Raw genomic sequence first — 144,179 nt, 5'->3', positions numbered from 1 at the left:
TTCTACACCCTATGGGGGTTTCCCTGCCTTGGAAACAATGTATCTGGGCCATGTCTTGGGCTATGAGATTTCCTTAAAAGTGAGTGGGAAATTGTCATGACTTTCTGCCTCTCCTTAGTTTCCTGGGGCTTGCAGTTCCCTTCATCCCTCATTCATTGATTTCTTCTTCCTTTTGCAAGGAATAATGCTAGTCACACCACTAAGCCAAGTCTTCATTCTTAACTATATATTTTAGCTTTTGTAGAAAGTTAGAAGATGGAATCCTGTCACATAGGGAATCTGCAATTCTTTTTCAATGAAGTTTGAAAGAATTGTGAAGTTATTTATGATTAACTCTTGAAAATATCAATAGCTGAACAATAAGTCCATTCTTCCTTAAATGCAAATGACTTTCTGAGATTAACTAGGGAATTTAGAATAATAAGTTCCCGACTGATGGGGAGATGATGAGGACTCAGAAGAGAAGTTTCTACAAGTGCAGGTATAAGGGGCAGCTGAGTCAGAGATGTGACTAGGCACTGAGTTATCTCAGTGAGGGGCCAGTGACTGATGCCACTCTGCTATTTCTGATAGACTCTCCCCTGGTATGCCCACTGGAACCCCTGTGGTAAAAGAGAAGTGAGATGAAACAGCCATGCTGGGATAGCAGGACCATGGATTGGCCAAACTAGATGCAAAGCAAAGCAGTTGCTCCTAGGGAAGATGTGAAAATATCTTACAGTTCACTCTAGCCTCCCAATCAAACAGCCTCTGGGGAGGTGACAGATAGACACAGTGCTTTACTGAGCAATGCTCCCATTGTTCTTCCACAGGACAAGGGTCCTCAGAGAAGGTGCCCTGGGGCTGCAACCCTAATTTCTTTTTAACATGCACAATGTAATAGTGTGTGAAGATAACAACCCCAGAGTTATTATGCCATTTTCTCAGTGGGGAAAAAAGGATTGAGGATCTGCTAAACACAGCACCATAGAATACACTCCATTATGCATTGATTCCCTCTTCTGCAGGCCTCTAGCGGAGGAATAGTCCACTTGGGGCATGCTGTCTGCATCCACTAGTTTTTCTCCCGTGTCTCTCCAAGACATTCTACCTTTCTGCTTTCTGTGCATACCAGATGACAGCCAGCCAATCCCGATTCCTGTCCCTAATACCTCCATCTCCACACTCCCACCAGGGTCACCCACCACAGCACCGGCTGCAGGATTTCTCTTACTTAGAGTCCCCTCCTTTCTTTTTCAGCTACATTCACTCATTTACTTCTCACACCAATCTCATAAGACCAGAGTTGTCATATTTTACAGATGAGATTAAGACTGAGAAGTTCAGGGAATAATTTGCCCAAGGTGCCAGAGCCCAAAAGCAAATCCAAGTCTCCTTGGACTCCAAACTACTGCACTTTCCATCAACTTTCACTGAAACATGCACATCCCTGAAACTCCTTCCCTTCTTTTATGCATCTCTAGTTCCTGTCAAACCCACTCTCTTTTTAACAGAGTCATACTGTCTCTTACCTCCTCTTCTCTCTCTCTCTCTCTCTCTCTCTCTCTCTCTCTCTCTCTCACCAGAGATTGAACGCAGGGCCACTCAACCACTGAGCCACATCCAGAGCCCTATTTTGTATTTTATGTTAGAGACAGGGTCTCAATGAGTTGCTTAGTGCCTCCCTGTTGCTGATGCTGGCTTTGAACTTGAGATCCTTCTGCCTCAGCCTCCCAAGCCACTGGGATTACAAGTGTGCATTACCATACATGGCTCTAACCTCCTTCTCTTGACTTCCTCTTGCTCATGTACCTGGTAAAACTTTCTCTCCTGCTTTTTCTATTTATTCTCACATTGCTTGTTCACTTGTTCTGTTTGATAGTTCTATGTGTAAAAAGAAAAAATGTAGTAATAATCAGGTACCTATCAGAGGAAATAAAATTTGTGCTTTTTTATAAGTGAAAAGAGACAAAAAAAGCAATAGCATTATTCAAAGTTTGGGACACCCAGAATTTCTATAAGAATGTGCATCTACTTTCTCCTCTTTCTCCAAAGAAATATTATTTTCCTTAGTCATCAGCAGTAAAAATAATTTCAAAGTCTTTCATTGAATTGTATTATTTTTGTTTGTGTTCACTTTTATTCCAAAATTGGACATTTCAGGAGTACTATAGGTTAAAGAGAACTTTTCAGGCTGACTTGGGAACCCAACCAGCAAACATGAGATGGTAACTCAGGAAAATGAATTTTCTAAAACCCCATTTGCAGTTGCAAAGTTTGTGGAAATTTATAATATGGAAATGTGGAGGTATGATGTCTGCAGTTGGTCTGTGAAATCTTGTTTAGTTGGACAGCAGCCTCCCCTTTTCCATGGTCTTATATAACAAAGGGTCATCACTGATTTTTTTTTCCATGAAGATAATCATCTAAATGTGCTTATCTTTGTGACCCTTTTGACTGTCTAGTTATCTGATCAACATCTGCACAATCCATGCTCCTTCCCTTTGCATCCTGTTCTACCTCATTGTCCCAGTCTCCCGTGGGTGATTAACTTGCCAACACAGCATGAGGAGACATGTGGGACATGGTGACATTTGAGAGATGAGATGAGAACCAGGACTTAATTCTGACACCCTGACTCTTATTCCCTAGTCTAGAATCAGGAAGACCTGCCTAGAAACTACATTTTGTCATAAATAGATTGTTACTAGATGTCCTTTGTTCAGGAACTCAACATCGCAATTTGAGTACCTTCTGTGTTCAAGGTCCAGTACTTGCTCAAAAATGGAGTCTTAGACTAGGGTTTAGGAGAACTAAGCCCAGTTCTGTCCATTTGAGTGGCCTCAGGCCACAACACAATTGTAAAATCAAAATCCTCCCTAGGAATAAGACACGGTTGCCTTCCTCCAGTGAAACCTGCCACTGTGGACTCCTATTTGTCTCAGCCTCTGAACCCATAGAACAGTTTGCATTTTATACTGTGTGATGAAGTATCACACATAAAACAGACAGCAAGTCTGGGTGGGTAATAGCCAAATTCTAAAACTTGTTGTGCATCTCAAAATGCTGCAGAAAGTCAGAAACAGGTGTCCCTGTGGGCTAACATAGTTGGTAACAACTTGAGGATGGGAGACGCAAGGTGACCAAGAACATGGCCGGGTCCTAGTCTGCTTGGGCTGCCATGACAAAATGCCATAGAGTCAGAGGCTCACATGGCAGAAATTGTTTCCTCACAGTTCTGGAGGCCAGAAGTCCCAGTTAGAGGTGCTGGCCAATTTGGCTCCTGGTAAAGATGTTTTCCTGGATAGCAAAGAGCCAGCTTTTCGCTCTGTGTTCTCTTGGGCTTTCCTCGGTGCTTTCAGTAAGAAAGAGAGAAAGTGAGAAAATGAGGCCTGGTGTCCCCTCTTATAAGGACACTAATCCTGGCAGCTCATGGACCCACTGTATAACCTTACTTAACCTTGATGGCTTCCTTAGAAGCAGCAGCTCTAATACGGCTGTATGGGAGCTTACAGCTTTAACATGTGAATTCAGGAGGAAATAAACACTCACAACAGTGGGACATGACCAAAGAGTGTGAGAGAAAGTGCTCCAGACCAAATACAGCATGAGAGAAATGAAGATGTCGGAAAAGTGTGTATGTATACGTGTGTGTGGGTGTGCGTGTACGTGTGTTATGCACAGAACGCACATCAAAGGGGCTTTAGTTATTTCTAAATAGATAGGAAAGCCAAGCACATGGATACATCATGAACAAAACAGACAAGCTCCTGACTTCACTGAGTTAATGTTCTAGCAGGTGGAGACCTGCATTAACACAATAGTCGATTATTTAGTACATTATACTGGATGTCTAAAAATAATGAGTCGTGTGGAATAAAAATAGTGCAAGAGGAGTCACGAGGTTTCATTAGGTCATTAGAGGCCTCCCTGAGAAGGAGGGAATTGAGCAGAGACCTGAGGGTAGAAAATAGGGCAAGTTGAGGAAAGGATCCCAGGCAGGGGAAGGTAGAGCAGGGGTATAAAAGAAAGAAGATCCTTGACATTCAAGAAAGATTCTCTTTGTGTTCAGAGAAGAGTGAGTAAGGACAGGAGTATAGGAAGGGTCAGAGTGAAACCTGAAGGCCACTCTGAAAAGGGCTTCGGTGGTGACTCTGTCTGAACTAGGAACCACTGAAGGGTTTGAACAGAGGAGTGACCTACTTGACTTCTTAAAGTCTCTTTCCAGCTAATATGGGAGGGCCAGAGGCTGGGATGCCAGTGGGTGTTCATTACAGTGAACCAGACGAGACATCGTGGGGTTTGAACCACGTGGCAGCAGTGGTCCAATTCTGGATGCAGGTTGCTGGTAGAATCTAGAGGATTTTCCTACAGACTGGGAAAGAACAAGAGAGACCAGGCCCAAATAGCATCTTCTCATATAATGCCAAGTCTTCTCATTGCAGTTAGAGCACTTCTACCTCCTCTGTCCTCACCTGCTCTTACTTTTGAGGTGAAAAATGCAGGATGCAAAGAATTTCCCTGAGTTATCCAAGATTCCTACACAGTTAAGTGATTCAGAGTCAAAATTGTTTACCGTTGCAGTACGTAGTCTGACTTGATTTTGCATCAGTTTAGCGCTATCTAAATTGTCAAATATAGACTTTTCTTGATCTCCCTTTGAAAATTTGGAACCTACCTTCCCTATTTCCCTATCTTAGTTTCTTTTTCTCCCAAGCAATTGTCAACATCAAACATGATATTTCTGTCACCATATATCTTGTTTATTGTCTACCCACCCCCACTAGAATATAAGTGGTGATTTTTCTCAGTCTGTTCACTACTGTAGCCCTACTGCCTAGAAGAGTGCCCTGTATGTGGTAGGTGTTCAGTAAATGCCTATTAACTTAATGCATGCATTTGTGAAAGAAAAAGGAAAGAGGGAGAGAAGGAGGAGGAAGTAGGAAGAATTCAAATTCTCCAGGTTTCAGTTCTTATATATCTATACACACACACACACACACACACACACACACACACACACCAAATAAAGAATAAATACTAAAAGTAATAAAATAAATGAAATGGAAGATCTGTTGGCTGTTAAAACTGGGTAAGTTATATAAGACAGAGTTTTATTTCTTACAGTTCTGGAGGCTTTGGGCCCCAGGTCAAAGGACCCCCACTTGGAAAAAAAAACCTTCATGCTGCCTTATCTCAGGAAAGGGAGAGAGAGAAAAGAAGGGAGTCAAACTAATCTTTTCACCAGGAATTTACTCCTAAAATAACTCTGTTCCATGATAACAGCATTAATCCATTCATTCAGGCAGAGCCGTAGTGGCTTATTTACCTCTTAAAGCACTGTCACCTTGGGGATTAAGTTTGCCACACACGAACTCTGAAGGTCACATTCACACCACAGCATCTCTTTGACTAAGCTGTCCTCAGATCACCTGGCTTGAGTGTGCCATGGGTTTCCTGGTGGGATCCAGCTACACATCCACCTAGAAGGGGAGCAGCATCACCTGACCCCACCTCTGCTGACTCAGAGGCCAGGCCTCTTCCCATGTTTGATGACTGAGGTTCTCAAATAAGAGCTAGACACCCAGAGGAAACAGGGAAACCTGACTGCCTGCCTCCTTGGCTTTCCGTGTGTTTTGTTTTGTTTTTCCATGCTGGGAATTGAACCTGGGAGCACTCTACCATAGAACCACATCCCCTTCTCTTTTGTTTTTAAATTTGAGGCAGGGTCTTACTAAGTTGCCCAGGCTGACCTCAAACGTGTTATCCTCCTGCCTCAGCCTCTTGAGTTGCTGGGATTACAGATATGTGCCACCACACCTGGCACCTGGTGCTTCCTTCTTTTATTTATTTATTTATTTATTTATTTATTTATTTATTTATTTATTCATTCATTCATTCATTCATTCCTGATATGGGCTATTGAGCCCAGAGGCATTGAACCACTGAGCCTCATCCCCAGGCCTTTTTGTATGTTATTTAGAGACAAGGTCTCACTGAGTTGCTCAGGGCCTCACCAAATTGCTGAGGCTGGTTTTGAACTCATGATTCTCCTGTCTCAGCCTCCTAAGCCTCTGGGATTACAGACAGGCACTATGGCACTCATCTCAGTTTTTAACAGCAAATGCCTCTCTCCCTTGACCTCATGTATTCAGCCTGCCCACCAACGGTTATCGAGACACACTCCATGCCAGGCTCTTGGCTGGGTGCTAAAAATACAAAGGAGAATAAGGCATATTCCCCCTCGTCACTACACAGGTCCGATGAAGTTCAACATCCCACAGCAGGGTTCAGGAAGCTTTTGCTGAGATGGAGACAAGTATGCAGTAGGTTTATGAGGGATGTCTGGGTATCAACCCCCATGGAAAAGCAGAGAGGAAGCCACAAGGAGAGGCTGAGCTGGAACATAGTCTCCATGGATACCTCAGCAGACCCCGGTGAGAGCCGGGAGGCTCAGGCGAGGTTTCAGACTTGAACCGCCACCAGCTTAAGGACAGAAAACTCCCCACCTTTGCACTGATGTGTCACTGGGTGGCGATCACCCCAAAAAGGGGACGTAACTTGGCTCAGACAGCTCTTTTCCACAAAAACAATCCCTGAAGAGAGCGGATAGCTGAGGGCTCCCAGCATCGGCAGGAATACACTCTTCATCCCTGAGCAGGATCAGCATCCCTCACAGGAGGGAAGGAGAAGAAGCATAATTATACAACACTATCATCAGGTCAGCCATGGAGATAAGCACAGGATACATGGGTGTTCAGCAGGCCACCCAATGCAGTCTCAGGGTCTTGAAAACACTTTCTGGACAAGGTGACTCTTGACTTGAATCCTAAAGGCTAAAGAAAACTTTATCCAGACAAAGGAAGCATGGCGCACAAGAATATTACAAGGACTCTGAACAGAAGCAGAAACTGAATACAACCTGGAGTATCTAGAAACAGAAGGGTGGCATAAAATGTGAAGCTGGAAAGGCAATAAATTAAGTGATACAATGTCAGGGAGACGGGACTTAGGACTGTAGGCAAAGAGACGCCACCGTGGATGGAGAGGAAGCCCTCTGCAGAGCAGGACTGTCCTTCCAAGGGTTTTCAGTGGCCAGGGAGGCCCTGGTGAAGGGGGTTTAAGTTCACAACAGCATCCTGTTTGCACTAGGAGCATGTGCAGCTGTCTGACTTTTGCTTAGCTCCTTTTGCTCTATTTGAGGGACATCTTTATTGAGTAGGAATCTGCCAGTGGGAGGACCGCTCTTTACTAAATACCTATCCCCTAGGGGGATCGCGTGTCAGCCCTTGGGGACAGGCTTCTAGAAGCTGGGAGGCATCCTGCTCTGTTCCATTTCATGGGTGTAAATCAGTCCCACCGCAGATGCCCCCAATGGAAAGTTTTCTGCTTCTTACTCTTCTGCTCTTACAGTGCACTAGCCCCACCACACTAGGTTGCTCTCTATGATGCACAAACTGGAGTAAGACAGTTTTATCTGCCTCTGAGGAATGAGAAGGCTGCTGGGATCCTGCAGTAGCGACTGTTCAACAGGTAGACCAGGCAAAAAAGGACCCTGTACTGTAACAAAATTAATCGCAGCAACAAACAGACGGCTAAATATGGCCATTCCTGGCATGAATTTCATTCCCTGATTAATGTCCCCATCCTGTCAGCTTCGCCTGTGCAAAAGCGTTATTCTAGACAACCACATTGTCTCACGAGTCTGTTTCAATGACTGATGAAAAATACTAAGGCACTTAGCTGTGACCTTTGACTCTGGTTAATAGGCTGGAGTAGAGTTGAATTGCACAGAATCCATTCTCCAATGCATGATTTTCCCCAAGTTGACAAAGGTTCCAAGCTCAGTTTAGACAATTAAAGTGTCAAATTCATGTAAGAAAATGAAGAAGTTGCACACGGGGACCCTTCCATCTCCCTGAGGCCTGCTCTAGGGCTCTCCTCACTTGCCACAGGAAAGTAAAGATACTCCATGCAGAACATTTTGCTCTCTTCCAGGGAGTAAAGTAAGAACACCAACGGGAAGGAAAGCAGCTTTAACCAGGGAGGAGCCCCACAAGAGTCAGAGTTGAGAAAAACTCTGACTCATTTTGTCCAAGCTGTTGCTATAGATTGAAGATATATAGCTATGGAATGTTTGGGGCTCATTTCCCAGGGGCATATATGTTCCAAATTCTTAGCTCATCTATCAAGAACTATAAGTTGTTTAATGTTGCTTAAAACACTTTGGGTGTTGCCTATGTGCCCTGCCCTTCGGAGAGCATTTTTTCCTTCAATATTTTCATCTGGCTTGTTTGAGGAAGAGGACTTAGAAGTACATTGCTTTGCTCAGGGTGTCATGACACCCTGGCTGCCCCTCCTCATTCTATACCTTACAACATGCAGAAACAAATCTTTTTACTCATCTTTTCATTCACTAAGCCTTTAAGGATTCTATTTATTCCTAATACTGAGCTTAGAGGGCTTAGACAAATGGGAGATATATGCAAGTCAACACAAAACCATAATCCAAGGTGATTATTGTTTCGAGATTTGGAACAAAATGGTTTTGGAATGCTTTCAACAGTCTTGTCCTCAACTAAATCATGGGCTCATCTCCACAGTTTTGCAGTCTTTGACTTTTCGCTCTGCCTGAATGGAAACACCTCTCCTTTAGCTCTGCCCTTTCTAGAAGAGAGCGTCATTCTCCATTCTTTCTGATGGAAGAGCCCTGAAAGCCTAAAAGTGGTGTACTAATGCTGCTGGTCCTTCTTCTATGATGGTTACACCACAGACTCCTTCTCAGAAAAGTGATTGGGAGATTTCTCCAAGGCATCATGCCTGTTGAGGCAGTACCTGCAAGGCACATGCACGTTTGTGCCCCAGAATTCATTTACGAGCAAGAGGCTTTCTGCTTTGAGAACCTTGTGCAGTATACTGAAGATGTGAACCCAGTCATTGGCATGCTAAACAGAAGGTTCTCAAAAAACAGGAAGCAGTGGCAGCTAAATGTTCTTTCAGAAAACCTGTCTGAAAGCATAAACACGGGACTTCCACTTCCTTATCAATCTGTTTCCAGCGCCTCTGATGGATAAAAGAGGTGGTCTTGCGTTGTTGATTTGGATAGGCAGCAAGGCATTATTTGGAATATCTGGAGGAAAGAAAAGTAATGCCAATTCACAGAACAATTATGGAGCAACTGCCAAGAGAGCTGGCACTTCTCTATAAACAGCGGGTTCCAACTGACCCTGAGATTAATGGACTGGAAGGAGGAAAGGCCTCATCAGCCTCACCTTGACGTCACACTACTGTTGCTTGCTCTTCCCTTTGTCAAACAAAGGCCCTCAGAGCCCTTGGTGAGAACTTTCCCCATTCTGGTCACCAAAAGCCCTAAAGCGTGTAGAAGTCCATGCCTCTCTAAAAGGAGCCCAGCTCTGCTGAACCAGGAAGAGGAAGAGCAAACAGATGCTTATCTCCATGAGCAGGGGGACAAACTGCTCTCTGCTCTGAACCTGAGTCTGCAGCCATGCCAGGCACGATGAGGATGCCGTCTGGCAGAAGGCCACGGAGGGGCCCTCCGTGGAGGCCCAGTACCCTGAAAGGGCTCATTCACTCCACTTGGGTGAGCAATTTCCTCCCAAGTGACCACTCACCAAGGGCAGCCCCAATTACAGACAAGATTGATGGGTCTGCCTGGTGTGCTGAATCTACCTTAGGAGTATGTGTGTGTGTGTGTGTGTGTTTCCTTTAAAAAAATCCACACACAAGAGACTCTTGATGCAAATAATGGGAAGATTTCTTTAAATGGAACTTAAAAGAAAGCCAAGAGGAAAGCTACAAGCAATTATTGCAGAAAATGACTCAGGAAGTACTGGCTTCCACACCTCCCTCCTACACACACACACACACACACACACACACACACACACACACAAACTCTCCAAAAGGGCAGTGATTCTCAGGGTTGAGAGTTGGAGATGTTTAATTACCAGTGTGGGAAAAGCTGGAGGCTCTGCTGGTGGGACCTCCACAGCTCTGAGAACACTCTCTCCCTTCCTGGCTGGATTCCTGCAGCTTGGGACTAAAGTGAAGTGAGGGAAAAAAAAAAAATGTAACTACATTTTTAGTAAAAATAAAAGATTATAATTAAAAAATAATAAAGTGAAATGTATGCATTTGCCTTTGTTCTATTTCATCTAAAAACTTCTCAGTAAAGCTGAATTGGGACCCCCAAAGACTCTGAATTTCACCGCCCAGCATTTCTCATGCAGAGCCAACTACGGAATGTATGGGGCCCAATGCAAAATGAAAATATGGGTCTCTGTCTAAAAGAGCAGGAAAATTTTTTTCTTTTCTTCTGTGGTCTCTTTTCGGTTTGTCAAAGTGTCATTTCTTGTTTGTTTGCTTTGTTTTTGTTATTTAATGTTGCAGTTCTTTAAGGACAACAAGGAATCTCAAAGAAAATGGAGACCCTCAAAGATTCACCTCATAATATTGAGTAACATGCACTTGACCTTGAGCCTCCTTCCACCCAGGCCCAAGCCCCACCAGGGACAAAAGACAACAGCAATAACTGGAAGATGATCTAGAGAAGGCAGTAGGAAATAGGAGCACAAGTAAATCAAGACTCTAAAGGCCCTGTGCGTACCCTATCATTTCATCATACTTCACTGACATAGTACAAATTCAAAGGAAAAAACTATTAGGAACTGTGAGATGGCAACCACGGAACCTGAGAACTCAAGTATGGCATCCCTTTCTGAGTGGAAGTCTCTAGGCAACTGGACCCACATGTGAAGCCAGCCTGGCTTTCCCCTGATGCAGGAAATATTATGAGACTAACAAGTACAAACATTTCTCCAAGGGGCTGGGGATGTGGCTCAAGCGCGCTCGCCTGGCATGCGTGCGGCCTGGGTTCGATCCTCAGCACCACATACAAACAAAGATGTTGTGTCCACCGAAAACTAAAAAATAAATATTAAAAAATTCTCTCTCTCTCTCTCTCTCTCTCTCTCTCTCTAAAAAAAAAAAAATTTTTCTCCAAATGCTTTAGATAAACAGATGGATATGTGCACACATGCATTTATGTGCGTATGGTTGCTCTTGTTATTTTCTTAGACTAAATTTTCAGATGCAGGATTACTAAGAGATGTAAACATCATTGAGGCTTTTGATTCATACTAGCCGATGACTTTGTTGAAAAGTGTGGTGTCTGGTGCCATCAGCAAATTCCGACAGGACAGTTTGATCATATCCCCTTGGGCACTGCAAGGTACTGTGTACCAGGTAAACCATTCATTTAATATGAAAAACAGCTAATACAGAAAAAAATCATTTTCATTTGAGCTAAAATATTATTTTGCATACTTTTTATATTTTACAATTAATACAATGATCAAAATTTTAAATCATTAAGCACGCTGTTTAGTAATATCATGGGATGGACAGTACTTTTTAAATGTCACCTTTTGCCAGGCATGGTAGCACATTCCTGTATTCCCAGTGGCTCAGGAGGCTGAGGCAAGAGGATCACAAGTTCAAGGCCAGCCTCAGCAATTTTGTGAAGCTCGAGGCAACTTAGAGACCCTATCTCAAAATTGAAAAAAAAAAAAAAAGAGGTAGTTCAGTGGTAAAGTGCCACCCTGGGTTCAACCCCCAGTAACAAAAAATAGAAAATAATAAGTCACCTTTTGAGTTGATTTTAATGAAAAGGTCTGTGTCCAACAGAAGAGAGAAAAAGGAAAGTGAGAAGAAAAGAAAACTTAAACTTCAGTGGGAGAGTATCTTACCTTAAAGTTATCATTCTTAAATGTGGCGGTTAACACCATCACTTGTCACATGACTACACCTAGTCCCATGGCATAGGTTATCAGTGCTCATCATCAGGCCTTTATCATTTGCTGCTTCATCCATGGTTAGTGGTGTGAATTTTTTTTTCATACCCTTTCAACCTCAAATAAATTGTAAGTCCTCTGGATTGTACTCAATTTTGTATGTTCCCATTGCAACAGGTATATAATCATCATCAGACTTCCTAAAAGCATCAGAAAAATTCAAACAGTTTATACATGTTGAATTCCCTCAACATATCCTCCTACCTTCATGTAGAGCTATTATTAGGCTGATAAATTTCAGATACAATCATGTGGCAACTATGTTTGTCAGCTTTCCCTTACTATAAGGAATACCTGAGCTAAATCAACTTACAAAGCTAAAAAGACTTACTTTGGCTCACAATTTTGGAGATTTTAGTCTATTGTCAAACAAAACTGCTTTTAGGCTTCTAGGTGGGGCCAGCATAGAATATCATGACAGGAGTACCTGGCAAGAACAATGACCCCTTGCCCAGTCCCACTGTCTCCTACAAAGGCATACCCCCAATGACCTAAGAGCTCCCACCAGGCCCCAATTCTTGAAGGTTCCACCATCTCCTGATAACGCCAAGGACTACAGACCAACTCTTTAAAAGATATAGGATTTGGGCGCTGCTTATCCAAACCATAGCAGTAATCTTAAATTAAAATATAAAGAGACAAATACAGAAAAGTCTGCATTGTATATATGTAAATATAAAGTTATATACATACACAGAGAGAGAATGATGTTTGACAAAACTGCAATATCTTCACTATTCTAAGTATACAACAGTTGCATTTTCACCAAAATTGCTTTCTAACTAACATCTAAATTCAAGAAATGGAGGGTGTAACAGAACAATTGGTTTTTAACTCAGCAAACATACATATTAAAAGTATATAATATATTATGTGTTAAAACTTTGCAAATTTTATGAAGTAGCCAACAAAAATATTAATATACCCATATTCAAATTTATCTTACAATAAATGCAATAACCCTTCCTTTTACATGAACCAGAGTTAAAACCCTAATAATAAATTCAACTCTTCTAACAGAGGATTAAAGTCCAGAATACATAAAGAAGTTTTTTTAAAAAACTTACCTCAACAAAAAAAAAAAATAACCCAATCAGTAAACTGGCAAATGAGCTAAATAGACAATTCTCAAAAGAAGAAATAAAAATGGTCAACAAGTATATGAAAAAAGTTTTCAACATCTTTAGCAATCAGGGAAATAGAAATTCAATTCTTTCTGGGCACGGTGGTGCATGCCTATAATCCCAGCGGCTCAGGAGGCTGAGGCAGGAGGATCACAAGTTCAAAGTCAGCCTCAGCAAAACAGAGGCGCTAAGCAACTCAGCGAGACCTTGTCTCTAAGTAAAATACAAAATAGGGCTGGGGATGTGGTTCATTGGTCAAGTTCCTCTGAGTTCAATCCCATGTACCCAAAGGAAAAAGAAAAAGAAGTGCAATTCTCACAACAATCCCAAGGAAACAGGATGGCTATTGATAAAAATAAAGAAACTGAGGGTCAGGAAGGTGAAGGAAGCTAGTAAGCAATGGAATCAGGATATAAACCCCATACAGTAGAGTCAGGCTCTTTGGTTTTCTGCCTCCCTGGTGTTATTAGTAGGTTCACTTTCCTTATAACTTGGGCCTTAAAGGTTTTAGCCTAGGAAGCTAAAAGGAAGGGTTGCCAGATTTAGCAAATAAAAATCCAGGACACTCTTCTAAAAATTCAATTTCTGATTAACAATGAATAATTTTTAGTATAAGTATGCCCCAATATCATATGGTAAGTACTGATATTAAAATTATTCACTGTTTATCTAAAATTCAAATTAAACCCAGTGTCCTATATTTTATCTGGCACCCCTACCAGCTTGTCATCTCTCAGTAGCTCTGACCATCACAGTTCTGAAATGACAGCAGTGTGGCTTTTTGAGAAAGATAGAAGAGTAATTCTGGGTTGAAGCTGGCATCAGAAACAAGGACAGACCCTGTTTCCAGAGACAAAACCTCCAGTCAATAAGAGCCACAATGAATGTCCCTCTTAAGCTCACAGGTTGGACCAAACGGCCCCATTGCACCTTCGTCTCCGAGGCCTTGTAAACCTTAACAATATTTGCAGAATGAGGGCCTTCCAACTTCAGCTTCTCACCTTGTAAGCAATGATAATATTTCACTGGGCTGTTTTGAAGGTCAAGTGAGGTTATGTATGTAAACATTTACTGTAAATGCTGTTTTCAGTCTTGCATTTTGGGACATAGGAAATGAAGAAGTTATGTCACTTTTTTTCCTCAAGAACCAAGAATAAATGTTGTTAATCCAAGCCACTTTCAGTGAGCATATAAATCAGGAAGTCTAATATTTAAACAGATTAAGATTAAAACAAATATACTTGAAAGAATTTTTTAAAGAATGATTCGAATTTTGAAACCAGCTATGAAAAAATCACCAAGTATCTGTTGAAGCCACCATATGCAAGTAAAAATAACCTTTTCAGTATGATACATGATTCTTTATTTCCATCATTATATAATGTCACTTTTCTAAAATGATAGAAAAAGTAAGTAATATTAAAGATTACCCTTTATTTTAAACTGAAAAGCTACCAAAAATAATTAGATGGAACTTGCTAAGAGTTATAAGGGAACAGGAAAAGTAAATATGGTATACATATACAGGATGGAAATAAAACAATGATTTTTAAAAGTATTTTGATTTACCAACATTTTTCAAATATTTCCTCAAGGTCTTTGGAGAAAGAAAGTCCTTTTTTGTTTTCTGGTTTGGGTGTTTGTTTAGAAACCTCACCCAATCCCACAAATGGGAATTTCAGATTCTTTTCTGTTAAGAGGTGGAACGTTTGTTCTTTTTTTTAAAAAAAAAAAAAAAGAAGAAGGAGGAGGAGGAGGAGGAGGAGGAGGAGGAGGAGGAGGAGGAGGAGGAGGAGGGGAGGAGAAGAAAGAGATAAGAAGGAAGGGAGGGATGGAGGGAGGGAGGAAGGAAGGAAGGAAGGGAGGGAGGGAGGGAGGGAGGGAGGAAGGAAGGAAACACCTCTAAGGAAAAGTAAGGAAGATTCAAGTATTCAAGTTGAATTGATCCACCAGGGATATTTATTCCCCAAAATTCGTTTTAGACCAGCGGTTCTCAGTCTGGCCTCTGTGTACTGGTAATGAAACTCTACTGCTGCAAATTTCTGAAAGAGTTGAAGTGACTCTAAGGAGTTTGAAGAGAAATGATGGCTGTATGGAACAGAAAATAACGGTTGCAGCCGGTGGAAACTGAGTGTAGCCTTGGCGTTAGAGAACAGGCAACTGAGAAACGGGGGTTCTAAGGAAAAGAATATAGATAGGAAAATCTAAACTCTTGTCCTGGCTCTACTAACTTACTGGGTGACATGAGCAAATCATTCAATCCTTCTGAGCTTCTAGTCCCCCATCTTAAAAATGGAGACAATAATACCTCACAGGGATACTGTGAGGAGTAAATGAGATGATGTGATTAAAAAAACCCTTGTTAAGAGTTAATAAAGGGTTGTTATAGACAGTGTCTCTACAATATTTATAAGGAAGTAGAACCTAGGGATAGATGTTCAAAGAGGGGATTCAGTGTGGGGAGATGTCATGGACAGAACTCAGAAGCTTTACACAGTGGAGTTCATAGGGGTTCAGGGAGAAGGATCTGGGGATGGAGAGGTACATTTATAGTCCAGAAAAAGACATGTCGTTCCATAAAGTTCTAGCGCTAGCTGGGCCATAGCCCTGGAAATTACCATAAATATTTCCACCGTCTGTGAAAGCCAATCGCTAAAGTCAATGCACATATAACTCATCTTACAAAGTTCTTTACACAATAATATCCACATTGTGCTGTGCTATTTGTTGTATGGAGACAATACATGATAGGAGCAATGACTCCGGAGAGTGTAGAAGAAAGGGCAAGAGTTTGGAGGAGAAGTCACATTGGGCGTGATAGAGGAAGGTTTCCAGTGTCTACCAACCCAGGTAGATGCATTCTGCCCAGATGATTCTGTTTAGCAAAGTCTCCACTTTGGAAACCCTGGCAGACAGTCAGAAAGGAGATCAAGTCAAATTTGAGTTGATCAAGTCAAATCAAACAATATGAGTGTGGTCATATCTGTTCCCTCAACTGCCCTGTATACGGGGTCACCCAGCTTTAAAGCTGAACAACGTGACAAAACCTGCATCCCCAAATTCCAGTAGATACATATGACTGAGTGATTTTCTTGAAGCCCCTCCCCTATGTGACTTAAGGTGAGAGTATCCCCTGCTCTCACCACCATGTTGAAAACGTTTTTCAGAAATGTGCCCCTGGCTTGGCAACATCTTCAAGAGTTCACCGACTTTTTAAATATAGCTCCTCCTATAATCGAATAATGGCAGAACTAGTCCTAGGTCTCCAACTTTGCAAAGTTTATTTGCATAAAACACTCTGATAACTTCACTCTAGAATATAGATATTGGCACCTAACGTATTGTTCTTGACTCTGTGGGCCTCTAGCAAATCCAAGATAGCAAGAACAAAATCTCAATGAGCATCCCATTTCATTAGCATATTTGTGAAAAAATCAGAAGAAACACATACAAAAGTCATTTTCAAGGAAATGAAGGTGCTCCCTCAGGGACTTTGATTTTTTACAGGACTATTGTACTAAGTGCAAACTTTTTTAATATCTTTTTTTATTCTAATTTGTTATGTATGACAGCAGAATGCATTACAATTCATATTTCACATATAGAGCACAATTTTTCATATCTCCGGTTATACACAAAGTAGAGTCACACCATTCGTGTCTTCATACATGTACTTAGGGTAATGATGTCCGTCTCATTCCACCATCTTTCCTACCTTCATGCCCCTTCCCTTTCCTTCCTTCCCCTTTGCCCTATCTCGAGTTTGTCAAATCCTCCCATCCTCCCCCACCCCCGACAACCCCATTATGAATCAGCCTCCTTATATCAGAGAAAACATTCAGCATTTGGTTTGGGGGGATTGGATAACTTCACTTAGCATTATATTCTCCAACTCCATCCATTTACTGGCAAATGCCATGATTTTATTCTCTTTTAATGCTGAATAGTATTCCATTGTGTATATATACCACATTTTCGATATCCATTCATCTACTGAAGGACATCTAGGTTGGCTCCACAGTTGAGCTATTATGAATTGTGCTGCTATAAACATTAATGTGGCTGTGACCTTGTAGTATGCTGTTTTTAAGTCCTTTGGGTACAGACGGAAAAGAAGGATAGCTGGGCCAAATGGTGGTTCCATTCCCAGTTTTCCAAGTATTCTCCATACTGCTTTCAATATTGGCTGCACCAATTTGCAGTCCCACCAGCAATGTATGAGTGTGCCTTTCTCCCCACATCCTTGCCAACACTTATTATTGTTTGTATTCTTTATAGCTACCATTCTGACTGGAGTGAGATGAAATCTTTGAGTAGTTTTGATTTGCATTTCTCTGATTGCCAGAGATGATGAACATTTTTTCATATATATGTTGATTGATTATATGTCATCTTCTGAGAAGTGTCTATTTAATTCCTTGGCCCATTTATTGATTGGGTATTTGTTTTATGGTGTTAAGATTTTTGAGTTATTTTTATATCCTAGAGATTAGTGTTCTATCTGATGTGTAAGTGGTAAAAAGTTGCTCCCAAATGTAGGCTCTCTATTCACCTCACTGATTGTTTCTTTTGCCGAGAAGAAGCTTTTTAGTTTGAATCCATCCATTTATTGACTCTTGATTTTAATTCTTGTGCTATAGAAATCTTATTAAGGAAGTCGGGGCCTAATCTGATATGATGGAGAAATTCTATTAGGCACAGTGTCTATGATTTAATTCCTACATCCTTGATCCACTTTGAGTTGAGTTTTGTGAATGTTGAGAGATAGGGGCTTAATTTCATTTTGATGAGTATAGATTTCCAGTTTTCCCAGCACCATTTATTGAAGAGGCTATCCTTTCTCCAATGTATGTTTTTGGAGCCTTTATCTAATATAAGATAACTGTAGCTATGTTATATTTAAAGTCTTACAGAACTCAGCTGTGTATCCAGCTGATCTTGGGCTTTTCTTGGTTGATAGATGTCTGATGGCATTCTCTATTTCATTGCTTGAAATTGATCTGTTTAAATTGATCTGATTCAATTTGGGTAAATCATATGACTAGAAATTTGTTAATGTCTTTGGTATTTTCTATTTTATTGGAGTACAAGTTTTCAAAATTATTTTTAATTATCTTCCGTATTTCTATAGTGTCTGTTGTGATATTTTATTTTTCATCATGTGTGTTAGTAATTTGAGTTTTCTCTCTCCTCTTTGTTAGTATGGCTAAAGGTCTGTCAATTTTATATATTTTTTCAAAGAACCAACTTTTTGTTTCATCAATTTTTTTCAGTTGTTTCTTTAATTTCAATTTCAGTGATTTCAGCTCTGATTTTATTTATTTCCTGTATTCAACAAATTTTGGTGTTGATTTGTTCTTCTTTTTCTAGGGCTTTGAGATATAATGTTAGGTCATTTATTTGTTGACTTTTTCTTCTTTTAAGGAATGAATTCCATGCAATGAACTTTCCTCTTAGTACTGCCTTCATAGTGTCCCAGAGATTTCAATATGCCATTTCAGTGTTCTCATTTACCACTAAGAATTTTTTTAATCTTCTTTTTGATGTCTTTTGAAACCCATTGTTCATTCAATAGCACATTATTTAGTCTCCAGTAGCTTTTATTTTTTATTTTATCATTGTTTTCTAGTTTCATTCCATTATGATCTGATAGAATGCAGGGTAGTATCTCTACTTTTTTGTAGTTGCTAAGAGTTGCTTTGTGGCATAATATATGGTCTATTTTAGAGAAGGATCCATGTGCTATTGAGAAGAATGTGTATTCACTTGTTGATGGATGAAATATTTTATATATGTCAGTTAAGTCTAAGTTATTGGTTTTATTATTGAGTTCTATAGTTTCTTTATTCAGATTTTGTTTGAAAGATCTATCCAGTGGGTTAAAGAGGTGTGTTAAAGTCACCCAGAATTATTGTGTTGTGGTCTATTTGATTCTTGAACTTGAGAAGAGTTTATTTGATTAAGGAGATGCTCCATATATATTTATAATTGTTATGTCTTATTGGTGTATGGTTCCCTTTAGGCATATGTAGTGTCCTTCTTTATCCCTTTGATTAACTTTAGCTTGAAGTCTAGTTTATTTGTTATGAGAATGGAAACTCCTGCTTGCTTCCACAGTCTATATGAATGGTATGATTTTTCCTAACCTTCACCTTCAGTCTGTGGATGTCTTTTTCTATGAGATGAGTCTCTTGGAAACAGCATATTGTTGGGGCTTTTTATTTTATTTTATTATTTTTTTTATCCAGTCTGTTAGTCTGTGTCTTTTGATTGGTGAGTTTAGGCCATTAACATTCAGGGTTATTATTGAGACATGATTTGTATTCTCAGCCATTTTTGTTTATTTTTGGTATTTAATGTGACTTGGTTTCTCCTCTGATTAGATTTTTCCTTAGTGTAATACCACCCTCTGCTGATTTTCATCATTGTTTTTTATTTCCTCTTCATGGAATATTTTGCAGAGGGTGTTCTGTAGTGCAGGCTTTTTAGTTTCAATTCTTTTAACTTTTGTTTATCATGGAAGTTTTTATTTCATTATCAAATCAAAACTTAATTTTGCTGGATAGGAGATTCTTGGTTAGCATCCATTTTCTTTCAGAGCTTGATGTATCTTGTTCCACTATTTCCTGGCTTTGAAGGTCTGGGTTGAAAAATCTGCTGAGATATGAATTGGTCTCCCCCTATATGTGATCTGATTTCTCTCTCTTGCAGCTTTTAAGATTCTATCCTTATTCTGTCTGCTAGGCATTTTCATTATAATGTGCCTTGGTGTAGATCTGTTGTAATTTTGTACATTTGATGCCCTTTAAGCCTCTTGTATTTGATTTTTCAATTCATTCTTCATGCTTGGGAAATTTTCTGATATTATCTCATTGAAGAGATTGTGCATTTTTTGGTTTGAAACTCTGTGCCTTCCTCTATCCCAATAACTCTTAGATTTGGTCTTTTGAGGCTGTCCCATAATTTTTGGATTTTCTGTTCATGGATTTTTACTATCTTCACTGTGTGGACAACTTTATTTTCCAGATTGTATATTTGTCTTCATTATCTGAATTTTGTCTTCTAAGTGATCTCTAGTCTGTTGGTTATACTTTCTATTGAGTTTTTTTATTGTTTCCTTCATTTCTTTCTTGAAATTATCTTTTGCTCTCTTATCTCTTTGTTGAGGTGATCAATTTTCACCTATATTTGCTCATTTAGGACATTCTTTAATTCACAGAACATTTTAATTATTAACATTCTGAACTCCTTCTCTGACATTTCATCAACTTCACTGTCCATCAGATCTGTTATTATAGTATCCTGGTTGTTTGGGACAATTTCCTCCTTGGTTTTTAAATGTTGTCTATGTGTCTTCCTTTCTTGCAGTGTGGATATGAATATTACAGTATCTCTTGTAGTATCCATGCAGCTTCTCTGTACCTCACCTTGATGCTGGGCTTGCAAACCCTGCAGGTATCCCACGATGGATGCTACTAATGGTGGTGGTGGCAATAGCAGAGGTAACTCAAGATAGCAAAGAAAGTGTCCCAATGGATGCAAGGTCTTTCAGAGATGGGGCTGAATTGGTGGGCCTTACACTGGCTTTGGGATGCCTGCTCTGAGATGCAGCTACTTCTAGGCCCTGTCTGTTGTTGAAAGGTAGAGACTACTACATGGGGAAGACTATGGCAATGTCTGCAGTGTCCCAAGATGGAAGTGGCTTCCAGGTGTGTGTGGGGGGGTGACCATCCCAGACCTATCCTTGGCCTGGGTCCCGAGAAGATGGGCAGAGGCAGATCTAGGCCGGGCTTGAGATCTGGCAGGGTCTGCTGGTTGGAGGAGGTGGTTCTGTGCCAGAGTCTGAGCTCTATCAGGTTTCCGCCAGTGGCAGGATGGAATCGGGGCTACCCTGGCCCTCGGCCCCACACTGTTGGGCAGAGGCAGATCTGGGCTGGGCCTGAGTTCTGGCAGGTGTCTGCCAGTGGTGGGATGGCAAATTTTTGTTTTTAATTTTTGTAATCAGGAACAACAACAGCAATGACAAAACATTACTATGAATGTCCCCAGGCTCTGGAGTTAAAGCATTCACAGGAAATGTTGAATTGTATATGAAGTTCAAGGAAAGAGCTGATCCTGGTATCAAGGGCACGGTGAATCCAGAGATTAAAAAGATGACATCCACTCCTGCCCATCTCTCCCTCCAACACTTTGCTTTTCTCTGAGTTGGTGTCATTCCTAGGCAGACTCTCTCTACATAGAAGAAAATATGCTTCATGGAGTTTCAAGTTTACTTGGTGCTCACAAAGTCAGTCATATGGAAATTCTTTCCATCATAGAGTTCATATTGTTCTCCACCCCCAAAGATTCTATGGCCCTCTAATATCTCCAGACCCATCTCTGTGCCCAGGGGGTGGCTCACTTTAAATTGTAAGTATGGGTTAAGTGGCTTCCAAGTGGGAGGTCAGACAAGGTCCCCTTGATTATCAGCACAATTAAAATACATGTAAAGGAGAAAAGGACACACTCTGTAGTGACATGAGGCAGACAGAAAGGAAGGGAGGGAGGGAGGCAAGAGGGAAGGAAGGGAAAGATGCCTACTTCATTAAACACCCGGTATCTACAGGGAACATTTCTTGATTGCCAATTGAGTGAATGGTAATTATTGGAAATATAGAATTTAACATTGAAAATTTTACTATAAGAACTTCAAAGACTCATGATACAAAGATTTTAAGTTCAAGGCCAGTCTGGGCAACTTAGTAAGACCATGTCTCAAAAAATTAAAAGGGTTGGAGGTGTAGCTCAGTGGTAGACTGTTTGCCTAGTATCTGAGAAGCTCTGTGTTCCATCCCTAGTACCAATAAATAAATAAATTAAGATTCATGACATGTTTGGCACTCAATAAATTCTATAGTGATATGTTGATAATGTCTCCTACACCTGTGGTTCCCAAACTTAGTGTGCATTTGAATTGCTTGGAGAAATTGCTAGAACACAGATTTAGGGCCTAATAAGACAGGGGTGGGACCCAAGAATGTACAGTTCTAACAAGTTCTCAGGTGATGCTGATTTTGTGAGGACTATACATTGAGAACAACTGACCTATATCAAAGGGATTCATGAAGGTAAAATCAGATAATATAAATAAATAAAGTGGCTACTGCCAATTTGAATCTTAGTTTGGCAAGAAAGGTAACTTTATTGGTGAAGTTGATTCAACTTCTACCTCATGGTTAATGGTGCTCTTGATGTTAGGAATGCCCTAAAGTCTATCGATGTATTCTTCACCATTATCAAGAGTTTGTTGTTCAAACAAGCTTCATGGTATGCCTAGAGAAGAGGGAGATTCAACATCAAATGCAAGTTCTCTGACTCAAGCAAAAGCCTGAAGCAAATGGCCTACCCTGACCTTTCCTCACTTCTGTCCCTTCCTATGCAAAACAATGCAAGACCTGGCCAAGTCAAGGACACCATGAGAAAGATGCCAGCCCAACAGGCAGAAAAGGCACCAAGAGCTTTAAACTTAATATGCTTTAATCTCCAAAACAACATGTTCTTTCTCTTTGGTTCATTCAATGTTTCTGACGGAAGTGAAATTCTTCTCTGGCGTCCAAGAAAGATTTATGACTGAAAAAGAACAGATTTTACCTGGCAGTGGGTGCATGCGAGGTTTGTTCTGTCTCCTACCAAGCCCAATTGCTCTTTATTTTGCAGATACTAATATTAGACCCAGTTAATCATTGAACATTCCTTTTATTAGGTGAGGAGCTACATTCTTGAAACCACTCTCAGGAAAACAATCCTTTCCTTCCAGACCACCCTGAGTCGTAGACTTGGGGTTTCAGCAGCGGCAGCACTGCTGAGCCATGTGGCAGACGTTTGGGCAGTCCAGAGACATCTGCTCTTTAGCCTCAACCCTTTGGAAGTGGTTCGGAACTTCCTCTTTTCTTGTTCACTTGGCCCAAGGTTGCTCCTTTTACAAACATCGTGAAGGTGTTAGCACCACCAGAGTATTAGACTTTATTGCCTCTTTCCCTATGGGCAGAGCTGTCTTTAATCAGGGCAAGCCTGCTGGAGTAGGATGTATTCAATAGACTTTTTTGAAGGTCCTGATTCATACAAGCAAGAGCCTCCTGAGATCTGGGCAGTCTGAAATGTGAGATTGTTAGAGCATATTCAATTCCATTTATTCTAAGTGAATATATCTTGATTCTAATAATGTTTTTTTCTAATTTGATTACTGGCAAATTAGTAACCAATTTGCCATAGAAACACTGTGGTCAGCTTCTGAGCCAACTGCCAGATGCCTCCTGAACTCATCTTGTGCTTGAATTATGTATGCAGTACTATACTAATAGTACCATGAAATCTCATCACCACTTTCAATTTTACTTTTGGAAGAAAAACAACCCAAGTTCCAACTCAGGACTTTAGGATGTATTTAGGGGGCTCCCCCTTCATTCTCTCTGATCTATCCATGGTGGTCAGCAGGACTCACAATAAACAGGTGGAAATTCTGAAAAAGAGAATGGAGTTTCTAAGAGGAGATTCTGAGTGATACAGTGATCAAAACACAGATCTCTAGTGAACATGGGCAATCAGTAGCAGGTGTCCACATTTTGCATGGTCCTTGCTGGGTGATGAAGGTGCAAATGAGCAGTGAGGAAACAGAAGAAGGGAAAGATGGTCCTCAACCCCCGCAAGGGAGATAATCCTCTGGTTTGGCCTCTCGGTCACCAGAAGAAAATACTTCAGAGTCTTGAATTAACTCCATGTTGCCAACATGATCCTTACTGAACCAGCTTCACCAAAAAATGAATAAGATGATTTATAGCTGGCATATCAATTGGAAAACTCAATGCTTTCATTATGCTTGAAAGTCATTTATTCTTTTAAGTCTTTTAGTACCTATTTCTCTGCCACCCACAGACTCTGTAATAAGGCCATACCCAACAACTGTTGTGAATACCTAGTTCATAAGGTGCTTACAATCTTATGTATCCACTACTAGTATAGCCTGCAGAGCATTTGATGTGTGTATCAGGAATAAACTCACTCACCACCACCTATGCACAACTTCTGTGCACCCTCTTCCTCCTCACTTGCTCTCTTCTGTAAGAGTCACTCCAATTGACCAGTGTAAGAGGGCTCTTAGCACTGAAGTTTCTAGAATCCCATTCCTGGTCATAACCCCAGATCCACACCTATAAGATCTTGCCAGCTCCTAGAACAATGAAACAGACACGGGTCCTAGCCACAGCCACACTGTGGAACAGGACAAATGAAGCCTGTTTCTATTTCTGTGTTCTATTTTTCAGACTATATTTGAAATTTCTTCTTTCTTCCTTTATTCTTTCTTTTCTCTTCTTTTCCTTCTCTTTCTTCTTTTTTCTTCCCTTCCTTTTTCTTTATTTCTTTTCCTTTCATTTCTCTCTCTCTTTATTTTCTCCACTGACATCCTTTCCTTTTCTTTCCCTTTAATTTTTCCTTACATTCTTTAAGCATTTACCTGAAAAACTTACACATTCTGCTAATTACATTACATATGCAAATGCCCAGCACACGTGGAAGAAAGATACATTTATTTATCAGGATGCAAATGATAACAACTGGAGCTCAAAGTTTCATTCCCAAAAGAAATCCACTTGGGACAGACACCTTGCAGGCATCCACAGAAGGGTCCAGCCTCTTAAGCTTTTTTACATTTTATAGCTTTTACTGAATTTTCTTCAACTGTGTCTGTGAACATACTTCTCTGGTTCATAAACTGTTTCAGTGAAACTTGGATCATATTTGGTGTGATTCCTGTAACACTGCAAGAATCTGAGACAGGCCATTCATTTCTAAGCCAACCTTTCTATTTAAAAGACCATGTTTGCGGGCTGGGGATGTGGCTCAAGCGGTAGCGCGCTCGCCTGGTTTGTGTGCGGCCAGGGTTCGATCCTCAGCACCACATACAAACAAAGATGTTGTGCCCGCCGATAACTAAAAAGAAATAAATAAATAACTAAAAAGAAATAAATAAATGTTAAAATTCTCTCTCTCTCCCTCTCTCTCTCTCTAAAAAAAAAAGACCATGTTTGCCATTTATCTGTCAATGTCTCAACCACAGCATCCTCATTCCCTCTGATAATCACTGTGGTCTGTGTCTTCCTAATATAGCAGTTACTGGGACCCTGCTTGCCACTTTTAATTTTATTGCTTTTTTATAAACCTGTGTTTGCTTATTACGCTATGAACAAGTCAGCTTGAGTTGCTTGGGGCCACTTGTGAGAGAAATACTGATAACATTTGGTATCCAGCCTTTCCACCCACTCCTTTGCAAGTAAAAAATATTCCATACTAAAATTTAAATAAAAGTAAGGCTTAGAAGCGACTTCTTCCAGTAGACTGCAGTTAGTTGGGACTGAAGTAATGTGGAATTTCAGGGAGGACTCATCAAGGATATGTTCTGTGGCTCTTGAAAGATGATGTTACCTAGCCACTGGCTACCCTGCTTCTGGAGGTGGGGGGTGGGTTCCAGGAAATGGGAGGGATTGCTCACTGTCCCGCAGCTTTCTGGGGTTTCACTTTTAAAACAATCAGGATGTAATTAGGAGGTAGCCTTGTCTGTAAGACCATCTAAGACCTAGAACTTCACCAGTAGGGGAGGAAATAGCTCTGCTATTCCCCCTTGGAATGAAGAGAACACAGTCCTCATTAAGCCACCTAGGAGAAACAGTCTTTCTCCTGGGCATCTAGCCAAGAAAAAGAACATTTTGTTAATCATTACTCATTGTCAGTTTGGCCAAAGAATGGTTGTGGGTTTGGGGGTGTTTTTATTTGGTTTGGTTTGCATCTGGGTGGTACAGGCTCAAGGCAAGTTTCATCACATGAGCAGCCAGTTTACAATCCTGGGTGGTTTCCCTGGGGCAGAAATTCTCAAACCTGTCCTTCTGAACTTCCAGAGAATCTCTTTTGCCTTTAACTTGAAAGACTTGACTTTTTCAGGCATTCTCTTAACTTGGTGAAACAGAATTCTTCATTCCTCTCCTCAGGGCTCAGGAAGCCATTCTGTCAAACGGCTATTTCTCCAGGACTACTGCTTTCACATATATTGCCCCAAAGTGGAATCATCTTGAAATCCACTCCTGTGCACTCTTCTGCTCCCATCGCCTGGTGTCCTGGGCTCCAGGGCTCAGCTCTTGGGTCATATTTTCCAACACTACTAGCAGCACCTGCTGCTCTTCCACAAGATAAGTTCTTCGAGCAGCAACCTTATTTAGTTTAGACAAGCCTCTGCCTTCAGCAAAGGGAAAAGTCCAATAGGAAATCCACATTTGCTCCTGTGGATGGTAGATATGCATTGTTAATGACTCTAATCCTCAAAAGTACTTAGAAACAGGAATCAAGTTTTCATCTGCAATTGTTGCTGCAGAAATGTCAAACACAAATCACTTGCTTAGGTAGGTAGGAAGCCATTGTTAGTGCTTCGTTTTGTTTCCTTTCCTGAGAGGACTTGGAAAATACAAGTTCCTGCCATTCCTCTGATACAGGATATAGAACAAGACAAACTATTCTCCTTTGAATACACCTCAGGACAGATTGGACTAGCCACAGCAGTCCTGATTCTAAGAAAAAGATCACTTATTCAGGTCAAAACCAAAGGGTATTTTTTGGAGGTATTAAAACGGTATTTTTCAAATGTGTGTTCTAACTACAACCCTAAGCAAAAAAACATATGTTTTACTTACATGATTCATACACAAATATTCGCCAAAATTATGTTTCACTATATGCTATGGACTCTGACACTTAGTCTGTTCTATTCCATTCTATTCAATTTAATTTTATTCTTTAAAAAAATACTAGCTGTGGGATAAGGGTGTGGCTCCATGAGCACTTGCCTAGTATGTGCAAGACCCAGCCCCACAAAACAAAAACAAACACACACCACCAGCTGTGACCCATGAAACTGATTTCCCAATCCATCACCCACAATGTGAAAAACATTCTTATGGGTAAGGGGTAGATTTATCACAATTCCTCCAAATTCTCCTAGTCCTATGGAGGATGCCCCAAATTGCCATTAAGAATGTCATTGCTTGGCCAAAAAGCTTCTCTCTTATTGAGATGTAAATGAAGCCTGAATGGGTAACACATTGAAACAACAGGTCCATCAATCAGACCTTGACGGGGTTGAGTCCACGGTATGGTTCACTGCACTGCACAGGCATCACAGGGAGAAAGGGAGGTCAAGTGGGGTGAGGGAGGAGCGCAGGTTGGGGGAAATGAGCCTCATGAAAGCTCTGAGGAAGGGGAGGGGAAGGGGCTCTTTTGAGGAAGTTAGTGAGCCTCAGAGATACTTGGCTGTTGCCCCCTCCCAATATATGGATGGAGAGAACCTGGACTGAGGCCTCCTTGGCCCACCTGGAGTTCCCTGGCTATCCGCGCTCCATTCCTGCATGGATGTGGGGCAGGAGTGGAAACTGCTTTGTGGAAATGGAAGGGGCAGAGCCAGAGCACCACGAGGCCCATAGGGTACTATAGGAGTGGCAGGCCCCACTTCTTTCCCTTCACTGCCCTCTCTCTCCCTCTGGTGATGTTCTTCCTCTTCCTCTCAACTTGGCCCCCTTTTCTAGTAAAAGCCCAACTCTGCCAGACTTTCTCTAAGCTCCAGCAACCTCTTCTACCATGATGCTCCCTGTGCTCTCACAGCGCCATGCCTGCACTCCACAGAGCGCTGTGTGCAGAGCGTCAGCATCATTTAATCAGTCACCCTAGGGTGAAGAGTGTCCATATGAGGGTCCCATGGTTACCTCCAGTGCAGCGCAACTGTGACTACACCCGTCACGCACCCACGCGTGCTCCCCCGTGCGAATACATATCAGGCACTGTGCCAAGTGTAGGCGACAGGAACCAACTGCTTTTCTTGTAGAACTGTTATGCTCGAATTCAGGACCCCCAAAGACCACCAGAGACCCAAGATGGATGTAAGCAGCAAGGAGATGTTTATTGCGAGCTAGCTCGGTCCTCCGCGTGCGCACACACACAGCAACTGGTGACGCTGAGAGGCCCCGAGCCCAGAGTTTGCAGCATTTTTATACATTTTTTGGAGAGGGCAGGGACTTCACATACATTATAGCATCCCTTAGCAAATCATCACACACCGCGGGAAAATCAAATAACAACTCTAAAACATGATTAGCACATTCACTGACGGGAACAAGTTAGGTAGGGGTGATTGGTCAGTACAAAAGGGGTATTTGTTTGAACTGATTGGTTTGAGCCAAGAGGGGTGTACGTGTTGAACTACATGGTTTCCCAACATGTTATCAACCACCATAAACTGGGAGGGTCATCTGGCATCCCAGGTATTTCCCTGTCTCATGCTGATTGGTGGCTGCTAGGGGGTTGCTATGGATCTCCACCTAGCCTGACTGAGTCAGGGACACCTGGCGCAGCAGATCTCTCCTGTTATTTGTAGATAAACAACTTAGCAGGGTGGGAATGTGCTTAGGAGTGCTCTGTGGGTTTTTCCAAGGACTAAAGTCATGTCCCTTCCTTGGACAGGCTTTGCTCTGAGGTAGAGGCTGGTTTTTCAGAACCTGTCTCCTGGTTAACGCTGTCTACGTGGTGAGTGAATAGTAGCCGTGAATGAGGGGAAGGAGGCATGAATTGATGTGTCCTGTGTGCCATATATTGTCATCTCACTGCTTCTGCATGCAGGCCCATCCATCCCAGGACAGCTTTAATTGTGAGAAAGTCCTTATGTTGAATAAAAATCTCTTGCTCTGAAGTTTCAGTGTATTAGTTCACAAGGAAGAGAAATAGCCACCCACAGATCCTGTGTCCCAGGCCTTCTTCTCCAGTCTAAATTTCCCCGGTTTTTTAGGGATCCCTCCGATAGCAACATCAGCCACAACATGGGATGGTTGAACTGCCTCTCTAGTCTTGGTGCTCTCCTGACAACACCTTTCACTTCATTTGGAGTGACCCCGCAAATGAAAACCCAGCCTCCAGGTACATAACTGCTGCACCCTAAACTCTTTGTTCCCAGAGATGCAGCCTCCCGCCCTACTGGCATCTCTGGAAAACACACTCTGTCACAGGCTTAACATGAACATTAACCACAAGCTCCTCAGTGGACTTGATGGAGTCATTTGTCCCCAAACCCCTTTTACTTCTTTAAAATTTGAAACAGCCCTTTATCTTCCCCTCCCCATAAGCATTTACATTCAAATGGCTGTTTTGAGAACTGATTTGTTTTTTTTAACCTGGTTCTCTCTCCTGGCTGCAGGGGAACCCTTACCAGGTTTCCTATCAGAACTCCCCACAAAAATTTTCTGGCTGTTTCTGAAATAACTGGCTTCTCTCAAGTCCAGTAGCAAAAGTCAAAAGAGGTGAGACTCAGAGCACTTAAGGGCCATAATCCTGCCTTGTGCAGAAGGCTGGTCTGTAGTGAGAGAGAATAAACCCCAAGAGAGAAAGTGCCACCCAAGAAGAGGCCAGCCAGGGCAGGAGAGGAGAGAGCCCCAGGGCTTTTGTGTTCCTAGTCCTGTTTAGCCCCGAAACCCAGCAGCCTCCCTTTCCTTCCTTCAGTCAGGTTGTTCTTGGATTCTGAGAGCCAATAAATTCCCTTTTTGCCCTCTTGCCCAATCCCAGTGGGTTTCTGTAAGTTGCAACCAAAAAATTCCTGACTAATGCAACCCTTAATTTTTGATGCCTGAGTGTAGCCATGTTGCTCCTAAACCAAATATTCGCATCCTGTACTTACACGTCTCTGAATGCAAGGGCGGGATCTCACACTTACTTCTGAGGACTATCATCTTGTTTTATTTGATTCATAATTCTGGTGTATCAGGTCACAAATTTGCCCATACTCCTGTCAATTGTGCTAAGAAAATGTAGCTTTTGTCAATTTTCAGTAACAAAGCTAGTGACAGAGTAACAAAGAGAAAAATTTTTTTCAGGAACAGTGTCTCATTCATAAAAGACTTTTAATCTGGAAGAAAATGACTGGGTTTCTTTCGAGTACATTGTCAGTTCTTTGGAGCATTTGAGCTCATGTTCTCTAAAATGTCAACTGAGCAAAAGGAGGGTCTCATGGACAAGGGTCCCAAATCCAAGTGACATTTCTCACTAGTCTGTACTATGGGACAACTTCTTTAGTCTCATCCCTGAGGTATGGATGAGAGAGAACCATGTTAAAAAAAAAAAAAAATCAGTCCTCAAAACAGCCATTTGAATATAAATGCTTATGGGGAGGGGAAGATAAAGGGCTGTTTCAAATTTTAAAGAAGTAAAAGGGGTTTGGGGACAAATGACTCCATCAAGTCCACTGATGAGTGTGTGGTCAATGTTCATGTAAGCCTGTGACAGGTATGGATGGACCCCATCTGAGCCTCAGGGTGGCAAACTGTCCTCCACAGCTGGACTCAGTGGTCTTGGCCATTTGCATCTGGTCACAAACTCACTAGATGCTGTTGTAAAATAAAAGCAAATCCAGACTCAGTAAGGAGACAGTTTGTTCAAATTATTTCAAGGGTAGAATGCTGCAGCCATTAGTTCTACAAGGCTCAAGAGTTGGATAGAAAAGGATTTTGTCTTTATAGAAACAAATAAACAAGGCTGAAAAGTACCAGGTGTGCAGAAACCAGATGAAAAGACCAGGTGATGAAACAGAAGATCTGAGAATATTTATCCTGTGGCCAGCTTCCTCTTAGGAGGGGTTATATGCTGCCCCAGTCTGAAGGTGGACCTAAGTTTAGAGGCCTGGAGGGAGGAGAGCATCCTAACTGAAGTGTAATTTACAAGCATCTTGTTCTGATTGATCAGTGAACACATGCAGTTTGGCAACATTTATGATGCAAATATGGGAATTTGGAAGGTCTCTATGTGATCCTGTCACAGGTAAACAGACTACATTCATGAGTCTTAGAAAAAACATAAGGGGAAGAATGGATCCTTTCAGTAATCCCCCTCTCAGAATATATAGGCTCAAGAGAATTCATTTTTTGTTGTTGTTGTTGGTATTTATTTGTCTTAATAATTAGTACATTTTAATTTTATAGAATAATTAGTTTCATTGTGACACATAGGACTTCTTAACCATTGCTTGTGCTTTTTTGGGTTTTTTATTTTGTTTTGTTTTGTTTTTCAGGATTATTGAGCTCAGGTAGGTTTCCACATTGTCACTGTCAACCTCTCTTTGAGTCTAAGCTCTCTCAGCTCCTCTTTGTGCCCTCCCTGGGTCCTGTGAGAACTTTGGGGTTGAAAGAAGGATATAGACAGTTCAGAGGAGGCTGGGAGTGATAGTCTGGGTCTGTCTCTCAATGTACCTCTTCATGAGTGACACACTATGTTGGCATTTATGTCTGTGCCTCCAATTGCAAGGCTAATCCCTGAAGTTTGCAGGTTACCTTGGGCTACTCCTAAGAAAACTGTCCAGTTGTCACCAAAATGTTTGGGTTTTGATAAATGGATATTTGTGTGGCCCTTGAACTTTTGACCTTGAAGCTGGTCTCTGAGTGCCCTGGCACTCAGAGATAGTCTAAGTTGACTCCTTTCTCATTTTTACAGTCCATCGGGATTCCAAGAGTAATCTAACTCACTTACTTTATGAGAAAGGTTTCTGTGACATCATACCTAAATTTTCTCCTCCCTATTACTTGTATTAAAACTCAGTGATCAAAATATTACTAAGTTCTTAAGAAGCTTAGAAAATCTATTCTCTCTTGCCAAACCCTGTCTTTCAAAATATTGTCAATTTGAAAACTCAAAACTTCCAAATTAGAATATAAAATCTGAGCATTGGCTTTTGTCTTTGTATTTCTACTGCAATAATCCTAATTCCTCTAAGACAAATTGAAGCCTCTAGATGAGTAGAAGATTATATACAGGCAATTTCAAATAAAAAAATCACTGTTATGCATCAAAAATACTATCCTCATTACATTAGCAGGGAAATGAAACTGAAACCTAATTGTGTCATACAAATGATTTGCTAATACTCTGATCTCATTCATCCATAAATTTGAATTATTTGCCCTCTGTATCTTTATGAAATCACTGATAAAAAATAAGAATTAGTGGATGACATATAGAGCTCTAGAAACCTAGCACTAGAAGCATATTTTCAAATTAACAGTGATCCACAGTGAAAATATTGATTGCCTAGACTTTATTCATATGTTAGCCCAAGTAAATCCTTGGTTTGGGATTGTGATAGGAAGATCCGCAGGTGATTCCTGAAAATCCTCATCTTCTGGTATCTGTTCTCTTATATAATCTTTTCCCCTTGAATTTGGGAGCTACTTGTGGTAGGCTTCTAAGTGATGTGATCTGGAAAAGTTTGAGGCAGTGTCTCTCTCAGGACTGTTAAGTCAAATAAGATTCCATCTTTCTAGAGACTCTCCCTTACCAACTTCAACGAAGGAAGTGGGCATGTTTGGAGGTGCAGATGTGTTATGGTTTAGATATGAAGTGTCTCTCAAAGCTCAAGTGTGAAGTAATGGAAGAATGCTCAGAGGTAAAATGAGCATTCTTTCCTCCACCATGCTCCTCTGCCATGGTGTTCTGCCTCACCTCAGGCCCAGAGCTGTGGAGTGCACTGATCGTGGACGTAACCTATGAAATCATGATCCAAAATAAACTTTTCCCCCACTAGGTTATTCTTATCAGGTCTTTTGGTCACAGCAAAGTAAAACTGACTAAAATGATATGGCAAGGAGGTGAGGATGACCTCTGGGAACTGAGAACAGTCTAGTGAACAGCAAGAGGGAAAGCCAGTTTTTACAGCCACAGGGAGTTGGGGTAGATGCTTCTCCTCTCAGGCCTCCAGATGAGAACACGACTGACTTGTGCTTTCATTATTGCAGCCTGAATCCACAGACTCCAGCTAAGACTTTATCAGACTTCTGACTCTCAGAAATAGCAAGATGTAAACATGTGTTGTTTCAAGATGCCATGTGTGTAACAACTGTGACACAGCACGGAGTATTACTCTAGGTTCAAAGAGCAAAGGAACAAAATGTACAGATATGTGCCTGGGTTCTAATCCCTGCTTCAGCTTGTACTGCTCCTTTTGTCAGGTAACTCAGAAGACATAGGAACTAGGCAAAGTCAAGTAAGTAGTTTCATGAGTAGAAATCCACTGTGCCTAAATTTCCTAAGTTTTCTCATCTTTAAAATGGGGACATTGTACTTGGAGGACTCCAAGGAGCCTTTCAAGTAAGAGAATTTATGCCCTATCATCCAAAAAGAGAAATATCTTTGAAATAAATGTGAATTGAGGTGAAGCAGAAAGGACTTAAGTAAAATAACTTCCAATTGCTTGGAAATAATAGTGTAAGGGTAAAAGAAATTGAAGTTAAAGTGTAAAAGACCGGGCATTGTAAAGTTTCTAAGCTGCAAGGCCTGAGTTAAAAAGTAAAGGACCAGGTATTGTTAAGTTCCTATGCTACATGCAAAACCTGAAATTCCTGTAGCTGTTAGGACAATACTTGGAACTGCCCAGTAAATATTCCCCCTGACCATCTGGTTGTTTAATAACCTAGGACCCTGTGCGGCCTGGCACGTAGGCATTGCAGGACCTAAACCAATCAGTTTGAATGTGTACCCGGCTTTAGAACTGACCTATCACTCCCACCAGACCTGTTCCCACCAATGAATGTACTAATCATGTCTCAGAATTGTTGTTTGATTTTCCCACGGTGTATGATGATTTGTTAAAGGAGACTGTGATGTATGTAAAGTCCTGCCCTCCCCAAAAAGTGTACTTAAGCATTGCTCAACCCCTGCTCTGGGCTCTGGGCTGCTCTCCCTTCTTGAGTGAGCCCTGAGCCCCAGTGCGCTGGATTGGATCCTCAATAAACCCCTTTTGCTGTTGCATGAGCCACGGTCTCTTGGTGGTCTCTTCCTCCGACGTTCGCCGGACCCTTACAATAGAACAGAAATTAGCAAGTATTAAAGACTAACATGAGAGATCCAAAATGGAGGGCTAGAGGAAGGCTGCCTTCCTAGTCGATCTGTGACTCAGGATTCAAGCAGCAGGAGTACTGCTTCTATGCAAGGTAGGTAAAATAAGGATTTCAATATTGGACAGTCAGTCGTAGAGACTCAGAAATTTGAATACATTGAACAAAGAAGAAAGACAACTTTGGAGTCAAGCCAGTTATGGAAGCAGTGGCAGCAGCAGTAGCAGTGCTGGTTCAGCACAGAAGGAGGGAGAACACAGACAGAAACCCAACAGAAAGATTTAGTACAGATAAACCTGAGATCAGAAAAAGCAGTCTACCTTTCACTGATCCAGAGGCTGCACTGTGCACCAGTGCTTGAAAAGTGTCCCCATGTTTCTCAACTGGCTGCAGAGAGTTGAGGCAGGAGGCATTTTGAGGCATCCATGCTGCAGCTACTACTGTGAGTAGCAGAAGATCAGAGAAAACATGGTTGCACTGTCCTGGCAAGCACCTACCACATCACTCTTATACCTAGCAGAATGAGAGATAAACAGGCACAGAGAATATTTTGCCCAAGGGGATTCAGCCAGAAAAGCAAGGGGGAGCCCAACTTCTTCTCTTCTGAGTCAGACAGCACACATGACCAGCTGAAGTAACCAGGAATCTGAACAGGCAGATGTGAATGCACTCAGGAACTAAGCCTATGAAGACTGTGTTCATTGGCAGCAGAGGGGGTGAAGGATTAGCTCCCTTGCCCCACCAGTAGGGTTCTTGAGAGGCTCCCAAGATCCAGACTCCCAGCTGAGATTGGCAACTGTCGGGCCCTAGGATTGTGTTGATCTAATCTCTACAGACCAGATACCACCCAACAAAGCCCATTAGGCCTGATTAGACCTAAACCCCAGCTGCAGGAACTCTACTCATAGAACTCTTAAGTGGCCCCACCTTGGGAGTGCATCTATCTGCACTGCACAGACAAAACTGACAGTTCTTCCCATCCCATCTAACCTCAGACTGGAGAGAGAGGTGTTGAGAATTACTTGAACCAGTTTCGGTCTTCCACCACTCCAACTGGCAGGTTAGTGAGCAACACTAAAAGAGGAAGGGGTTAATAACCCCCAGCCCTTGCTCTCACTCTCAATACACAGCTCAAGAAGAAACAGAAAGAAAGACAGTCAGGCACAGACAGTGACCATCTCTTCTCATCTTCTATTTTGACCACCCCACCTCAGTAGAAATGATTCCTTTACTTTTCTTTTTTCTTTCTTTTTTTTTGGTTTTTGTTTTCATGTGTGTGTATTTGCTGTGCTGATTGCTTCGTGGCCTATATACATATTTGTTTCTTTTTTGTATTCCAACACAGGAATACAAGAAATATGAAAAAAAAGCTAACACAACTCCTCCTATAGGTCACGACCAGCAAATAACCCCCAAAATATTGAAGTCAATGAAATATGAAATAAGAAATTCAAAATAATCATTATAAAAATAATCAATGAATTCCAAAAGAATACAGAAAACAACTGAATTAATTAAGGAAGTCAGTACAGAATATGAACAAAAAATTCAATAAGGATATAGAAATATTGAAAAAGAACCAAACAAATATCCAAAATGAAAGACACAATAAATCAAATAAACTGTTCAAATCTCTCTAAAAGCATAGACCATGCTGAAGTCAGAATCTAAGAGCTGGAAGACAAAGTGGCCAGCCTTAACATTCAGACAGTATCAAAGAAAAGAAAATAATTAACCATGATCATAATGTACAAGAACTCCAGTATGACAAAAAGAGACCAAATTTAAGAGTAATTGGAATTAAGGAGGGTAGTGAGATGTGGGCTAATGGAATGGACAACATTTTCAGGGAAAAAATAATGGAAACTTTTCTAAACCTTCAGCATGATATGGACATACAGATACAGGAGGCATTCAGAACCCTGAAGAGACAAGATTCCAAAGGACTTAAAATCAACATATTACAGTGAGGCAGCCATATCAATGTTTATAAGCAGCTCAACTCACAATGGCTAAACTATGGAACAAACCTAGGTATCCTTCAACCAATGAATGGGTAAAGAAAATGTGGTACATATACACAACAGAATATTACTCTACCATAAAGAAGAATGAAATTATGGCATTTTCTAGTAAATGGATGGAACTGGAGGCTGTCATGCTAAGGGAAATAAGCCAATCCCCCCAAAAACAAAGGCCAAATTTTCTCTCTGATATAGATGCTGACTCACAATAGGCTTGGATGGGGAGAGAGGAAAGGAAGTTCACCTGAATAGACGGTAAATATGGAGGAAAGGAGGGGAGTAAAAATGGGAAAGATGCTTGAATGAATTGTACATAACTTTCCTATGTTCATAGGTGAATACATGACCAGTATAACTCCACATCATGTACAACCACAAGAACAGGAAGTTATACTCCATGTATATATGTATGTCAACATACATTTTATTGTCATGTATAACTAAAAAAAAATTTAAAAGAGGAAAATAAAAAAATAGGCTGGAAGAATGGATTAAAATAAGACCCAACTATATGTTGTTTGCAAGAGATGTACCTTACAGTCAAAGACAGTCACAGACTGAAAGTGAAAAGATGGAAATTGATATATCATGCGAATGGAACCTAAAAACAAGCAGGAGTAGCTACTCTCATATCTGACAAAGAGTATTTTAAACCAAAATTAATCAGAAGAGACAAAGGTCACTTCTTATTGATAAAGGGAACAATCCAACAAGAAGATATAACAATAATAAATATTTATGCCCCAAACAGAGATGCAAGAAATTACATTAAAGAGACACTACTCAATTGAAGCCTCAATTTGAATCACTAAGTACAATAATACTGGGTGATTTCAACACACCTCTCTCACCATAGATAGGTCATCCAGACTAAACTTGGCAAAGACTCTTTGGACATGAAAAATATTATAAATCAAATGGACTTAAAAGACAACTATAGAATATCTCATTCAATGACAGTGAATACACTTTCTCCTCAGTGGCTCATAGAACCTCTCCAACACAGACAATATTTTGGCCACAAAGCAATTCTTAGCAAATGTAGAAAACTGATATAATTTCTTGTATCTTATCAAATCATAATGGAAGTGAATTAGAAATAACATGACAAAGTTCTACAGAAACCATATAAACACATGGAGATTGAACAACACTCTTTTGAATGATGAATACATGATAGACAAAATCAAGGCAGAAATTTAAAAATTCCTGGACTCAAATGAGAATAGTAATACAACATACCAGAAATCTGGAACAATATGAAGGTAGTTCTAAGAGGAAGTTGATAGTTATCAATGCCTAAATAAAAAGTAAGGAAGATCCCCAAATAAAAAACCTAATCAGGCATCTCAAGGACCTTTAAAAAAAATTCCAAACCAATGGAAGGAAAGAAATAATTAAGATTAGAGCTAAAATAAGTGAATTTGAGAATTTTTTAAAAATGATCAATGAAATGCAGAGTTGGTTCTTTGAAATTATAAACAAGATTGATGAGCACTTAGCCAAACTAACCAAAAGAAAAAGAGAGAAAACCCTTAATTAATAAAATTAGAAATGAAAAAGGAGAAATCACACAAACATCATGCAAATCCAGCAGATTATTAGGTATTATTTTGAAAACTTAATTCCAATAAATTGGAAAACCTAGAAAAAATAAATACATATCTAAATCAATACGATCTGCCAAAACTGAATTGAGACATAGAAAACCTAAACAAATAACTTGTAATGAGATACAAGCAGTAATAAAAATATTTTCTGACTAAGAAGTGTCCAAGACCAAATGTATTCTCTGCTAAATTCTACCAAACCTTTAAAGAAGAACTAACTCCAAAACTCCTCAAATTATTCCAAAAAATAGAAAGGGATAGAAACACTTACAAATTCATTCTATGAAGACAGTATCACACTCATACCAAAATCGGATAAAGACACATCAAGGAAAGAAAACTGTAGACCAATATCTCTGATGAACTTAGATGCAAAAATACTTAAAAAATTATAATAAAATTATGTCAACAGTATATTAAGAGTATTGTACACCACAATCAAGTTGGATTTATTCCAGAGAAACAAAGATGGTTTAATGTATGCAAATCAATAAATGTAATTCATCACCTAAATAGAATTAAGCACAAAAATCACTTAGTAATCTCAATATATGCACAGAAAGCCTTCAACAAAATTCAGCACTCATTCATGATAGAAAAAAAATGAAGACAGTAGGGATAGAAGGAACTTACCTCAACATCAAAAAGGTTGTGTATGAAAAACCCAAAGGTAACCTCATAGTAAATGGGGAAAACTGACAGCATTTCCTTTAAAATCTGGGACAAGACAAAGATGTCCAGTCTCACCACTCCTACTTAATATAGTGTTAGAAAAATTCTAGCCAGAGCACTTAGGCAAGAGAAGGAAACAAAAGGGATAAAAATAGGAAAAGAAGCAATCAAATTATCACTGTTTGTAGATGATATGATTCTATGCTTAGAAGATCTAAAGAATTCCACCAAAAGACTGTTAGAGCTAATAAACAAAATTGACACAATAGCAGGTTATAAAATCAACATACAAAAATCAATAACTTTCCTACATACCAAAAACAAATCTGAAAAATAAAACAGCAAACAAATCCGTCACAACAGCCTCAAAAAATAAAATAAAATAAAATACCTAGGAATAAACCTAACCAAGGTGAAAGACCTCTACAATGAAAACTTCAGAAGTTCAAAGGAAGAAATTGAAGAGGACCTCAGAATAAAGAAAGATGTTCCGTATTCATGAATAAGCAGAATTAATTTTGTTAAAATGGCCATACTACCAAAAGCAATGTACAGATTCAATGAAATCCAATACCAATAACATTCTTCAAAAAAAAAAAAAAACTAGAAAAAAATCTTAAAATACATTTGAAAAATGAAAGACCCAGAATAACCAAACCAATTTTAATCCAAAAAAAAGCAATGCTGGAGGCATCACAATACCAGACTTCAAATTTTACTACAGAGTGATGGTAACAAAAACTGCATGGTACTGGCATAAAAACAAACTCATAGACCAATGGACAGAATAGGAGACACAAAGACAAACCTACACATCTATAGTTGCCTTATCCTTGAAAAAGGTGCCAGAAACATATATTGGAGAAAAGACAGCCATTTTAACAACTGATGCTGGGAAAACGAATTATCCATATGTAGAAAAATAAAACCAGGCCCTTTTCTCTCACCTTATATAAAAATCAACTCAAAATGGATCAAAGACCTAAGTATTAGACCAGAAACTATGCAACTCTTAGAAGAAAATGTAGCTCAACACTCCAGCATACAAGCCCAGGCAAAGACTTTCTCAATAGGATCCCTAAAGTTCAGGAAATAATGCCAAGTATTAATAAATGGGATGGCATCAAATTAAAAATCTCCTGCACAGCAAAGGAAACAATTAGGGATGTGAAGAGACAGCCTACAGAATGGAAGAAAATATTTTCTAGCTATTCTTCTGACAAAGGATTAATATCTAAAATATATAAAGAGATCAAAAACTTTATATCAAAAAATCAAATATTTGTCTATTAATAAATGGGCAAATGAATTAAACAGACACTTCTCAAAAGAAGAAATACAGATGACCAACAAATACATGAAAAGAATGTTCAACATCATTAGCAATTAGGGAAATGCAAATCAAAACTATGCTGAGATTTCATTTCACACCAATTAGAATGGCAGTCATTAAGAATACAAAGAATAAAAAATGCTGTAAAGATGTGAAGAAACACCATTGTTGGTGGCACTGTACATTAGTAAAACACTATGGAAATCAGCATGCAGTTTTCTCAAAAGGCTAGACATGGAACCACCATATGACCCAGCTATATCACTCTTCAGTATTCATCCTGAAGAATTAAAGTCATCTTACTACAGTTATAGATGCATGCCCATGTTTATAGCAGCACAATTCACAATCATCAACCTGATGGAACCAGTCTAGACATTCCAACAATACAAAAGGGAATTTTATTCAGCCATAAATAAAAATGAAATGATGTCATTTGCAGGAAAATGGATAGAACTAGAGACCATTGTGTTAAGGAATATAAGTCAAACTCAGAAGGTCAAAGGTCATATGTTTTCTCTCATATGCAAAAACTAGAGAGGAAAAGGGAAAACAAAGGGAGATCAGTAGAGGACAGGGACTGAGTGATGGTAGGCAAGGGGGGGAGTGTGGGGGAGTGATACTGGCCAAATTACATTGTTATACTGTGTGCACGTACAAATATGTATCAACAAATTCTATTATTATATACAACTATAATGCCAAAAATGGGGAGGGGGGACAAACATAAAATTCAGCTCTAAGGAAATAGTATGGCAGCCCATATACTGATCAGAAAAGTTGATTAAGTGAAATAACCTGGACTAGCCACAGGTATGATACTGGCATACTCAGCCAAGTGGGCAATGAGCCTTTTGTACTTTCCAGTTTATTTTGGTGAACATTACTCTGAAGGCATGTAACTAACTCAAACTTAGACAAAAATACTAACTCAAGATTTTTCTGCTGAAAGAAGAAAGAACTTACCTTCAGCCCAACTGAGAAACTTAGCCTGGAAATCCTCTTCATGTTCTGCACCCCTAATAGACATTGCTTGGTTATTAAACCGCTGTCTTGACCTCTGGTTAGTTGTAAGAGCAAAGCCAATGTTCTTAGAAGTAAACCAGGGTAACAAACTCATGCGAAATAGTTTTGTGTGTCTTCACTTTCTAATGCTACATAAAGAAAGGCTTTGAATAGAGTTGAATTCTGGGAAGAACCATGGTAAGAATTTTCTCAGTTTTCAAAGTCAATGGGGGATAAAACTGGAAACATAAATTCTAAAACCATCATAAGCTGAATGTTGGAAAAAGAGAAGCAACTGTTCTTTCCAGTATGAAAAAAAAAAAAAAAAGACTCTGCTCATTAGAGCCTTAGAATGAATCTACTCTTACAAGCCTAATCCATGAATAAACTAAGAAATAGAACTTTGCTAAAAAATTCCTCATAGATTTACAAGTTGCTATAAGTCCCCAAGGAGTGGGGTTTGAGCTATAAAGTTGCCCGAGGTACACACGTCTGTACAGTGTAGTGAGAATTTGGGAACTGACATCTTTCCACAACAAAGACACTACTGATACTAAAACCCAGACCTATCTGGCTTTCTGTCCTCTGTGTTAAATAGTACTTAGTGTGGGTTTAAGAGTAACTTAATGGTTGCTGGCTTAAGAAAAGGGAATTTTGAGAGACTGTTGGATGTGTGAAAACAGAAAAGCCAATCTAGATTTCTTAAAAACCTAGGATTTGAAATTATTTAATTCAATTTTTTCCTAATCAATTGATAATTATAAATTATCTAATGATATTCAAATTCTTAATTACTTAGAAACGTATAGGTAAAATCAAAAAACATGTAAAAAGAAGCAACAATATTTAAGAGCCCAGCAAATAAAATGCTTTAATAAATAATTTAATTTTATCTTTCATTCTGTGCTTTATTCAATTGGTTCATAGGAATAATGAACCAACTCTTTGCCCAAATCTTGGATTTTGTAATTAACTAAATGTCAAATGGATTGTTTTAGATGGACATCAATCATCCAAACAAACTATAGTTCATATTTCATTCACCACCATGAAACAAACTAGAGTAGCACCCAAGGTGATAATTGACTATCTGAAGATTATGCTAATCTTTGATGTTGAATCCATTTTTGAAGTGTGCATTCACCCATTGCAACATTTCTTTCTCGCTCCACTGAAGAAAGATCCAATCTGGATGTGCTATAAAAGGGAAATTATTAGCTTTGGGTATATAAGAATGACTGGGCAGGATAAGGATTATTTTATTTTGTGTATGCTTTGATCATCAAATTGAATCAGAAATCTGGAAGTCTGTGATTAGTCCTGCTCTTACAACCTTAAACAGACAGCTAGATGCTCACCAGATGGGAACTTCAGGGGCATGGTCTCTCCAGGGTGGGCTTTTTATTTATCTTTGAATTCAATCATATTCTCTAAATCATATTTAAAAATTTAACAAAAGAAAAATTTTAACAATTTCACTCAGTATTACCAAGCATTCTTTTACCAATAGTATTGATTTCCAACTATAAGCAAAACACATTGCCTATTAGGGAACATGGTTTGGGAAGAGAAATAGAGAAAAGATTAAGACATAATCCCTGGCCTCTAAAAACTAAAAGGTCAAAATCAGAAGGGATTATTTATGATTGGCAGGATTAAACAAAACATCAACAGCATTTATCCTCAATATCACAACATGGAGTAATCAGAATTATCTTATAATCAAGGATCTCAGAATTGGGAGGATTCTCATAATTCAAGTCCAATATTCTAGCCTATGAGTTCTAAAGTCAAAATCCATGGTCTGGCTTTAGGGTGTTCAGAGGCTCTACATTTGTGTGAAAAATTGAAAGTCCTATGGTCCATTTTCAGAATATAGAATTCGGCCTTAAATGTAAAATTGGGATGTAAGAAAGGCAACCTGTAGCTTATCTATCTAAATTCTTGGATCCGTGCCGCAGTCTGGCTGGGCACAAATCACGAGCCACTGAAGCAGGAACAAACTTTATTTCTGAACTCCACCAGCACACTCCACACACGCTCCCGGGAACTCTCCCGGCTCCTCCAGGAACCAGCAACCGGAAATCCCTCCTCTGGCACTTCCCCAACCAATGGGAACTCTCCGGGAATCCCCGCCAGAACTCCAAAGTAGCAGGCCAAGGTGGACAGCAGGGGTCTAATATACACAGCTTAACATAACCATTATCATCTCAATGGCTTGCTGGCGTCACCTCTCAACCACTCTGTTCTGGCAAAAATGCCATGGGTCATTCGGACCCTGGCTATGGCTCTCAGCAGATCCAGTCTCCAGAAGATAGCCCAGATATATTCAGTTGTAGTCATTTTAACTACAGCCCCTCCCTTTGTCCTCCCCAATTTTAAAATTAGCCAATCATGTAGATTGCAACCCTGAGCTCCTCCTATCAGAGCAGTGCTGCAGTAGAGACAAAAACCAGCAGACTGGGGCTGGGGCTGGGGCTTAGTGGGAGAGCACTTGCCTAGCATGTGCAGGGTGCTGGGTTCGATCCTCAGCACCACAGAAAAATAATATAAAGGTATTGTGTCTAACTACAACTAAAACAAAATATTAAAAAAAAAAAAAACAGACTGCCCACCCAAGTGTGCTTGCTTGCCAGACTTTGTTCAGTAGCACACCTTTCTGCAGAAGTCAAGTTTTCCTTGCTGAGCTACTTCCAAGTATATGTCTGACTCTTCATGGCACCCCAACATTGCTAACAGTTGCCTCTCATTCTCTGTCCATTAAATATTGAAGTTTCTTTAGGATTAATCCCAAACCACCCATCTGTATTCATTGACACCTTATATTATATAATGAAATCGGGTGTAATTTAATGGTGAATGTTAGCTGAGTGACAATTTGGGATAAAAAACAAAAATGAGTTTTCTGGATATTTCCTTATCTTGATCAGAAGACTCTTATACAAAACCTCTACACAGGATGGGGATGTAGCTCAGGTAGAGTGCTTGCCTAGCAAGCATGAGGCCCTGGGTTCAATCCCCAGCAGTGACAAACAAAACATAAAACTTTTCAACATGAAGATTATTTGAATCCCCATCTGTCCTTGAAAGTTGACTGAGCTACTCAATGTTCACTGACTTGTTTTCAAAGAGGCCCTAATGACCATATATAATTATAGTGAGAATCTTTGTACAAGGAATTTTCAAGTGTGAGAAGACAATCTTTAGGGGATATGCTGTCTCACCAGGGTGCACAATTTTGAGAACCACTATCCTACTCATACAGTCAAAGAGCATCATGACCCCATGGATCAAATTATTTGCAAAGCACCAGCAGTCAATGAGTTTCAAAATCAGAAAAATTCAATTGTATTTGACTAAAATGTTTAATTGTGTTTGGCCAAGCATATGTTGAAACACTGTGTTGCTTTTTAACCATGTATCAATAAAATAACATATTCCTCAATCGTGAGTCAGACATTCTCCCCTTGTTATGCTCTTAGCTGTGTTAATCAAGAGTTAATATAAGAAGTGTGATTTCTTATTTTAGAGTCATACATTAGAAGAGACGTAAACTGTGGTATACCAACATGGTATACCCAGAGGTAAGTCGCCTTTCCCTCCTTGGAAATGGAATGATACTAACTGGAACACAGGTTGCAAGGTAAACGCACCAGGTCCTGATTCAATATTTGCTGCAAATAAAACCTGATGAACAAGAAAGTCATTTAAGATGAAAAGTATATGTTCCTGTGGTCATTCCATAAAGGTAGCCAAATTGGTCTTTGTGACCTCCAAAACAAGTCAGCTATTTCAGCTGGAGGAGAGATGAAGACCTAAGATCAGGAAGGACAGACAACTGTTATTCTAGTCTAGTCCAAGAATATAATATGTAGCATGATGACCCTATGATGAGCTCACAGAAGAAAATCAGAAACCAAGATGAAGTGGTCTTCCCATCATTAGGAACGTACACACAAAAATGCTTACAAAGAAGGCTCTAAACTGGTGTGGTGGTGCACACCTGTAATCCCAGCAGCAGATCGGGAGGTTGAGATAAGATAGCAAGTTCAAAGCCAGCCTCAGCAAAAAGCGAGGCACTAAGCAACTCAGTGAGACCTTATCTCTAAATAAAATACAAAATAGGGCTGGGGATGTGGCTCAGTGTTCAAGTGCCCCTGAGTTCAATCCCTAGTACCATGCCCTCCCCACCTCCCCCCACCCCACCAAAAAAAAAAAAAAAAAAAAAAAAGCTCTACACATTGTGTAATGGAACTATTTGGAATTTGGTAATGAATATTACCTGAGTGAGAGTTTGGGATGAAAACCAAATATGAATATTCTGGATGTTCTCCACCCTTGATCAAAACACTCTCAATTTATGAAAACTTTGCAACCCATCTGACCTTGAAAGTTGACCTTAGCTACCCGAGGATGACTGGTTGGATTATTTTCAAAACAGCCATAATCCAGAGACCATATGGAGAAGTATAAAAAAGACAGTGCCACCTCACACACATTAAGTCAGCTACTATCAAAAAATAATAAAAAAATAATAAGTGTTAGCAAGGAGAAACTTGAACTCTTGTGCAGTTAGTGGGATTGTAAAGTGCTGCAATCACTGTGGAAAACAGTATGGAGGTGCCTCAAAATCTTAACAGTAAAATTGCCATATGACCCAGCAATCCCACTTGCAAGAGTATATCCAAAATAATTGAAAGCAGAGATCCAAAAGATATTTGCACATCCATGTTCATAGCAGCATTATTCACAATAGCCAGGAGATGGAAGCAACTTAAATATCCATCAACAGAAGAATGGACAAACCAAATGTGGTATAGACATAAAATGGAATTAGCCTTAAAAAAGAAGAACATCAAGTCACATGCTACAACATGAGTGAATCTTGAGGACATTATGCTAAGTGAAATAAGTCAGGTGTAGAAAGTCAAATACTGTACAGTTCTACTTACATAGAGTATCTAAAGTAGTAAATTTCATAAGAACAGAAAGGAGAATGGTGGTTACCAGCAGCTGCAGGATGGGGGAAAGGGAATTTGTTTAATAAGTGTAGAGTTTCACATCTGCAAGATGAATAAGTTGTGGAGATCTGTCTTATGGCAATGTGAATACACTTCACAATACTGAAAGATACACTTAAAAATGGTTAAGATGGATCCAAGATGGCGAACTAGAGAGAGGCTGCATTCCTTGTCCCTCCATGACTTGGGATTCAAGCAGAGGAAAATACCATTTTTCGGTGAGAGAGCCCTCCCTGCCAATGGATCCCCTGCTCTTTGCCCCATTTGTCCACCCCAATCACCAACCCTTTGCCAGTATATTGTCCGCCTTTTGCAAGCAGATCATTTGCTGTCTACCACCAAGCACCCACCAGTTGCCCATATGCCCACCTTTTGCCTGCCCATCACCTGCCGCCCAGACATCCATCCACCCAGTGCCCTCTCTTTGCCCCCAGACGGCCCACAGACCGCCCACAACAGCGCTCTGCTGTTGCTGCCTGGAAATCCATTGTCAGGATATCTGCAGGTTTTGTTTTAGGCAGTCACCATCATCTTGGGATACTGGCCAGGGCCTGGGAATCCAGGGCCAAGGGGCCTGCAGGTTTGCCACCTACACCACTGCCATCTCAGGACATGGCTGCCTCAGCCTGGGGTCACCAGCCAGAGCCTAGAGATATATTATCAGGATACCTGCAGGTCTGATTGCACCTGAGGTCTTCCTGATGGGTGTGCTAGTGGCCACCATCTGGCTACCATTAAGCTTCAGACAACTCCACCTGTCGGTAGAGAAGGGAAGATGAGAAGAATTTTGAAAGCCAACAGAAGCAATCAGTCAATTTTCCATAGAGACTTTCCTCGCTCTGCCCCCCGCCCACATCTCTACCTTCTTTGAATCCAAATATTTTTCACACATCAATTTATTGAACAGTGGGTTGTCTAAATAGTATATAACAGTTTGATTGTATATTCTTATATTTTTATTTTTTTAATTTTTAAATCTGTATTTACTTTTTCTCTCACTTATCTTTCTCCCTGAATTTCTCTTTCACACTTCTCTCATGCTAACAGACAACTTCTATTAATTCCTCCTTTGCTCTTACTATAAATTTTTACTTTCTTTTCTCCTTCTTCCTCATAAACATTACATCCTGTACTACTTCATCCATCATTTAAAATGGTAAATCCTTTCAGAAAACTTACAGTTTATATTGTAGACAATAATTGAGCACATCATTTCTGTTTATGGTGACAAAACTGTAGATGCATCAATAGGAGCTATTTGGCTGAAGATTGTATATTATTTGCATTGGGTGCTGTTAATATTGGTCTTCTCCTTAAAGGTGAGGTACTAGAAGCCTTCAGGGATGGTATAAGACTACAGAGTAGAAATTGTACTGCCTCAGATCCATACCACTAGATGGGAAGACACACAAACAACATGAAAAAAAAAACAGGGAACAAAGTACCTCAAACCAAGATGTTCCAAGTAGAATCCATAGATGATAAAGTAGAAAAAATGTCAGAGAAGGAGTTTAGAAGGTACATAGTAAAACTGATATGCAAAGTGAAAGATAGTATAAGGAGTGAAATCAAAGAGAAAATACAGGAAGGGAAAGATTACTTCAATAAAGAGTTAGAGATTGTGGGAGAAAAAAAGCAGAAATCCTCCAAATGAAGGAATCAATAAACCCAATTATAAATTAAATAGAAAGCATCACCAACAGAATAGACCACTTGGAAGACAGAACCTCAAGCAATGAAGACAAAATATACACTCTTAAAAATACAGTTGACTGTACAGAGAAGATGGCAAGAAACCATGAACAGAGCTTCCAAGAAATATGGAATAACATGAAAATTTAAGATTTACTGGAATAGACGAAGGCATGGAGATACAAACCAAAGGAATGCACAATCTTTTCAATGACATAATATCAGAAAATTTCCCAACTCTAAAGAATGAAATAGAAAATCAACTACAGGAGGCTTACAGGATCTCAAATGTACAAAATTACAGCAGACCCACACGGAAGCACATTAGAAAGAGAAAGACTAACATACAGAATAAGGATAGAATTTTAAAAGCTGTGAGAGGAAAAAAATCAAATTACATATAGAGAGAAACCAATTCAGATCTCAGTTGATTTCTCAGCCCAGACCCTCAATGCCAGGAGGTCCTAGAACAACATATATCAAACTCTGAAAGAAAATGGATACCAGTTGAGAATTTTATATCCAGCAAAACTAAGATTCAGATTTGAAGATGAGATAAAAACCTCCATGACAAAGTTAAAAGAATTCACAACTAGAAAGCCGGCACAACAGAACATTCTCACAAAATATTCCATGAGAAGGAAATGAAAAAACAAATTGAAAGCTAGCAAAGGGAGGAACTACACTAAAGGAAAAGCCAATCAAAGGAGAAACTAAGTCAAATTAAAAACCAAAAATGAACCAAAATGACTGGGTTAGAACTCATACTTCAATAATAACTCTAAATGTTAATGGCCTAAACTAATTAATCAAAAGACATAGACAGGCAGATTGGTTTGTTTTTTTTAAGGTCCCAAAAATATGTGCCTTCAAGAGACTCATCTCTCAGGAAAAGACATCCACAGACTGAAGGTGAAAGGTTAGGAAAAATTATATCACCCACTTGGACTTTGTAAACAAGCAGGGTTTTCCATCCTCATGTCAGATAAAGTGGACTTCAGGCAAATGTTAGTCAAAAAAGACAAAGAAGGACATTTCATGCTGTTTAGGGGAATCATAAATATCTGTGCTCCAAACAATGGAGCATTTATGTACTTCAAACAAACCCTTCTCAATTTCAAGAAGCAAATAGGCCACAACACAATTATACTGGGTGAATTTAACACACCTCTCTCACCACTGGATAGACCTTCCAAACAAAAACTAAACAAAGGAAATATAGAACTAAATAATACAATCAATTATTTAGACTTAACAGACATATAGAGTATTTCAGCCATCATTGAATGAAGGCACCTTCTTCTCAGCAGCACATGGATCCTTCTCTAAAATAGATCATATGTTATGCCAAAAAGTAAGCCTTAGAAAATACAAAAAAATGAGATAATATCCTGATTTTATCACATCATAACAGAATAAAATAGAAATCAACAATAAAATAAAAAATAGAAGTTATTCTAACATCTGGAGATTAAAGAACATGCTATTGAATGACAAATGAATAGCATAATAAATTTTAAAAATTCTTAGAAGTAAATGAGAACTCTGAAAAATAAAATCATGGCATTTGCAGGTAAATGGATGGCATTGGAGAAGATAATGCTAAGTGAAGTTAGTCAATCCCAAAAAAAAAATGCTGAATGTTTTCTCTGATATAAGAAGGCTGACTTATAATGGAGTAGGGAGGGAAAGCATGGGAGGAATAGATGAATTCTAGATAGGGAAGAGGGGTGGGAGAGAAAGGGAGGGGGCAGGGGATTAGCAAAGATGGTGGAATGTGATGTACATCATTATTCAAAGTACATGTATGAAGACTTGAATTGATGTGAACATACTTTATATACAGAGGTATGAAAAATTGTTCTTTATGTGCAACAAGAATTGTGATGCATTTTGCTGTCATGTATTTCAAAAATAAAACCAATTTAAAAAAAAGAAATAAATGAGAACTCTGATACCACATATCAAAATCTCTGGGACACTAGGAAGGCAGTGTTAAGAGGGAAGTTCATTGCATTGAGCTCATTCATTAAAAGAAGACAAAGGCAACACATAAACGATCTGACATTAGATCTCAAAACCTTAGAAAAAGAAGAACAAATGAACACCAAAAGCAATAGAAGACAGGAGATAATTAAAATCAGAGCTGAAATCAATGAAATTGAAACGCAAGAAACAATTAAAAAAAACTGACAAAATAAAAAGTTGGTTCTTTGGGAAAATAAATAAAATTGACAAAACCTTAGCCACACTAATGAAGAGAAAGAGAGAAAACCCAAATTACTAAAATTTATGATGGAAAAAGAAAATATCATGATGGACACTATTAAAATACAGAATATAATTAGAAATTATTTTGAAAATTTATACTCCAATAAAATGGAAAATCTCAAAAACATCAAGAAATTTCCAGAGGCATATGAACTACCCAAACTTAATCAAGAGAACATACACAATTTAAACAGATCAATTTCAAGCAATAAAATAGAAGAAGCCATCAAAAGCCTACCAATCAAGAAAAGCCCAGGATCAGACAGATTCTCAGCCAAGTTCTACAAGACCTTCAAAGAAAAATTAACATCTATACTCCTCAAAGTATTCCATGAAACAGAAAAGGAGGGAACCCTTCCAAACTCATTCTATGAGGCTAATATCACCCTGATAACAAAACAAGACAAAGACACATCAAGAAAAGAAAACTTCAGATCAATATCCCTGATGAACAGAGATGCAAAAATTCTCAATAAAATTCTGACAAAAGGCATACAAAAATATATCAAAAAGATAGTGCACCATGATCAAGTGGGGTTCATCCCAGGGATGCAAGGTTGGTTCAACATATGGAAATCAATAAATGTAATTTGTCACATCAATAGACTTAAAGATAATAATCATACCATCTCAACAGATGCAGAAGAAGCATTTGACAAATGATAGCAGACCTTCGTGTTCAAAACGCTAGAAAAACTAAGGAGGATAGGAACATACCTCAACATTGTAAGAGCTATCTATGCTAAGCCCCAACATCATTCTAAATGGAGAAAAATTGAAAGCATTCCCTCTAAAACTTGGAACAAGACAGGGTTCCCTCTTTCACCACTTCTATTATAATTTCTAGTCCTGGAAACTCTAGCCAAAGCAATTAGACAAAAGAAAGAAATTAAAGGAATACATTAGGAAGAAAAACTCACAAACTATCACTATTTGATGATGACATGATTCTATATTTAGAAGATCCAAAAAAAATCTACCAGAAAACTTCTAGAGCTAATAAATGAATTCATCAAGGTGGCAGGATGTAAAATCAACACCCATAAATCAAATTCATTCTTATACATCAGTGATGAATCTACTGAAAGAGAAATTAGGAAAACTACTCCATTCACAATAGCCTCAAAAATATATGTATATATAAATAAAATACTTGGGAATCAACTAACAAAAGAGGTGAAATACCTCAACAATGAAAACTACAGAACACTAAAGAAAAAAATTAAAGAGAACATAAGATGGAAAGATCTCTTCATATTCATAGATAGGCAGAATTAATGTTGTCCAAATGGCCATACTACCAGAAGTGTTAAACAGATTTAAAGCAATTCCTATTAAAATTTCAAAAACATTCTTCATAGAAATAGAAAAAACAATCATGAAATTTCTTTGGAAAAATAAGAGACCTAAAATAGCAAAGCAATCCTTAGCAACAAGAGTGAAGCAGGAGACATCACAATACCAGAACTTAAACAGAGCAACAGTAAAATAAATAAATAAAAGGCATGGTATTGGCACCAAAATAGATATGTAGACCAATGGTACAGAATAGAGGATGCAGACACAAATCCCCATAAATATGGTTATTTCATACTAGGCAAAGGTGCTGAAAACATTCATTGGAGAAAAGATAGACTATTCAACAAACGGTGCTGGCAAAACTGTAAATCCATATGTAGCAAAATAAAACTAAATCTCTATCTCTCACCCTGCATAAAAATCAACTCAAAGAGGATCAAATACTTAGGCACCTGAACAGAGACCCTGTGCCTAATTCAAGAAAGTAGCCCAAATCTTCACCATGTCAGCTTAGGAAATGACTTTCCTAATCAGACTCCTAAAGCACAAGAAGTAAAATCAAGAATCAATAAATGGGATGGATTCAAACTAAAACGCTTCTTCTCACAAAGGAAACAATTAACATAAAGACAGAGCCTACAGAATGGGAGAAAATCTTTACTACACACACCTCAGGTAGAGCACTAATCTCCAGGATATATAAAGAACTCAAAAAACAATACCAAAAAAAAAAAAAACAACAACAACAACAAATAACTCAATCAATAAGTGGGTTGAGGAACCGAACAGACACTTCACAGAACAGGAAATACAATCAATTAATAAGCATATGAAAAAAATGTTCATCATCTCTAATGATTAGAGAAATGCAAATCAAAACTACTCTGAGATAATTGCTGTCAGAATGGCAATCATCAAGAATACAAGCAACAATAAGTGTTGGTGAGGATGCAGGGAAAAAGGTACACTCACACATTGTTGTTGGGACTACATATTGGTGCAACACTCTGTAAAGCACTATGGAGATTCCTTGGTAAACTTGGAATGGAACCACCATTTTACCCAATTATCCCACTCCTCAGTTTATACCCAAAGGACTTAAAGTGAGCATACTATAGTGACACAGCCATATTAATGTTTATAGCTGCCCAATTCACAATAGCTAAATTATGGAACCAACCTAGATGCCCTTCATCAGATGAAAGGATAAAGAAAATGTGGTACATATACACAATGGAATATTACTCAGCAAATGAAATTACGGCATTTGCAGGTAAATGGATAGAGTGGGAGAATATCATGCTAAGTGAAATAAGCCAAACTCAAAAAACCAAAGGCTGACTGTATTCTCTGATAATCAGATGCTAATCCATAATGGGGTGTGGGTGGGTGGGGAAGAATGAAAGAACTTTGGATTGAGCAGAGGGGAGTGAGAGAAGGGGAGGGCATGTGTGGATGGGAAGGACAGTGGAATGAGACAGAAATTATTACCTATATATGTGTATGATTGCACTACTGGCATGACTCTACATCATATTCAGCCAGAGAAATGAGAAGTTGCGCTCCATTTGTGTACTATGTGTCAAAATGCATTCTACTGTCATGTGTAACTAATTAGAACAAATTTTTTAAAGAACTTTAAAAATGGTTAAGATGGTAAATTTTATGTTATACTTAACATAATGAGAGAGAAAGAGAGAGAGGAAGCATCACCAATACCTTCACTGGCAATTAACTTCAGGAAAGACTGGGTTGAAGATGTCCTCATAAACAACAGAAAAATGAGTTGGGGGAGGAATACAGAGTGTTAGAGGGTCTAGATTGCCTGTGCCTCCCAGAAACTAGGCACTATTTGGGCTACAAAGTGTAAATAAAGATACAGCCAAAATAATAACCTGAGAATGCAAGAGGTATTGTTCCTGAGATCTGGAAGCTCATTCCATAGAAAAACCAAAGTCAAAGAGAAGAATGTTGCAGAGAAAGGAGATCTTTACTCAGCGGCCAAAAAGTGGAGAAGTGGCAATTCTGCTTACAAATCAACTTCCCAACTCCAGGGGGGTGGAGGGTCTACAGGTACAGGATAGGAATAATGAGGGAGAGAGAGAGGCTAAAAAGGGGGAAGACTATTCTTGGGAATAGAGTTTCTGAGAACTCAAATACCACCTCTTTTCACTCCTTTCAAGGTCTGGTGCTTCTGATCATAACAACTGGTAGGTGTTTCTGACCTTGAATAGGGAGAAGAGAAGCTAGGCAAGTCTAGCTTCCTATGTTGTAGATCCAGACAAAACATTTCTCAACTGTTTAACACGTCTACACACAGAGCTGAGTAGGGCTCTCGCCCAAAAGTTAAGGCAGTAAAAGAGGCAGACACAATATGAAGGCAGACGCCAGGCCTTTCACTCATTCCAGTCACCCACTGGACATCTGCAGGCCCAAGGGAAGAGTCTGTGTTTTCAGCAAAAGCATTTTCAAGTCCCTGAAAAGTAACCTAGGCAGCTGTTATCTTTATAACCCACATGTCAGAGGTGTATCGAGATCAAAGTTAGTGGGAGATCAAGAATGCATTGCTGTGTGACCTCCAAAATTTGTGAGAAGCTCAAGGGTTGATATAGGTTTTTCCTCAGCAGACTTATGTAAGTTCTCCTTTTTGCTAATTTGAGGTCTCCTCGTCCCAAATGATTTGGAAGATCTGTATTTCTTGGTACCACAGATGCACTCTCTCTTCTATATACTTCTTCTCTTCTATATACTACTTGAACATTCAAAGCAGAATCTAAGTGTTATTTGCCTCTGTCAAGGACCAAGAGAAAATACAACAACCAGAAACTAAAACTCAAGAGTGGGTTCAGCCTGCGGAGGCCTGGGGTCAGGTGGGTCATCCAAAGAAGGCTATGCATGTTTCTGCAGACCAGAGCATGGCAATGGTTCAAAAACAGGAAGAGAGAAAAGACAAGGCAAAAAAGAACTGAACATAAGGCAGTCTGTGGTCAGAGCCCAAGAAGCAGAGACCAGTAGTCCAGCCTGGAGACACGAACAGGCAGGCGCCAGGTGGGAAGTTGAACCAATAGAAGGCTCAGGCTCAATCAAGTGGTCCAGGCACCAGACCCAGGAGCCCCACAGCCAAATGTGACCCAATATACCCATCACAAAGCTCCAGATGACTCCATAGGAAAACTCATTTTACCTCTCAGACCATGATTCAGGACTGCACCATGCCTGACACTTCCTATTAATGGTGCGAGAGGACGTCCATTGTGGAACTCATTCCGATTACCCCAGTGATGAAGACTTCGTGAATGTGAATACCTGGGAATGTTCACCTACAACACACTGGATAAACACTAACAAACATCCTTTTAAATGCATAGCTGAGCTTGCCGGAAAATTAATGGAAAACTCCAGGAGCCCCAAATTTTAGGTCTTAGCACACATGAGTGATAAGAGCATGGGCCAGAGGGTCACTGCCCTAGGTATGAGGGGGACAGTTTGCCAGTTTTCAGAATTCATAAGTTGGGCTTAACCGCCATGCAGAAACAGAATGAATGTTTCATAGAAAATTTGCCACGAGGAGTGTCTGTCTTGGGTGACCCCAGAGGACTTCTATTTTCCTGGTTGAAACCAGCTGCAGATCTTTCTTCCTACTGGCCGGTCCTGAGGAAGAATACAGTGAACTTACCTCAGTGCATCTTCTGGATACACTTATCTCTGTTAGAAAGTGGAGGACATTTTAAGCCCCATAACTACAATAACAGATCCTCAGGACCCTTCAGCAGTGGCAGCATTTCATGATTTAGAATTTTCTGTTCTCATGCGCTGCCTGGGCCCATGAGGTTCAGACGTACATCTTCTGCTCTCCCTGCCTGCCCCATTCCAAGGCTTCTAGATTCTGGGATCTATAACCCCAAATAGTCTGAGCCCAGAATCTACCTTGTCTTAAAAAAAACAGTAAATATTAAAATATTCTCTCAGAGAATGAAACAATTCTTCCTTTTAGAAAGAAGGACTTTGCCTTTTGTTAAAGCCAAACATGATGCCCGTCCTTCAACAAATCTCCATAGGGACAGCCTGGTGTTGGCCACCTCAAGTCTGGGACCAGCACCTGGGAGATGAATTTGAGTTCAGAGGAAATGGCAGCAAACTCTTAGGGCAGTGAACCAGCAGGCACTTGGAAGGGGAAAGGAGCGCATGCGACCAGTAAGACCAGAGCTCCTGATCTGGCTTTTCTTTCTCCACAAACAAGGAATTCCGTGTTTCCCTGAGAAGGTGAATATGAGAAGGTCAGTCAGCCCTGAGATGACTCACTGACATGCATCAGAGTAGCTGTGTATTCACCGGGAGACCCCCATCGGCATTGCCGGCTGTAAATTATGGTCATTCCTAAGAGGTAACAAGAGAGGTTCTGTCAGCTGTGCAATTACTTTGTTTTGGCAGGACACATTGGAGTCAAGAAAACATTGGCTGGAGTTCAAGGCCAAGATTTTGGATCAGCTGCCATCATAATTTTTCAGAAATGTGATGATCGTTCCTCAAGAAATAGTTTCCTAAGTAGGCTGCAGGAATGTCTCCCATGCATGTTCAAAAGGGACTTAAAGAATGAAGCCTGTGGGGACTGACCAGTACAGCTGAGTTATCATGGGCTTTCCAAGCAAGGGGTGAGAAGTCCAGCTCACTTCAGGAACCCTCTTCAGTGAATATAGTGAAGTGGGAGAGGGTGGCTTCCAGTGAGCAAGGACATGCCCGGACTCTGTATCTTCTACAGCACTATGAGCACAGTAGTAGGAAATCTGTCTGGAAAGATCTTCTCTTTTCTTCATTGTATGTTCTGTGCTAAACAACATAATGTCTCTACACTGGCCACAAACTCTCCAGAGGTCGATGAAGCCCTGGATTCTGATGAAGCCCTAGATGGAATCGTTCCCCTTTCTTTCCTTTCACAGTCCTTCATCTGTATAGAAGAAAGCATCACTCATAGTTTAGAAAATCAAGAAAGGGTTACAACTTGAAAACCCAAGTCTACGGCATGGCAAGGAGAATGTTCTCTGCCCTTCTTTATTTAGCATAACATTGCCGCTAGACCCTCAAGTTTTTGCACTGTTGTGGTTGTTGAGGGAAACATTTTCAATGTACCTGAGTTTCTAAGGTAGAAAATGAAGTTTGAGTTGTGAGATGTTGGGTGTAAAACAATATTTTGAGTAGAAATATTCTGGAAGCACATATGTGATGTTTATGGAGACACTGAGCATGTCTGGCCAGGGAGGTGAGAGAGAAAAATGTCAGTGTGAGGATGGTAGCTGGACTAGGCCAAGGATATCCTAGAAATAGGAGCCAAGTCATATTATCAATTCATTTTATAAATTTTATGTGAATAAAATTAAGAAACACTTATTAAGAAACACTCAATATTCTATAAGAGTATTTTTTAAAGACTATGGCTGACCTCTGAGGATTGTATAGTTAAGACAAATGGTTTCAAAAATGAAGGCTCAGGCTGAATCTAAATTTTCTAAGGAAATTGTAGTCATTACTCAAGGAAGCCTGTAAAAATTTCTCTGATATGAATGCACTTAGATTAGTTCTACATTACAAATATCGTATTTCAAATGTCAGAAAGGTTTGGACTCAGCTTACTTGGAAGACCTGTGCAAAGTGACTCAATCACTTTGCACTGAATTTTGGTTTTCTAGACTTTTTATCATGTTTCCAACTTTGCCCTGTGTGCTGTGTGGTGTGGGGAGGGCACTGTAAACTCAGGAAGTCAGAGGCCTGGCAGATTCACAGAAAAGCTTCCAACTGTCAGACTCCTAATATTTCTCATCTTTTAGCATCACCAAGTAGCAGTGCACACACTAATCTCACTAAAACACTGAGGGTTTCTGGTGAGATAACAATGTAGGATTTTCAATTGAGGCCACCAAAGTCCTTTGATATTTTAAGGATGTCTGTTACAGGAATCAAAATCTTTGATCTTCTGGCAGACCCTCACAACAGAGGCATCATGAAGCTGGGAAGCTTCTCCTGAAACCCAAGGCTTCTTTTAGGGTATCCCTCATTCTCTAACGTAAGGATGACTAGGTAGGGTTTTGAAGCCCTGGGATCCAGTCCTGGGTTTACTGTTTGTAATATGTAAGACTTTGAACAGATCACCTAACATCTCAGAATATCAATCTCCTTATCTGTGAAATACAAGTGTCATTGATGGGTTGAGTTGTGTCCACCTAACAAGAAGAGAATGGTGCATAACAGTTTTCTGCTCAATCCCTAACCACCAGGTCTGCAGGGAATGTGCCCTGTTGTATAGCATTTGTTGGTTCCCATGACATAAATACTTGCACCAATTCCAAGACACCAGTGTGACATCACTGGACACGGAGTTGGGAAGAAATACACAGCACACACTGAGATAAGGAAGGTATTTCCACAGTAAAAGTTAAAAAAAAAAAAAAAACTCCACAGCATAGTCATAGGAAAACATAGTCAAATAAGCAGCAAATAATATTTTGAATTTTTATTACCTTGATTTTTCACAAATTTAATGGAGGTTTTTGTAATTTTGTTTTTTTAAGAAAAGCTTGTTGATCAACCAGCTCACAAAATTCCTGAAGACTTCAGCATTTGTTCTCATAAGCTGGTGTGGGTCAGCTCCAGCACACCACCAGAGGATTTCATTTCTTTTATATGATGGAGAGGAACCAGAGAATGCCAGTTAATTTTTAAATAAGATCTAAAAATAGCTTTGAGCCAAGGCTTACTTGAATGAGAAGATACAGGATCATGGCTGTGTATAAATGAGAATAAAATGCAAAAAGAACTCATACTGATGTGCAGGATTTGGGCTTTTCTATTTTTCTCTTAAGCCACAGCAGCTAAGTTTAGAAAAGGCTTACAGAGAAGAGAGAGAGAGAGAGAGAGAGAGAGAGAGAGAGAGAGAGAAGGAAGAAAGAAAGAAAGAAGGAAAGAAAGGTTCCATTCCATAGTTTAGAATGATCTACCTCTGAAGTGTCGGCACATTACTATCACTATCATTATTGCCATTATTAAAATAAGAAATCAAGATGTTTTGCCATAGAAGCTGCTTATAATTACAGTTAAAACATTTTGAGAAACATTTGGTTAAAACATTTCTCAACATTTTGAAGAAAAACTATGAAAAATTATATATCATGTACAATCAGGAAAATGAGATATTATACTCCATTTATGTATGATGTGTCAAAATACATTCTATTGTCAGTTATAATTAGAAAAAAATAAATAAATAGAATAGAATATTTAGCTATAAGACCAAAAAATGGGGTGGGGGGGAAGCTATGAAAATCTTCCAAGGAAAGAGATGCTTGTTTTACCAATGGTTTAGGTCTGAGGGTGACTTGTTAATCATTTGACTATAGTCAGAGTATGAGAGATTTCTCAAAGAAGAATAGAGATGATCTATTAGAAATCTGGCCTAGCACACAGGTTTTGTGTGGGCCTTAAAAGAACCAGCAATCAGGGATTTACCAATAGAAATTTCTAAGTCACTGGGATACAAAACAAGGGGTAAGGTGTGTACTTAGCAGACAGGGCCCTGGGCTCTTGGGCTACAGTCCCTATTCTCACACCCTGGCTCTATCATTTCCTGGGTAGATGACCAGGGTGAGTTATCTAACCACTCCATGTCTCAGAGATGACCACAGTGGTGGGTTCACAGGGCGGTGGTGATGATTGTGTGAGACACAGGGCTTAGGCCAGCACACAGCAGAAGATCCGTGCTTTATCCACTTGAGCCCCTTGCTAGGGGCCCACCCCCACAACCTTGTGTATGCCTCGTGTCCTCGGCTATGGAATAAGGGTAAGGATTGGAAAGGATGTGAATCTGCTCTATGGTCATGAAAAATAAGCCCTCAGAGCCTTAGTGATGAGCCAATCTTGATCCAAAGAGCCCAGGAAGTCGAGGGGCACTTGTAGGGTTTCCCTCATGAAGATCTTCATGGCTTCCTGTTTTGATACATATTAGGCACTGCCCCAAAATCCCACAAAGGAATTAGTATCCTTATAACTGTACAAAGGAGAAAACTGAGGCTCCAAATGGTCCTGTGGTGTGTGGAAGTCACAGAGCTGGCCCATGGAAGAGCAGGATTGAAGCTCTATGGCTTTTGTTACGGGAAACCATTGAAGAATATCCCAGTTTTAAGAAAATCTAGTTTCAGAAAACAGAAACATTATGAAGTGAGTATTAACATTGCAGAATCCTCGGGAGTTTTTTGAGTAATAGTTCTTTGTGGAGGAAATATTTTGCTTTGGGGTCAGTATTTAACCAAGAAGCCAAAGGGAGAGAAATGAATCTACACTGCCAGGGAAATCTTTGGACATAGGCAGATTGAAATCTGTGATGCTAAAAGAATATGTGACAAGAAGAGAGATGGCACATGGCCCCAAGTTTTCCCAGTTAGCCATACTTACGAGTTTGCAAGCCCCAAGGTTGTCATAGAAATTAGTGAAGAAGTCTGGATCTAAGAACATTGGGAGAGTAGGAACTTGGGAAAATTGGAGAGCACTTTCCCCATGCTAAGACATTCAAATTCCATATTTTTCTAAACATTGCCCAACAAAATCCATCTGTAGACCCGCCCCCCCCACACACACACAAACCCATCATAACCCCTGAGATGACTAATGTCCCCAAATAAAGTAGAGCTTTTTTGAGATTAGGAGAGTCATGGAAGCTGCAGAATATCAAATGTGGACACAGTATAAGTAGAAGCTGTGGTGTTGATGATGGGGACCTCAGTGGTGACAGCAGCAGGACCAGGGGATGATTGCTCCAACCATAGGACTTGCTACGTATTTAAAGGAAGTCATAAGTAACTTTTCAGAAAGTGAAGCCACCCAGAGGCAGCTAAAGGTACTAGAGGTCAGTTACTCTGCTTAATACTCAGGAACCTGGGGAGCTCCTGAGAATGACAAAATAGACTGTAATCTCTTTAAAGTGGAAGATGGACATAATAGCATGAGTCAATGAGGTCAACTGGAACCATGAGTGTTCTCCATCTGCACAGACTCAAGAGAGTGGTTATTATTCATGAAGCTTTCTTCCTTTACCTGCTAATTCAAGGTCTGTCCCTTATTTAAATAAAATATTCTTATTTCTTTAAATTTCCCTTTGCTGAGCAGAAATTCTTGAGTCCTTTCATGGGTATCATTCAAACATCCATCAGGCCCATTGACTGATCTTCCACTTAAACTAATCCTAAAATAGAAAGCCCTCAAAGGGTAGAAAACAGATTATCCACATATGGATGTGTGCAGTGTATGTTGGTTGAATTATACACAGGGAAAGGCTTCTGTGGTTGTATTTTTTTAATGAGAACACATTGTTATACTCTGAGTACGTGGCATTCTTGCTTAATATAAACATTTACAAGAACACATACACATTTATATCCAAACACAAAATGAAGTAGGTATTTTAAATGACCAGTTTGCACCAGAAATAAAATATATTATACAAAACGGGTTATATCCACAGTCATTAATTCTCATTTTCTACACAAAACAACAATAAATTAAATCACATTATATGCAGATAGTTCTACTTACATTAGAATAATAAATTGTGTGTGGCTTGTGCAGCTTTCACTTTTACTTCTCTACCAGATTTGTAGTAGATTGTGTTGGTTGGTAGTGCTATATTTATGTTAACAATGTATGATATGGTCTAGGAGACAAGGGCCACAGAATTGATACTCAACTATATCTATCCTATATCTTCTTGGTTTCATTAATGCACAGGGAACAAAGCTCTCCTTCCCGGATATATCAGTCTGCAAACTCACAGCATCTCCATGCTGTTGAGGGGGCACTTCTTGCTGTCTTACATTACACTGAACATTTTCAGATCTTGGCATTGACTAATAAATAAGGCACCCCATTTCAAAATCCAAACTCGCCCCTTTCCTAGCCTTCTCTGTCCAATATTAATTATGTATTTTAACAGATTTGTTCTAATAGCAAATGAAAAATAATTTGGTAGTTTGCGTTGTAATTTACACAATTTACACATTGTGTAGTAAGTGGACTCTTTCTTCCTTGTGCATAGAAATTTAAGTCTTCAAACATGAATCAAAGCAATGAAACATTTTATTCTACTTGTTCAAATCTCTCCACTAGGAATCGTCCTACACCTGACACATCAAAGAGCTATTATAATATATGGATTTTTTTGCTTCTGAGACTCGGTTCCTACTGAAACCCTTCCACGGTGTTTGAAGTATCTTATAACATGAACATAACAGCATCATCTGGTGTAGCATGCTTTGCCTTTGGTATGAATTGACATTAGTGGTTAATGAGAAATTTGAACAAACTCAACCCAGCACCTTTTGAAAGTTATTTTAATTCTACAGTCGATCTGTGGGGTAATGCCTGCAAGAGATATTTGTGAAATCTGCATGCTGAAAACCAAAGTCAGGCTTGTTGGAGTTGATGCACATCACAGGCTTGAACTGTGAGGGGCATGTGTGGTCTAGTTAGTATAGGGTTCTGATGAAAAGCCAGCTACCTTCTTATAACCAGCATTATTTTGCCATTTTCCCTCTAAGGATGTACAGAGGCCTGTTCACAAGTTCACACTTGCTGACATACTTTCAGCCAAAACGGATGGAGGGTGGGGTTGGGGTGTAAAGACAGTGACACCCTGCAAAGCTACACTCTTCCATTTCTGTTGGTGGATGAAGTGCCTACTGAGTGTGGCCATTGGAGAGGGACTAAATTGTTGGTTATTCTTCAATTCTAAGACAAACTGAAAAAGAAACTCATCCCTCTGAATATCACCATCTCATTCCCTCTGTTTCCAAGCTGCCCCTAAACATATCCTGTGTTTTTAAACAGTTTCAGTTTTTTCCACTGAATGAGAAATTGAACTCATTACCAGCTTCCTTAGGAGGCCCTGAACCACAGGGTGTAACTAAACAAAACCCATGATACGTAGATCAAGGAGCCTAATTTAGGTTGGCGTTTGCCTTGAGGACTGCACCCATTCAGCATCAGAGTTCTTTGTGTCCCCAAAACACAGACACTTGCTCCTTCCAATTTATGAACACTTCCTTAATACTGGTGGCCTAGTATTCCACTCAGTCTCCTGAAGAGACTTCCATAAATAGCCAGCATGTGCCCACTTACAGGAAGGCGACGATGCCACTGGACCTAATTCTGAATCCACGGCTGTCTGTGTGTGAGGTCTACCTTGGCCTTGATTTTCACTGCCCACAGCAGATCTTAGGCCCCAAATCGGTCCCAACCAGAAGAAAAGTGATGATAGGGGCAAAGAAAGCACATGGGCCTTGAGCTAATTAATGGTCCTCAAAGCCTGTGAACAGGGAGATGTGATTGGCACTCCAAAGCAAAAATCTTTGAACTTTAGGAAGGAGAAAAGGAGGCATTTGTTCTTTCCAAACATTTCTGCCCTCCCTCCATTAAATGTGGCTTCTGACATTTAGAGAATTATTATAAAGCCTATGGAGCCATATCTGTGGTTCAGAGAAAAACAAGTTGATGATTCTTCAGACAAATGCAGTTTCCAGGGGCTTCCTCATAAAACCTATGATCAGGCTGCAGAAAAATATGGACTGTATGCAGGAAGTTCTTTCCAGATACAAGTTGTTCATGTGGGGAAAGTTTTTGTTTCTGAGTTCCTCTCCCACCCTCCAAAATCTAAGACAATAATAATGGCATAAAATCTACACTTATTTCTAACATCAAAGAATATATGTTCATTTTGACCTGTATCAATGTGAGCTTATATGTGACCAGATGAAGAATACTGATAAAATATCCTTTTTGAAATCTGAACACCTTGGATTTCAGGGTAAAACTTTATTTTAAGAACCAAAGCCCTATTTATTTTATTATATAATTTGTGGCTACTGGCAGAGTATGAATGACTAGTTGTCAAGATGTTGCTTAACAATTAGGAATTTAAGTCCCAAAATACAACCTCTAGAGATCTTAATGCAGGACAACCTTGGGCCAAACATCTATACTTTTAGCAAAGGTTTCCCACTGGGGAACTTTCAGAACTTAATGGAGTAATTCATATGAAGATTTCAAGGAAGAAAAAACAATAGAGATGTAAATAAGCAACCAGAATGATTTCCACATACCAAAAACCTTGTGATCTGTTCCTGCCATTTTTAAAAGATTAAATTCTCACTTGTCTTTAAGATCTTAACTAGGGATACAATATTAAATTTAGAACTACTTTTCTATCTGAAGTATTAAAAAAAGATATTTACTCTAAAAATGTTGGTGTTTGTGGGCACACTAAAAGATTAGAAGTGTTTATAACCAAAGACAACAACCAGGTAGAGTAATAAGCACCTAGGTTTGGAAGGTAAATGTTCTCACCAAATAAAAATTAATAGAAAATGAATATCTCTAAAATATATGAAAAACACAATTGAAAAGTAAGAGTTAAAGAGAAATCAGTTCTCTGATTCACATAATTAAGGTAGATGTGATCCCTCCTCACCTCTGTTTTGGCTCTGGGGACCCCATAGCCATCAAACATCGCTTTCCTGTGTTTTACTTCTCAATCTTCCTACATCTGGATTTCAGGAGTTTGCCTTTCTTGACTTCTTTTTTTTTCCCCACTGTTTTTAGAATTCAGCACTTTTTACTTTGCATTCAGCATGGGGACCTACAACTGTCATTGTTTCTGTGACTATTATTAATTCATCTTCCACACCCTCCCAGCAACCTGCATCCCATTTTCTAAACAATAGAGGGAAAACTGGCCCATGCAGAAATACTGTGAGTCACAGAGCAGTCCCTTGGGGAAGCAGGCTCAGGCTAAGGACAAGGACATGCTGCACCCACTCAGCTTGCCTCCACACTCACCTTCGCACCACCACCACCACCACCACCACTGAGGAGCTGTTCAGACTCCTGTCTGTGGCCTTTACAGATATGAAGATGACTTTTAAAACTATGTTTCAGATCCTCAAAGTGTGGCTAAGGAAGAACCCTGGTTGCATAACTATAAGATGGAACACTCATCAGACAGCCACCCATCTTCCCCCACTTCTGTGCACCATCATGGATGCAAAGTAGATACCCAATAAGTACTTATTTTCCTTCTCCAAAATTCCTAATGTCTGCACCTAACCCACTCATTAACACAGGTGTTTAGGGGGTGGCCATGAAGCTCTATGGAGTTGACTGCAAGCGGACATGGTGGACATTTAGATGCCCTCTTTTAGCCAAAATCACCACTGTGAATTTTGGCAAATATCATGTATGTGTTTTTTTCAATTTCTCATTTCTGTGCTTACTGTCAAATTCTCTCTCTATTTAGTTGTTCTTGAGGAAAAACCGCTACCTGTCTTTATAAAACTCTGTTTAATTCTAAATAGCTTTTCCTTCCTGATCTTGAAATTCATAATCTAGCCAGAATTGGAAGGGATATAACCCTGAAATGATTTGCACTTAAAACAGTAAAAAATGCAAAATGGTTTCGGAAATTTATGACTCCTGTGTCTATAACCTGAATACAGTTCTAGCTCTCTGTGATTAAAGCAGCAATCTGGCCAAGATAGAAACAGAAGAGAAGTATCTTTCATCATCATTGATTTGTTGTACACTTTACCCATTCATTTAAAATATAAGTGAAATTTAATCTTCAAAATGAAAAAATAGACACATTTTTCTAATACCAAAATATAAGATTAAAATACTTAAAAATAAAATGTTAGTGTGAAATAGGTTTTTTTACATAAAAAAGAAAGAAACATTTCAGACTTGCTTTTCTTGTAAAAACCCTCCTACCTCACTAATATTTACAACTTTCCAGAGTAGCTTTTATGAGACACTGAGAGAGACAGGGAGGATCCTTTCTCGAGATATGAAGTCAGACCTGAATGTAGACGTTAGACAGAGCCCTGCTCCACCACAACCTGTCCTCCAGCTCCAGAGAGACGGACACTGTATTTCCAACCTCGAATTTTTTTCATTACAGTTTCCTCTCATTGGGTGTTAAATTCTTTCCAAGAATATTCTACTTATAAAAATGATTTTATTCTAGCTACAAAACAGTTCATTTAAGAAAACCACATTTTTATATCCTTGTGTGAAATGTCCCCAGAAACCATCCAGATATGGAGACAGCAGGTTGTAAAAACACAAGTCTAATTCTATGCCCTCCAAGCAGTATGAACATTTAACAGAGTGACGTTATATCCTTATATTTCTTTGTCATGAGATGAAAGGCTAGGAGGCCAATGGTGATTAATAATAGTTCCTGAGCTTCTAAAGAAATTTTAAGACAAAATGACTAACTGCTTAAAAGAATGAATTCTTCAAGAACACCCCTTCTGTTCCATGGATGTCTTTCATCCCAGCTTAAGAATCTCAAGCAGAGGGGGTGGGCGGGGAGGAAGGCTTCTTTTAAGCCACTGAAAAATGGGATCTGATGGAATCTTCCCGCAACTCTCGATGTTTTCCAATGTTACTTTCTTCTTGCTGGTTTCGCCTCTCAATGGTTATTCTGTATTTCTTCCTGGGTAAAGGGAAAGTAAATGTAGTAATAAAACCTCGCTGGCTACAAAATACTATGGTTTCTCTTACAGAGAATGCCCTCAAGGGACATCTGGGTTTGGTTTGATAAATGAGAAGTGACAGAATATGAAACCCTGGTCAGAGATTAAAGTAGTGTGCCCCAAGGCGTTATGTCTCTATTCAAGCACAAAAATTGGCATGCTCTCCGAAAGACCATAGAACAAGCCTTCCCCTTCTTCCCTGGGTGCCTTGTGGGTGAGGTCTTGTCCATTCTGCCACAGAGGCGCTGCTTGATTCCCAGGATATGCTCCAGATAGCATCAGATGAAGGGTACTGTGACCAAAGGAACAGGAGTACAATTGTTTCCATAAAGGGTCACACACACTGGGAGTTACAATTCCATGCAGAAGTAAAGAAATCTTGGGTCTGATGACATAAAAAGAAGTCACAGACCCAGCCGTCAGAGATTACAAAGGAATGGATTGCCTTGCAGAGTGAAGCAATCAGCACCTTGGACACATGAACAGAATACAATTTTACAGGGCTTGGGGCTTAGCCACTGTGGTAACCCAGCATGCGAGTTCTCCAAGTACAGCGCACAGAGCAGCCAGAGAGCAGGGAATGCTCAGACTCCTTCTCCTCATGAGGAAGGCAAACACAGGCACCTATTTCTGAATTGAAGGATGCCTGCACACGGGGAAGTCCCTTGCACCCTCTGTCCAGATTCCCTCTCTATTCATAGGTTTTGGTGAGTGCCAGGAATGCTTGTCAGAATATCTGTGGTCAAAGGATCACAGCAGGTCTCTGGCCCCAGGGGTTGGGGGTCATTACAACAGAAATTTGTGACCCCAGTACCCACTTCGTTAACCCACTGACCATCAAGCCCAGGTCACACTAAAAGAATAGCTTGGATCTTTAAACCTCCAAGCTTCCTGGGGGAAAGAAAGATATAGACAAATCACAAGGAGCACTGTGCAAGGATAATTGGCAGAGGCAGTAAAGGGAGTGACTCTTGACTTTATAAAACTGTTCCTACCTGAAAAAGTAGAAGGCCATTAGCAAACCAGCTCCAAGAAGGGCCCCCACAACAATTCCGGTCACTGCTGATTCTTCTAGGCCACCTGCTTGAAAAAGAAACAGACAATCAAGGATCATTTTGAGAAACTGATAGAAATGAAAGTTTCATTCATTGGAAAGTATCTCTCAATCTCTCTCTCAAAGCAAAATTTCCTTTCTTTGTAAGAAAAAAAGTTCCTAGGAGATCCTGGTTTCTTTGTTTCCTTGCTTAGTGTAAAGCTTAAGAAACGCTTTTGGGAAAGCACTAGGTAAACATACTGCTGCAAGACAGTGAGCAGGATGGCAACCGAAACAGATTCTAGAAGGATCTGAGGAAAACTGGAAACCAAAGACTTCAGATATATCCACACTCTTTAGAGTTGATAGTCAAGGACAACTGGGTTGACCACGGCGCTGACCCAGCACTTCTTTTTTTTTTCACAGATGGATGGTAACACTTAAAGGCGCTAGAAGATTTGGTGAAAAATTCACTGGGGCAGGGTTCTGTTTTTAGATATTCTCTCACAAAAGCCAGAGTTCCATGTCAAAATGTCCTATATAACTCTGTGAAAAGGTGAATCATAATTTGAAATAATCCTGTTTGGTAGTGTCCTAGTTATATAAAAATGATAAATAACTAGCTCATACATACAGAATTTAACATAAGGCCTTTGGAGTATTGTCTCATTTAGTCCCCATACAGAAGACTTAAGAGTTGGGCACATTTCTTTCATTTACATATGGGGAAAGTGAGGCTTTGAAAGAGTTAAGGGAATACTCCAAGGGTCAAAAAAACCAGCAAGTGATGAGGGTAAGCAATCAGAGCCAGGTCTACTAACTTCAGAAACTTAGCACATATAGTTCTTCCTAGATTCCTTTCCATAATTATTGCCTGGATAGACATACTTTATAATTTGAAAAACAAATGGGCCCAAAAAATAATGAGCGTATGTATATCCACCTAAAATGATAAACCTTCCTGAAAGATGGATCCCCACCTGATTCTGTATCACCAGGCCGTAAAGGGTCTAAAATGATGGTTTTTAATGCTTTTCCTTCCTACATGAGTCATAAAAATATCCATTTGCATCTCTGTTTATGTACAGAGGCTTTTCATAGATAATGTTTCATGCTTATTTGGCAATTTATTAAATTTTCAGGTGTTTAAAAGGCAAGGAGACCCTCATTGTTATACAAAATTACATATAAGAGGTTGTGAGGGGAAAAGGAAAAAAATAAAAAAAAAAACAAGGGAGAGAATTAAATTACAGCAGATGGGATAGAGAGAGAGGATGGGAGGGGAGGGGAGGGGGGATAGTAGAGGATAGGAAAGGTAGCAGAATATAACAGTTACTAATAAGGCATTATGTAAAAATGTGGATGTGTAACCGATGTGATTCTGCAATTTGTATACGGGGTAAAAATGGGAGTTCATAACCCACTTGAATCTAAAGTATGAAATATGATATGTCAAGAGCTTTGTAATGTTTTGAACAACCAATAAAAAAAAATAAAAATAAATAAATAAAAGGCACTATCTGTTTGATTCTGAGGAGTTGGAGGATAACTACAGACCAAAAATCCAAATGAGACTTGTTATGCTCTTATGATAGATAAATAAGTGCACAGAGTTTAGTGATTGATATTTTGATTTCACCTGAAAGTGGAAACCTCAAATAACTAAGGTTACAATAAGAGATGTAAAACCAGGAGAAGGCTTCTACTATTTTGGAAGAGAGGAATGGAAGAGAAGAAAGATCTAGAAGCCTCTAATAAAGATAAGCACCAGTTTGTGAACTGTTCTCGTGTGCTTTATCACATCAAGGAAAAAAAAAAAAGAAATGGAAAATTTCAGAACAGGAGCTTCCACAGAACACCTGCACATGAGACTTTGCACAATCCTGAGACTGAGAAGAGGAAACACACAGCAGATTAAGTCTCTAAACTTACACGATTTGCAAGGAGGGCCGTTGCTATGCTCCACAGTTCTGGTTTCATCTATTCGCAGTTTCAAAGGGCCCCAAGGATATTTAACATTAGGACGCATTTCAAAACGACCCTCTTTTCCAAAGTAGTCGCCAATAACCTACAAAAAGGAAAAAAAAATTAACAAAAGGAAAGGTCAAAGGTATCTGTTTCCAAAACAGACACTAAGCTCACAGCCTTGCATTACCACCCCAAAAAATGCACAGCCTGAACTAAATGCCTCCAGTACCAAGGAAGCCACACAGCCCCTCACATCAATTCACCTCTTGCGGGAGTGACAGCAGGAGCTGTCCCTGGTATTCTGCAGTTACATTACCAAGTGAAAAGAGAAGAGTTCTCCCCTCCACACAAAAACAGTGACCTTGGCCTTTTCCTTGCTCATCTGACAGGACATTGCTTCACCTACCTGCCACAGAGCAGCCACGCAATCAGCCATTTGTAAGGCCCCAGTAATCTCAGGGAGGAGTGCAGGAAAGCCATGGGTCACTGAATACCCAGGCTACCCCTCATTTAGTTTAGCATATAATTAAAGCATTAAATAGTATCTTTTAAGAACATCCTGTTTTGCCTCATTCGGTTGAAAGGCAAGTCCTTTGGGGGTCACATTCTCCTCTCCAGTAAATTCACCCCTTTTCTATCCTCATTACCAACCTGAACTCTTTCAGTTGTGTCCTAGAAAACTGTTACTTTTTCCTGGTTCAGTTTCAGGGTCACCCCTTGGATTCTGGTTAAGATGACCAACCAGCTCCCCAAGCCAGGATCTGGGAGTACCCTCCCACTGGGTTCTCAGAATTCGTCTTTGTTTTGTCTGGGCACAGGCACATGGCTTCTAGGCAGCTGGGGATAGCCTCTCTCTCTCTCTCTCCTGACTGGTGCCCAGCAGGCTCTCACAGGCTACATGGGGTCACAATAAAAAGAGTTCTAGATCCTTACTAAAATAATACCAATCACTAATGTGCACCAAGCTGTTACCAAGTTCCTTATACTCCCACACCTGCAGCCTCACAATGGACCATGATGGAATATTACTTCCCACCTTTCCTTGAGGAGGACACTGTACTACAGATGAGACCCAAACCACCAAAAAGGTAAGCAGTGAAGGTAATTCTGGCTGCCTTGTGCCTCTTGCACAAAGACCAGGCACATCTGTACAGGGAGAAAACAACAGTTTCCACATGCCAAGACCATAAAGGGCAACAAGAGCAATGACCCTGGGCAAGAACTTTCAAAGAAACACAGGGAAGTGGCATTAAATTGCTGGAACATCACGTTTGTAAAATTCTTATACACATATTTATTACCAAGTGTGTATGGTACTTTTCTAGGTTTCGTCTTATCTGGTCCTTACAACAGTCTTGTGAGATTAGCAAGGAAGCTATTATGATTTTTATGTTATAGCTGAGAAAACTGAGATAGAGAGCTCACACCCCCAGTAAGCATCAGACTCATCTTTTCACTTCAGATGCTATCCTGAAACTATACCATCTTTTGAAATATTAACATGTGTAGAATTTATAACCACTCTCTCTCTCTCTCTCTCTCTCTTTCTCTCTCTCTCTCTCTCACACACACACACACACACACACACACACACACACACCACACACACATAAATCCCAAAATCTAAGGGACAAATACAGTTTCACTTTACCTCTTTCATCCAATGCCCCTGTTGCAGAGGACTCCATGTGATTCTTGATCACTTGAAAGTTTGGATTTCCCCAGGGAGAATAAACATGGAATCATTTCCTGACGTCCTCCCCAATACCCTCAACCAACAGTGAGCTCTCCCTACTTGGAAACTCCCATGTATTCAATTCCTTTGCATCTGAGGGCTGCTTTGGATACCAGGACAAATCCACTCTTGGAGTCCCCATGTGCAGAAGGAGCTATGGATGCAGAAGTCTCATTTGCTCACCTCCTGGGTCCCTGCTTCGACGTCCGTCATGGCAATCACAGAGAAGTCCCCGTACCGATCTCCATTGGCATCTATGGAGACCTGCCCAGCAATACCTGCAGGACAAAAAGTGAGGAACTCCAGGTTGGTTACTTAAAATACCTCTGTCTGCCAAGAAGAACCAGAAAATGAATTGAGAGGATTTCTTTAAACAAATTCATGCCACAGGGAATCTCATCAGACTTCGGCATTTTTGTTGGCATTTGGAAAGACATTGTAATTTCATCTGTGTCTGCATTCCTAAATTCTTAACATTTCTCCATTTAAAAATGAAAAGAAAGAGAAATAAATGATCTTTGTTGGAGAGTATGGTTAAAAAAAAAAAAGATTAAGACTAATCCTGAAAGCAGAATGCTTATTCCTGAGTTTTTTATCAATTTTTCTAAAAAAATGGCTGAGTAGGCAGTGGAGGTGGGGTACATTCACAGCCTTTTCATAGGTTCCATTATCACTGGACAAATGTTACCAAAGAAAAATCATTCCAGGCCCAAGACCCCATGAACATGCTTGAAACAGGCTTCTTTCCTACACAGGAAAGCAGAGGGGCTCCTTCATGAGTCATCAGAACCAATAGCTGAAGCACTATTCTTCTTTATCCTGATGGGCTCATTATTTATCCACGTGTCTGGAAGGTGACTAGGTGCTGAATTAGTATGGCAGCTGAGGCCAACTTCAATCAGACACATTCTCTGCTCAAGAGAGGGACAGACTGAACTGGGGATTTAGCTGGCTCACCCGAGAGTCTAACTGCTTGCACTGAATTCCAGCATTAACATTTCCTGCCTTTGTGACCTTGGGCAAGGCACTTATCCCTCTGAGTATCAGTCACCACAAGTGTAAAAGAAGCATCATAACACTTCCCTCCCGAGGGGCAGGAGAGATGATGACATAGGATAAAACAGGTAAAGCACTCCTACACATATTTAAGAGAAGTTAGGTGTTTCCTTCTGGTGTTATAACTATCACTATTGCTAATACTACAGATTGAGATTCTTTACCAAATGTTTGGGACTAGAAATGTTTTGGGTTTCAGGGTTTTGCATATTTTATAACACTTGCATATAAGATGTGAGATATCTTAGGGATGGAACTCACATCTAAACAGAAAATTCATTTATGTTTCATAGACATCTGATGCACATAGCCAGAAGGTTAATTTTACATAATATTTTAAATAACTTTGTGCATGAAACAAACTTTCACAGTGAGGAACTTTCCACCTGCAGTGTCATTTCAGCACTCAAAAAGTTTCGGATTTTGGAGCACTTTGAATTTCAGATATTTTAATTAAAGATGCTTATCCTATAATTATAAGATGCTTATCTTATAATTACTATTATTGTTACTTTGCTTGAGGTCAGACAGAAAACACCTGACCATGCCCAATCTCTCAGAGAATGAACTAGCTCATTGAGTTGGAGAATGAGAAGGGATTCAGTAAAAGAGCAGGGATTTTATAGGTACATGGGAGGAAGTAGCAATTGAGACAAGCAGCAATTGAGTAGTGTGAGTATATAGGCAGAAAGGTTGGCCTATTTGTATTTACCAAGGCAGAGAGGCCAAGAAGAACCAGAGGAACTGTGAGGTTTCCGGGGAGATGGCCCATGTGCATGAAGGGGTACAGTAAGAGGTAAGGCTGGAATGTAGAGTGGAGAAAACAACACACACTTGCTTCAGCCAGCGATGATGAGCTGATATTAAATACATCTGTATTCTCATTTTCATTCACTAAGTTGGAGAATGCTTACGTCAGCCACATTCTGATTGACTAAAGCTATTTGTCTTATTTTGGGGGAGTTCCATGTAATTCTTAATTGGCATTTCTATTGATTTGGGTCTCTTGGGAAGTACCGACGGCTCCAGTAAAATGGTTGTCTGGGGAAAAGCATCCCAAGGGAAAGTTCCATCCTCTGGTGTGGTCTGGAGAGGGCAAGTATTTGGGTTTACTGTCCTTTGGGCTGTGGTTTTAAGGTCCACTGATTTTTCCAGACTTTGGTCTACTTTGCTGGAAACAGAATGGAGCTACCATTCATCCTGATTTTTTGTCTTCTTAATATAGACTGGTTATAAAGAATACACCTATCTTCAACTTGTGTATCCTTAACAGGCTATAAAACATTTAAGCAATAAATATGTTGTGTGTGTGTGTGTGTGTGTGTGATATTGGCTATCCAAAACCATTTATCTTTCTCTGCAGAGGTGTTTGAGAGGGTGTGTCCTGCTAAGTGTTTTTCAGAGTATTTTATAAGGCAAGGTGGCCCTAGTAATCCAAGACCTCATTACACCTTTAAGTTTTGACAATTCTGCCAAGAAAGGGGGTGAGAACCCTCAGGATGGCCAATTAGCAAAGTGAGATTTCACCTGAGAGTATCGAACATAAGGCGAGATTGTCAGGCTGACAGCAGAATTTTCCTGTCCATGAGTAATGAGACCTTCCCCCTCATTTCTATTTGCCTGTAGTGGACGGAGCTCAAGGTCTGAGCCACAGTCCTATTTACCCTGTCACTCTGACCTCTCACACAGAGGAAACTCAGCTTCTTCCCAAGCCATTTATTGAAAGTCTTGAGAGTTGATCACAGGGTTCGTGGCAATAAAATCCAAATTTGTCAAATAACATCCAGAGTATTTTTACCTTGACAACTTAATGATCACTTACGGTGACCACTAAAATTAAAATTGTTTTTAATTTTAGGAAGGTTAAGGTTTTTCTTCATACAGATATCTTAGCGTTCTTTGGGGGCCTACCCTCAAATGGATCATTGTTTAGCAAATAAAAAGGCTCTGCAAACCATTCAAACCCAAAACTTATCTTGGTTTCAAATGTCTTTACATTTGGACATACGGGATGCTAATTTTAGACCAAACTAGACAATTGATTGTTTCAGGATTCATTTCATATTGATGTGTAGACCCCACTCTGGAAAGGAAGTATCTAATCAAGATGGCCCACAGGAAAATCCATCCCATGCTCTGGCTCTAAAAAAACTATATTCCAACCACCATGGGCACCTGCCCTTCCCTAACGACCTCCCTCAGCGGTGCCCTCCAGCATCCCCCAACTCTGGCTTCTGTCCCTCTGTCAAAAGACCAAGAACAGATGACCACACCAGGAGTGAGTAACAGTTACAAATGGGATGTGGCCGACCAAGGTTGTGTCCCCACACATGGGCTTCTCCGCGTATTGTGCACAGCTTCTGGGAAATTCGACCTTGTCCTAATGTGCCCCTTGAATCACCCTGTTTGATCCCAGCTCCTCAGCTAAAGCAGTGAGAGGTAAAGCAAGATCACTCTGGAGACTTACTCACTCACATCCGACTATCAGCCCAGAGTAAAGGAGATGTCACTCTGGTTTCAAGTAAGACACAGCATCCATTGAAACCACCATGGAAAATGAAATCCACCAATGGCCACCATGGCTACTCCCCAGACAACACTAAATGGAGCCTGACCCCTTCCTTCTGTCCTAACCTTTGTAATGACTAAGGATGAGGTGAGGCCATAGAGTGGCTAGGAGGCCTTCATGGGGAAAAAATAAAAAGTGCCCAAAACCTGGACTTGGTTGTTCCTGATGCTGAGATTTTTCACTAGTGTGATTACGAAGACATGCATCTGCGTACCCCAATCCATGAAAGGGTCAAAGGAAGAGTTAGCACAACGTAGAACTGGGAGAAGGGTCCTTGCCAGTCATCAGCTAGCCCAACCTCCTGACCAAGCAGGTCAAGAAAGAAAAGCCCAGAGGAAAGAGGTTATTAGTCAGTGGCTGGTGTGAGGGTCCCTGATCCCTGGTCCTTTCATCTGCACTTATGTTAATGGTTCTCAGAAGAAGCCCCTCAGCATACTACAGTTTATTTCAATAAATAATGCAGATCATTATCACTCTAAACCCATGGGTGGCTTTCCAAATCACCCAAATGGAGCCCAGTTCCTCAGCAAGGCATCTGGGTCCACAGGCTGTCTGGTTTTGACCCCTATCACACTGCCCACACAGGGGGAGTCAGTCACACAGACTCCCCGCTCCTCAGGGGACACTGCACTTTGTAACCGGGGGCAGTGAGGCTCTCTGCAATTGCTGCTCCTCCTGCAGGGTTCTCCTCAACAGCTCCATAACCTCTCCCCCTTCTCAAGTCTCTACCAACTGCTAACTCAGGCAGGCCTTCCCTGACCACTGAACCAGCTCCTTCTACCTCCCTACCCTGCTTCACTTCATAACCCCTGAAATGGAATGCCTTTTAACTCTCTGTTCCTCCCTCTTGATGTAAGCTCAACTGATCACAGGGAACATTTTTAGTTCACTGGCAAATCCTCAGCACCTTGAATACTGCCTGGTACATAGTAGGTACTCAGAGGATGTTTGCCAAATGAATCAATGAATGAATATTCCCATATTAGATTTTTTTGGTTTTTTGAGGTTAGAGGAAACCTGTACTCTTCTGTACATTGTTGGCAGAATATAGATTAGTAGACCTTTCTGAAAGACGACTTGGCAATATCTAATGCAATTTATAAAGCACCAAAGTATTTTTAGACCCAGAAATCTCACAACTAGGCATGTTCTCTGTTGGAAATAGTCACAAAAATTTACTAAAATGGGCAAGAAACCTGTGATAGCATATTGTATAACAGCAAAAACTGTAAACACTTAAAAGTTGAGTAAAGAAATGCTGGTACAGACATAAGGTGGAATAATATATAATTCTCACTGTATGTTGGATCTGTGAGTGCTCATAAGAAAAATTATTTTATTTGACATACAAGCAGGAAAAATGGTAAGATGAAAAATGACGTTCTCATATGATCCGTTTGTGTAAAGTGTACATGCAAGCAGAAGGCATAAAATAATGTTAGACAGGAGCACATAGGAAACTGTCGATATTGATGGCATTGGGGAAAGAGCACTAGGGCGGAAAGGAAAGCTTTAACTTTTCATTTTGTACTGTTTAAATTTGTTAGCCAACAAAAGTCTCATTCGTGTATAATTTGTAAATGTCAAATGAGGTTGCTTGAGTGTTGAGGCTATAGGCCTCCCCACCGCTGCTGTTGTTCTCAGACTTCTCTATTTTTAATAAAGCAACACTACAGCAACTCAGGAGGCTGAGGCAGAAGAGCTGCAAGTCTGAGGCCAGCCTCAGCAACTTAGCGAGTTCCTAAGCAATTTAGTGAGATCCATAAAATAAAGAGATAAAAAGGGCTGGGGATGTAGCTCAGTGGTTAAGTGGCCTGGGGTTCAAGCCCCAGTACCAAAAGAAAGAGTGGGGTCGGGGAGAGAGAAGGAGAATATTAGCCATTTTAAAAGTAAATAAAAGCAGAGGGCCCAGGTGGACCTGCACACCATCTTTAATCACCAGGTTTAACCACGACAGCAGTGTCTTCAGAGCGTCGCAAAAACCAACACAGTCTGAACAAGGAATGTCTACCTGTAATTTCTTCACAAACCAATTGTCCTGCTGGGAATGAAACTCGTGTTCAATGTAAATTTAAAAAGCATAAAGTTGCTACCTAAATAATCAGAAGACAAGAAGATATTTCCTATTTTGGTGGGACCTTCTCAAGGCACATCCACATAACCTAATTTCATTTAATTTTTCACAAGCCTGTAAGGTAGGTTGATCTTGATTTTTATCCATACTTTAAAACTAGGAAAAGCAAGACATCGAAAGGTCCCACAGATCAACAGAGAGAAAGAGACCCACCGAAGCAGCCGCTTAGTGGGCTGCAATGCTGTCTCCATGTAGATCAAATCCCTACCTTCAAATGTTCTGTTCCAGGTCTGCTGGATAATCTTCCCACCATCCTTCTTGCTATAACCAGCTCTGAGTACTTCATGTAAAGCCAGGACATAGAGGAGGATGGCATCATGGAATCCTTCAACGAACATGTTCACCTGGAAAGAAAGCCCCGTTGGGTGATCCCAAAGACCAGCTGACTCACATTCACCATGTAACAGAAGCAATCACAACAGTTAACAAGTGGTCTGGGGGTCCATGAGCAATGCAGGGGTGGGCAGAGGGGAACTAACTAGAGTCATGTCAAAGTTTTCCTGGCACTGGCTTAGTGAAGAAAACTCTCCCCCTGTGTGGGTTTTACAGAAGCCAAGAAAATCACACACATTAGGACTGTGTTGGGGCTCAGAGGTAGAGCACTCATCTCGCATGCATGAGGCACTGGGTTCAATCCTCAGCACCACATGAAAATAAAATAAAGGTATTGTGACAAAAAGAAAAAAAAACATTGGCCAGGTGAAGTGTTCCAGGCATACCGGCCTTTGCCAATAGTTGCCTCTCAGGAGTGTCCTCCTCTCACACTTCTGCTCTCTACTTCAACATGACCCCAACACCCCCACATCCCAAGATTTTCTTCACCTTCAACAGCCTCGGTGATCTCTCTAGGCTCTACTGTGAAATCTGCTACAAGAACAGCAGGAACCCATTCATTCTTACTCAACTCTACTGGGCGCCTGGTAATAGCTAGTGCTAAAGAAGCAGAGAAGAATGTGCACCATGACTTCTGCCTGCCTGAGGAGCCAGGGCTGGTGTCTCACCTCTATCAGCCACGACACCTCAGTTCCTCTTTCCACCCCTGCCAAGTTCCACCGACAGGAATGGGTGATGAGCTTGGGCCGTCAGTGCGACCCGTGGAGTTCTGTCTCTAGTGAAGGTGGCCCTGCCCTCTGGCAACTTACAGTTTCATTAAAAAAATAATAATAAATTAAAAAAAAAAAGATGGCCCTGTGAACTTGGAGCTGTCACTTAATGATGCTGAGCGTTGTTTCTTTCATCTACATATTGACCATGAGACTAGCACCTGCTTCACGGAGTGGTTACAAGAACCACTTGGCACAGCAGCCTAGGGTGCTTAATGCATGATGTGAGCACACGTCAAGTAGTCAACGAATATGAGCCAGCACTACTGTGACTCTTTTATGGACTCTGAAGTGTCCCCGGGGCTGTGTTAGAGGTCTGTTCAGGGCACAAGAGAAAGAGAAGTCAACATTATGGGTTGGGGAAGGGAAGTCGGAGAGGCCTTACAGGGGTGGCAAAAGTCGAACCTTTTAAAAGTGAACCCAAGCCACCTTCTCTCAGGAGAAAGTGTCAATGATGGAACCTCAAGGCTTCAGAACAAACGGGGCTTCCCTCAGGGGCCCAGCAGGAAGCTCTTGTGTGAGGCACCACCTGCCCCAGCAGAAGAGAACACAACTGGCCCTGCGTCCTCAGGTCAAACACGCGCTCTTTACGAGACAGACCTCAGCTCAATGTCCTGCTCCTCTTGGCCTCCTTCCACCCTTAAGGTTGGGGAGTCCTATTTGTGTTCCAGAAGCAAATGTTCCAGGTCTGCCAAATCCCAGGGATGAAAAACAGCTTAAAATACTGGTTCAAGAGCCCGGGTCCCCTTTGCAGCCCTGTCACCTCCTCACCATGTCTTGGCACCATTCCAAGCCTCAGTTTCTTCATCTAGAATATGAAGGAAATAACATAGGTGGCTGTTGGGCTTAAAAGAATTAGTGAATGTACCAGTTGACCCAGCTATCCCACTCCTTGGTTTATACCCAAAGGACTTAAAATCAGCATACTACAGTGACACAGCCACATCAATGTTTATAGCAGCTGAATGCACAATGGCTAAACTATGGAACTAACCTACATGCCCTTCAACAGATGAATGGATAAAGAAAGTTGTGGTTCATATACATAATTGAATATTACTCACCTTTGAAAAAGAACAAAATATGGCATTTGCCAATAAATGGATGAAAGCAGAGACTATCACACTAAGTGAAATAAAGCAATCCCCAAAAACCAAAGGCCAAATGTTTTCTCTAATAAGACAATGCTGATCCATAGTCTGGCGGGATTGTGCAGAGGGGAGTGAGGGGAGGGGTGGGGCTGTGGAGAAGGGAAGGATGGTAAAATGAGACAGACATTATTACCCTGTATACATGTGTGATTACACTACTGGGGTGACTCTGCACCATATACAGCCAGAGGAATGAGAAGTTGTGCTCCACTTGTGTACAATGTGTCAAAATGCATTCTAATAGCTAATTAGAACAAATTTAAAAATTTAAAAAAGAGAATAATAAGATTCTCTACAAGTCAAACATATTCTCATCTAATGATTTTAGGGAAAAGTTCAATTAAACTAAGTTCTGTTTAAAAAAAAAAAAGAATTAGTGAATGTAAGACTTCAAATAGCATCTGACAGAATCAGCACCTGCTATTGGCTTTAGCTACCTAGAGATGGATAGTCACAAACCAGGAATCCTGCTTAGCTTCTAATTCCAAGAGGAGCATAGGAAGTAAGTGACTCACTCACAGGCATGACAGGATCCATCAACCCATCTAACACTTACTAGAAACTATGGCTCCTCATTGATGCCCTCTTACTTCCTCATGGCCATAACCTTGATTCAGCCCTGGGCGCAGCCCAAGTTGGTCAATCGCACTGACCCACCGGGAGAGCTGAGGGTGAGATAGAGTGCAGGTTCATAGGAGAGCTGAGATGGCTGGCTGCAGCCACAGTCCAGGCCCAGCCCTGACGTCACTTATGCTCTCCAATATTTAGTTTTCCCATCCCTTAAGCAGGAGTTAGAACCTTGCAGAACTTTTCCAGGGCTTCAATGAACTAGTGCCCATAGAACACCTGAAACAGTCCCTGGGACAGTGAAGCACTGGTAATGTTGGCCATCAAGCTTATGTCCCAGGGCCATTATTTTCTTGGACCAAAAAAAAAAAAAAAAGATACAGAAATAACATCTACTGGTCAAAGATAATTTTCTGCTGCTTTGGCTGTGCTAACTCAATTTTCCAAAGGAATGTGAAATTTTTGCTCAGGCCCTAAAGTCATCAGGGCTTGAGAAAGCATGCATGTAGATGAATTTTAACAAGTAGACTTTAGCTGTGTCACTTAATTCTGAAGCCATACTTCTTTTTCAAAAGCTCTGTCTTCTCTTTGGTAGTGTTACAGAGGAAGTCGTGGAATCACAAAAATGCAGGCCTCTTAGAAAAGCCCTAGTTTAATCCCTTCCTTGCTTTGAAGACCAAAAGAGCATTGCTCTTCTCAGTCTCCCTGTGTTCTGTACTCAAGTGTTGTGCTCTGTAAGCTCCTGGATCCTGGGGTACCTAGAATACCCCAGCTTAAATTAAAAAGTACAAGTGGGCCTCACCTGCCCACCTCCCCTCCTTCTCCTCCTGTCCTGTTCTCAAAATCCTCAACCAAGGTTCCCACACTGACGTTGGCCACCTGACACTCCGCACATGTGCCATAGCCCCGCTCTGTCTAGCCTTTCTTTGTCTCCCTTCTTAATATGCCCTGTACAATCCAGGATGGGAAAAGCAATTATCTACCTGAGAAGGATGCACTTAGATTATTTGTCCAACAGGTTCCATAAAAGAAGAGGATAGATAAGTCCTGAACACAAGCTCTCGGGTCTGAAAACTCAGTCTATTCCGATTTGCAAGAGCATCGCAACGTTTACCTCCATTCCTCTCAAAGTAGCTGAGTGTCTCCCTCTCCTGCCAAATTTAGCAGGTGAGCTGCTGACCCTGCCGAGGTTTGCTGGCACCCTAGCCTGCTGCGGAGGAGGTTTCATAACACCTACCTCATAAGACCTCAAGCCAGAAGCAAAACCCTAGAGACCTTCTTTTCTCGAGGAGAACATTTTCACATCTACACGTGTTTTTTAGTGGGAGGAAAGCCCGTTAGCACATTACAGACACTGAAAATTGGAAGTGCAAATTAAGGGGAGGAACTGAGAGAGAGAGAAAAAAAAAAACAGAGTATTAAGTTGTCTTAGGAACACTTTCCACTGGGCCTCTAAGCTGAAAGGAACCAGGTCATCTGGTCTATCCCCCTGCCTCTGGACACAACATCACTTGATCCTCTAAGTCCTGACTAACACAGATCATGCCATTATTTCCAATCACAGAAAATGGGATTCCCTCACCTGAGTAACTTGTTTTAGCATTTAGCATCTTTTCTAGCCAGAAAGCTCTCCCTTACCATCACTAGCCATAGGTCATCAAATTCCTAAAGGCAGCCATTCCTCTGATAGCCACTGAACAGCTACATTAAGAGGACAATACAGTTTGCAACCTGTACCAGATAGCACAGCTGCTCCGTACACACACAGAGCTGGGCTGACAGCTGCTCTGTACACACAGAGGTGGGCTGCGTGTGCGGAAGTGCATGCATGAGGGCCTTCATCCCTGATAGCGCCTGCCGGCCACATCTCCTTATTAGAGCTTTTGAAAATTCCCTATCACAGCAAAAGCTGAATAGACATCCTGGGGTGGGGGTTGTTTTTGTTTTTTAACTGAGCATAACGAGTTGGCATTCATGACTTGGCTCCTATCAGTGACTTTGGACAGCATCTTCTTCATTCCTGTGAAGGAGGTGGCAAATTCATGTTTAGATGAATTTCTCAATGCTTATATTCCAAACAAATAAGCAAAGGCTGCTGCATGCCTCAGATGTTGTTAAAAAGGGAGTGACATGTCACATGAGGACACCTGCATATCTGAGGAAGCCTGTGAAGCTGTGAGATAGAAGGTCCTAGAAGAACACTACCAGAGTTCAAAGGAAGGCAAGGCAGGTCCAGCATGTTGCTTGTGGTATACAAAGCGTGTTGCTTGTGGTATACACGTGAACTCACATGTATCACTCGGTGGATCTATCTTCCTTACCACAAACCAGTGGTTCTCAGTGCAAAAGAGGGAAGCAGAGGGTTTGGGCAGAATTCCTTAAGAGTCCTTTGAAAATGACATGACTTTTAACCTCCCATTCAGCTGAAGGGCAGATGGGGAAAGCAAAATTTTGATGGAGAGCAAGCAAAAGTCCATGACCTGACCTTCCCCATTAAAAGCCAATGATGACAGCATTACATTGTCCAATTAGTAAAAAGGCCCTGCATATGAACCTTGTCCAGCTCTCCTGGACCACTGGAGACGGAAGACAGCAGATGTGGCCTAGGAATGCTATACCGGTAGCCAAAATGTCAAAGAATTCCTACATCTGTTGAACACTTTACATGCAACTTCTCTTCTTCAAAAATAAAGCATCTGCTTTCATTCAATTTCCTTTTAAATCATAAAATCAGAAGTCTACAATTTAGGGTAATAACTGCAAACCGTCATGTATCAAGTGACATCACCCAACTCCTTAACACCAAACCTAGGGGGCCTCACTCATGCTGATAGACATCCCCACATCTGCTTTTCTATACTGGGCTTATCTTCATGGAATTCACACTTGGGCTTTTATAGCTGACTTTTTTAGCTTTGAGGGAATTAAACTAAACATCCGCCCCTTTATCTTAGTTGAACTTTGAGAAATGCACAGGGCAGTTAGGTTGAGAGAGCTGAGATCTCCACCTATGGTTCTGTGCTTGGCAGCCTTCTTTCTTCCCAGGTTGAAGTTATGACTTCCTGGGGTAGGAGTTTGCTCTAAGTTTCCCTAATATCTGTCTCTATCCTGGGATCAGCTCCATCCATATAGCAATGCCCTTGACTAGCAAATTAACAGAGCTTACAGCCTAGAGAGAGCTGCCTGCAGATAGATTTTTCTTCTCTCTCATAATATAAAAAAAAAATAGCTTATTAAAGAAAACTTGTCTTGGGAGATCATTAAGTCACGACCCCTCAATTCACCTCCCATAATGACTGGGATGGCAGTAGAGGCTGAGCACAGGAGTCACATGGAATCCAGACATGAACAAATTCCAGGTTCCTTTTTTGCAAGCCTTGGAGTTCTCTGCCATCCTTTCTTCAATCCCACAAGTATCTCTGCTAATAGTACCTTTATTAGGTTTCTTCCATTTTCTGTAAGACTGGCTTCTATTTCCTCCCAGGACCCTCACAACCTTCTATGAGCCACTCAAACTTGTTCCTGCTGAAGACTCTGAACCACCCAAGGTCTTCCTTGCTTCTTCAGGTTCCCTTAGTGCAAACTTGTGTTTTCACTCATTGATTCTGCACTTTTTCCCCCTATATTGAGGACTAAAGCTAGGGCCTGGTGCATGCTAGGCCAGTCTTTTATCTCTGAGTTACATCCCCAACCCTCTATTATTGTTGTTGTTGTTGTTGTTGTTGTTATTGACAGGTTCTTGCTAAGTTATTCAGGCTAGCCTTTTAAGTTTGCGACCTTCCTGTCTCAGCCTCCTGAGTAGCTGGGATTACCATTATGTAATGCTTTTTCATGCCTGGGCACCCGACACTGCATAAGCTCGGGATGCACAACCAATACCATAAGTATATTTGACTCAGACCCACATCTAATTCAGAAACTGCACTCAAGGTGACTCCATTACCACCTGTCACTTCCTTCTACTCTGTCTGTGCCTGCCTCTAGCTTGAAATCTTCTCTCTCGCTTGCTAATATTAATGTTCTATAAAGAAATTGCAAGGCTTGTTATAGCCATACTTAATATAAGGGTAGGGCTGATGGTTTAGCTCAGTGAAAAAGTGCTTCCCTAGGATGAAGGCATAGGCTCAATTCCCAGCACCAAAGAAAAAAAAAGTTAGAAAAGCAAAAGTAAGAATAAACCAAGCACTGTGGCATATATCTGTAGTCCCAGCTACTCAGAAGGCTGGGACAGAAGGATTACTTGAGCCCAGGAGTTCAAGGCAAACCTGGGCAACATAGCAAGATACCATCTCAAAACAAATCAAAAAGGGTAAATCAGGTCTAAATGAGGATTTGAGAGACTCTCCTGTGATAAAATTAATAAATCACATTTCTATTCTAGATGCTCAAAGGCCTTCTTTGCTCTTTACCAGCTCAGGTTGCCATAAAATTGATTCAGGAGCTATTGCCATGGGTAAGGTTTTCAGGCCATTAAGAGAAGCACATCCTGAAACTAACGATCTCAATCTGTGGATGAGAAAGATCAATTTTTGCTTGAGAAATCTTTTCCATCAATAATTTGCGATCAAGCTAAATTTCATCTCCCTCACAAGAAACTTAATTTCCTACATTTTGGACACCATTTATGGATAAAGTTAAGGAATTATTGTCAACTTTTGGGTGTGATAATAGTATTTTTAAAGAGAGTTCTAGTAGTAGCAGAATAGTCTATACCCAGTTAATGCTACAAAATTACCATTATACACTAAAGACAAAAATTTTTTTTAAAAAAAAAGCTCTAGGAAGTGACCAAAAGTAACATAGTTGCAATATATGTGGCCCCTGAAAGGCAGAACCACACTGCATGGAACTAAACTTACATGGATTTTCCTCCCTGGTCCAAGAAGCAGGGAGTAGATGGGACTCAAACAGAAAGTGACAGGATTTGTGGCTTTTGAGTTCAGGATGTAATTGAGAACAGACAACGAGGGCATAAGTTCAGGGAATAACTTCTGGGGGGAAAAATCCCCAAAAGGGGAACACCTTTTGTCTATAAACTTCATCTACCTTTGACTGATCCTAACCTGCACCACGCCCAGAGGAAATACCAGTAAGTTCAGTGGAAGGCTGGAAGACCAATGGAAAGTTTGCACTATGATCTTCTGCAATCAAGATAGTTTGGAGCTTGAATACCACCAAGTTAGAGACTCTTGGGAACCAAGGGCACCCTAGGAAGTCAAGGCTATGTCCAAAGACTAAGGATTCATCCTAAAACTAACATTCAGCATAAAAGTTTAAACTACTAGATGTGCAGGGGCAGGGAGGTGGCCTGTAGTAAAGAAAAGAATGTCTAGAAAGTGACCCTGAGATGATTCAAATGCTGGAACTGGGATAAATTCTTTAAAGTTGCTATTATCAAGTGTTTAATAACCTAAAGAAAAAACAAACAAACAAACAAAAATTACCAGATGAAGGATTTCAGCAGGGAAATGGAAGCTATAAAAAAAGAACAAATGAATATTACAGAATTGAAAAGTACAATATTAAAAAGGGAAAGATTCACTAAATAGGCTTAAAAGCCTATCCAGACTGCAGAAGAGTCTGTGACGATGCATCAGTAGAAAATATGCCAGCATAACAAACAAACAATACAATGTCAATATACCAAAATAAGTTGTATTTCTGTAAACTAGCAACAAATAATGAAATGGGATTATTTTATTTTGGTTTGCAACATCAAAAGACATAAGGTTATTTGCAACATCAAAAGACATAAGGTTATTATCAAAAAATAATAATAATAATCAAAAAGTGCAGGACCTCCCCACAGAAAACTTCAAACATTGCTGATAGAAATTAAAGAAGGCCCAATTAATGGAGAAATATCTTAAGTACAAGGATTAGAAGAACCAATATATTCAAGATGTAAATTTTCTCCAAAATTGTTCTATAGATCAATATAATCCAGATCAGAAATCACAGGAAGGTTTTTTTTAAAGAAATTGAAAAGTCAATTCTAATATTTATACATTAAAAGGAAATATCTTAGAATAGGCAAAACTTCCTTGAAAGAGAAAAACAAGGACTTACATTACCAGATTTCAATATTACTATAAAGCTTCAGTATTTACCATGAATTGGTATAAAAACAGATAGACCGATGGGACAGAGTAGAGTCTAAAAATCACAAATAGTCATTTGAGTTTTGACTAAGGTAGCTGAGCAATTCAATGGAAAAAAAATAAAGTCTTCAGGACATGGTGGTAGGACAAAAAAAAACAGATAAAAATTAAAACTTGATTCTTCACTCACAGCACATACAAAAATTCATTTGTAATAGATCATAGACCTGAACAAAAGTTAAAACTTTTATAAAGCTCTAAAAGAAAACAGGAGAATATCACTGTGATGTCGGTGCTGGCAAGTTGTTATTAAAGACAATACCAAAAAAAGGACTGAACATAAAAGAAACTGATTTCATCTAAATAGAAAATTGCTCATTGAAATGTGCCATTAAAAATATTAAAAAGCAAGAGAGAAAATATCCAATACATATATATCTGACTTATATCCAGAATATTAAAAAAAGATTTTAAGTCAATAACAAAAAGTCAAATAACCCAACTTAAAACACAGCAGAAGACACAAAGTGAAGTGACCAGGAAGCATATGAAAAGAGGCTATACATTCCTAGTCATCGGCAGATACAATTTAAAACCACAACAGGATGATATTCACATTCATCACTATAGCTAACATTAGGATGCAGGCAAGAGAAAGTGCAGAAGCGCCATGGAACTCTCATTCATTCATGGCTGGTGGAATGTCAAATGGTTCTACTTGGGCAGTTTCTTATAAAATTCAACATGCATTATGTTATAACCAGCAATTTCATTCCCAGATATTTACTTGATAGAAATGGAAGCATATGTCCACAAGAATTCTCATTGTGGCTTTAGTCATGAAAATCCCAAATTAGGGGGAATAATATTTATGTTATTATTTTATATTATAACAATAATAACATTCCATTGTATAAATACACCACAGTTTTACACACACACACACACACACACACACACACACACACAAACCTACACCTACAAACCACCAGAAGAATAAACTAACTGTAGTATATTTATACAATGGAATATTATTCAGCAATTTTTAAAAAGAAGAAGAACACACTACAATAATATGCAACACCAGGCAAAAATCTTCAAAACAGCATATGGGGTGAAGGAAGCCAGACACAAAAACATTTAATGTATGATTCCACTCATAAGGTATGTGCTCTATGAGTTCAAGAACTGGCAAAATTAAGAAAAATGCTTGCTTAGGGGGATGGTGGGAAGTAACACAAAGGAAATGCATGTGGCTGTGCAAATGTCCTAGATCTTGAATGAGGTGCTGCTTTTAAGAATTTATACGTTTACTAGAGCTAACCAAATTCTACAACTAAGATCTATGCAGCTAACTATATATAAATTCTATTTTGACAAGATAATAGAAAGTCTATCTTTTAGACACATACTACAATAGTTACAGATGGAACAACGATGTCTTGATCTGTTTGGAATGAGGATGGGAAAACACAGATGAAGTTAGAGCTGACAACCACAGAAGCTGAGTGATGGGAACCTGGCTCTCTACCTGAGAACATATTTGAAATATGTTATTTTTAAAAGTATTTTTATTAATCAGTTCCCTACATGAACAACCAAAACCTGAAAAATCCTGGATGCTTTCCCACAGTCAGGGAGTGCATTTAGAACATAGGAAAATATATAATGATATTAAAGTCAACATTTATATTTTGTTCAGTTCAGTACTATGTTTCCATATCACTGAACCAAAATAATTTTTTTTAAAAGGACACTTACAGATCTCAAATATCAACCTAAAATAAATAAGGCAACATACCAAATGCCCCTCAGTCCCATTTGGGACCCATCATAATGAACTGATCTAAAACATTCTGCAACCCATTTTAAAATAGTCTTTAGAAACTATGCAATAATAAATTTCATATCCTTACTAATTATCAGGAGAACCAGCAATTCTTCTTAACTATCCTTAAAGTAGTACTTCAAGTTTACAGTTTGAGAACTCGCTTAAGTCTCCAATTTTAAAGAATATCCCATAATCTTCACAAGGTTGGATCATGCTACATCTTATGATATCTTTTTGAAGAGCTGGATCTTGTTAGCCTGTTTCAAACTTCTTCCACTCTCTTGAGCAACTTAAAGATATTCTAATTATTTTTTTAAATCTTTAGGGCTTACATACTCTCCTAATGTGCAGAGACTTGTTTCTCTTAAGAAAGCTACCTCAACTAGGCAGGGTATTCTAGATACAGATTCTGGATACAGATGTATCATGATTTGAATCATGAAGCTATTCTCAATATTTTGAAAGGTGGAATAATGACCTGAGGTTAATAAATACACTGGCCACAAAACAAGAGACTCCTGAGTGCACATGTCTTACAGAGATGCATTATCTTAACCTTATAGGCATTCTTATCTTAGCAGTCCAAAAGAATTACAGAATCACAAACTGCACAACTGGAAAGGAACTGGGAGCTCATCGAGTCCAAAAACTCTATTGTGCAAATGAAAAACTGAAACCACAACAGTTGTCTGATTTGCCCATTGTGATGCAGAGAGGAGGGGAGAATGCAAATAAGACCAAAGTTGCCTGACTCCAAACAAGCACCTTCAGCATCAGCTAATGAACGGATCAAGTGAAACTCCTCCCTAAACACCTAACTCACACTCAGAGAGCCAAAGATACCAGCCTCTTCTTCAGAAGACTTAAATCTGACTTCTTGATTATGTATAAAGACTGCCAAGATGTTATCTGCACATCAGGAAGAAGGGGAATGAGGAAGTTTTCCCTAGCAAACACAATTTTTCACTACCAGGATAAAAAAAAGAATGGGAGGTAATATTGGATATTGGGTTGTTAAAGTCAGCTTCAAGTTGCTGAAAAAAATTGTAAATCTGACATGAATCCAGAAAAAAAAGGCTTAGTCTCATTAAACTCACTGAGATAAAGTCAATGCTCATTATTTAAGGGACAGCTATAATTTTTTAAGAGTTGAGACACATGGGTCTGGGGTTGTGCCTCAGTGGTAGAGCGCTTGCCTAACATGTGTGAGACACCGGGTTTGAGTCTCAGCGCTGCATATAAATAAATGAATAAAATAAAGGTCCATCAACATCCAAAATAATTTTTTTTTAAAAAAGAGTTGAGACACATGAAAATAGAAGAGAGACCAGTGGAATAGGGAAAGGGGATAGAAGGGGAGGGAAGAGGAAAGGGAAAAGGGAGGAACAGTGGAATTAAATTGACCAAACTATGCTATGAACACATATGAATATATCACAGTGAATTCCACCTTTATGTATATCTATAAAGCACTAATTTAAAAAAAAAACTATAAACAAATAGAAGGAAAACCATTAAATGAAGGGAAGTGGAATAGGGAACGGGAAGAAAAGAGGAAGCCCTGGGGACTGAAGTGGAGCAAATTATATCACATGTATGTATGATTGTGTCAATATGAACCCCAATATTATGTATGACTATAATGCACTAATAAAAACATTTTTACAAAAAGAGTAGAGAAACAAAATTTAAAAGAGAAAACATATTAACTAAAAAAAACAGACACATCAAAAAGTCTATGTCAAATACCACTACTACCTGGTGCAAGGGCCTTTCCTCAATCCCAGGGCAGGAGGTATGCATCAAGAAGGCCGGCAGTAACTCACATTCTTCCTTGGCACCACAGCCATAGTGGGCCACCTCAATGTTCTGGTCCACTATCCATGCATTCAACACCATAGCCTCTTGGTTTCCTGACAGCTATTACTATGACACATACCATCAACTCACACTCAGACACACTCTCTCAATCAATGCTTCTCAGGTTTTAATGTGCGTCCAGATCCCCTGAGGATCTTGTTCAAAGGCAGATTCTGAGTCAGTAGGTCTCAGGGATGGAAGGCTAAGCTTCATCATTTCCACAGTCTCTCAGGTGATGTTATTGCCACTGCTCCATGGACCACCTTTTGAGGAGCAAGACACTCAACCTTATCATCACCTAGATGCTCAACCTTCCAAATCCTTGAAGTCCTGTTTTACCACAATTCCCTCTCCTTCCTATACTCTCCTGTGTGCAGAACAAGCCCTTTGGACTCAGTCGGAATTCCACCCTCCTTGACTTTTCCCCTTTGCTTGGTCTCAGAACTCTGAATGGAGCAGTCCCAGTAAGGAGATGAAGTAAATAGTCACAGTGTTATTCTGGCAGAGATGCCAATGGGAAATGAGGAGTGAGGTCCTGCTACTTAGGAGAGAGGCTGGAGCCAGGGACATAAATGTAGGTGTTATCCACATAGAGGTGATCAACCCGCACAGGCACATATATTGCCCAGAAACAGTGAGGACAGAGAGAGAGAGAGAGAGAGAGAGAGAGAAGGAAGGAAGAACTTTGGGAAATACCAGCATTTGTGCTGCAAGCAGAAAGGAGGAGTTATCTAAGAAGCAGCCGCACACAGCAATGTAGACAGAGAACTGGGAGACCACAGTGTGGGTGCAGCCAGTGGAGAAGCACACTTCAAAAAAAGAGAGAGATCTTTCCAATGTATCATCCTAAGGAATCGCTCCATTCAAGCTGAATTGTTGAACTATTCCTTAAATGGGTCTAATCCATTCCTATTTCTAAGCTTAGATTCATTTTTGTTTCATTTAAGAGGCTCATTTGATCCCATCTCCTTTTTGTAATTTTTTTGTTTTAATTAGTTATACATGACAGTAGAATGCACTCATGCACTTTGATATATCATACATAGATGGGATATAATTTCTCATTTTTCTCAGTGTGCATGTTATAGAATCACATTGGTCATGCAGTCACATATATACATAAAGTAATAATGTCTGTTTCATTCTACTATCTTTCCTATTCCCTTATCCCATCCCCTCCCCTCCCTTCTGTTTTGATCCACCAAAAGCCACTACTCGGGCACTGAGTTGTCCTCACCTACACAATCTTTACCCAAAGGAGGAACTCAGCAAGCTTGCTTGTGTGCACAGAGGGTCAAACAACAACCATCTTCAGGCCTGACTGCACATGCATGGCTAACCTTGGTTAAGTGGTCAGAAAAATATATTTGCTCCTAGAGGACACCAAATAAATGAACCAAATCTGAAATCTGTTCAGCTCGAGGAATTCTTGGACATACAGGAGCCATAAATATGTCACCAATGAGTATATAAAAGAAAAATGGCCTAAAATATAAATGCATATAATTTGTATGGTGAAAATGGGAGAATTAGAATGCCAATCTCACACAAGACTGCTTATTAATAAAGAAATTATGGGGCTGGGGATGTGGCTGAAGCAGTGGCGTGCTAGCCTGGCATGTGCGGGGTGCTGGGTTCGCTCCTCAGCACCACTTAAAAAAATTTTAAAATGGAGATGTTGTGTCCACTGAAAACTGAAAAATAAAATATTGAGGAATTCTCTCTCTCTCTCTCTTCTCTCTTTCTCTCTTAAAAAAATATATATTAAAAAAAGAAATTAAATCCCCTTAAGATCTCTAAAATAGGATAGACACATCTATCAGACTTCAGATTTATTCTTTAACCCACACAGAGATAGACAGATAGAAGAAATAATAAAAATCCTCAAATTAGTGCCAAAAGTCAAATTGTTCACTATATCATAAAAAAATAAAATCCCTACCTCCAATCATAGCCTGCAGGGGTAAGGTTTTTAGATCTTTATAAAATGAAGCAAGTTCACTGCAGGGGGAAAATGTCAGAAGATAAATATCAATTCCAAAATAATTTCCTAAAGTACAAGCTACTTTCAGACTTCATAACCAGTTAAGAGAGTTGAATCCCCAGGAATATATCATCCCAGTTCCTCTCTTTTAACAACTGGCTGGACCCAAAGAAGGATGTCATTTAAAACTGCTACTACACACTCCTTTCAGGGCCACAGGGATGTTCTTGCAGCAGACAGGGCTGTTTTCTTTGGACACTGTCACTCAACACAGTCAAGCTTTTAAAACTCCTTTACAATCATTTTTCATAACTTCCAAGGGCAACTTCATGTGGTTTTCTCCATTTAACAGAATGAAGTCTCTGGCACACAGGATCGGATGCCTGGGGGTCATCAATTGTCTTAATGTCCATCAATTAATATTTATTGAACCACTGTGTTGGGCTCCTTCACCACATCTACCCACATGGATGGCAGCATCACTGGCTAGGCCTTATGAACCATAACTCTGCCCTGAGACTTTAAAAACTTGTGGCTGCTGTCAGCATCAAACACCAGAGTCTTCTGTGAGTACAGTGGCCAAGGCAGCTGGCAGCGGCCAGGTTACTTCCAAGCTGGAAGGCTCAATACCTGGGAGTTCCCTTCTGGTTCCTGTCAAATGATCTGAAATGCAGTTATTCCATTGCTGGTCTGTGAGTTACATGCAAACTCTCATAGAAGAGAGTTCAAGTTTTGAAAGTACCACACCACCCTAGCCATCGGGTGCATTTCATGAGCAGAGCTCCCCTGCAGAAGGAGGAAATCCTGAGGGTTACTATCTCGTCTCCTCTACTAGACAGCAAAACACCACCTTTAGATTCACTTGCTTTTAGGCTACTTTTTCCAGGTTCCTCCTTTCAATACAACATTCTGGTAAAGTTGATCTACTGCAGCCCTAAGATCTTCACCAACTAAAGAAAAAAGGATGCTGAGACCCTGAGATGCGTGGGAATTGGAAGGAGGGAGAAAAGGAGATGCAAGGAATCTGAGTGTTCACCCTCCATCAGTTGGCTGGCCTCCTTCACTTAACACTCATGGCTATAATTATTAAGGCTGATGCGTGTTCTTGCACCAGCTAAACTGGTCACATGTCTATAGTTCATATTTGAAGTGATCTGACCATTCTGGGGAAAAAAATTAAGTTGTATTTCAATTGTAAAAAAGTTGGTAAATATGAGTGAGCTGAAATGCTCTTCTTTTCTAAGCAGTGACAATAAAAGGGGGGAAAGGGAAATAAAACAGTTTAGCTTCTTGATCATGAAACATATTTCCACACTGCATTGCTATTCCAGTCATGCATACTTGTGACATAATTGTCACCACTACAAAATATCTTTCTTTTTTTAATATCCTTATTTATTTAGTTAGTTTTATATAGTGCTGAGGGTTGAACCCTGTGCCCCACATGTGCTAGGCAAGCGCTCTACCACTGAGCTACAACTGCAGCCCCTGCAAAATATTTTTCTAACTCAAATTAATTACATCACTACACATAATAACAACAACAACAACAAATTAGTGACTGTCTTTCAAAAGGACAACATGAAGCTTACTGCTTGGGAAAGTCTTTTTTCATGAGCACTGTGGTTCTTCACTGAGTACTTGGAGATTATACCAGTTCACTAGTTTTTCTTGCAATTAGTAAACCCACACCTACCACCATGTGACAAGCACAATGAATATTTACTTATAATCAAACCAAAAAACACTTTAATTAGGATATTTCCAAGCTCTTCAAATACTCTAATGCAGCACAATGAAAGCTATTTAAACGTTCCATGGACAAACAGTTTAAAGCAATTTTCTCCTTTATTTCAAGAAAAGTAAAGTGAAGGTTTTTTTCATTTCAATACATCTTTATTTAAATGTGTTTGAAAAGCTGAAAAATATTTCTTTGGCTAGAAAAAAAACCTCTTGCACTGCCTCTGTCCATCTGATTACATTTTCCCAATAGAGCTAATCTTATTAATATGCTGGCATGTGAACTCATGATTTTGCTATTGTTAAAAGTCAACTTGTGGTTTGCTTTTATTCTCTCAAATACAATTAGCAAAGCCAATTTCCAGTGCCTGAAAGGGCCTTTTCATTTGGACAAATTATTCCCTGGCTGGTTTTAAAGAAAGGGGTGAGGGCAAGCAGGGCAGAGGGCAGCCTCCCCGCATTCTGAAGCAGCTCTTGCAGAAAAGCTTGTCTGTGTAGTGTCGCCACAAGTGAGGCAAATACAGCTTGCATCGCTTTTTCTTTTTCTTTCATTAATTTAACTGAATAACTATCTTTTAACCTTTTCAGTAGAGTATAAAGTCCCAATTAAGTGATATTATATAAGACAAGAGGGGATGAAATGTCTGGCCAAGATTTTATTGATGACCTGATAACTTTTAAATAATGTCATCTCCCACACAGCTTCTGTGCAAAAATCAGTGTCAAAATAAAGTTAGTTTCAAAAGCATTGTGGCTGGGCTTCTTCCTCCTTTAAGGAAATTACAATGTTGTTTTTCAACATCTTGGACTTTCCAAAATGTAATGTCTGGCCTCTTTAAACAATTATTTATTAAACCCTGTCTCTGTTCGCATACCCTGGTTAGATAAACTATACACTCCTCAGCCTCATATTTCATTTCTGAGTGTCAGAGGAAGACCTGGGACAGAGGAAATGTCCAAAGACATGTCCCACATCCCTGACAATATTTCTGTGCATTAGACACTGCTGGAATATTTGTTTAATTAGTTAAATTTTCAACTTTTAAATAAGGAGGAAAAAACAAGCTACGGGTGGCCCGCTAACCTCAAACGAGCAAATATCCAAAGTTATAAAATCACCCCCTGCTCAGAATACCTGGTTAGAAATAAAAACAGCATTTACCAAATTCTACCCCAAGTCAAGAACAGAGGTCTCATTAAGAAGTATGAAACTGAATTTGAAAGCCAAAATACTAAGGATGCAGCATTATTTCATTAAAAAATTGGACTCTACACATTTTTTATAACTAAAACACCTTAAACAAAACCCCCCAAAATCTGTCTCTGATGTAAGTCAGAGAAGTTTTGATCCACTCTTTGAAAGTAGCCTCTAATTCTATGCCTCCAAAATTACACTTGCAGTTCTTTATAGATGCAAATTGGACAGAGAACACTGCGATTATTTAATCTGTGTGTCCAACACTGGGGTTTGCATGTTCAGTTGCAGGCCATAGAATGGCAAACGATTTGGAGCTGAAGAAAAACAGAGAGATGTGATCAAGAGGGTACCTGGGCCTGAAGGAGACTGGCTGAGATGTGAAACTCAAAACGAGCTAAAGTGCTAAGTGTGCAATCCTAAAGGCAGGAGACACTCCCCTTCCCAGGGCTCCCAGAATGCAGTGCAGCCTTAGGACCCTCAAGAAGGGCTCCAAGGAGAATTCTCCAGTGAAACTCACCAACCTAAGGGAAGCAAGTTCCCAGTGGTTTTATTAGGTATAACCATTTGAACAGACACATGACCTACCATAAAGTACACCACTAGACAAGGTTCACCCATACCCACAGAGCTTCTCAAGCACTCCACAACAGCTCCACTGAGAACTGGTGGGAAAATGGAGGCAGGAGGGAGGGAAATCAGGATACTTATTTCTCCTCATCCCTGCTGCCTTGGGTCCCATCTCCAGAAGAGACTGTATTGCTTCATGCTCCTAGCTCCCATGGATAGCCCTGATTTTTGAGTCCTGGTAATAATTCTCTTGCCCTTGGGCCTTCCAGCTCTAGGGTGCTAATACCTTTTTGCCGTGCTAATCTCTGGCTTGCCTTACTCTTTTTTTCTTTTTGCAGCTCTTCCTGCACCATAAAGTAAGTTCCTCCTATTAAGTTCCTTCTGGCCAAGTAAAAGTGGCACACACTTGTAATCCCAGTGGCTCAGGAAGCTGAGGCAGGAGGATCACTAGTTCAAAACCAGCTTCAGCAATTTAGCAAGGCCCTATGCAACTTAGCAAAACCCTATCTCAAAATTTTGAAAAATAAATAAAAAGGGCTGGAGATGTAGCTCAATGGTTAAGCACCCCTGGGTTCAAACCAGCAGTACAAAAAAAAAAAAAAAAAATCCTTCCAAACGAATGTCAGTAAAGGGGGCAGAGAGAGAAGAGGGGAGGGGAGGGGAGGGGAGGGGAGGGGAGGGGAGGGGGGATAGTAGAGGATAGGAAAGACAGCAGAATACAACAGACACTAGTATGGCAATATGTAAATCAATGGATGTGTAACTGATGTGATTCTGCAATCTGTATATGGGGTAAAAATGGGAGCTCATAACCCACTTGAATCAAATTGTGAAATATGATATATCAAGAACTATGTAATGTTTTGAACAGCCAACAATAAAAAATTTAAAAAAAAAAAAAATCCTTCCATTGAATTACCTGGCCTAAATTCTATTTTCCTGATTGGGACTACATGGAACACAATTCCTAGCTCCAGATATTACAAAGGGAACATTTATATGATCATAATAACAAAATTTCTGAATGTGATTTTTTTAGCATTTCTTCAAATTTTATTTTGTGAATATCTCTTTAACCAGAAACTGTTATTGGAAAATATTAGAGGGTGGGAGTAAAAAGTAGTTTTGGCAGAGAAAGAGTATGTAAAAGAGGTAAATATTTTCCCATTTTAGGAAATTAAGAGATAATATTAAAATATCAGAAACAGCAATACAGAATGGGATCCTAATTCAAATGTGTTATACTCCATATATGTATAATATGTCAAAATACATTTTACTGTCATATATATCTAAAAAGAAATTTAAAACTCAAAAAAGAGGAAAAAGCGATACAAATATTTTATAATGTCTCTAATATTTTAAAAATATGGAAGAGCAAAAAGATCAGATGAAAACATGAAGGATTATTGCCCCAAAGGACTGAGAATCAGAAGGAGAGAAGGACAGGACAAGAGAGAATTCACGTTTGTCTATAACTCTCATGGTCCTATGGAGTTATTTTTAATTCAAAGCTTTGTTCACTCATTGTGTTGGGCCCTTTCAGTCAGGAAACTCATGTATCATTCTGATTTAAACAACAACATCAAGGAAAGAAGGTGAGCTTCGTGAGAGGGAAGAGCCAACTGTTAAAGGGTCAGCCAGTGAATGGGTCTCAAAAATGCCAAACACAATAGAGAGAATGGGTTTAGGCCAAGAGCGGGATTTACAGGAAGGAGAAGCCAGAGAGGGTGCCAGAGCGGAAAAAGTGTCTCCAACGTTGGCTCAGTCTAGCTTGGGAAATAGCAGCAGGGACAAATTTAAGTCTACCTTTTAAAGGCATAAAGCAAGAACATAGAATTGGAAAGATTGGACTGATCCTCTATTCTGGAATGAATGAATGAATGAATGAATACCTCTTTAATCTCAGAAATAAAACTAAGTGATTTTTTAATATAAGATGAGGTAGTAAGTTGAGCATTTATGTGTTTCTTCCTTCTTTTCCAGGGAGTGATTTTTTTCAATGCAACCCTGTTTGTACAATGTTAGCATCCCCTACCCATGTGAATAAACAGGGTCAGGACAATAACTGAGCCAATGGTATGCTAACCAGTCATGATCTAGTTCAGTGATTCTCAGCTTTTTGCTATTGTTAAAAGTCAACTTGTGGTTTGCTTTTATTCTCTCAAATACAATTAGCAATTAGTAAACCCACACCTACCATCCCAGTAAGGATCAGATGAGGAGTACTGACTCTTTTCCCCAAAAGTACACACATGAACACTTATACCCAAAGTTTTGTACATAATTATGACAAGGTAATGCAAATTAGGTCAAGAAACCTTGTCCACTGACAGAGCTCATAGGAACTTGGATGAATGTGAAAAGTAGTCTCCTGCTAAAGAAGTGAACCCATGCCCTTTGATTTCACCTACCTAAGAAAATGGAGATTTTCACACAATGCCCCACAATTGGTGCCCACACTTCCGTGAGTGCCATCAGTGTGTCAGAGTGCTTCACACCACGGTGAACGACGTATTACATGTGTGCTGGCATGGGGATGCAGCTCTTAGAAACCCCCAAAGCTCATGGCCACAGATTTTATATGCCTACTTAAGAATGTGTAGGTGTGAGGATCCTGCCCTTGATGGTACCACTCACTATCCAGAAGCAAGCTGACAACCATGCTCCCTGGAGCACTCCAGCAACAGCAGCTGATGATCAAGAAAACAAATTTTACACTTCAGAAAAAAATAGGGATGACAGGTCACTGCAGATGAAGACAAGAGTCGTAGCCAGACTTCGTTGAGTGTGTAAAGGAGTGAGAAGAAACTGACATCTTCAAAGTGTGTATTTGTGCAGGTGGGTGCAAGGAAAAGAAGGAACTGCTGCAGCTTCTGGTCCCTGCCAGGCTTGCTCAGGGCCTGAGACACTTAATCTTCGGGTCATGGGTTTGCCTCCTTATTGGGCACCTTGTTGTTTAAAGGGTCAGACTGATGTAGTGGAAAAAGAAAGTCACTGGCCCAGGAGTGAGGGGATGCAACTAATCTTGGCTTGGCCATCACACAGCACATTCTAAAGCCAGATGCCAGTGCTCTGGAATTGGAAAGGCTCGTGTGGCAGAGGCCAAGCAGCTCCATTAAGATGCCCTTGAGTGGGAGCCACTGCACATGTAGGCGACCCAATAAAATCCACTAGAGAAGGTCAGGCAGGCACTTGGAAAAACTTGACTAAGGCATGCCCGGAGCCCTTCTGATACTTGAGGGCCTCTCCAGGGGGGCTTTTCTTTCCACTCTGATGAGCCCCAGATTGTCTTCAGGACCCCCATGTGGAGCCCTTTTACTGCTCCCCATAGCCATCCCCCACAGTACAAGTGCAAATGAACACCTGGCTTTGTGTACCTGAGACGGGCTAAGCACAGTGGACAGAGACACTGCTATGCTGACTGCGATTCCCCAGTTCCATCTGGAAAGGCTACCTCACACTCCCTGTTCCATCACTGGACAAGAAGGGGGTTGGATCTGTGATTCTTCTGATTTAATGATAACAAAATAATAAGCATAATACAGGTCAAGTATCCCTAATCTGAAATGCTTGGGTCCAGAAGTATTTCTGATTTTTTTTTTTTTTTTGGCATATACATGATGAGATATTTTGGGGATGGGACCCAAGTCTAAATATGAAATTCACTGATGTTCCATATATACCTTACACCATAGTCTAAAGATAAGATTGTACATCTTTAGTGCACCTGTATTTCAACTGTGACAGTCAGGTAAGAACAAGGTAAGGTGGGCAACTTCCCTCTTATGATGCTGTGTCAGTGCTCAGAGAGCTTCATATTTGGGAGCATTTGGGATTTGGGATTTTCAGATTGAGGATGTTCCTGTTGTTACAATAGTTCTTTCATTAGTTGCTTCCTCTGTGCCACACACACAGTAAGAGGATGCCAAGAGTGAACAGACACGGACCTCGTTCCTGTTCTCATAGGGTGTGGAAGAGACCAAAGGCTAGAAAATCCCACACAAAGGTATGGGGATATGCCTGAGAGATATGTTCTACTAGAAGGGATTAGAGTGCAGTGAGACAGTGTGGGAGGACATACTGAGAAAGTGGAATTTGACCAGGATATGGGGAGTACTAGGAACACAGGGCAGGCAGGAGCATCACTCACTTGACCTAGAGTGTAAGGAAAGAAAGTAAGAAAAACACCACTGAGTACTTACCACCCTCTGAATCCTCACTATGGGCCTGGAATTGTGTGGATTATTATTTATACAATTCTTGAGCTCTATCAACAACTTTTGACAATTAAAAATTATTATCCTCTACAATTAGAAAAATGTAAATTAAAACTACAACTGAGGTCCCATCTCACTCTAGTCAGAATAGCAATTATCAAGAATACAAGTAACAATAAATATTGGCAAGGATGTGGGGGAAGGTACTCTCATAAATTGGACTGCAAATTGGTGCAACCGCTATGGAAAGCAGAATAGGAATTACTCAGAAAACCTGAATGGAACCACCATTTGACCCAATTATCTCACTCCTCAGTATATAGCCAAAGGATTTTAAATCAGCATAGTGCAGTAACACAGCCACATTAATGTTTCTTGCAGCACAACTCACAATAGCCAAGCTATGGAACCAACCTAGGTGTCCTTCCACAGATGAATGGATAAAGAAAATATGGTATATATACACAATGAAGTATTACTCAGCCATAAAGAAGAATGACTTTATGACATTTGCCAGTAAATGGATGGATGTGGAGACTACCATGCCAAGTGAAATAAGTCAATCCCAAAAAGACAAAGGCCTAATGCTTTCTTTGATATGTGGAAGCTAACCCATAATAAGGCAGAGGTGGGCAGAACAACAGACATTCTGTAGATTAGACAATGGGGAATGGAAAGAAGGGAAATGGGGTAGGAATAGGAAAGACAATGGAATGAATCTGACATAACTTTCCTATGTACATATATGAAAACAGCACAGTGAATCCCACCATCATGTACATCCATAAGAATGGAATCCTAACTAGAATTAAGACATACTCCATGCTTGTATAACTATATCAAAATGGATTACGCTGTCATGTATAACTAAAAAGAACTAAAACACTTTTTAAAACATTATCATTCTTGTTTAATAGTGAGTAAACTATTAAAGGCAGCTTCAGAAACATGCCCAAAAAAACAATTACTTAGTAACAGAGAAAGCCAGGGCTATGATACTCCAAGCCTGTGTGTTTAACCACTGGGCAATGATTCATCTAATGGTAGCCACTGGCCCCATTAAAGCTTGTTGTATTGGAATGGATACAACAGGTTCACAAACAAGGAAAATGTACTTATAAAATATTACCCAAAGGATTATACAAGGTGACATGCACCAGTAACTAGATGATTATAGCACATGTAACACTCACAGTCCTGATAGAAGCTCAGACGTAAGCACTCCCAGCTTCTACCACACTACACACACACACACTGCCCAACCAACCACCAAAGTTCAGTAAAGCAGGAGTGGACATATTTGACCCAGAAAAGCTGATTCACAGGCTGCCAGAGCCTTTAAGATGGCCCAGCCTGAAGAGTTCCACCTAAACAGGTAGAGGATTGACCATAATTACACTCTCCAGGGCTGGGGTGGTGGCTCAGTGGTAGAGCACTTGCCTAGCATGTGTGAGGCACTGGGTTCAATTCTCAGCACCACATATAATAAATTTTAAAAAATAAAGGTCCATGAACAACTAAAAAATAAAAGATATATATATATATTTTAAAACTTATACTCTCCAAAATATGAACTGAGAGAGAGGGAGAAGCTCAAAGTCTTAAGGTAGAGAGAATACAGATGGCAAAAATTAGGAAAAATCTAGTAATGCAATTCATCACATTACAATTTTATAACAGAATAAACTCCTTGGTTTATACCCACAGGACTTAAAATCTGCATACTGTAGTGACACAGCCACATCAATGTGTACAGCAGCTTAATTCACAACAGCCAAACTATGGAACAAATCTAAGTGCCCTACAACAGATGAAGAGATAAAGAAAATGTGATAGATTATCATACAATATATACATACACATACACACACACACACACAAGGGAATATTACTCAGCCATCAAGAAATTATGAAATTATGGCATTTGCCAGTAAATGGAATCAGCTGTAACTAACCTATCCTTGCACATGAATACCAGTGTAACTCCACATCATGTACAACCACAAGAATTGGATCCTAATTAGAATAAATTATACTCCATGTATGTATAATATGTCAAAGTACATTCCACTGTCATATATATCTAAAAAGAACAAATTTTTTAAAAGCTATCAATTATCTCAATAGATGTAGAAAAGGCATTTGATAAAATTCAAAGCTCCAAATCACACAGGTGACAAAATTATATAGAACTCAACACACATACACACACATGCACACAAGAAATCTGAGAGCTGGGCACAGTGGCACATTACATTACATGTCTGTAATCCCAGCAACATGGGATGCTAAGGCAGGAGGATAATAAATTCAAGCCAAGCCTCAGCAACTGGGGGAGACCTTGAGTTAGGGATGTAGCTCAGTAGTAGAGCACCCCTGGCTTCAATTCCAAGAAGGAAGGAGAGAAATCTGAGTATGACCAATGCTTTGCATCAGTGTCAATATTCTGTTGTGAGCTTATAAATAATTTTCCAAATTCCAAAATGTTACTCTTGGGAAAAACTGGGCAATATACGCAAGGCATTTCTCTATATTGCATATTCTTTTTTTCTTTTTCTTTTTCTTTCTTTTTTTTTTTTTTTAGGACCAGGGATTGAACGCAAAGCACTTGACCACTGAGCCACATCACCAGTCCTTTTGGATTTTATTTAGACACAGGGTCTCACTGAGTTGCTTAGCTCCTCACTTCTGCTGAGGTTGGCTCACTATCCTCCCTCCTATCTTGGCCTCCCAAGCTGCTGGGATCACAGGCGTAAACCACCATGCCCGGCTGTTAAGCAAATTTTTATAAAGACAGGTATGATCTTATAACAGTAACTGTTTATAACAGAGGCACTATTTATTAAGTTCCAACTTTTTGACATAGATAGTGCTAAAAGCATCAAACCAATTATCTGCATTTTCCCAGCAGTGAGGTGTCAGTTTGGATCTAGGAGACTGAGTAATTTGTCCAAGGTCACACAACATGCAGAAGTGTGAGATATAGGCTGAGTGTAGTTCTGTCTGATGCCAATACCAGCACACTGTCATATTTCAACAAAGACTCTGGGAGATGACCTGTTTGGAAGTGACCATCTCTTGTAAAGTTGGTCCTGATCCAACTTGGGCAGGGACTATCCAAGCCATACATCGATCATTAAGGAGGCTTCTGTTTTGGATAGTGTAGAGTAAGCAGTTTTGAAAACCAGCACACCTACTCAGCCAGCCCAAGGGCCCACTGTTCTTCCTGCTCTGAGGAAGGATTTGCCATGGTGATACCACAGACGCCTCAGACACATGGTAAAACAAAGACACCCAGGAAGGTGTAGCTGGCTGCCTTCTGCAGTTAAGCAGTTCCCCTGCTTAATCCTTAGTCCTGGCTAAGCTTCTGACTTCAGTCTATTCTTAGAAAATGCAATAGTAACAACAGCACTTCAGGATTGGGAAGCCTGAAAAAGCAGCAGCTTGCAGCAGAAGGGAGCAAGGGCACTGTCTACAAGAAAGAGAAGCAGCCGACCATAAAGCAGAGACAGATTGCCAAAAGAGATTTCCAAATCCAAAAATAACTTCTGCCACCATGCTTTGGAGAAATCAGGCATGCAGAACCTGGGTGCTCCTTTGGTCATCTTTTCCTGATCCCTTCTAGCTGAATAGGTGATGGACGTCTGCAGACATTCTGCTCAGCATTAAGACCCCCATAAAAAGGCAATTTTCCTTCCAGAAAAAGTATAAGTGAAGGGCAGAGATGATAGAGGTGTGGTGGGGGAAGGAGGGAGGAAAATTGGCCGGGGGTGGGGGAAAAACACAGAGACAGTGACATTCAGACCTGAACTCGGAATTTCTGAATGGTTCAGAATGGGACACTTTGTCACCTTTGACTTAATTATAAGACTGTTTTCAGAATGCTGAAGGGCTAGGCTCATAATCAAGCACTTACGTAATCCTCCTCATTGAGCCCTTGTTTCTCAACAGAACTTTTCACCTCCATGGAAAACTTCTCAAACTCAGGTTTCACGGTCCTCAGTAGAGTGACTGTTTGGAGGGATGAGTATGCTTGCTTAGCCTCAAAGTCGTGTTTGTCTCCTCTCTTCCATGAGCCATCTCCTACGGGAGAAATAAAAATATTTATAATTCCAGGCCAGTCACCATAAAGAGGCCATTCTCTCTTTTCAACCGCAATGTGTCCTACATGTTACTTTTGGCAGCCAGGGCAAAAGGCATTGTCATAGTTTTACACTTGGGTATAATGTGACAATGTCGAGATCATTAAAGGAGAACAAGGCTCTTGGGACACATGTTCCTTTGAAATGTGAGAGAGAAAGAAAAGCCCTGTTGATGTAATTGCCTTATAATAACCATGTAACTGCAATTTTCAGCGCACCCCACACCCTGTGGAATTGCAGAACTACAAGAGCAAGAAGTAAGTAAGCCTTTGTTCCTTTCCATTCATACTTATTTTTCAAGACCTAAAATCAACCAAGGAGGTGAACCAAGTTTTTGCATTACACAAGTAATAGCATGCAATAGCAGATTATAGCCACGCACAACAATGGATATGCATGAGTATTATAAATTTGGAACTGTTTAAAAAAAAAGAATTTGCATCTCTCTGGGGTAAAAAGTAACTTAGGTAAATTTGAGGATTTGTATCTCTCTCATTTATTGGACAATATCCATCAATATATTGATGATAATAAATAAATGTATTGAGTACATATGTAATAATAATAAAGGCTTTTTTATTGAGCATTTTGTATAAACTCATGAGATGCTCTAATGGGAGTACTATCATCCTTTCTATTTTACAGATGAGGAAACTGAGGCAGAGACATTGAAGAGCTGGCTGCTTCACAGCTCTGCCTTTCACCAAAACAAAGGTAAGTTACATGGAGAAAAATCATTATTCTATTTATTTCATTTTTGAGAAACATGTGGCTTGTGGGGTCCTAAAAGGCAACAGAGACACCCAGATTTTGACAATTTTTCCCTTTGAATTATGATTATAATTCCTGGAGATCTCTGAAAATACAAGGAACACAACCGGTTGAAGTTCCAACACAAGTAATCTGTGCACCTCAAGCTCCCAGTGCACAGGAAATGCCTGAAGCCCAACAGCCAAGCAGCAAGGATGTCTCTAGAATAAGGGGCCATGTCTACGGTGCTCACTGTACTCTTCCAGAAGTTCAATAAAGACCTGGTGGCTCTTGAATTTCTATCACAGCCTGAACCGAAGATATCTAAACTATGTACATGTTATATGCAAGAAACTGACAGCCATGGTGGGCATCATAAATGTCTTGAATAGTCTCCATCAAATTCAAGAGCAATTTAGCATCTGATATGTAAACAACTAAAGTTATTAAAGGGTAGAACTAACAGTTTACTATGCCAGGGAGGGGAGGAGAGCTGGGGGAGAGGAAACAGAGCAGAATATAGATGAACAGGCAATGTGCTCCAAACAGGGGGAAGTTTTCATGCGAGAAGCCTCGTCCTAAATGTGAGAATAGGATTTTAATAGGAGGAGAGAAGGGTGGAAAGGCAGGCCTGGCAGAGTCTACAACACGGGCAAAGGTGCAAATGTGTATGACATCCAGTGGGCAGCTGGGAACCTCAGTCTGGAGCAAGAGAAAAAGCAGAGACAAAGAATGTGTTTGTGGAGGCATCAGTATAATCACAATCCTAATAATAGCAACCATTTATTAATTGCTTACCATGTGCCAGGGAGCTGCTAAAAGATAAATAAGACAGAGCCGAGGACATAATTCATTAAGGAGTAGATCCATGCATGCTCAATGAGCAGTAGATTAAATTTCAAGCTACCAAACCCAACTTGACAAAGTCCTCCTCCTCTGCTCTGAATCCTCCCAAACCCAGAAGAGGCTACAGTCTGAGCAAAGGCAAGCCTGTTCTCAGGGAGCTGGTGAGTCCGCTTCACCATCGCCAGGCTGGGTAAACCCAGCAGGGTGCCCAAGCCCCAAAACACAAATGTGGTGGTGTTTGCTAAGGTCCAAATCCATTGGCCAGAAAGACGCCAAATTCAAGAATGCCTAGGAAATTTTCATCCCATGAAGGAACCCATTTCTTACAGACCTGCAATAAACACTTATTGATTCATTTTTAATTGACTCGAGGCCTCGAGACTCCACAGAAGTGAAATTTCTTAGAGTTTCTCAGTTCAGGGAAAGAATTCTCTCCATGGGCACATGAAGGAGAACACTCAGCTCCATGGGGCTTTATACTATATAATCAGAAAATACGGTAGAACTAGAAACAGCAACTATCTCAGTTACAGAAATGGAAAAAAAAAAACCATATTTTGGGGGAAAGAATTGAAATCCAGGCCAATAAATCTGTCTACCACAGTCTAACAGGTAATAATTTTGGAGTTTTGATTTCTTGAAGAAAGAATGAAAACAATAGTGCTTCATGGATTGAAGCCAAGTGAAATAAGTAACCACTCACAACCTGCAAGTCCTGCTCCTGTGGGCATTTCTTAGTGCCATGTGTCCCATATCAGTGCTGTTGAAAACTAGGAAAGCAAAGGTCAGGTTGGCATGACACCCCATCAGTGGAGACAAATTTAATTCAGTAGACAACTGGGTGCCTCGGAGATTTATGGGCGGAACAGAAGAGTGACATGATGAGAATCATGCCTTGGGAAATAGCGGTGGATTAGAGTGGGGAGACGCTGAGCATTCACAGCCACAGTGATGCAGGCAAGAGGTTGTGAGAGGTCACATGGGGGAAGTCACAACCAAAAAATAAAAAATGGCACTCTGGTTGCTGAGGCTTATGACATACTTTCATTCTTTTTATTTCTTACATTTTTTTCTCAATGCATTAAGTTTGCAACAATAAACATTTAGGACTACTTTTTGTCATCCTAAAAAAAAGATAGCACTCTTGAGAATGAAAGTAGAGGGCTGTGCCAGAGGAATTCCAAAACTCCACAACAGTCAGAGAGGAAGAGATGCCAGAGAGGGAGGATGCTAAGGAGAAGAGGAAATCAGGTGATCATTAGAAGAAAGAGCGGAGTCACGGGGAGGGAGGTGAGCAACAGGTGTGGATGGATGGCTTCAGTTCAGTTCCAAGGTGACCACAGAATGTCCAAGTAACACCACCAGGCTGGGGTTGGAAACAGTGGTGTGGGGTAAAAAGACCTGAGCGTCATTTCCACAGAGCTCACTGTTAGAGCTCAGGAGCTACCTCCCCTGGAGAAGGGAGTATAAGAAGAGAGGGGGAAGGGTTAAGCACAAACACTTTGGGGAGGCTATTTTTAGAGGGCAGGAGGAGTAAGAAGAGACAGAGAGTAGCTAACAGAACCAGAAGAATGCTGTGTCATCAAAGCTAGGAGCATAGGATTTCCAGAAACAGGTGGATGGAAACAATATTGGATGCTGTAGTGTCATGCTGTCTAACCTAGTAGCCACTAGACACATGTTTAAGTTTAAATTCAGTAAAATTAAAAATTCAGTTCATCGATCGTACTAGCCACCTTTCAAATGTTCAACAGCCACATATGGCTGGTGGCTACCATATTGAGTGGCACAGAAGAGAACTAGACATCACACAGAAAGTTCCATTGGACAGGATTATTTTGGAAGCATGGAGCACCTTAATTAGTGCCTTCTGAGTTCTTGGAAGGCAGGAAAGCTCTATAATAATTTTAATAATAATGATTTCAAATATCTCAAATAGGATTTCCCAAATAACTTTCTACCTTACATTCTAAGATAATGCCAATGGACAAAAACGCCAGTAGATGCTATTAAAACCTCTACAGGATAATATATATATCATCTTCTCTCCAGATTTTTAAACCTATCTTTTAAATCTTGTTTTAAACCATTTGAACTACCCCATAATATATTATGTACTGAATCATAACCATATAATTTGGGCAAATCCGGGAATATTTTGTGAGCGCTCACCAAGACCAATCTAGTAATTAGTAAAAATGGACATACTACCAACATATTTTCTAAAAATCTAATATCAAGTAAATATTGATTAAAACAGAAGGCTTTCTCTAGAACAAGTATAAGGATTTGATGTGAGGAGGCATAGGGAAAGTGGGTATTGAAGAACTTTTAATAAGCATACATTTTAAAACATAAAATCTCTAGGAAGACCCTTTATTAATGATGTATAACAGAACTTTGGTCTAGGAGAATGTACCCATCTGCTCTTTCTGCTCCAAGAACAAAGAGGACAGTTGCCTTTTTATAAACACTGTCCTTTCTTTCTTACTAAAGGATTCCCAAATTGATTTAGGGTATCAGTGAGTACAAGGAAAAGCATACAATTCCTGAATTCCCTTGCAATCAATGATAGCCAATCTTACGTAACCAAAAGTTAATGAGTGAGGCTTCTAGAAGAGCCCTGAAAGAACCAAGTCAACTGGAAGGATCTCTTTTCACCTTTCTTGTCTTTCCCCTATCTTGTCTAGAATTAAAACATGATCTTTGGTGCCCTAGGCACCATCTTTGATCTTGAAAATGGACACCATGCACTAAGACTGAGGGAACAGGAAGACAAAAGAAGCTTGTACCCTGATGACATTGTGGATTCTCATCTTCATCTTTGACTTTCTACCTATGGAATTATTTCAAGTGAGATAATAAATCTCCACCTTTGTAATTGAAAGTCTTGGTTTTGTGCATGTAGGTATAATTCCTAATGTACCCATGTCCTTAGATACAGTAGATAAAAGTTTGTTAGTTTCATAAGAGAATGTATGGCCGGCCCTAAATTTATCAAGAAACTACAATTAGAGAAACTTAATTATAATTTTAAGTGCCATGTGTAATGGTCAAAGTGAACTAAGAATAATAATAAATATAACTAACATTTGTTCAAAGTTACATTCCAAAATGTTTGCTAGGTATTTTACATACACCCCTCATTTATTAGTCAGTCTGATGCCATAAGGCTAGTGCTATTACTATCAGAAGAAACTAAGGCTTGACAAAAGGGCAGGGTTAGTCACTTTGCCAGGGCTAAGAGTTAAGATATTAACCTTTATCTCTTAGAATGAGGAGTCAGGGTCTGGTGTGGTGGTGCCCTCCTATAATCCCAGTGACATGGGAGGTTGAGGAAGGATGATCACAAATTGAAGGACATCCTCTGCAACTTAGCAAGGCCCTTAGCATCTTGGCAAGACCCTGTCTCAGAATAAAAACTGAAAAGAACTGGGAATGTAGCTCAGTACCCCTGAGATCAATCCCCAGTACCAAAAATAAATAAATCAATAAATGAGTTAATATGTGGCTTAGCCTCTCATGTAGATTTATCCCAAGAGTCCACAGTCTGAACAAAAGTGTAAAAGGTAAAAAAAAAAAAAAAAAAAAAAAAAAAAGCGGGGGGACTTTAATCAGACACTTCAAGAATTTTTGTAAGTTGTATAATTCTGTGCAATTAAATTTTAAAGATGGAGAAAATTCCACTCATAGGACAACAAGTTTTTAAAAGTTATCCAGCTTTCCAAAATGGCAGATTAGAACACTCACATATCTCTCCATGTGATAAAATTAAAACAACTGGAATTTAGCTGCTCCTTGAGGATGACAATGGAGAACACCAGAGTTCAACAATGGACAGCCAGGACTTGGAGAAACCCAGAGACATAGGTTAGAGAACAGAGAGTGAAAGAAAACACCCCAGCACCAATGGCACTGAAGCAGGACAGAGAGAGGAGAAGGGCCCCCTGGCAAGGATAGAAGAGAAAGGGGAGAGTCCCCTTGAGCACCACTACCCAGGATTCAGCATCCTGCAGAAACAGAAGCCAAACAAACAACATTCCTAAGATTTACAAGGTGAACTGGCTCTGGAGAAGTTCTCTGAACTTGCCAACATGTTCTCATGGTACCATAACTGGAAGACATTTTGAGAAAGGCCCCGTTGTCTGAGCTTACTGCTTTGGGAATCAACACATGGAGGAACAGAGGCACTTCCTTTGGGAATCAGTGGTTTTCCAGGCCAGCTATAAAAGTCTGGAGAAGCAAGCAGTCGTGTGTTATGACACATGGGAGTCAGGTCTGGTGGATCACTCAGAAACTACCGACATCCCCCCCACAGCACAGGTCTTTGAAACTCCATAACCTCACTCTGCAGCATTCCCCTGCCTCTGTGTCCCTGTGGGCAGAGAGAGGTTATGCCCTGAGAGACGTGGGCGGGGGGGGGGGGGGGGCATGTCACAAGACTGGTGTTCCCCCTTTCCTCTGAGAGCATAGTTCCAGAGCACTTTGGGGGTTATCTGCATTCTGCACTAGCTCCATGATAAGCCACAGCATCAACTTCTATCCTGCTCTTAGTGCATAACCCAAATGCTCTGGAGAGAATTGTTTCTAGGGAGCTCTGTGTTCTTCCCTATGACTGACTACAGCCACAAATCACTCTTGCTAGTCACCTGAGGAGCACCACAAAGGAAAGAAGAGGGGGTGAATAATCCCGAGGTTTTGCTCTAAGCAAGGGGTACACAGCCTAAGAAGACATGGAGAAAAGATCTGATCAGCATAAGATGGGAAATTCTATTAGCACATTTTAACAAAGGAAAATTTTTATTAATACTCTCTCAAAATCCACTAACCACAGTCAAAGAAACCAGAGGAAAAGTACACTCTGAATTAGAATTAAACTCAACACAGCAAACCAATATCCCAGGACACACCATAAAGATAAGGCTATTTACTAAAACAAACTCTAACATAAAAGTGAAAGAAATATTCATCATAAATGATGTGCAAATCTCAACATAGAACCACTAGAAATTTAGAAAAAGCAAGACAATATGACACTCCTAAAGTTCATAACTCTGATAATGGATGTCAAAGATATCAAAGTAGATGAAATGCTGGACAAATAATTCAAAAAAAAATATTTTTAAAAAAAGTTCAGTAAAATCCAAAAGAGTACAAATAAAAAGCTGAATGTATTAAGAAAGACATGAAAGAGCATGTCAATAAAGAGATTTTGGATGAGCACTTCAATAAAGAGATAAAATTTTTTAAAAGAAACCAAGTAGAAATCTTAGAAATGAAAAGCACGATAAGTCAGTTAATAATCTCAGTTGAAAGTTTAACAACAGACCAGGAAAAAGCAAAAGAAAGAACATCAGAAAACTCTGCCAAAATAGTTGCCATTCAAATACAAAGAAAAAATAAGAAAAGATTGAAGATAACATAGAATAACTCTGAAACACAATTAAAAGACCAAACATCTGAATAACTGTCGTACTGAAGGAAGAAGAGATACATGCTAAGGGAATTAAAAACCTATTCAGGGAAATAACAGCAGAAAATTTTCTACATTTTACGAAAGACATGAATCCCCAGGTACAGGATGTATTTAGAACCCCAAACAGACATGATCAGAAAAGAACCTCTCTGCTTCACATTATAAATTGTCAAAAATACAGAACAAAGAAAGAATATTGAAAGCTGCTACTGAGAAGTGCCAACCTAGATTGAAAGGCAAACCTTTCAGCAGATTTCTCAGTAGAAACTCTAAAGGCCAGGAGGGCATGGAATGACGTATTTCAGGTCCTGAAAGAAAATAAATGCCAATCAAGATTACTATGACTATCAAGGCTAAACTTCATATTGAAGGAGAAATACAAACCTTCCAAGATAATCATAAACTTAAAGAATTAATGACCACTAGACCAGCATTACAGAATATACTTAAGGGAATACTACACCCAGATGAGGAAGAAAGATTAACAATCACAAGAGCACAGGAAAGAATAAATGTTACTAGATGAGTAGACATGCAAATGAGAAATGAAAAGAATCAAATATTACCAATATAGTAAACTTTCAAATGTCTAAGGTGAAAAAACAATGAACAATGAACACAGAATATTCAAAACAACCCAAAGAAAAATCAACAAAATGACAAGAACAAGTATAAATCTTTCAATAATAACCTGAATGTAAATGGTCTTAATTCTTCAATTAAAAGATACAGGTTGGGTAAATGCATTAAAAGAATTCATGTCTACTAAGATGGCACTACAGAAAATACTTAAAAAAAAAGAAACGCTACCCCAAAAAACCCCAGAACTCACAAATGAATAAATCTTATTTGAAAAGTAAGCAAATGAGAAATAGAACCAAAATAAAAAATCAAAATGGCAGGAATTAATAAACATCTCTCTATAATAACATTGTATGTAAATGGTCTCAAGTCTTCAACCAAAAGACATAGGCTGGTAGAATGAATTTATAAAGAAGATCCAACTATGTGTTGTTTATAAAGACTCACCTTACAGGCAAAGACAGCCACAGGCTGAACATTAAAGGATGGAAATGGATACACTGTACAAATGGAGTCTGAAGACAAACAGGAATAGTTACTGTCATATCTGAGAAAGTAGACTTCAAGCTAAAATTAGTCCAAAGAGACAAAGAATGTCATATTGGTAAAGGGAACAATCCAACAAGAAGAGATAGAATCATAAATACTCATGCCCCCAAATGCTGGTGTACCTCATTACAAAAACCGACACTATTCAAACTGAAGACCCAGGCAGACCCCAGTACAAGACCCTGCAGAAAACATATAAACACATAGACACTAAACAATACAATTCTGAATGAATGGGTGACAGAAGAAATCAGTTTTTAAAAAGTTTTAGACTCAGACAAGGATAACAATACAACATAACAAAACCTCTGGATACTATGAAAATGGTTCTAAGAGGAAAGTTTACAGCTATGAGCACCTACATAAGAAAATCAAAAAAAATCCCAAATAAAAAATATAATGATGCATTTCAAGACCCTAGAAAAACAAGAGCAAACCAATTCCAAAACAAATAGAAGAAAGAAAATAATTAGGCAAAATCGATAAAATAGAGAATAAAAATACAAAGGATGAATGAAACAAAGAGTTGGTTCTTTGAAAGAATAAATAAGATTGATAAACCCTTAGTCAAAGTAACCAGAAGAAAAAGAGAAAAAACCTAAACTAACAAAACTAGAAGACATGAGAAAGGGGATACCACCATGGATATCACAGAAATGCAGAGGATCATTAGGGACTATTTTGAAAACTTATACTCCAATAAATTAGAAAACCTAGAAGATGTGGATACATTTCTAGACTCATCTGACTTGCCAAAATAGAAAAGAACACAGAAAATGTTAACAGACCAATGGCAATCCATGAGATAAAAGCAGTAATAAAAAGTCTTCCAACATGAAAAGGCCAGGACCAGATAGATTCTCAGCCAAGTTCTATCTTCCTTGCAAAAAGCATTAATCCCAATGTTCCTCAATTATTTCATAAAATATAAAGATGGAACTCTTCCAAACTCATTCTATGAAGCCAGTATTCTCCTCATACCAAAACCAGATAAGGATACATCAAGGAAAAAAAACTACAGATCAATATCCCTAATGAACTTAGATTCAAAAATTCTTCATAAGACATTAGCAAATCATATTCAACAACAAATATATACCCAAAGCCACACCCGAATTACCACCTCCTGCAGCCACACCCTACCACTTCAGTTACCACTCATTTAATCCTACCAGGAGATTAAATCACTAATTGGGTAAAGACTCTCACAACCCAATCATTTCTCCTCTGAAACTTGTTGCATTATCTCACACATAAGTTTTGGAGGACACCTCACATCCAAACCATAACAACACCACATTAAGAATATTGTACAGGGCGACTAGGTTGGTTTTATCCCAGAATTGTAAGCATGGTTCAGCATTTGCAAATCAATAAATGAAATTCACCACTTGAATACTGAGTTAAGGACAAAAATCACAGTCATCTCAATAAATACAGGAAAGCCTCTGACAAAAATCAGCACTCATTCATGATAAAAACACTGAAGAAACTAGGGATAGAAGGAACCCACCTCAATATCATAAAGGCTTCATATGACAAACTGAAAGCCAACATTATGGTGCATGGGGAAAAACTGAAAGTATTTCCTTTAAAATCTGGGACAAGACAAGGATGTCTACTTCTCATCACTCCTATCAATACAGTACCAGAAACTCTAACCAGAGCAATTAGGCAAGAGAAAAAAAAAGGAAAAGGGATAAAAATAAGAAAGGAAGAAGTTAAATTATCCCTGTTTGCAGATGATATGATCTTATATTTAGAACATCCAAAAATCTCCACCAGAAGACTGCTAGAGCTAATAAACAAATTCACCAAAGTAGCAAGTTACAAAATCAACATACAAAAATCAATACCTTTCTTATATACCAATAATGAATCTGCTGAGAATAAACCAAGAAAACAATCCCATTCACAACAGCCTAAAAAAAATACCTAGGAATAAATCTACGAAGGAGGTTAAATACCTTTACAATGAAAATTATAGCATACTGAAGAAACAAATTGAAGAAGATACAAGATATCCTTGTTCAAGGATAGGCAGAATATCATTAAAATAATCATACTACAAAAGCAATATACGAGCTCAAGGCAATCCCCATACACGTATACCAACAATACATATCAGAAGACTTGGAGAAAAATTCCAGGAACACAGTCATCTGATACAATACTAAGGAGCCAAAAACATACATTGGAGAAAAGACAGCCTTTTTAACACATGGTGCTGGAAAAAAAAAATGGTTATCCATATGTAGAAGAATGAGTCTATTTCCTTATCTCTCACTCTGCACAAAAGCCATTCAAAATGAATCAAGAGCTAGGAATTAGCCCAGAAACTATGTAATTTCTAGAAGAAAATGTAAGATTAACACTCAACACATAGGCATAAGCAATAATTTTCTCAAGAGGACTACTAAGGTTCAAGAAACAATGCCAAGAATTAATAAATGGGATGGCATCAAATTTAAAACTCCTTCAGAGTAAAGGAAACAATTAAGAATGGGAGAAAAATGCTAACTGTTCTTCTGACAGAGGATTAATATCCAGAATATATAAAGAACTCAAAAAACTGAACACCACAATAAATAAATAAATAAACCGATAAGTAAATGGGAAATAGACTAAACAGATACTTCTCAAAAGAAGAAATTCAAATGGCCAACAAATATATGAAAAAAATATTCAACAGCAATAGAAAGTAGGGAAATACAAATCAAAACTACACTGAGTTTTCAGTGTTCCAATCAGAATGGCAGCCATCAAGAATACAAACAATAATAAATGCTGAAGAGGATGTGAAGAAAAAAGGAACACTGTTGGTAGAATTGTAAATTAGTACAACTACAGCAAAAATCAGGTTTCTCAAAAGACTGGGCATGGGACCACCATATGACCCAGCTATGTCACTAGATCAGATTATGCAACATAACATGAACATTAGGAAGAAAGGTGGTAAATTTCAAATACAGCCTGAAGTTTAGTTAGTAGTACTCTAAAAATGTAAATTGTCTTAGTTGATAATTGGTTTAGTTATTAACATTAGAGGAAGTTTGGTAAAACATATACATGAACTCTCTATATTATTTTTGCAAGTTTTCTATAAGTTTAAAATCATTCTAAAATAAAAAGATTTTTGTAAAAAGTTGTCCAACAATTACCTCTAGCAGAAATGAATTCCAAATACAGAGTTGAATTGTTTTCATATTTCAAGGGATGTACCTATGGTACATATTTACTGTTCCAAAGCATTTGAAATGAGAACGTGTCCAAATTAATTCTATAAAGTTAGTGCAAACCTCACATTCAAATCTAGCAATATCACCTTAAGGAAGAAAACTACTATCTAACCTCACCCATGAATACAAATTCAAAATCCAAATAAAATACTAAAACCTTAAATTCAGTAATACATCTCAAAATACCATCATAATGCAGTACACTTACTTCTAAGAATGTTATGATAGCTTACTATTATGAAATTTACTAAAAATATGGGGCAAAAGCATTTGATAAAATCAACATTCAACCCTTATTTTTAAAATCACAAGTCACATACTTTTTAAAAAATATATTCATTTTTTAGTTGTAGTTGGACAATACCTTTATTTTATTTATTTTTATGTGGGGCTGAGATCGAACCCAGGGCCTTGCACGTGCTAGGCAAGCGCTCCACTGCTGAGCCACAACCTCAGCCCACAATTCACATACTTTAAAGTATAAAAGAATACTTTAACATCTACTTCAAGACAAGAGGTCAGAAACTTAAGTATTACCACTGTTATATAATATCACTTTTTAGGATCTTGCCAATAAGAAAAAAGATGTTCGACTATTAAAAGAGGAAATGCTGCTACTGTAATGTGATAATGACACAGAAGCAATTAGAACACAGGATTCAATTAGCAGAATTCTTAAAAAATTAATAAGAACTCATAGGTTTTTCTATATAACTATAGTACAAAATGTAACAGAAAAGATCATGATTATAAGAACCACCAAAACCATAAAATACCCAAAAATAAACTCAACAAAAGTGTCATAGAGGGAAACACGTTTCAAAAATAACTAAGAGTAAGTTTCAAAAGTATCACCATAAAAATAACATAATGTGACAAATGTTAATTCATTTGATTTAAATTAATATTGTTTTAAAAAATATTAAAAGGTGGTAGTTGAACCACAGCATCAATGTAGTAAGAGTCACAAAACTGTTCACATTAAAATTATTAACTTTATATTATTAAAATTTAAAATTATTTAAAATATTTATGTTGAAAAAAGAAAACTGCATATCTTTGCTTATGAATATACTAAGAAATTCAAATAAATAAAATAATTTGAAAGAAAGATTATACAATGTTGACAAGAATAATAAAAACAGATAATCTCATATTTCTGTATGCAAAAGTATAAACTGGTAAACCTCTTCACAGGACAACTGAGCAATACTTGTCAAAACTTAAATGTATATAACTTTTGAGTCAGCAGTTTTTACAGAAATTTCTCTTACAGAAAATATATATACATAAATATGTGAGTGAATGCATGTGTGCACACAAAGTACTCAATGTGGAACAGTTCTCAACAGCAAAAAGCTAGAAATAACATAAATATTGAAAAATAAGACTGATTAAAGAAAGCATGTCAATATTATAAAATATTATGTAGCCATACTGTTAGTGATATAATCATTTTATTAAAAAATACTTTATAAAATAAATGTATATGTGTGTGTTTATAAAGCAGGGTGTGCATACTTCTAAAAATTACAATGTACTTTTATCTAAGTAGTATAATTATAACTATGTCTTCTTCCCTGTGTTTTTCCTATGTTTTCCAAATTTTCTACAATACTTATGTATTACAATTAGCAGGGAAAAATAATACAGTCTTATCTGTAGTTGAAAGGAACTCCAGCATCATGTTGCATTAAGTACTAAATGCACAATGTATGTGAATGTGCATTGTAAATGCACTTCTTCATATATAATGTGCACCCACATGCATTAATATGCATTGCCTCTAAATTCTATATTTGGGTGTAAACAGCCTCATCACATGGACCCTGGGAATTGCCCAGATCCATTATAAGGAATTAAATGTTTTCACCTCTCTATGTTGATGACTCCCAAAATTCCACATAGGAGAGGTTTAAAGAGTAGTAACTTGGAAGAAATCACAAATTTCCAAAATCATATTTACAGAAATCACATCTATGGGCCCAACTCAAATGTCTGACTTTTCCTTCCAACCCCTCTTTGACACCTTGGCATAGTAACATTACTGGCACCATGGAGGAAGCTGGAAGTGGAGTTACCATAGGAAGAACTGTTGAAGAGTTCAATGTTGAAGAAAGCGTAGTCTCCACTGGTCATGCCATGTCTGTGTGCTGCCAGCATGATATTCCGGATGGTGTCACCGCTCGCACACATGATCACCACTGGGGAGAGAAACAAACAACAAATGTGAGACACCCAACACAGCAGACAGTAAGCATGCAAAACCAGTCTGGAGTGCTGGACATGGGACAGGGTAGTTAAAGGGTCCTGAAGCATCTCCTCACATAAGGTACTTTCTACAGTAGTTCCCCTTCTCTGCAGGGGAAATGTTCCAAGGACCCACCAGATGCCTGGAACTGTGGATGATGCCAACCCCTATATATACCATATTTCTTCCTATAAGCAAATACCTATGATAGAGCTTAATTTGTAAATTAGGCAAAGTAAGAGACTAACAACAACAACTAATAATAAAATAGAACAATTATAATAATATACTATAACAAAAGTGTTTAAAACCCCTTGATTGTTTATTTTTAGAATTTTTCATTTAATATTTGCAGACCACAATTCAATACAGGTAACTAAAACCTCAGACAGCAAAACCACAGATAAGGAGGAGACTACTATAATCACAAAGGGAAAAATGGTAACTTTATGGAAATTAATAAAATCACTGAAAGAAATTATAAGGAGGAATGCTTCTTTATATTTTCTTAATATTTGTACCTTCAAATTAAAGGAACAGAAAATGCCCATTTATTGAGGAACAGCTCTGCATATTTATAGAGCCGGAGGTGGTTTGACAGTTATGACAGTTTAATGGTTGAATAGTTTGACAGTTGGCATGGGGTGCTTTCTGATTGGTGGGTAAGGATCATGTGAGCCAGCAGGGCTAGTCTGATTGGTGGGTAAGGATCATGTGAGCCAGCAGGGCTAGTCTGATTGGTGGGTAAGGATCATATGAGCCAACAGGGCTCACCATTGGACGGCTCTTCTCGGGGGATGAGGAAGTTAGTCTTTGGAGCTGGGCGACTCCCAACATAAAACATGGCAATGTATGATACTTAATTGGACTCTGGACCTTAAGTATATATATGTAAAAAGGGGGGGGGGGCATTGTTTAAACAGGTGGTGAAATTTGAGTAACTCCTGTGAACTAGATAATAGAACTGCATTATCACTTTTCATGACTCCTCCTTATTCTTAGGAAACATACCCTTAAATGTTTAGGAGTAAAGAAACAATGATGGGGTTGGGGATGTAGCTCAGTGGCAAAGTGCCTCCCATGCACAAAGCCCTGAGTTCAGTCCTTGGCCCTGGGGGAAAAATCAAAAGAAACAATGATTGTGGGCTGGGGATTTAACTCAACAGTAGGGCACTTCCCTAGCAAGTGTGAGGACCTGAATTCTATCCCCAGTACTGGAAAGCAGAGGAGGAGGAGGAGGGAGGTCTACAAAAAGGGAGGAAGAAGAGGAAAAACAATCCTGTACTTATAAAAATACGTATTATCTCTGTGTGTGTGTGTGTGTGTGTGTGTGTGTGTGTGTGTGTATAAACAGAAAAGAGGAAGGTAAGGGAGGGAACAGATTTGTATTGAAAAAACAAAATGTTAATATTTACAATTGGTGAAAATCTGGGAGAATGCTGTATAAAGGTTCTTTAGCTTTTCCAAAAGTGCACAACTATTTCAAAATAAAGGGATTTTTCCATTAAGCATGGTAGTACACACCTGTAATCCCAGTTACTCCAGAAGCTGAGATAGGAGGATCACAAGTTCAAGGCCAGCCTGAATAATTCAGTAAGACCTGTCTCAAAATTAAATTTTAAAAAGGGATGGGGATGTAGCTCCATGGCAGAGTGCTTGCCTTACCAGTATGTGCAAGGCTCTGGGTTCAATTCTAGTATTTCAAAATGAAAGGTTTTTTTCCTAAGTAATACATTAAGTAAATCACTAGATTTTCCCATTATAAACTAAGACAGAGTACTAACTGCTTTTCATACTTAATAGCATGGCAAATGCATTTCCCTTAAAAAGCAAACTCAGTGGCTATAGAAAGAACATTTTTCTGGCATATCAGAAGATGCAGTGAGTTCCATACACATTTTACTGTCTGCATTTTAAAACATCATTTTCAGGTTGTCTCAACACAGAGGAAATAGTTAACAAGATTCCCATGTTCCCTTTTCATGTCCTCTCAGTTTAAAGCCACGCTATGGGATTTGAGAGGCTTTAAGCAGCTCCAGATGATTGTTGCCTGACACCTAAGAGGGACACCAGCTGAAGTAAAGTGAGGACTTGGCTGTTGTCCAATTTGGTCACTACTGATGGTCCCCAGACTCCGCAACCATGTATTTGATGCATACACACTGTGCAGAGAAGAGACCCACAGAGACCTGGGTTTTGTAAACCATGTTATCACGATGCATGCCAGACCTCCAAGATGTTTATGTGCTTGGTAAAAACAGGGGTGCTGAAAGGCTGTGCCTGAGCAGCTTTGGCAACCTGCATGGAGGGCTGGGCTCTTGCTGATATTTCGTTTACTGCAAATGAACTCAAGAGGGTTAGGTCTTGATTCTGTCATTTCGTATTACAAAAGGGCTCCATGCATGGGATAAAAGCTTTAGAGAACAAGTTTTTAAAACAGTGTAAAACTGCTAATAGACCTATAACGATGGGAGCAGGTATTACTTATGCTTGGAAATACTGTTATATGCATTTAGGATAAACAAATGTCATGATATCTCAGTGGGGAAGCTCTCAAAGAAACTCCTAATTATTCATTATGAAAGAACCTTGTTGTAGCTCTCATTCAAATCTGGCCCTTTCACTTAAAAAAAAAAAAAAAAACAGTCAAGATGTCCCACAAAATAGCCAGCTAGGAGGTAAGGCCAGACAAGTTTGAAGAATATGGACTCCAGGAGTAAGCGTCTCCAGAAAGGAGCCAGAAAGCTCTATCTGGCTGCCTACTAGACAGTCCTTATCATTTTTTAATCAACTGCTTGTAGTCTAGGGTGTATTTCTCAGTTCCCATGTGCAAAACCTGATTCTGCCATTACATAGAGAGTAAAGTAGTTGCTTAGGGGCAGATTTCCAATAACCTACATCAGATATTTATGGCTGCAGATTACTTAAATTTCATGGAGACCAGAATGGCCATGAATATATTTGGGTCAACTTGCCCTGTACCTTGGGCATGCCAACGGGGTGGGGGTGGGGGGCAAATGATGAACAGTAAGATGCCAGTGAGGATGGAATCAGAATCAATTTGAAGGATTCAGGCATCCAAAGGCATCAGCCACTGATAACCTTAAACACCCACATAAGAGCTACACTTGCCTAGGACTGAACAGACTATGCCTCAGGGCCAGAGCACATGCTTCCCCAGGTCATGGGTGTGTTCTGCCCAACACTGGCTTCTGTGGCTTCTTCTCCTATCTTTAAACTCCTGGCCCATCTCCTCCTCTCTCCCCAGCAACACTACCCCAAGCCTTCTGAGGGGCACATTCTCTCTTTAAATGTTAGTACCCACTGAGTCTGAGCAAAAGTGTTATAACACAGCATTTATCTAACTATGCAGACTTTGATTATTTTCAATCTTACCATTTTGTGTTAATCTTGTGATTTACTCTCAAAAGGAACCCCTAATTCCCAAGTTCATGGGCAGCTCACTGTCTTTCTTGAATAAAACAAATCCATAACATACACTATCATCAAGTTTCAGTGCAAGTTGAAGCAAGTATTTAATGACTCTAGCAAAGCAGTCAGAATGCAGAATCCCAAATTTTTATGATGCTCTCTGATCTCCTTCAGTTGTCTTATTCATGCCTAAGTAAACAGCAAGTATTTTTAGCAACTTGTCTTTATACAGTTTATCAAAAGGTTTTAAATAGTTTTCATTGAAATAGCTTTCTCTTCTTATTCATGTCTAATCAGTTTATACAATAACTAATTAAATTAAGTAATAAGCACAAGTGGCATAAACAGATTTGGAAAGTATGCAAGAAGTATGAGAAGTGCCTAGAAAATTCCAGAGAAATATACTACCCACCAGCATCAGTAACGTTTCCCAGCAAGAGGAAAAGGAGAGATTGTATGTTTGGTGAGTCTGAAAGAAGATACTGGGCGCTCCAGGCCCTGTCCTCTTTCTTCCCCTTTGAGATGTGTCTACTAACAGAGAGTATCCTTTATGGGTTACTGCTCCTGAAGGGGGAAATTATAGCTTCAAGGCACTGGCTGTGATTTGGTAGATGTCTCTGCCTAATTTGGGGAGGAAGTACTAGTAAGCAGGCCCTTTTGGCATCAGATCTAAATCCATATTCTCCAATCCATTTAAGTAATAATAAACAGGTCATTTTCATATTCTCCATCTGATTTCTGCACCTATGTTCCTTTTAACTCTAAATTTGGAAGGGAAAGAGAGATAGATGTTACTGCATGGAGGCAAGACAAAGTGTACCACATCCTGCAAGCCAAAAGTGTGATAAAAGAAATGAAAAACCCAAACTCAATAGTAATTTTGGAAGAAATGCAAAAATAAAAATCTGAAAACCCTCCAACCATGAAAAATAAAAATTTAAAGATAAATCAGGTGGTATATAGGAAAAAAATCATAAAAATAGAAGATCAATCCAAATAAGAAAAAAATCTAGAAAGAGAAAAGGAATGGGGATAAAAATCTTCAAAGAAGGAGATGTGGCTCGGTACATACATAATATATACACACATACACACATCACACACACATCACACACATCACAAATAAACACTCATCAAAGAAATAATTTAAGAATTTTTCCAAGAATTACAAGACAAGAGTTTCTGGAAAGAAGCAGCCTACCAAGAGTAATAAGGCAAAATACTGGCACTAATGCACATCCTAATGAAATGTTAAAACACTGGGAGTAAAGAGAAGATTCTAGAACTTTTCAGCAGGGGGGGGGGGGGGGAGATAAGATTACTTCCAGAATCTGAATCTATTCAAGCTTCCTAATAATAACATCAGGATTTAGAAGACAACGGAGCATGTTGTCAAATGTTGGGAGAAAATTATTTCCAACCTAGAATTCTACAATCATGTTTAAAGGCAAGATGAAGAAATTTCCACTTGTGACAAGTCTGAAAATTCTCATTCATTCTTTCTCAGAAAGTTCCTAGATGATGTGCTTCCCCCAAACAAGGGCTTGAAGCAAAAATCAGGAGCACTAGGACCTAGCTCAAAAATAGAGGTGACTGGAGACCTAGGAAGACATTAAAGGAATAACGCAGAATGACAACTGTGAAGTACAGCTCAAACACGACTACACTGAAGCATCTCAGGAGCTTAAAACAGATAATTTTGTAAGGTTTAATTTTAAGTCCATAGGAAACTAAGAAAACAAACAACAAAAAAAAAGGTTGTTTTTGTTTTTGTTTTTAATTTTTACCCTAAGCCTGAAAGCGGAGCAAGAAAGATAGTGTCATCCTAGCAACCTGCATGTCTTGACTGTGAACAGTATTTAGAAGAAAATAATAATATTGATACTGAATACTGAGCTAAACAAAATTTTGACAGGTCCATGTTAAAAGGAAAATGTGTATGTGGTTAACAGACAGTAGAAACGACCTTGATCATCATCTTCCATGGGGATATCAAGAGAGAAGGTCTAAAACTGACAAAATCAAAAATAACCTGTTATTTAGAGATATAAAGACAAATGACTACAAGAAAGCTACATTATCTAAAAATGATTGCCTCTGGAAAGTAAGAAATGGGGAGTAGAAAGCAATGAAAGTTTTCTTAATCAGATTTGTATAATTTTCTGACTTTAAATTATGTGGCTATATAATTAATTTTGCTAAATTAAAATCTATTTTTTTTTCAAAAAAGTTTTCTCTGGCTGTTTTCTACATTTAATAGCAATGGATATTGTTTGCAAAAATGAGATATATCTTCTTTTTTGTTGTTCACAAAGCAGTACCTTCTCTGAAGGTCTGGAATTTCTGCATTGCAGCCTACAGTGCTTCTCTTTTCCCATGTTATTCTGTGTAAGTTATTTTACACTTATAGTGCATTATTTAGAAATTCTGATCAACCACTTTATCATTTACCACTCATTTACCCGAGACTACTAAAAATGGATGATTCCTGTATTGAATAATTACTATTATCTCTACAGCTATTACCTAGGCCCAGTTTGATGACATATTAATAACTAAAATAGTAAAACTCCAGTTTTTCATTTAAAAAAAATCTTGTGTGTAGAATACTCTGAGTACTGCATTTTATAAGGTATATAAACGAAAAACTCCTGGCTTTAATTGCTTGAAAAAAATGACTTAATTCTAACTCTGTCTTTTTAAAGATAAATCTATCGGTTGGGAATATAGCTCATTATCTATCATGTAAGTGTGGAATATTGAGGGCAGTGCTCATATGCATAAGTGAGTCCGTTTTAAACAAAGACCATTATTTTAAAAATGTATGCTCAGTCATGTGTATGTTGGTGACATAAGCTAAAGACATGAGAGGAAAAATGGTTTTAAATTATTGACTTACATTTAGTAACTCCCTAAGATGAAAAAATAACTGAAGTCTTTTAGTGTTTATGGATTTAGTACAATCCATAGTAAAAAAAATTAGTCATATGATTATTTGGGATAGTGCCATTGTATAGTGCCATTGAGAGTGCCATTTAAGAGATTAAAATATTCATTTGGATTTAAATATGAAGTCAAGCATAACACAAAAACAAGTGCTAAAAATGTTCTCTGCAAAAGAAGGGGCAAAGGAACTCTCTAGAGAATACTCTAGTTCATAATCCTTAATAAGGAATTTTCAAAGGCAGAAATACTGTCAGTTACATCTGTACACTTTTAAGGTATATAAACAAAACAATGACTGCCTTTCATTGCTTGAAAAAATTAGTCCATTCTATCTTTTTTAAAATAAATTTACCATTAAGCGTGGAATATTGAGGGTAGTAGTCAGGTGTACAAGTGAATCTATTTTAAATAAAAATCATTATTTCTAAAAAAAGAGGCTATGCACAAATCAGAACCAACAAACATCAGTTTGAAGAGGCCTAATTCTCACCAGAGTCCCTGTGCCTCAGGGTAGGAAGCTCCTGCACAGTGCCTTGCACAGGTAAACCCAAGCTGGTAAGTTAAGACACCAGATCCCCAAGCATCTGCTTCTCAACCCAGGGTTTTCTCCCATGGCAGGACCTTTCCTTCTCAGTAAAGGTGCTTATCATCACATATATAAAGTAACAACCATTGTGATAAAACCACATTTATTGAGCCCTTACTATGGGTCTGGCACTGTTTTCGGCACATTCCAGGAGTTAGTTCCTCCCATCATCCCAAAGACTGGGCACTCTCCCTAACCAAATTTTACCTAAAGAGTCCCAGGTACAGAGTTCAATAGCAGCCCAAGATTCACCAGCCAGTGAGTGGCTGAGCTACAGACTCCACTGAAACTGAACCCCCTATTTAACACATTAACTGTTTATGGTAAAGAATAACTGAATGTGTTTGTAGAAGATCCCCTGAGATCTTTGTTATCAAGCAACTTTCTCTCCTGAGAGTAAGGAATTTGGAAGGTAGGGAAAATGGTTTAGGAAAGAAACTATTTTATTTCATATTTCCGAATATATGTCAGGTCCTTGTTGGAAATATATTTTAAAGTAAGAATCATAAAAATCATAACTTTATCACCTGTAAGGTATAAACCTGAGCCCAGCAAACTTTCATCGCTAAATTCAAATGTAGAAGGAAAAAAAAAAAAGCAGAGACTTGGTAATATCTATGAGGCTTTGAGATATATATAGTACATATATAAATTTTATATATAATATGTAATATAGACAGATATATATATACATATATATGTATATATATAACACAAAAAGGGGGGAGGGAGCGTGCAGTAGCCACACAAGGCAGCCCAAATCCTCTAAAGCCTGAGGCCACCAGCCCCCCAGGCCCACCACGGGACTACTGCCCTCCCTGTGCTATATGGCCTCAGCAACTCATGTGAGGTTGAGAGGCCCCTGGCTGAGATCTACCCTCACTTGGGCAAACAGATCCACTCTGCCTTGTATCCCACGCCACGTGCGCTGAGGTCTCTGACTGCCCACTGGAACCAGTCCAGCAAAGGCAGCACACACGCGCTTGCAAACCACGGATCTCGCCGATAGAGAGACACACCCCCAACCCCAACCAGCCCTAAGAAGTCTCCAACTTCTAGTTCCTGGCAGGTTCCGGGGGCTATAGCAGTCCGAGATCTGCAAGGAGGCTGCGGCAACCCGGGGACCGCAAGGGCGGAGAGAAACAGATGTGGGTTCCCAGGCCAAGCTTGGCGAGTCCGCAGCCGTTGAACACAAATGCTCTTTTTCATAATCAGCAGAGCCCGCGCCCCGCCTGCTTAGCTGGCAGGGATTCGGCGCAGACAGCCTGGAGTTCGAATGCTCAAAACATGCCAGGCAGCCTACTGTCAACACCTCCTGCCCCTTCGTTCTAAAGGGTGTGTTCATTCAAGTCCGAGGCCAAGATGGGAAGCGGGATGGCTACAGCTTCATCCTCAATGTATTCTCTGCCTACTCTCACCTGCTTCTGAGGTTCCCAGCCTTAGGTTGTGCTGGCCCCTATGGCCAAAGCTCAGATGCCAGTCCGTACCAAGATGTAGACACACCCTACGCATGGCTCAACCCTGCTCCCCTCGGTGGCACAGGGGTTGCGAAGAGTTTTGCTGGGGTTTCACCCCAGGCACTCCAAGCGCGTGCGCACTGAAGGAAATCGGAGGCGGGATTCCCTGAGAGCAGTTCACGCCAACCCCTCTACCACCGAGGAGGAATCTGCACTATGCTGGGATCTCACCACCACCCCGCTCCTCGCAGTCTACCTGCAGTAAAATGGGCCGCAATAGGGGCTTCCGCTATTACCTTTCCTCCACCATACTCGCTGCAGCCATAGCCACCATTTCCAGTCTTGAGCACTTTATCCAGTTTGGGTATTATTCCAAACCCCCTAGAGACCCGCCGAGAAAATTTGGCGCTGAGTGGAGGCAGGTGGAAAGGAGATTCAATGGCCGCTTTTCGAGAGCGCTCCCGCAAAAAAAGTCTAGTTCTGGGCGCTGTAGAGACTGTGATGCCGAAAGCCCCGGGGAAAATGAGTGTTGCCCGAGTCCAAACACTACGAAGCATTTTTAGTAGAAACCACAGAAACTTGTTTGTAAGGGACTAAAGGGGTCATGGGAGGAATGACAGAGCGACACAATGAGACTTTTAAAAGACGCCTGGGGTCTGGGATAGCGCAGCTAGGAAAATCGAGAGGCCCGGGAGTGAGCCAAGTGGCAGCGCGCAGCTGCACAGCGTCCTAGGACACTGCCACTGAGCGAGAGCGCACAACAGCAATGGAGAGGGTAACAACTTCTTTCGGCCTTGGCATGCTTCAGACCCTGAAGCAGGGCACTGGTGGTGCGCCTCTAATCGCCAACCCTGCGCTGGCAAATAGGGAGCTGGGAAGAAAAACCCCGAGTGGTTTGACAGCACCTGTCAGACATGGACCCGCAGAAGACGGCTTTCTCCTTGCCCAGACCCTTCCACCTCCCCAGGACCCTCTAAGTACACCCCTCCACAGCGATGGGCGATCCTCAAAGATCGCTGCCAAACAGCTCACACCTGGCAAGTCCCCGCGCACACCCTCCCGGGATCCTTAGCGCCACAGGGAACAGTGAGGTCTGCAGAGAACAGGACCGGTGTGTAAGGAGAGTCGCGGAGAGAGGATGGGTTAGGACCAGGGGTCCGGGACGCGCTCCTGCTCACCTCGCTCACTGGCCTGGATGTAGCGCACGATGTCGTCCAGGTCCAAATCTTTGGTTTCGTCGAAATTGTAGGCAGACGTATGCAAACCCTCCTCCTGGAAAACCTCGTGAACACCCTCGAGGGTAAAGTAACAGTTCCGTTCCAGTTTGTCATCGCTGTAGACGAGCGCAGCGCGGCTCCAGTGGTGGTGGCGGAACAAGGCTAGCATCATCTCGCCCATTTTGGCGTAGGCAGGCGCCACGCGCGTGAGGTGCGAGTATTCAGTTTCCTTGCGTTGGAAGCCCGCGGCCAGTGCTCCGGCCGACAACATGGGCAGATCCCAGTGCGACGCAAGTCGGGCCACCGGTGCTGCAGCGTACTCGCAAACAGGCCCCAAGATGAGGTCGGGCTTGGCGCCTCGTGCAGCCGCAACGCGGTCCACTAGACTGAAGAGTGCGCGGTTACCGCAATCCGAGTCCTCGTAGGCCACCTGGAAGCTAGTGCCGGGCGGCAGAAGCCGTCTCCCGGTCCCGTTGCCCTCCACGCTGCGCAGGGCATACTCGATGGCCGGCCGCACCCGAGCCAGTGAGAACAAGTACGAGTCGTCCTGGGGCAACAGCACCAGCACCTCGATCTTCTGAGGAGGCAGCGCCTCTCTTTCCCGGCGCCCGCTGCCTGGGCCCGTGCCCCCGCCGCCACCCGTGCCGCCAGCCAGCAACGCCCAGCCGAGCAGGACGCACGCGGAGAAAGTGAGGACCAGCAGGGACGGCATCGTGCCGCAAGAAAGCGGTCGCCTTCGCCGCCGACTCACCCTCTGCCCCCCACCCACCCTTCCTCTTTCTTCCCCACTCTTCTTTCTGAGGTCCCTGCGCCCCCTTGGGCGATCTAAGAAAACAGAATACCCCCTTCACTAACGCGCCAAAAGATAGAGAGGAACAGTCCTTCTCTTCAATGTCACTAGTTTTTTTAAAAAAAGAAAAAGTTCACCGAGTGTAAACCTGTGCGTCTGTAATATACATATATACTTATTATAAATATATATATATTCGCCCTCCCTTTATACATATGCTGTTTGCTTAGAGGTGGCTTCTTATTTGGGCGTTGCTAAGGTTGCTTTTGAAAGCGTATTTGTAAAAGAAAAAAAAAAAGTTAGACTTGTCCAAGTGCTTGTAATTGACGGTGCATCTCCTTCGCGTTTGATCTCATTGATTCGCGCCGGTTCCTGGATCCATAGCCCGCGTTTAAATAGCGTGGCAGCGGCGGAGCGTGTTACCACACATGGCGAGCCAAGGACGGACTTGTATTTCCAGGGGGTGGGGTGGGTGGGGGTGGGGAAAGGTGGGGGCTGGGCTGGGGGAGCCTGTCATTAACATTCTTACATCAGGGCTCCTCCCCGCACCCCTTCCTTGCCCGCCGCTCCCCTCTTCCCTAACCCTCACTCCTGGCCGGCCTTAGGCGGGTTCCTTAGACCCTCATCCGCCCACGTCTGCACCGGCGGCAGCCCCTACAGATCCGCGCGCCTCTCGGATCCCCGCCTTTCCCTGGCCACGCTCTCTCCAGCTCTCCAGGCTTTAAGAGGAAATGTGTTTGAAAGTAAAGAAATGCGCGCGCACACACACACACAAACACTCACTGGGGGAAAAAAAAAAACGACAGGATTGGAAGGAGGGAGTGGTTCTCGAAATTGATAGTTTTTGTGCAAAAGTCGTAGGTCCCCTTTGCTCTCACCTCTTTAATGATCCGTGCACATTCCTTCCTGGTGAGCCTATCCCGGTCGGGCACCTGACCTTCCTGGTCGCCTGGAGAAAGGTCAGGAAACTAGGAGCAAGGTCCCAATGCAGAAGGCTCATTTGAGGGACCGACGTGCCCAGCCGACCGGGGCGTTACCCTCACCTTTCCTTCCCCGACTCCGCCAGCCCCCTCCCTCTGAGCCGCGCAGGTTCACTCTGGGAGTCACAGCGGTGTCGGGGTCGGTCACTGTGTTTCCGCGTGCAGACCCTCCGCCAAAGCACTGAGAGCAAGAAAGCGAAACCTGTTGCTCCCGAAAGCGAGCAAATGACTCGGCTCCTGGAGATGGCACTAAGCTTGCGTCGCCGAGACGTTCTCCAGGCTTTGTTGGTTAAACCAGGTAACTAAATAAAGGGACTGTCTCTTCGCTCTGCTTCCTGGAAGATCCCCTGAGTGGGGACGAACGCACTCTGCCAGACCGAGCTCCGGGAGATCCATTCGCTTCTTCTCCCGAGTGCGCTAGGCACTAGGCTGGAGGCTAGCGATGCCAAGGAAGGTCCTGCTTCCTAGACCCAGTCTATTCACTGGTCACAGCCACAACGGCAGTAGAGACGCGGTGGAAACAGAGGAGCACCGCCAGGAGTTCGCCGCGCAGCTAGGCAGGTCAAAAAGGAACTGGACCCTCTGTACGCCTTAACACACCGAAGTCATTTGCACTGTGAACGTGCTGCATTGCACGAGAGAACTCTTAAGTCCCGCAAATTAAAATAAGTTGAAAAATGTTATAAAATGTTCTTTCATTTGACTGGGCGCCCCTGTCCATAAATTTCTATTAGTCTTAAACGTACGCCCTCTATCGGCAGAAGCTTACATCTTAACCCCGGTGCCACCGCCCAGGCGCTTTTTTTTTTTTTTAAACGTTGAAGCCCTAAAGCGCCCTCGCTCTGGTTTGTGACCCTGAAAAGGCAAATTGAGGTTTCCGGAGATGTGGCAACTTTTGGCATCAGCTCTCTTCGCTCTTAACGACACTCCTTATCTCTCTTTCTGGCATCATAAATGTAATTATGGGTAACGTCTCAGCCTCTTGGTCATTTAGATTTCAGATTATGCGCTGTTTTTGCCTAAATCCTAAAGTAGGAGCTTCTAACTCCTACGAGAACTAATTTAGTTAGAGCTGCCAACCAGTAGCAAAAGCAGCATCTATATAAAATGTAATCCCAACAAACAGGTAATACACACACACACACACACACACACACACACACACACACACACACTGGAAATTTAGATTTAGCGCTTCACAGCAATTAAATCCTTCCAGAGCTCTAGTAGGGCGGACGTTTGTTTATAGGATCATAGTTACTTCAAAAAAAAAAAAAAAAGACAACAGGACAACAGCTAAATCCAGAATTCCAAGGGTCTTAATGGATTTCAACTGGTTGCCAGGAGACGTGAAGGACCGAGGTTTCTGATTACTCCCCGGTATGCCCAGTGTCTGGGGAACACCCGCCAAGGGCGATATGATTCTGCAATGTGTGATGTGGGCTTACTCGGAGAGTCTGGGGTTTCAGTGGCAACCGGCATGAATGCCTCTCCTATCCCGGCGCTGCCCAGCTTCGCCGGAAGGTCAGCTGCAGGGCAGTGCGATTACGTTAGGGTGAGCACCTTAGCCTCAACTTCCAGCTTGTCACTGAACAGTTCTGTCACTGAACACCAAGAAAGCTGGTGTTCCTACCCTTGCACATACTCCAAACACCCCTTGAAAATTCCAGTGAGCAGAAGTTAGGATTCCAAAGAAAGTTCTTCAAATGCAAACAGGCAGAAGATTATAGAAAGACTCACCAAGTATTACAAGTATATGAATTTTAATGGTATGGGCTTGTTTCTTTCCGTCAAATCAGATTATTTTTTTAGTAGCCAGCTGAGAGTTTGTGTAAATATAGTGGAGTTCTGCAAGAAGTCACTCAGCTTGACATCTCCACTTCTCTAGTTGAAGAATTGAGGCCCAAAGAGTATAAATCATACATATAAATACCTCTTCAACCCCTGAGAACATCTTAAGAGGGTTAGAGACAAAGCCAACACCCACTTTAAGTAACAACATTATTTGTATCGATTTTTTTAATCTTATATATTGCTGTTTCCAAGCTATATGGCCCACTAAAACTAAAAATAACATCATTTTATAACAGAATTTTTGTAATACTATCATAAAACTAAAACAAGAAAAAAGGAAAGGGGTGAAAAATAAAAATAACTCATCCTTGGACTCAATTTTTAAATATGATTCCTTTTCATTCTGTGAAACACTGAAATGGGAAAAAAGAAGCATAATTTCATATTAAAAAAAAACCATTAAGCTTTTTAATGGGTGCATTTTTTCTGGCTTCAAATGTCACATGAAAACAAATGAAAGTTATAAAGAAATGCTACAAAATAAAATTAACCAGTTGAAAGCCTGAAGACAATGTTAGTCCTAAATGTGATGTTATAGAAATTAATAGATTTTTTATAGGTTTAGATATGTTTTCATCAATATCCAAAAACCATGATTTTTAAACTTTAAGCTACTAAAATAAGGAGGCAACGTTTCCATAGAGTATTCAACTGCTTAGTTTCCAGCTCTGTGAACTGAAATTTGTGTCCATATATCATTCTGCTTCTATCTGGAAAGACAGCACCACATAGGGCAACTAGCGTGAATCTATGTAATGTAGTAGGAAAGCTACTGGAATGAAGTTTTCTCTAACCATTCGTAACAATCTCTACCACCCTGCTCCCTCAGAATCCTGGCTGCAACCTTTAAAGTGGACTGTTCATATTTTCAAGGGGCCTCTTCCTTGTCCAGTCAGCTCTGAAGTCACACTAAAGAACACTCTGAAAGCCTATAGCCTACAAGAAAATACCTCTGGGGACAGAATTGTTGAAAACACACTTCCCCCTAGAGGCAGAAAAGATGAAAAAACATGACACATAATTTAAGAACATTTCTGTAATTTAAAGATTTATGTGATTTGAAAAGACACCAGAGTAATTTAATGAGTGTCAAGATCTTCATTTCCAAAATAGAATTGATATTTCAGAGGGAACTAACTGCCCAAGAAGTGGGAGAAAACTTAACAGACATCAAAAAACTAAATTAAAACTTTGACTCTGGGTTTTAGCCTTCTTTGCAGAGACTCTATTAATGGATTCCTTTTCTTATATTATGCAAATCTATATACTTTTTGCCAGCACTACAAGTAATAGCAATTGTGTCTTTTTCTATTTAAATTTATGATTCAGTTTCATCTGAAACTGCAGTTAAATGTGGCCTTGAGAAGGCTTCTATTGAAAATCCACTGTGTGTATTATTATCCTTTTAGTCCATCAATTACAATATTCTTTTCCATTTACTTGAAGATATTCTGAGACAAAGTGGCACTGGGAAGATCTCTGAAAAATGTATTGCTTTTCTGTGATTTGACCTCAGTACTGAGATAAGAATGCAAGCTACCCAGTCTCATTGACATATGGAAACGTTATTTCATGTAGATTATTATATTACAAAACAAGACATTACATTACCTCCAAAGTATCTGTACTTCAACTTCATGGGTATAATATTGACTGCGTTTAATTGGTTTCTTTAGTTACACAATGTGTTCTTCCAAAAAGCATTTTAGAAGGCCACCTAAATATATAAAATGGAACTGTAGAAAACTTTCACTTAGGATAACATGCACAGTCAGTGGGTCCTACTCTCTTGGGATTTATTTTCCTCCTTAAGCCTTTAGTAGTGGACCCAAGCCTCAGAAATGTTCTGCTCTTCCATCTGAGTTTCCATAACATTCCTGGTTCACGATCACACTGAATTATATTTCCATTTAATGAGGAAGTCTCTCTGGGTTGAAATAAGTCTCCAGGGTTTTGCAGCATAGAAAAAGCACGCACTCAGAAGCTTCACAAATAAGTCCGCAGGTTATCTTCTGACCTGTTTGACTTTCAGTTTCCTCTATTCTCACACTTTTAAAATGAAGATATTGTCCTTGGGTTATAGAAGTAGGTTGAGAAAAAAAAAATGAAAGCTGAACACTTGGTATACTGCAGAAAATTAATAAATGGCAGCTCTTGTTATAACATTCCCTTCAATGCCTAGTTAAAATATATATATATATATATATATATATATATATATATATATATATATACACACACACACACACACACACACATTACACCAAGAAAGCGTTCAATAAATGTTTATGGGATGAATGAATAAATTCAAGGGCCAAGAGCAGTGGCCCATGCCTGAAATCCCAGAGGCTCGAGAGGCTGAGGCAGGAGGATCACAAGTTCAAAGCCAGCCACAGCAACTTAGCAAGGTCCTAAGCAACCTAGAGAGACCATGTCTCTAAATAAAATATAAAAAGGGCTTGGGGATGTGGCTCAGTAGTTAAGCAACCCTGGGTTCAATCCCAGGTTCAAAAAAATAATAATAATAAAATAAGTAAATGAATTCAAAACTCTAAAAAAATATGATTTATGTGTGACTCAATTGCAACAGACCTTATTTTATAATGTTTGTTTGTTAACAGTGGCCTCCCTGGGGGAACCCTTTTGGCAATCACTTTGGTATTGGCCCTGGATTCCCAGCCTCAGCAATTTCCTGGTAAGCTTGTGACAAGAGCCTGTTCAATATTTTTTCTCCCCCATAACGGGGCAAAGAGAGCAGGAGCTAATATTTGTCACCCTGCACCTACCCATAACAACCCCAAGGCTCCTCTAGAATTCAGACTGAGAGAACTAAAGAGAATAAGGAGAGACAAGGGTCAATCAGAAGATAATAAAAATGAGGGGGAACCGGAGAGGTGGTGCCAGGCACAGGATTTTGAGGATTGGAAGGGAGGAGGAAGCAGGAAACACAAAGAGGATTGTATTGGGAAGAATGTATTTAATTTATAGATTACAGATGTTAGCATTAATGAGGGAGCAACAGAATGTACCATAATGTACTAACTCTCCAGGCTTTAAAAATGTTTGGCCCAGAGCTTAATGCTCTTGTTCAATTCAAACTTTTTAAACCTCTACAATGTGTCCAGGACTACGGTGTTCTGTAGCTTTACCCTATTGTATCAGATTTTGTTTGGAGAAATGAGTTGACCCAAGTTATATTTAAATCTACATGATAGCTAGACATGTTATAATGTCACACTAAATGAGCAACATTATCAGGACAAGAATATGGCAAATTTCAGAAACATCTCATAAAATTATTTATCTGATCTTATACCATAATCTTGAACATTTTAAACTCTGAATTAAATCAGCATTCAATCATTAAAATATAGATTCCATAAAGTCTGGAATTTTTTTCCTTCAGTCCTGTATTCCCTCCTTCAAGAATGATATGTGGATGGTTAGATTTTTATTTTACAATGATACATCCACAGAAAGCAAAGATTACTATGAAATACAATTTAAAAGAGAAATCATGAAGCAATAAAAGGAAAAAGGATAATTCAAAGAGAAATTAGCTCATATATATAAATTCATGTATATGAAGTTCTAAAATCAAAATTCTCAGATCTTTCAGATATGATCATGTTGGATTTTTGATTGTCTAAACGATGTAAGAGGCCCAAGATCCTAAATACTAATTTTTAAGGTTTTTTTCTTCTGTTGTCATTTTTTGTTTTATTTTGTTTTATGGTACCAGGGATTGAACTCAGGGGTGCTAAACCACTGAACTACATCCCCAGCCTTTAGCCACTAAGCCACATCCCTAACCCCTTTTTTTATTTTGCAACAGGGTCTCACAAAAGTTGCTTAGGACCTTGCTAAATTGCTAAGGCTGACTTTGAACTTGCGATCCTCCTGTTTCAGCCTCCCAAGTTGCTGGGAATACGGGCATGCACCATGGCACCTTGCCTAAATACTAATTTTAACTGGTCTTAGCACATTGATTTTTTACCAGCATCTCATCATTCACATTTAATTCTTGATTATTTTCTTGCTAATGAGAAAAATGCACTACACAGATTCTTAAAAACATCAGGGCATTATCTTTTATCATCCCCCAAACAGGAATTAAAGGTGATAAGGAAAATTTCTGTTACCATCATGTGCAATGTTGTGAGATACAGGTTTTTATTTCTTTCCAGCAAGTACATTCCACTTGGCACTATATCTTGGATAGCTGATGCATGAGACCAAAATAGAATAGAATGCCATGAGGAAAACATCAGGAAAATTCTTGACATTTGCCCTCTCATATTTTTGGTGATCATGTTGTGACATCAAATTTCACCCTCACATTAAGGGAGAAAATTGTCTCATCAAGTTGACATTGTTCCTATTCAATTGTTGGTAATTCCTTAACAGTACATGTTCTTCTTTGCTGTTTATCTGACCTAAAAAATATTCTCCTTTCAGCCTTTTTGTTCTTTTTCCCTTTGCCATCTGCCTGGAGAAATAATGAGGAATATGTTAACCTGAACCCTGCTGCCTGGCAGATTCCTGATTGCCTTTAGGTCTGACCTGGAAACAACCTTCTATGTGGATGATTTATCATAGTCAAGTGTATATTAATGTACAAATTATCTTAAATTGCAAATCATTCAGTGGTCTAGTGAATGAATCTTTGGGGTTCTTTTTGAACCTTAGGTACCAATTTTTAAGTTAGCTGTATCCTTAATCCTAAGCACATTCATCATCATTCCCCAGGTCCTGGCCTTATTTGATTTTTCCCTTCATTTCTCTCTTCACATTCCTTTTATTTAGGATCCTTTCTAATATGATTAACATAGGCCACAGATAAATTCACATTCTTGAAAAAGAGTGTTCTTTGTGCATGCATGTATTATTCCAATTGAGAAACTGTACTATATTCTTTTTTATTTTCTCAGAGAGTAACGTGGATAGGTCTGCACACATACTAAGTGTAAAATTTATCTCATGACTTTGGCATGTTGCCTAATATTCTACTATACTTTATTTATACATTTTCCAAGATTTTGACCCTTATGTTAATCCTTGCTACCAGAAACTGGCCTCACGAAGATCTTCATCTGTGTTCCCTTATGGACTTACATGACCACTTCCCTGGGTTCATGTTTCTGGCTCAGTGGAATATGCATTTTTATTTTATTTAGTACGCTCAAATTACTCCACAGAATGGTAGCATCAGTTTGCTCTCCCACCAGCTCTATAGAAGGGTTCCCTCAGTACAAACTGAGTATGTTTCTAATGCCTGTCGAGAGTGTCTCCATTACCAAAAAGAAGGACTGAATTGCTTTCCTGAGATCCTCCCTAGCTTCAGACTCTTTTTTTTTTTTTCTAGATAAAAACAGAGTTTGAACACAAAGCCTGAACTTGACCTCTAATCGATCTTAACCAGGTCATTTACTTCTTTCTGTTCAAACACTGTAGACAAAAGAATTTCATGTGATTACTTAATAATTGATTGCCCTAAGTAAAATCCCAGTGTTGTTGCCAAAACAGGGAGAAATGGATGATGAATGACCAAAGACAGGGAGATAACTGGAAAATATAGTCGTCCCTTGGTATCCATGGAGAATTGGTTCCAGGATTCCTTATGGATATCAAAATCCATGGATGTTCATGTCCTCTATATAAAGTGGTGGGTTTACAGAGTGGTGACAGCAATCCAGGAAAGCAAGTCCCAATGCATAAGTACTTCTCAGGCCTCTAGCATGACACTTGCTGATGTCCCATTGGCCACACCATGTCACATGGCAAAACCCAGAGTACTGTAGGAAGGCACTACAAAGGAAGTGAGCACCAGGAGCATGCTTCATTGGAGACCATGAAGTAACAATTGACAATGCTAGAGGACCATCCCATAGCTTCTTACACTGAAATTGAGTTTCACTAAAAATCATCTAAGAAGAGGTACTACCACTAACTAGGCCAAGAACTGCAATCAAGTATGACAAACCCACAAAACATCTGTCTTCTCTAGCTTATGCCAGCCCATAGTATAACAAGGGAGCACCAAGGTCATGGGCATTTAAGATGACACCTCACATGAAGACTAGAGAGATGCTCAGAGCACAGACAATATACAGCAATGGGCTTTGAGCTTGAGCCAGGTTCTTGGAGCTGAGGATGTCTACTGAACAGGGCCCCTGAGCCATGTGAGTGATCTGTGGCAAAGATGGCTAGTTGTCCATCCAATATCCCTTTTTCTTTATTAACAGAATCCTATTTTATTCAAGGCAACAATCTTCCCTGCTTACATTATACTAACTAGCCCCCTCTTGAAACTAAAAGTATGGCTAATGTATGGCTAATGAAATGGAAAAGGAAGATGTTGGGAAAGTTCTAAGAAGCCTTTTTTTTTTTTTTTACCCCAAGGGTACTTAACCACTGAGCAGCATCCTCAGCCCTTTTTAATTTTTTATTTTGAGACAGGGTCTCTCTAAGTCTCTTAGAGCCTCGAAATGTTGCTAAGGATGTTTTGAACTTGTGGTCCTCCTGCTTCAACCTCCTGAGCTCCTGAGTTGCTGGGATTATAGGCATGATGAGTGAACCATCACACTCAGTCCAAGAAGGCTCTTTAAAGGAGGGAATACACTATGATCTTTGGCCCTTTCTCTTCTTCCTGCCTGGAATGTGTACAAGATGGCTGGAACTCCAGCATTCCTATTAAATCCTAAACTGACCCTGAGGATGGAACCCTCACATTAAGGGTAGTGGAATAGAAAAATCAGGGTCTGAATGCCTGATGCTAGACCTGCAAGCTTCTTTTACAAGAGTGAATAAACTCATATACTTTATGCTATTTTTTGAAAGTTGGACCAATGCATCTGAACCTAATCCTAATGTATCAAGATAGGCTGTTATTGTGTTATGTAAAGTGAGCTGTTTGTGGCTTCTTGAAATTTGGTGTTTATTTTTTCTTTTGTCCTCTCCTGTTATTAGAAAAGTCTTTTAAAGTTCTGTCTTTGTTTCATTTTGCACAGGGAAAACAAGGAGAGAGGATTTTGCCTATACACAGATTGAGTATGGCTCACCCAGGAGTCAGTGTGGTAGTGGTGCTGGTGGTGGTAGTAACAAAGGAGAAGACACTCAAGGGAACATAATTAGGACCACAAAAGAGTCTCCTCTTTCCACCTGAACACATTGTCAGTCAAACATTGGACATTCTGATTCGCTAAGAAAAGTACATTCTCTTTATGGAGAGGCATCAGATAAACCTTGAGCCATTCTTTAAAAGAAAGAAAACACTCGGACACAGAAATGAAATGACAAAATATATATATATATTTCATATAGGGTTTGATATAAGCAGAAGCTTTCCATCAGAGTGTAGTATGCTGGGCGGACCCTGAGAAATGAGACTCATTGGAAGCCAGGTTGATGGTGGAGAGTCATGGAAGTTTATTTGGAGAGGTGGGATAACAGGAGAATAAAGAAAGCATTTAATTATATTTTAGGGTTTGAATGCTTCTCCTGAAATCTTGAGGACAACCTGAGGAGTTCTGAGCAAGGATATAATATAATAAAACTAGTGTGTCACAGAAATTAGAAACAACTATGCTACTTTAACTTAGCAAGATTAAGTTTTCAACTTCCACCTGAGCTAAATTCAAATGAGAATATGTTTCCTTTTGCCTGATTTTGTGCCCATTGCTCTCTGAGGAAGGTTGAATGAAAATCTGTTTGAATATTAAAAAATGTAGATTTTTGCTGCCATCAACCATCAGACAAACTGAAGATAAACACTGGCAAAGCCCCCACAGATAGAAAATCTGATAGCTTATAATGTTCACCTGAGGACACCTGCAGATGATCATTCACCTAACTCTAAATTGTGAAGAACTGAACAAGTTAGAAGTTTCCCTGGGAGCCAGGTATGGTGGCACATGCTTGCAATCCCAGTGACTCTGGAGGTTGGGCAGGAAGATTGCCAAGTTTGAAGTCAGCCTCACCAACTTAGTGACGCCATAAGAAACTTATCAAGACTCTGTCTCAAAATAAAACATAAAAATTTATTTAAAAAGCACTGGGGATGTTGCTCAGTGGTTTGATGAGGGGTGTGTGTATGTGTGGAAAAGACGTTTCTTGTGTAGAAAGGATGTAGCTAAGAAGTGAGGGTTTTTTTAACCATATGATTACAACATATTAAAAACAAATATAGATTATAGTCCTGCAAGTCAAATCATCCCATTGCCACCTCCTATGGAGTTGTTAGGCTTAGGGTCAATTAATAGCAAACTATCAAGAAACAACAAAAAGAAACAAGACAAAATGTTCTTCTGGAATAAGGACAGTAACATGAACTCAACTTTGATTTTCCTTCCTGTCAGTCCTTACAGCATCCTGATATGCTTGCTTTGTTATAGAGTCAGGCTAAATTTATCCGGTTTCCATGAAAGAATTTGCAAATTGATCTCCTAATTCTTTTCCAAGTTCCCCATCCCCATCCCAGTGTGAAAATCAAGCCTAAAGGTCCACAGTTTCCAAAGTTAACTTTCTCCTCAATCCCATCCTAAATGGAAAATAATATTTATGGAATTTCCCACATTCCACCCAAGCAGATGTCAGAGTTTTCCAATCAGTAGCCCATGTTGTTGCACTATCCTGAATTAGTCCTCTTGGGGTATAACCATAACTTGCAAATTGGAAATCATAAAACCTAACATCTTCCTTTCTACTTTTCCTTCCTTCAGATTAACTTTCCTCCATATCTGTCAGGTATAACTGAAAGAAATGGAAACACCACAGGTATTTCAAACAGAAAGGGCTTTAACACAGAGATTTAGATGCTTTAAAATCTATTGGAGGGCTGGGGTTGTGGCTCAGTGATAGAGTGCTTGCCTAACATGCGCTGGATCCCTGGCACCACATAAAAATAAACAAATAAAATAAAGGCATTGTGTCCATCTACAAGTAAAAAATAATAATAATAATAAATAAATAAATAAATAAATAAAAACTACTGGAATTTGCTTTGTATTCATGTATTAAACTCCCTCTACATCCCTCCCAAACTTTTTAAACAAATTTATTTTTTCTTAAAGTTCACTCTAACAGGTTATTTCGGTATAAAATTTCTGCCTATTACTTCCACCAGTAATTTGTTGTTCAGTACCCACACATGGAGCCCCTGTTTTGCATCAGGCACTGTGCCAGCAGTTGGAATATGTTTCTGCTCTAGAAAATTATAATAGGTGGAGTAGAAAGCCAAAATTCTAGAGCTGGTATTGTACCAACCCTGGAGAATATTTTAGTTTCTCAGTCTTCACTAAATTCACCTAATTGTAATTATAGTGAACATGATTTTAAGAAAACAAACATAAGTTATAGGATGATTACACTATTTTAAACAAACTATCCTCCAACTAAGAAAAGAGTCATCGGAGTCTAGAGGAGCAGAACTGGAGATCTCAGCTCGTTTTTTTCCAGAGGCCACCTTAGTGCAATGTCAAGGCTATAAAATGGTGGCCACAACTTCTGTCTCCACTGCCTTTTGCTCCAAAGATGGTGTTTCAGTCAACTCTTTTGCTGCTGTGACCACAAGACCTGACAAGAACAATTTTAGAGGAGGAAAATTTTATTTTGGAGCTAATGGTTTCAGAGCTCTCAGTCCACAGATGGCCAGCCCCACTGCTGTGGGTCCAAGATGGGACAGAGCATCATGGCAGAAGAGTGCAGTGGAGGAAAGCAGTTCAGGACAATGCCACCAGAGAGCAGAGAGAGACTGAGCTCAGCTCACAAGATATATATCCAAAGGGCACTCCCCCCATCACCTACCTACCTTCAGTTACCACCCAGGTAATCCCTATCAGGGGATTAAGGTACTAATAGGTTAAAGTTCTCATAACTCAATGATTTCACCTCCAAACTTTCTTGCATTGTCTCATACATGAGCTTTTGGGGGACACTTTATATCTAAACCATAATAGTTGGTGACTGAACTGTATAAAACATATCTGGCACAGGGACAATGGTCTTCCTCACTTCTGCTTGCCAGTCTCTCAAGAGATGCAGCCAGTATTAGAGCAGCAAGGGAGTTTGGGTAGTTTCCCAGGCTCTGTGATGTATGCAGGACACAGGAGGGGGTGAAACACGTAAAAAATATCCACATTTTATATCTAGACTACCCTCCAAGTCAGAATGTTTCATGATTTAACAAAAAAAATATTTAGATGCTGTGGACCTTTGACCTATAGAAAGACGGAATGTCATGGATATCACAATGAGCCTCCTCCCTGACCTTCACTTTATTCAACACAATTTCAATCCCCTTTCCTAACCCTTTTCCTATTTCTGACCTCACCCCATTTCTGACCCTCACCTCATCCTTGACCACAACTTCATTCCACTCCTAATCGCCAGCCTGTTCCCTGGGCGTCACCTAACAACTGTCTCTCACCCCTTCCCTGATTTCAATTCACCCCCCACCATCCCACTATCCTTGATATTCACCCCTTTCTCCCTGGGTAGACATCTATCCCTTTTTTAAAATGTGAAGCACCCTATTTTAGAAAGGTCACTTGATAAGCACTTGACCAAGCATACCTTCCACTTACATCCTCCTGCCATTCTATTTTTAAAGAGATATCCAATGCTAGTAGAAGCAGCTACCCCATCCCTACATTGCTGAATGTCTCAAATGTTTTTATATTCTGTGTTGAATATAAACAGTAGCAAAATAGTAGCAAGCTCAAACACTTGTCTTCTTCACTCAAGACACACTGAAACCTAGGGACTCCATGCTTCTGGCTACAGGCAGAGAGAGGCAAAAAGCAAACACAGCTTAGTCCTGTTGTTTCCTGATGGGCAACTTGGGTTGAATGAAATGCTTTTTTAGGTCTCTTATATGAAAGCGGAGGAACAGAGGAGCAGAAAGTGGCACTCTGAGAATAGGAAGGGGGACATGTGAGGGGACTTGATGCTCTGCAAGCCCTCCACCCCACCAAGTTTCCCTGATCCAGGCCCTTCTCCCCATATTTGGAGTCTAATCCTAAATTTCCCAAAAGGCTCAATGAAAAAGCCAAGTTTTGAAGAAGATGACTTAAATATAAAAGAATTATAGTACTTTTGCAATTCTCATTAGCAGAAATCTAGGGGATGTATGAATATATATTCTGAGAATTTTTAATCATGTAAAAAAAATCTAGATTCCATTTTTAAGTTGGATTGAACTTTTTAAAATTTCTTAGGTACCAGGGATTGAACTCAGGGGCACTCTACCACTGAGCTACATCCCCAACCCTATTTTGTATTTTATTTAGAGACAGGGTCTCACTGAGTTGCTCAGTACCTCACTTTTGCTGAGGCTGGCTTTGAACTCACGATCCTCCTGCCTCAGCCTCCTGAGCTGCTGGGATTCCATGCATGTGCCACTGTGTACCTAGAAATAGGATTGAATTTAATGTTATGGGTATATTGATGGCCAAATTTTAAACTGATATCATAATTATACATATTGTGGGGCATGATGTGATAATTTCATACACATATACAACATATAATGACTAAATCTGGATAATTAACATTTTTCTGTGTTGGGAAGCTTCAAATTCCTCCTTTTTTAAGGTATAAAATATTTTTATATCTTAAGGTATAAAATAAATCATTGTACACTCTAGTCAACCTATTATGCTACAGAATTAGAACTAGAACCTATTCCTTCTACCTCTATCCCACCTCTCTCTATCCACCCACTTCTGCTAATCACTACTGTAATCTCCACTTTCAGGATACCAACATTTTTAAAGCTCTGCATATGAGTGAGAACACACAGTATTTGTCTTTCTGTTCCTAGATTATTTCACTTAACATAATGTCTTCCAATTCTATCCATATTGCCACAAATGACAGGATTTCATCCTTTTTATGGCTGAATAGTATTTCACTGGGTATACATACCACTTTTATTGCAATGGTCAGTTTTATGTGTCAACTTGTCTGGGCATATTTTCCCAGTTATTCAATCATCTAAGTGCTGTTATGAAGGTATTTTCTAATGTGATTAAAATCTGTAATCAAATCTCCCTTACTTAAAATACTTAAAGCTGGGTTCCAAGATCCCAATGCCAACTTGCCCAGGGGTCCTTGAAATGTTCGGGTATTCCCCTTCCCCCCAGTGACTAGTTATCTGAGTAAATAGCCATAGGTCTCTCTGGGGAATTGTAGCCTTGAATACTTGCCATGGTACTCCAGGTCCTTCCTCCTGGACCCATGGTTTCTCCTTATTTTTTGGATCTGTGTCTTGAATCAAGTCTGGAAACTTACCTAGAGATCATGGCTTTTTATTGGGCTGGCTGTCTTCTGCTTTTTATCATCAATCCTTTATTTCTCTGAATCGCATAAATTAAACAAAGCTCTTATTGCCTGCCCATCTATCTTGTTCTTAAGTAATACATCTTCTATTAACCAATTTTTAGCCTTCTTAACAGGTCAGACCCATGTCACCCTGCCCATGGCACTCTGGTTTTATAATTCCATTGTTTATGATGGTTAAGTACCACCCTTTATTATTTTGCAATCCTGACATCTCTGTGTTATCAGCAAGCCCAGCTATTACCATCTCCTATCATCAGGCCTAGTCTACAGGGACAGCCACCAAAGAGAAACTCAGTGAATCGGTGCCCTTTCACCAGCATATTCTTTAACACATTGACAAATGGACTGTCTTCAGGGTCCTTCGTTGGAACATGGTCAGCTGGTAGGTTTTCTGACCTTGGGTTGTGTGTGCACTCCAGCTCACCCACTGCTTTGAGCCTTGTAATCCATTTTCCCACTGTCTGCCATATCAGGTCTTGAATCTCAACTTTACTTAGTGTAAACCTTCACCTTCTTCAAATTTCCAAGTCATAGTTTCCCAGAGTCATTGCCAAAGACGTTAAGTCATGTGTCGTGGAAAAACTGGAGCCCATGATCCGGTCCCACACCAATTCTCCCAGCTGCTGCTAGTCCACATCGGTGAGGTCTTGCAGGCCCATCCTTCCCTAGCAGACCCAGCATCAGATGAGTTATATTGGGATTGGACCCTAATTATTGATCCTATAGCTAGAAAATGGGCTGGTGTAGATCCTGAGGGGTTTCAATTGTCCTGCATGACAGAAGCTTCTGAATATCTTCAAGCAAGAGGGCAGCACAGCCCTTTAAGGGGAAGCACTGTGCCCTTTCTGCAGGCTTAGAAAGTTCAGAGAGATCTGGGGATTCGAGATTTTCCAATGCATGGGCCAGATGTGGTCATCCCAATCAGAGCCCCGACCTTAGTATCACAGGCTTTCTAATGTGGAGAATCAGACCTCCTCTGAAGCTAGTTCTATTATTAATATTATTATTATCATCATCATCATCATCTGCTAGGCCTGATCCTCAGGTTTTTCTGCCTTCAAGCTTCAGAAATCTTTTCATATGCTGCCAGAGTGGCCCTCTCTCTCACACTTAGCCTTTAATTACTGATTAATACCTTTTGACTTTTCATTGTCTTATTCCATTGCCTTAATTACCCCCAGTAATAGCCATTTAATTTCACAATTCTTCTAATTACTACCTTCACCAACATCACACATACCTGTTGTATTTCCCTACCTCTGTGTTCCTTTCCATACACCAGCAGTGAAAGCTGTATGGAGTGTGTGACAGGGACTTTCAGTTCCACCTGCCACCAGGGATGCTGTTCTTTTTTTTTTTTGTTTAATTGTTATTCTTTTTTTAATATTTACTTTTTAATTATACATGACAATAGAATGTATTTTGGCAGAATATACGTACATAGAATATAACTTATTCTACTTAGGTTACCACTCTTGTAATAATACATACATAATGTGGAGTTACCCTGGTCACCTATACAAATACAAGGTTAGGAAAGTTATGACCAGTTAATTTTACTATCTTTCCTATTCCCCTCCCCCAGCCCTTCCCTTTGTTTCCTCTTGTCTAGTTCAAGGGATTTCTAGTATTCTCCCCACCAACCTCCCTTGTTTTGGGTTAGCATCCACAAATCAGAAAGAACATTTGGCCTTTGGTTTTTTGGGATTGGTTTATTTCACTTAGCATGATCTCCTCCAGTTCTATTCCTTTACCAGAAAATGTCATAATTTCATTCTTCGTTATTCTTTATAATTTCATTCTTCTGAGTAATATTCCATTGTGTATATGAACCATATTTTCTTTATCCATTCATCTGTTGAAGGGCACCTCGGCTGCTTCCATAACTTAGCTATTGTGAATTGAGCTGCTATAAACATTGATGTGGCTGTGTCACCATAGTATGCTATTTTTAAGTCCTTTGAATACAGACCAAGGAGTAGGATAACTGGGTCAAATGGTGATTCCATTCCAAGTCTTCTGAGGAATCTTCATACTGCTTTCCATTGTAGTTGTACCAATTTGCAGTCCTACCAGCAATGTATAAGTAAACCTCTTTCCCTACATCCTCACCAACATGTGTTGTTCCTTGTATTCTTGAAAATTGCCATTCTGACTGGAGTGAGATAGAATCTCACTGTAGCTTTAATTTGCATTTCTCTAATTGCTACAGATGTTGAACATTTTTTTCATATCTTTTGACCATTCATATTTCTTCTTCTGTGAAGTGTTTCTTCAGTTCCTTGCGAACCAAATTCCTCAACAAGACTCCTAAAGTGCAAGAAGTAAAATCAAGAATCAATAAATGGGATGGTATCAAACTGAAAAGCTTCTTCACAGTGAAGGAAAGAATCAAGAATGTGAAGAGAGAGCCTAGAGGATGGGAGGAAAACTTCACCACCAGTACCTCAGATAAGGCATTAATTTCTAGGATATACAAAGAACTCAAAAAACTTAACCCAGAAAAATAAA

General features: G+C 39.9%; 1 protein-coding gene across 4 annotated transcripts; it reads right to left on the bottom strand.

The window, feature by feature from the left end:
- Positions 1 to 60,160: 60,160 nt before the first annotated feature.
- Npr3 (natriuretic peptide receptor 3) lies at positions 60,161 to 127,323 on the bottom strand. 4 transcript variants are annotated; one of them, XM_027936270.2, is made up of 8 exons: positions 125,664 to 126,967; positions 115,895 to 116,017; positions 102,146 to 102,312; positions 76,116 to 76,251; positions 70,332 to 70,426; positions 68,378 to 68,513; positions 66,408 to 66,492; positions 60,161 to 65,372 (listed from the first exon to the last, which is right to left on the bottom strand). In XM_027936270.2, the coding sequence occupies exons 1-8, from the start codon at positions 126,412 to 126,414 to the stop codon at positions 65,261 to 65,263; spliced, it is 1,605 nt and encodes a 534-aa protein (XP_027792071.1). In that variant the 5' UTR covers positions 126,415 to 126,967; the 3' UTR covers positions 60,161 to 65,260. The 4 variants fall into 4 exon arrangements, with proteins under 4 accessions (XP_027792071.1, XP_027792070.1, XP_071468746.1 ...); XM_027936269.2 differs by having other exon boundaries at positions 66,408 to 66,495; positions 125,664 to 126,966; XM_071612645.1 differs by lacking the exon at positions 60,161 to 65,372 and adding an exon at positions 65,379 to 65,704 and having other exon boundaries at positions 125,664 to 127,323.
- Positions 127,324 to 144,179: the final 16,856 nt, after the last annotated feature.

This window comes from Marmota flaviventris, chromosome 5 (genome assembly GCF_047511675.1).
Source record: "Marmota flaviventris isolate mMarFla1 chromosome 5, mMarFla1.hap1, whole genome shotgun sequence".
Taxonomy (NCBI): domain Eukaryota; kingdom Metazoa; phylum Chordata; class Mammalia; order Rodentia; family Sciuridae; genus Marmota; species Marmota flaviventris.
Note: the sequence above shows the minus strand (reverse complement) of the source record. Positions and strands in the feature narration are given on the sequence as shown.

Bases quoted from the DNA above. Each gene is read 5' to 3' on its own strand.
- Npr3 (XM_071612644.1), bottom strand. From the start codon at position 126,414: ATGCCGTCCCTGCTGGTCCTCACTTTCTCCGCGTGCGTCCTGCTCGGC. The intron at 102,313-115,894 runs GTAACTCCACTT...TTTCTCCCGTAG, and splicing joins CTTCAACAGTTCTTCCTATG to GAGATGGCTCATGGAAGAGA. The intron at 66,496-68,377 runs GTAAGTTTAGAG...TTCTTTTTCAAG, and splicing joins CGGCCCTCCTTGCAAATCGT to CAGGTGGCCTAGAAGAATCA.